The 140,760-nt window shown below is 42.8% G+C and overlaps 6 protein-coding genes across 8 annotated transcripts; 5 read left to right on the forward strand and 1 right to left on the reverse strand.

Moving 5' to 3' along the window:
• The first annotated feature begins 20,548 nt into the window (after positions 1 to 20,548).
• Positions 20,549 to 32,068, forward strand: bmf2 (BCL2 modifying factor 2). Its single transcript, XM_084030518.1, has 4 exons — positions 20,549 to 20,672; positions 23,458 to 23,700; positions 25,071 to 25,291; positions 28,374 to 32,068. The coding sequence occupies exons 2-4, from the start codon at positions 23,481 to 23,483 to the stop codon at positions 28,488 to 28,490; spliced, it is 558 nt and encodes a 185-aa protein (XP_083886644.1). The 5' UTR covers positions 20,549 to 20,672; positions 23,458 to 23,480; the 3' UTR covers positions 28,491 to 32,068.
• Positions 32,069 to 62,492: 30,424 nt separating this feature from the next.
• Positions 62,493 to 68,219, forward strand: zc3h14 (zinc finger CCCH-type containing 14). 2 transcript variants are annotated; one of them, XM_084030597.1, is made up of 17 exons: positions 62,493 to 62,615; positions 62,959 to 63,001; positions 63,092 to 63,206; positions 63,313 to 63,353; positions 63,459 to 63,633; positions 63,738 to 64,059; positions 64,162 to 64,322; positions 64,585 to 64,685; positions 64,785 to 64,943; positions 65,161 to 65,232; positions 65,412 to 65,568; positions 65,667 to 65,866; positions 65,978 to 66,116; positions 66,214 to 66,353; positions 66,521 to 66,603; positions 67,692 to 67,798; positions 67,983 to 68,219. In XM_084030597.1, the coding sequence occupies exons 1-17, from the start codon at positions 62,580 to 62,582 to the stop codon at positions 67,984 to 67,986; spliced, it is 2,055 nt and encodes a 684-aa protein (XP_083886723.1). In that variant the 5' UTR covers positions 62,493 to 62,579; the 3' UTR covers positions 67,987 to 68,219. The 2 variants fall into 2 exon arrangements, with proteins under 2 accessions (XP_083886723.1, XP_083886724.1); XM_084030598.1 differs by having other exon boundaries at positions 64,165 to 64,322.
• Positions 68,220 to 74,568: 6,349 nt separating this feature from the next.
• batf (basic leucine zipper transcription factor, ATF-like) lies at positions 74,569 to 79,164 on the forward strand. Its single transcript, XM_084030523.1, has 3 exons — positions 74,569 to 74,823; positions 75,770 to 75,874; positions 78,298 to 79,164. The coding sequence occupies exons 1-3, from the start codon at positions 74,761 to 74,763 to the stop codon at positions 78,502 to 78,504; spliced, it is 375 nt and encodes a 124-aa protein (XP_083886649.1). The 5' UTR covers positions 74,569 to 74,760; the 3' UTR covers positions 78,505 to 79,164.
• Positions 79,165 to 79,780: 616 nt separating this feature from the next.
• LOC311026553 (choline/ethanolamine transporter flvcr2b-like) lies at positions 79,781 to 94,804 on the forward strand. Of its 2 annotated transcripts, XR_014598498.1 has the most exons (11): positions 79,782 to 80,802; positions 83,502 to 83,643; positions 86,559 to 86,699; positions 87,693 to 87,760; positions 88,051 to 88,154; positions 88,692 to 88,802; positions 90,088 to 90,193; positions 90,552 to 90,663; positions 91,677 to 91,732; positions 92,648 to 92,795; positions 94,197 to 94,804. XR_014598498.1 is itself a non-coding variant. In XM_084030183.1 (10 exons), exons 1-10 carry the CDS (start codon positions 80,227 to 80,229, stop codon positions 94,260 to 94,262), a joined length of 1,482 nt encoding a protein of 493 aa, XP_083886309.1. In that variant the 5' UTR covers positions 79,781 to 80,226; the 3' UTR covers positions 94,263 to 94,804. The 2 variants fall into 2 exon arrangements, 1 of the variants encoding a protein (XP_083886309.1); XM_084030183.1 differs by lacking the exon at positions 92,648 to 92,795 and having other exon boundaries at positions 79,781 to 80,802.
• Positions 81,499 to 83,150, forward strand: LOC311026555 (choline/ethanolamine transporter flvcr2a-like). Its single transcript, XM_084030186.1, has one exon. It carries the CDS (start codon positions 82,060 to 82,062, stop codon positions 82,981 to 82,983), a length of 924 nt encoding a protein of 307 aa, XP_083886312.1. The 5' UTR covers positions 81,499 to 82,059; the 3' UTR covers positions 82,984 to 83,150.
• Positions 94,805 to 127,392: 32,588 nt separating the features above from the next.
• On the reverse strand, positions 127,393 to 138,889 carry LOC311026450 (transforming growth factor beta-3 proprotein-like). Its single transcript, XM_084030019.1, has 7 exons — positions 138,148 to 138,889; positions 133,139 to 133,302; positions 131,245 to 131,374; positions 130,982 to 131,089; positions 130,366 to 130,531; positions 130,085 to 130,238; positions 127,393 to 129,740 (listed from the first exon to the last, which is right to left on the reverse strand). The coding sequence occupies exons 1-7, from the start codon at positions 138,491 to 138,493 to the stop codon at positions 129,582 to 129,584; spliced, it is 1,227 nt and encodes a 408-aa protein (XP_083886145.1). The 5' UTR covers positions 138,494 to 138,889; the 3' UTR covers positions 127,393 to 129,581.
• Positions 138,890 to 140,760: the final 1,871 nt, after the last annotated feature.

Consider the following 140,760-nt stretch of genomic DNA (forward strand, 5'->3'; position numbering starts at 1 on the left):
CAAGAGGATTCATGAGACAAATGATGTGACCATGCATAAAAAAAATGGTCGGTGTGACACTTTGCCCTGAAGAGCAACTACTGCTTTAAAACGTGAGGCGTATTTTTAGAGGCTGGCCTTTTATGAGGGCTAAAGTGTTATAAAAGATCTGATGAATCCCACCACTGTCCAAGCATCCCACCCTAATGACCAAAGTCCCCACCCTGAAAGCTTGCTGTGCAAATGGTTGTGATGGTATGCTTTGAACTTATAGGTCCACTCCCCCCCCCACCCCCCACCTCCTGACTCATTATAGAAATCTTTGCCCCACCCTCTGTCTGTTTAATGATGTCTGGAATATTTATCTTTCCCCTGATGGTCATTAAGTCCACATTCTTCCAGCGGTGACATCTGAGGTCAACACTTTGTTGACATCACTTCTCTGAGTAATGGCCAGCATCGACCTGTCCCCGGCTCTCTGTTTGCTCACCTTTTGACTGCTGGGACGGACACCTGCGGGACAAAGAGGTGGGACAGTAATGCGGAGGGGGGGGAGTTATTTGGTTTGGGTAGCAGGTGTGTAGGTCTCTGGCGTGCGTGTCCCTGTAAAAGAGGTGGTCATCCAAACTCGGCGGGGGTCCACAGTGTTCACCGAGGTGTGAAGTGGCCCGGGCCAGTGGATTATAAAAACCTGGCCGGCATTACAATAGAGGTGAGAAGCAGCAGGGGCCCCCATGTTGGAGCTCAGCAAACAAGACTTTTAAAAGCACAAGAATATCCCATGTGTATCCGTAAAGAGGGGTTGAGTGGAGAGCTATTGTTTGAAATGATATACAATTAAGCCTCCTGGAGGAAAAGAATAAAGGCCACGGTGGTGGTTAAATGGTTGTAAAAGCATTAAATAAAACAGCATGTCATTAAAGACAGGTTAGACTGGTAAACAACAAAGGTAAGACATGGGTTGATAACATCACAAAGGCCTTATTTACATTTTCACACAGATTTTCAAATGGTGTGGTACTATAGTGTTAATGATAAGACTTTATGTTGCTGATTCTTTTGTTAAAAAGGCGAAATGCTGACTTGTTAAACTTGAAATGATCTTATCTTTGTACTGTGTTGATCCCATGCAGGGGAAATTAGAAGAATACAAAAGATGCATGAGTTACTTTACATAAGGAACTTAAAAAAGTACACTCTGTACACACTATGCAAATCTACAATCCACAAAAGGAAGCAAGAAATAACAATATACACCAAAGTATAGAGACACAAATAAAAACTTTAATTCACGTTTGGTATTGCAGAGTTTTGTAGTGTTTTGAACCAAATGTTTTATCTTCTGTGTCAATACTAACTAATTAACTACTAATAAGAAAAAATGAGTTACGTGGAGGTTTGAGAGAACTACAACAGTAAATAAAAAAAACAGCAAATAGCTGCTTAAATCTTCCGTAGAGTGGACCTGCAGGGTGTTAATTCTCGGTTTGTTCATATAAAAATACTTTAATTCCAAGACGTGACGCGAGTGCAGTGTTGATTTTGTTGACCCATACATTTTCTTTCTTTTGCGGGATGGCTCACACTCAAGTGAGGTTTAAATTCCAGGTCACACACCTGCTATAAATGCCTGAATATGAAGTTATTTTTGGCGTGGTAACTTAAAACGTTCTGCTTACTCAAAGTCACCGCCCTTTGCAGATCTTTATTTTCCTTTCTAGTGGCACCACAAGGTCAGCGGTTTCTCCCCGATTTGTCGGGTGATGCGAGTTCACGGGCGGTAAAAGAGAACTCACACGGCGACACGGAAATAACCCATTTGCCTCCAATTAGACGCGAGATGACGCGTTTACCTGTCACTCCCCGTCGACGCGATGGCGGCGAGGCATGTGTGCCATGTGGTCCGGAGAGAGTGCATTCGGGGGAGTGTTGGGACACGTACAAAGGGCAGTGATGGCATGGCCGGCATGCTTCGGTGGATTTCATGAGCGTCAGCTGCCGATGGCATCGGATGGTGTAATAACATGACAGAGGTCAATCCTTCGCCGTGGTCCACGAGGGCGCACCATGAAGATGAGAGCAGTGGGTGCTGGTATTCACTTATTTATAACAGGTACTGTACTGGAGTACCTGGAAGTAGAAGAGTAGATCTTTTTTCACTTCGCTATAGATTGAAATGGGCTCAAGGTTTCTGATCTCATCCGTCACGGGGTCTGACAAAGAAGGTCAAAGGTCATACGATGCATGTGACCTCAGGGCTCCAAATCCTCTTTCAGTGGGCTCGTGGGTGCGGGTTCGTAGTTTGTGCCGTGGTTTGTGTGCTGCCCTAAATTGTAAATGAGGTCTGTGGGACATTATTATTAGGCACTCGTATTATTAGGCCTTCTAACGTACCACAGAGGAAGAAAAGTCTCGTCCTGACCCTGATTCACAATAGGCCTCATAAATAGATCATTAAAAGGGAGAATTTGTGCGTAAATGCACATTCATATTCCATTGCTGCCATTTCACCTTATATTGTCTTGAATTAGGGAACCAACCCTTTTAAAGAGACATTTTGGTAAATCCTAACTTCATTTTATGTATTTGAAAAGTATGTGTGTGAGCTTGAGGTCAGCAAGACAGAGAAAAGAAAGTTTTATTTGTTCGGATGTTGATTTGTGATGCTGTGGCTGCGTGCTTTTAAGCAAATGTGATTCTAAAATGGAATATGACAGTTCACTCAAATTAAACATTCGAATTTCTGCCGGATTAGATATCTGTGGATTATCCAGAGTAACTGAAGTATTTGTGCTGAAAGTATGTTTTCCAATCGTTGAAGCACCAAATAAATAAATATATAACTTCTAATGGATCGTGGTCGAGGCAGAAATCTCAGGCTGATAACAAAACTGTATCAAATTTGCTCAGATGGTCTGGTGTTTTTGAAGATTGACTGCTGAGCAGACCGACCAAGAGGGGCAACTTGTTTGTAGTTGTTAGCTGTTGATCTAAGATCTAAGACAGGCACATTTACATTCATGTCATTAAAACATAAATGTGTGTTTTCTCCTGTCCTGTCAAGAAAAGAAAGAAAAGAAAGAAAGAAAGAAAGAAAGAAAGAAAGAAAGAAAGAAAGAAAGAAAGAAAGAACTAGAGGTAAGAGAGACACTATACACTATGTTTTTGTAATGTTTATTCCTTGATAGTGATAGATTTTTATTCATTCATATATATATATATATATATATATATATATATATATATGCGCCAATCAATATGCGAAGCAACATAAGACTGATTCCCTCCAGCATACATCACTGATTGTAACTGTATCCCCACTAAAGGAGGTGAATGTCATCTAAGCGTCATTGAAGTGGGCTTAATGTTCTGTCAGTTTAAAGGCATGAAAGACGGAGCGCAGACAAACAACACTCATGCTTCCCCTCGGAAAAAAAAAAAAGAAAAAAAAAATGAATTTCCGCGCACACTCACACACGCCTGCTTGCACATGCACAAAAACAAACACACTCCCTCACCACATTCAACCTTGCAGAGAGAACAGAGGGGGGAGGGGCAAAGAAAGGATGATGTCACCCCTGTAGACAGCTAAGCCGAGGCTTGAGATAATGGTGACATTTCAGGGGAGGTGATGTCATTCTTCCACTGCTACCTCCCCTCCCTTTCTTTCCCCCTACTGTCCTCCCCCCCCCTCCCCCCTTCCTCTCTCCTCATCCTCAGTGCAGGTGGCTGGCCAGGCTCTTTGAAATGCAGCGCTGGAGAATTAGCTTTTGAATAGGCACTGAGCAGTGTGAACCCAGCCCCCCCTGTGTGGGCTCGTAGCCGTGATGTGTGAGACTTGGTGTCTGTAATGTGTGTGGGTGTGATGTGGGTGTGATGTGTGTGGATGTGGGCGATATGGCTTTTTAATATGTGGGTGTGCTTGTATCCGTTCGGACGTGGCTGTGCTTTCTTTCGCCACCGATCCCCTCCCGGCATTTTTTTTTAAATGTCGTGAAAGCATTTGTTTCACATCACTTTAGGCGCGTTCACGTGTCCCGGCACTTGTGTGCGGCCTGCACGTCGACATGCATGTGCATGCACATGGCATTTCTGCCCTCCGTCTGCCCACTGAGACCAATCAGGCGGAGAGCTGCCAGGCTGCAGGGCTGGTTGGCACCGAGTCCCTCGCTGAGCTCACCCTGAGGATCTGCTGATTTAAAGTTCTCTCCAGAAATGTATTATATGATGTATTATAATCAGTGGTTAAGGCTTTACCATTTTTATCCGCTCCTCAGCCTTAATGCTGGCTGTGAAATTGTGCGTGGTTTGGATTAGTGTAAAAAAAAGCTATAGAATATACCTTAAAGAAAAAAAACACATGACTTCTGTATGGTATATAAGGGCAACTTCACTTTCCAGATTTACCGGTCATTTGCATATTATGGAGATTGGGTTTAACCCACTTGAGCACACTGGGCTGATTGCTGCAGATAGTGATGCTTCAAAGCCCCAAAGGCTGTTGTACCTCTAGTCTCACCGCTGAGCTCCAGGCTGCTCACCGCCAGTATTTTTATCCCTGAAAACTCTTCGCTAGTGCGCTGCACTTTCACTCCGCCAAGTTCTGGTACGCTGTCTTTCTTCCCCTGTCGAGAGGACTCAAAGCAGCGTGTGTGAGCTGTAAACAAGTTCCCACCCCCCACCCACACCGCCTCACACACACACTCACACACTCACAGACACACACACACAGGCTGTATCTGGGCAAAAAGAGCTTTTTGAAACCATAAGCATCTGTCTTATCATATGATTGCTTTTCCGTGTGTCACACACTTGAATCGCGGGGCACAAAAAGGCTTCCCTTCACACCTAGAGGAAGTCAACCAGAAACCAGAGCCCATGTTCAACCGTAGGAGGAATAACTGTATTATGAACACGAGCAATAACAAGGCAGCATGGCAGCTAAACACTGCGGAAATGTAACACATGGCACACTGTTGTTCACTCCTCACAACACACAAACTGTGACTGTGAAAATTCAGGCTGTAGCAATGCTTTCTTTTTGTTTTTTATTTATTCTGTAGTTTGCTTAAAATATTATTATGTTTTACCAATTTAGGACTTGATACAGCACATTCAACATCAACAAGTTTGAATTAAAGTCACAGTATGGGAATATTAACATGCACTGAAGCTTAAAATGCATTGCTAACATAATATTTAGTATGTTGTCATATTGGGTTTTTGACTATATGTTCATAACGAGGCTGCAGGATTAACTTTCTTTACAACAGGCTGATATTTTCAAAGAGTTTTAATGGATACACGTTTCTGTGAGGTGTCAAAGAGCTCAAGTGCGCTTGGTTAAACCACGTTTGGCAAATCAAACACACCCGCACTCACTTCTTTCTTTTTTTTTTCTCATCTCATTTGACCTGATTTTAGGATTTCTCACCACTATAGAGAGCTGCACCTGTACGTAAGCGTGAGATAAAAGTCAATTAAAAAACCAAATGATGACACATCGTGGGGATGTTTACAACTCGCGAGTCACGTCGACTGATGAAAAGCTTCTCCGTTTCATAGGATTCATAGCGAAAAGGAAAATATTGACTGTACATCCGTGCTGACTGAATGTGAGTGTTAAAAAGCATTTCAGCATGAAGTGCTAAGAGGTTGCTGATGTGTGAATTCATATTATGAATACTTCCACCTCACTGTGTCTCCCTGGGGACCCTTATTCAGTCCTGCGATGCAAAGTTAAGTAGATTTACATCATTTTCAGTTCGATCGCCTTCACCTGATGTATGAAAATGGTGTTGGGGACCGACAACCCGAAGCATGAATTATTGAGACCTTCATATACGGCGTGTGCTCTTGAGGTATGGCTCGGTAAATCATTCATACCCGAGTGGCTTTTGACGTATCGTGGGCCTTGCACCTTGTCTGTCGCACACGCGCTCACACATCTGACTTCACGACGTGGAGGAAATGAAAGAGGCGCCGTCACGTGATGGGAAGTTGTTTTCTAATTTACCAAAACAACAAAAACAGGTGCGCTCGCACATGAATTACCACGCACCCTCTGTTTTGGTAAACACACAGTCAGATGTAATGACAGATGGCGTTCTCCATCCAGGAAGGTTCATCTGTGATACGCTGGTAATCATGAACGGAGGGGTCCCCCGGGACGCCGCGCTGTCAGGCTGATGGACTCATTAGACACGCATCAACGTCTGTACAGGAGCGGCTCTGCCTCTATCACCCCTGGGCTGTTTGCGACACAGTTTCCCCTCGCTGGATGGATAGTAGAAACACTAATTGAGATGTAGAGACATCCTCCTGCACCTGAGGTGTCACTGAGGTACCTACAGAAATGCTAAACGCTCTCAGGGATCCCCGACTTTCAAAGAACAGAAACACAAATCCCTATTGGCTTTATTCATGCTTTTACAGTTCTTCACATATTTGGGGTTCATGTGGTGTCTCCTGTTTTTCATTGCCTCTTTAATTCACCTTGATGGTTTATGAGAGTGATAAAGTCACAACCTCTTGGAGATTATTAAAATGCAGACTCGATGGTTTATGAGAAAGGCGATCATTCACAAGGGCTTGGGAGCTTCTTTGCCAAATAACAAGCCACCAGGCCTGCAGTTGTAAATGTTTATACTGTCAATAAATAAATAAAATGTTCATAAAAAGAGATTTTGGCCAGTGGTCAAACATTCAGTTCATTGATGCAGACTGCAGGCGTAATACATTAAAGAGCTAGCTGTAACTTCCTGGAGTCTTTGCCATGGCGACCAGCGTAAACGCCAGGAAGTCACTGCTCCCAGCCGAGAAATAGTCGTGCACTAAAAATCATAATGTGGCATTTTAACACTTTGCAACAGTGTTGATTAGTGAGTCTTAGAGGCAATGAGCGGAGCCGGACTAGCTATTTATCTCCTGTTTCAAGTCATTATGCTAGGCTAAGATATGTGATAACTGGCGGATCTTTATTATTTCCAAATGTGAAACTACTCCTTTAACTCCTGATTAAAGGCATTAATTGTTTCGTTGTAGTTGAAACTGGCTGTTTTGATGAGATAATAAAGTGTAAAACTAACAAGGTTGCACAGCCAGCATGTTCCGCGGCTGTCATCGTGTTCATTCCCGAGGTGGGTTTCCCCTGATCGGGCTGACAGCATGCAACAGGAATGCAGTGTTGCATTAGTTTAGGCCCCTCGCATCTCTGATGCTCATTGTTGGCCATCTAGGGCCGTGGCCTTTCCTGGTAACCCCCCCTGATACTTGCACACGGGTGATGTTTATGAACTGCAGGTGGCTCCTGAGGGGTCAGAGAGGCCCCAGAACGAGACCACAGAAGAGCTGCTTAGGGGATGACATCACTTAATCCTGACGTGTCGACGCCTAGATCGCCACAGGAGCGGAGACTGTGCATTGAAATGTGCGTGGGAGGGTGATCCTGATGTCATTGTTTGCCCCCGCTGCCCCCTCCTTGTCCGCCCACCTAAAAGAGGGGCCGACGTTTTTGCAGCTATTTCTGTCCACCTGCCTCTCTCTTGACTTTCTACTGAGCAAACATCACTTCCCCTGCTCAATTAGGGCGAGAACTTCAAAGCTAAAAAAAATAAAAAATAAAAAATCCCAGTCTGACAAAGTGTGAGCCTTTTCAGGAAAAAGCAGTCAGGTTGTAGATGTTGTGGTCGTCTTTTATGTCCAGTCTGGTCAGATGAGCTTCACTTCTGGAAACGTAACTGCCCTGTAAGAGCCGTAGCTCTAAAAATACAGAAACCAACACAAAAATAACACCACAGGATCACTTTGAAATTATAGTGAAGAAATGAGAAGGATTATGAATGACAGACCAACTATTTTGGGAGTTTTTGCTAATGAACAAGAAAAGCTGACTTGTTGTAAAGTTAGCAAACACCATCTGTTTAAAGGAGGTATTTATATGTATAATAGGTACTGGAATACCTGGAGGTAGATTTTTTTCACTTCTCTATAGGGCTCAAGGATTCTGATCTCATCCGTCACGGGGTCTGACAAAGAAGGTCAAAGGTCATATGATGCATGTGACCTCAGGGCTCCAAATCCTCTTTCAGAATTTAAACCACACTTGTGACTTACGATTTACGGGCATCAAAGGAGGATAAATGGTGGCAGGAAATTATATTTAGTCTGAGTTTTCGTGACAAGCTACTACAATGGTGACCCAAGAAACATTTTGATTGTTTTCCTCTAAATGCAGCTACAGGCAGCATCTGGACGGCCGCGTGTCCCTCCATGAAGGGACAAGAAAAGAAAAAAAAGAAAGTGTAATTAAACGATGGTGTCATCCGTAGCGTAACCCTTTTCACGGGTTGTTTACGAGACCTCTTTTAATCCCACAGCAGTTGTGCCACCAGTGGTGCTTGTAGGGAGGGGTGGGGCTCATTCAGAGATACTCGGCAGACAATGAGCGACATCATTCAAGCAACAGAAATCAAAATGAGCCATGAAGGCTGCAGGGTGAATGCTACAGAAATCCAAGTGAATGTAAAGAAAGAAAAAACAGTGCTTACTGTGCAGTGTGGCATCGAGGGTGTTTTTTTTTTGTGACATGCATAAAATGCATTCATGACATCCAATAGCGATGTTATGTTCTGTAAGCTACAGCGATGATGATGATGCCGTTTTGATTGACACCATTCTTCAGATACATCAAGAATCTCAATTCACCTTTAGCATAGCAACAGTTCACCCAGTCTCACGCGTCTTTACTTTTGCACAGTTTCTCGCTGTTTGATGTAAAAACCACAACGCATCATGACATTTTTTGTGTCAATCTAAATGACAACTTTGAGGGACAGAGAAAGTCCCCAAAACTCCTTTTTTTTAAAATGTCAAGACACAGGAAATGAGGTAATCTCCTCTGCCGAGTCATTTTAACGGCTACTGAACACATGACATCATTGTGGGTTTGGTTACGCTTGGCTCCCTTGCAGTATATGTGTGTGCGTGCGTTTGAGGTAATTAGCTCTTTCTGATGTCACTTAGATCATGGACAAACTCAAATATGTGTAATGACTTTAATATATTCTATATCATGTTATGATGATTTATTGATGCTCCCGTGACCGCTATATAATTACGCTGTTAATTTAGAGCTGTATAACTCTGGGAAATGAGTTAAACCGTTGCCGGCACCTACAGATATTTTATCTTGTAATCTTTTGTCTGAGGGAAAAACTTCCTTCACAGTTTTTTGCTTCAGAGACAGCTCTATCTATCTCCCAGTTGCTGCAGCACGTGAGACGCAGTGAAATGTATTTCCAAAGCTGTTCACTGTGTCCTCAATGCACCCAAATTCTGTGCTTCCATTCCTTCACTGCTAAAAAAGCCGAGGTAGTCATGCTGACAGTTGCCTCTCTTCAAAGCCTCTTTAATGGCACGTCAAATCCCTGCTTCCCCTGGGACTGGTGGCTGAGGGAAGATGAGGAGACTGACTGTGACTGCCGGCTATGGAGGACCAGCCTGCTGCAGCGCACATCCACTATGCCAAAATCAACTCCGTCAAGTAGGCAGAGACATATTCGCCTTTGTGAACTCCTGAAATTTAAGGCATGGCTGTCACAATGCTGTCTGAATGTGTGTGAGCGCTCCCGGATGATGATCGTTTGATTCGCACAAGAATCGCTCTGGGCACGAGACTATGTTTCCAGCCATTACGGCTAGTTAGGTGCCTACCTGGTACGATCTATTATTAACTAGGCAGCGGAGAAATCTCTTACAATTAAAAGATATCTGCCGTGGGAACATCTTCATAAATATTTGATGCCGTTTCTTGAAAATCCGAAGACAGGTTCTGAACGCAGCTCAGGAAATCATCATATTTTATGCTTTGAACACAAGTGGCATCCTCTCTTGACTTGAATACGTTGCTCTTGAGCTTTTATTAATGTGTATCCCGCCTCTCAGTCAGATATGGCACGGCCTGAGGTGGAGTAACATGTTATTAGTCAAGCTAACAATGTGGGCCACTTTGGTCCAGACAGTCATACATGCAAACCGGGTTACCTTACATAGATATGAACATGAACATGTCTTAAATGTGTCCTACACTGCTTTTAGACCATACTTGCCTCACAATCTTCTTTAACTCAAAGCACTGCTGTGCCTTTTTGGGACATTTTAGTCAAAGCAATATTTGGAGTGCAGTATAGCCATTCCTCCCACACACACTGAATCCAGGACAACTCATTAATTCCACTGACTGCGAGCTGCAGGAATGTGCTGGTCGTCCAAAGCAGGTGGTCTCGGCCACAGGTGTGTTCGCCTGAACCGGAGCCACATCTGTCGAAGCGGTACAAGGGTACCAATACCATCGTGGCACACAGACTGCTAACATCTGTTGCCCATGTGCCGTATGAAGCAGCAGCGACAGAAAGCTGTGTAAGCCTCAGTCAGTCACCCAAATAAAGCAAAGCCCCCTGGGTGAAGGAGAAGGACGCCAGAGACAGTACAGACAGTAAAATTAATTTGCAGCTCAGTCATGCAGCCTCCGCCTCTCTTAAATTGACCAGAAAATAGAATTTTCAAGCATAAAATTCCTGAGTGGTAAAGGGATCATTTCTTAACACAAATTTCCACAAAGCCGGCGCTAAGGGGAACAAAACTGCATGCGTTCAGCATATTTGAGGTGTGAAGCATGGTGGGTGTTTGTTCAAATGCTTTGCATCACCACTCCACTGTGCTGTAATTGAGATACTGGATAATGGCTGTCTAATTAAGACAAGCCTTAAATGTATTCCAAACATGCCCAGGACCGACTTGGGTATCTGCCTTCCCCTCCTAGATATTCTCCGGCTCTTTATTTTCAGGAAGTCGGTGGAAATCAGAGCTCACGCTGTGTGCCTGCTCGGCTTGCTCAAGTGCCACCGCTTTAATGTGAGGAGCGCTTGCCACTGACGAAATGGGCAAAGTCTGTCCTCAGATCTTCAGAGGCGCCGGTAGATCAGAGGGCGGCTGTCACACCTCCAGGCTATCGTCGGCGGCACAGTGGAGATCCTTCTGAGCCGCTGACCCCCCTGAGATACAGTGGGGCGGCCCAGGAAGCTGCACAAGTGTGAGAGATTTCAAAGGAAGGAGCAGCTGCTCAATCGAATTTCGGTTGCTGCATCTCTAACCCACGCCAGAGAGGTGATGTTGTGGAACTCTAGCGGCTCTTTTAATGGTTGCTAATCCAAGACGGAGTAATTGATTTGGTAGATAAATGATTTTTTTTTGGAGGAAAGTTGCAATGTAGGTCAGAGCTGGATGCATAAGCGAGAGGCAATTAAAGCTACTAAGTTCCCAACATTTTGTATAATTCCAAATTCTCTTTCCACAAGGACATGCAGTTTTTAATTATACCATAATAACAACTATGCAGCAAGTGTGTGGAGATGATAGCAACAAGGCTGAGCAGCATTTCAAAGATTTGCAGCTAAGCATTATGGATGTCTTTTAATATGAATGAATATTGCATTTGTTAATCCCTTCCTTGGCATTTCCTGCTAAAGTTATCATTTGCATAATAATGCTTCATCCCGTTGAATCCAAACTAAGAGGAAGTGTGTGTCAGTGTGTTTAGAGGAGGAGAAAGGACTTTGCTGTCTATTCACAGACCTGTCCAGCATCTTCGTTTTTTATTTCCCTGCACTCACTGCCAGTCCTTAAATTGCAGAACGCAGACTGTTTTCATGGAGACAATACCTCTGTGCTTTATTTCCTGGAATTATTCCTCCTGGCTGTGAAGCCTGGCTTGGTGCGCTGCTTTATCCAATTAGCTTCACACCGGCAGCAGAGGCGATCCTCTACTGGCCAAACAAAAAAAATAAAACACAACAAAAAAGTTGAATAGGTCATTTTACGGATGAGCTCAGTGTACGGCTGATCCCCCCAACCCCAGAAATCCAAGGATATGTAAATCACTATACCTTGGGGGGAGGGGGGGATGACGTAATGCCAAACATAAAATCAAAATCATGACACATATTGGCTTCTGAGAAGTGCCTAGACTGGTGAAAGACAGACCTGCGTATTGAAAGGGAGGATTTATGGGCCCCTTAAATGCGACTTCAAATTAGGTGAGTCATCGGATGCTCTAGGCCATTTGGAAAGGCCCCGAAGGGTTGTTTGCGCTAAAGCCATCCCTGACATTAATGAGGCCTTGGCAAAGAGAAAAACTAAGATCGCTGACCTTTAACAAGTAAGATAAAGGTCAGAAAACAAAAGAGTGCTGAGCCTGTTTGAGCGAAAATGCAAAATTTCTTGGCATGCTGACAGTTAAAATTTCAACTTTGAAGATCAAACCTTCTTATGCCTGATTTGTTTTATGATATAGGGCTTGAACGGGTCCCTTTCATCTCAAACCTAGAATGTGTAGAAGGTGCTTAGGCCCCCATGAGCTAAAATTCATCTTGACAATAGGTATATGTTCGAGGCACTTCTAAGCTTTCACTAAAGCACATATCCCTATGAGAAATCCTCCTGTGATGACTGCCAAATGCAGTGTGATCTTTATCTCATCATTCCTCAGGCTAGCAAGGACCCAGGGGACTAATAGCAATTCATTTGGGGAACAAAGTCGGCTTCCATCATATACAACAGAGCATGCATACTCACTAACTGAAATGCATACGCACACCTGCACACACACAAAATGCAGATGGGCAGGGTTAACAACCACGACCGGAAGGTCCCATTTTTTATTGCCAGAACTCTTCACGGAGATAGTATCAGAAATTGTTCAACATTATTGGAAAGTAGATGAGAGAATTGATCACATGTCCGTTCAATATGAAGCTGTGGCAAGCAGCTGTTTAGCTTAGCTTAGCACAGCGATCGGAATCATGGGAAAACAGCTAGCATAGCTCTGCACAAAGCTAGCAAAATTAGCATGCTAATTAACATTCGTATATTTTGTTTGTTTAATTTGTATAAAAAGCGAAGAGTAAATGAGACGCTGTGTTCACAGCAAGGTTGCCAGGCAACCAGCAGCGACTAAACAAACTAGAACTTGCTAATTAGTGCGCTTCAGAGCTTCTTTTTCTTTTTCATCCGACTCCCCGCAGGAAAGCAAATAAGTGTTTCCCAAAACGTGGAACTATGCCTTTAAATGTCTTCAATTGCTCTTAGATGCTAGTTCATCACCTCACTATAACCAAATTGTTTTTTTGGTTTGTGTTTATTCGCCCCAAACTGCCAATGTGGACGTTAGCTGTGAGCTAGCAACATAGGCCTACGCTCCATTGGTGTGTGTCTGTTTGAGTTCAGCTCATGCAGCCTCTGACTGATCTCAGATCTCACCATGAGCTCCAGTTCTGTTACTTCCCTCCGGTCTCAAGGCAGGTTTGATTCCAGGGCTGTGGTGTTAGACTGCAGTTTTTGCGAGACGTATCAAATAAGCTGTCAAGCGAGTGCATTAGGGGGCAAAAAATCCTTTCACATCCCCTTTAACTGCAGAAACGTTTTTGACAGCAGTTTTGTTCGACTCATACATCTGCATGACACGTAGTGAATGATCCTTCATGTCCTTACACAAGAAATACACTTTGTGGTAAATACAGTGCACCCTATAGTCCTGGTAAAGAGCTTGGAAAAAGCTCCAAATTCCATTTCCAAAGAAACATTCAGTGCAGAATAAATAACACAACATTTATGGTTGAAAGCGACAATAAATTCTTTAATATAGATTCCGTTTATCTTCCAACCCGAGTAAACTCATTTGTAAGGGAGCTATGAGCAATGCCTGTGTTGGCTGGTAATGTTGTTTTTACTAATCATAGCAGTATAATGTTCCTGCCTGAGTGAGTTTTTGCCTGCAGTTATGTTAAATTAGGCAGTATGCATGGCGTGCTTGATTCGCGGAATTATCCGAGTCCTTCTCCCCTCCAATTCATTAACTATTCAATGTGAACTCCTGATCCTGGAGGGTATTGACATTAATTCCCTACACTACCGGAGCAAGCAGATCGAAAAGGCTGCAAACCTCGCCCCGGCTGCCTTCAAAAGCGGAATTTTTCAAAACAAACTTGCTAATGTGTGTGTTGCAACCTGCCCGGAGAACAGCCCTGTCAAATGCTGCATTATTAAGTGAAAAGCTAATTACGCCTTTCACTGGCCCGTGTCCATTACGAGCAACACAATAACAAGCTCATCAGCGAGAGCACTTGCGTTGCTTAACAAGTTGTTGATGGCAAGCTTTAATCCCGCGCTGACGAGATGAGGTGGACTTGTTACTAGGAACTTGTTCTGCTCCTGCCTGTCTGAACCAATCCCATTTCAGCAGCGCAGTCTTTGCCTTGACCTTGGGCAGTGGCTTTCCTTGAGGGCAGGGTGGCCACTGTGGAAGTTGAACGAACTGGCTGAGGGTGAAGGAAATCGAGGGAGCTAGTGCTGAGGCAGGCAGAGAAATGTATGAATGACTGCAAAGAGGAGAGCATCCAGCCAATCGGAACAAAGAGGAAATCTGCGAGCCAATCGCAGAAAGCTCTCCTTCTCTCCCCCCAGCGTCTCCCTGACTCCTTCTCCTGACTGTTACCAGGTCACAGCGCCTGCCCGCGCCTCTGAATAATCTGTTTCATTGGGTCAGTGTGCCTCTCACAACGCGCCTGACTGGCTGGTCGGCTATACGCGGTTGCTAGGGAGCTCAGCCAATCGGAGCAAGGCGGAAGTTTCCCCTCGGTTTCTAGGCAGGTTTCACGTGCTGTGGATGTTTTGGCGGGAGAGTGAGAGAGAGAGAGAGAGCAGAAGCGGGAGGGGCGGCTGCAGGGTGAAGTGGAGCATGTGATCGCGTTGGAGGGCGTGCGTGCGCGTGTGTGTGTGTGTGTGTGTGTGTGTGCACGTGCATGTGCAAGTTGAGTGTGCATGTTTGCAGGCGCGTGTTCACTTCGCCCTGCCTCTTGCTTTCTGATGCAACATCGAACTGTCTCTCCTGGGCTACTAGGGGACCTTGTTATGTTTTTTTTTTTCTTCCTGTCCTCGCAGGAAGCGAGAACCAATTGCTGTGCTGTTGCCATCGGAGTGGGGAGGTTTGTTTTCCCTCCACTTTCATCCCTGGTACCTCCCCGTCGACAGTTACCGTAGAAACAAGAGCAACTCCAACTCTATTTCCATCCATGTCTCCTTCCTTCAATGATTTATCGTTGCTTTCTTTTTTTAATCCACTGCAAAAGCACCTACCTACCAACACTTTAGCAGCCAATGAAGTATTTAGAAAATGTGTGTGTGACATCTCTAAAACGGACCTGTATATAAGCAGAGATGAAGGACCACAGAAGCACATGCTGAGGTACATCTTGTACGGTGCCACTTGAACTTTTGAGCTGCCTGAGCTCAAGACATGTCAAGATTGCAAGGTAACGAGATTAACTGTCTGTGTTTCGTGGAATCGCTTGGTCTCCCCCACCTCCAAAACAAACTCAGACATATCTTTCGCCAGCATGTTATCCCCCCCACGACCCCCCTGAACTCTCCGTTAACAGAGGAGGCAGTTCATCACATCTGACATGGGCTTCCCAAAATCCTATTATTGCCACTTGAGTGCACACTGAGTTACATAGAATTAAACCGGAGGAGCAGCAAGTGAGTGGATGGGCGACCACTGTGCATCCACTTCATTCTCCTTCAAAAAAAACAACAAGGAAAGGTTGAGCGACCTCAAAATGACACGCTCATTCATATCTCAAAGTCACAAACTCAAGAACGGATTTTGAGAGCTTATTGTTCTATTGAAAACAGAGACAAAAACAACCAGAATGTGTTTTCTGTCTCTCTGTTTGTGGATAAGGTGGTTTATAAGAACTTGTTTCATATTTCCGTGGTTTTGTCTTTCATTCTCATGGTTATGAATAATGAGTTAAGTTTGTTGTTGAGATCTGGAACGGCAACGTTGCATTGAAGATCAGGCTGCCTACACGCCTATCCCCCACCCTAACCTCCTCACCCTCACTTTCAGCCTCGCCACATAAACGACTTCATTAGCACTGAACATAAATACATTGGAGGTAAATCGTGGGGTGGGGAATCATCTCATATGGACGTTAGTCCTAACATACAAGGAAAAGGAGGAAAAACTCCAATTTAATTCTGAACTTTCAACCTGAAACATCATCACAGTCTGGAAAAACAACTTCCAGGCTCAACTTCTCACACACATGTCCTGTCCAAATTGGCCAAAACTAAGATCTTAAATTTGAATAAACCCCAGATTATTCTTGAAATCCCCCAGTTGCATGCTTTTATATTCATGCACTGCAGGTCATTGCACAGGTGCTCCTGCAGTTTGGTCCTCTGGTGGTTTATTCAAGAGCACTTTGTCAAAAAGCTGTCTGTTCTGGTTACATTTTTAACTGCATGATCAACCAAAAAGCTTAGTTCGAGCAGTTTGAGTGTTCCATGAATCTTGAACGGTCTTCAACACCAAACAAGTACAGTTGCATACATTATTGGGAGAGTGTATGTTCTTTTATGATACAATCTATCTTTTGAATTATGAGTAAAATCACACTGGATAAGTAATAAAAGGTTAAGCTTAGTGACATCAAACTGTAACAATGTAAAATAATGCATGGCGATGCATCAGGAAACCTGCAAATTGGATGGAGGAAGTGTTCGGGATGTTGCACAGGTGTCATCAGGCCACCGGTCCGCCTGCCAAACGGTTTGTTTACCACCTGAGCTGCTGCTGCTGCTCAGTAATCATTAAGCGTTCATTCACTTCAACTCGCCATCGCAGCTGGAAACCATGAAGACAAGCGGAAAGACACAACGCGACACATTTATTTCCATACAGCACTCCGTCCCAAAACATGCCCAGTGTTATTTCTGCTCATGGCATTAAAGTGGTGTCAAAATACGCCTAATGGTGAGGAAGGATTTCCCTCGGGTGGTTCTGGGCTTCAAATGTGTTACCTTTGGATGAACTCTGGGGGAGTCGCGTTCATTGGCTGAGCCCCTGCTGTACCTGTGGTTAAAATCAAGAAGTGTTGACGGAACAGACAGGAGTAGGAGGGGGGCGGAGGCGGACATAGGTTTCCAATAACCTGTGAAAACTTGCCATCACTGTCACGTAATTTCACAATCAATTTATGTGAAAAACAGCCCCCTAAAACATGGATTTAGGTAGATAATTAAATTGCACGTGGATCGAAAAACAACGCGAAAGTGCATCGAGTACAAGCACAAACACTGACGGAGTTGTTTGGGTGCGGAACGGATTGAAGATTGAAGACAAAGCGTCTGGCCGTCAGGCACCATTACGGGAAAAAAAAAGCCACAAAGCAAATTGTATCATTATGCAGTGAACTTTGAAATATTTCAACATCCAGAGCCTTATCACCTCTGCTGGCAGCACGCAGTCAGAAATAACTCACAGAGGATAATTTTTGACTGCCTCACTGGGGAAAATTGCTGGAATAAAAATGGGCTGGGACACATTGTCTGCCACTGCAGCTGACACATTAGAGGTAGTGGAAGTTTCAGTTTAGATGACAAGTTCTGAGTTCAGCGCCGACATAAAAGGCTGTTTTGCCTCTTCAAAGGGGTTGAAGCAGCGCTTGAAAGTAAAAGAATGCAAATCAGTTCAAAACAGTGGATGAGATTGCACAATACGTGACGGTTGTGTTTCCGAATCTTTTGCATTGACAGCGCATCATGTTATGTTCTCTGGCAAAGCAGAGGGAAGGGGAAAAAATCTGATTTGCAACACAAATGTGGTTAACATCTCTGTGTTCAAAGAGACAACAAGACTTCGCCAAACTACAGTTTAACTGATGAAAATCTACCGTATACCCCAGAGCCCACTGACAATAGGATAACTGACTGTGATTGAAATGCACTATTCTTGGAGCTATTGTTTGGGAACATTAATTAGTTATTGATAAAGGGAACTCGGGGATGAAAAAAGAAGCGATGAACTGCTTATGGGCGATTCGATTTTTTCTTCTTTTTTTTTAAGCTTCTTTGTTTTTCAAATGCAGCCCACGGTGGACTAATTAATTCCCCAAATGATCCACCTTTGAAAAGTAGTTTTAAATGTCTGAATACCAGATCAAACTGTTGCAAAACTGACATTTAAAACTTTTTAATTCCAGCAGTTATTTTTTTCATTCAGCTTTTTATTCTTCAGTAGGCGATTTAATGATGAGGATTTTATTGGGTTATTATTCAGATAACACGGCTGTCCCTTCAAATCATGCATATCTAAACAGATGTATGATATGTTTAGATATGTATGATTTATGTATCTAAACATATAGTATGGTATGTGCTGCCATTGGAAAAATAGGGCTCATCTTAATTACTTGGTACATAATTTCCATGACTCTTTATGTGACATGAAATACAAACAGAATCAATTAGTAGCACTGGGCCAATTATGCAGTTGCAGCAATATTTATACAAGCAACCATTCAGTTGGTCTATTGTCCATTTCATTGCATGCTATGCTTGAATGTTCAGCAAAAACAACCACCATCTGATCCTTCCTCCAAATTTTGGGTGGGGTCCCTCTCGCTGCAGGATTGGAGTTGGAGGGGGTTGGTATGGATGGGGGGTTGGGAGCAGTCATGTGGCAGCTTAAACGAGGCTGAGCAGGGGTTGGGAGCTGGGCTGCCAGTAAAAATGTGCATGGGAATGTTGCCCAAAGTTGAGTGAAATCACACGTTCGCAGGTTACCAGCTGTACAATAAAGGAGCGGGGTCGGTGTGAAAACATAACATCCTGCACGGAGCAGACCAACGCGGCACGCAAAAGCAACAGCATCTGCTTTCATCCAGAAATTGTCCCCTGGGAAAAAATCTGACTCACACAATGGATCAAATAGTCCCACTCTTCTTGCTGGCTGTTATGCACTCGGTAACCCCTTATTTTCCCTTTTTTTTTTTGCAGATAAGGCTCTATTTCACTGTACTTTTTTTTCCTTCCTGTGTTGAGTGATGCCATGGGTGGGCGTGCCATGACCCTGCAATGGGGGTCACCAGCCACGGCGGCTGTTTATTCCACTGTCACAGTGCATCCATCAGACACCATGTTCAGCAACGGATGCCCTCGGGGGCCAAACTGAAAATGGCTCTATGCTAATAGTAATGCATGGATGTCAAGCCGGTACCGAGTCAGGATGCGTTTGAAGGCATTTGAGCACTGCTATGCTATGTCATGTGATGTTATGTTATTTCGTGTTATGTTAAATTGTGGTGTCAGATTATTTCATGAAGTAAAAATGTAAACAATGTAAAAAAAAACTCTTACAAAAATCTGCATTTAAACTCAACTCATCCATGGTGATACAACAGTAATATAGTGTTTTTGTTGAGATCATTCATAATTATGTTAATTAAAGGCTAGATTTGGGTAATATCACTGCATCATATGTTAAAAGATAATAGGTTATGTATGTAAAATCATGATCTGAAAAGGTACTAGTCACTTTGCTGTTAAAACTCAAGTAATCTATCTAAAAAAAAACACAATTTCATGCTATACAATGGGACACTGACATGCACGTGTGACTGTGAAATTTATGAATCTGTGTTGCCTTGACAGTAGGCTACACAGCTCATCATCACACCGACCCCAGCAGTAATTGGGTGGGCACAATCACTCTACCCAGCAGCAGCTCCCAATCAGCTGAGCAGAGCGCTGAAAGCAGTCACATGTCTTATCTGGGTTTGTGTTTTTCCCCCTCCACGTGTCAAGATACGCGGAGCAGAAGGCGGGACCAAAACAAACCGTCTGATTGGTCCACCGCTTGTCACCAGCTTGTGGTCGCGAGAAGGACTGCTCTCTTAAAGGGCCAGACACACTATATATATATATATATTTTTTTTTTTCACCTCTGAAAAACAACAGCATAAGCTCAACATGTCATGCAGAATCCAATTAAATATGCAAGGGATTTTATTTTAAATCTACAATTATTCAGCATACCACACCCAAAAACGGAGAATGGTGGCTTCGTTTGGCAAAATATCATCCCAACTCATTTGCAGAGGTGGGGTCATAGCTGAGTAAATGTACTACATTAAGCACAAATTTGAGGTACTTGAGTACCTCCATTTGATACTGATTTACATTTATTGGACAGCTAAAGTTAGTCTACTGCAAATTAATATTTTGCAAAGAAAACATAAGATGTGCTTATAAGAGATATATATAAATACCCCACACAAGGCAAAAAAAAACACAAAAAAAAGGTAAAATGCCACTTTCACACCATCAGTAAAAACAAATAAACCATCATTGAGCAGCCTAAGATTAAGTAATATTTCAATGCAATGCATTTTTTACAGTGTGGTAGGCATTTACTTTAGCAAATTGATTGAATACTTCCTCCACCACTTATAACGTGCTAAGACACAAATGTAATCTATTTGGTTTGTTTGTTTATAAAGCATTAACTGCATTTAATATCCTTCCAGCGTTGTTGTATTTGCATAACACCGTGTAGCCGACTAGTGTTCCTTTCACATTATTAAGAAGGGGCGGTTCCCAGCCATCGGGGCGGACCGCTTTTACACTGGGAGGGAAAAAAACAACCCTCCTCGCTACAGTCAGCAATCATGTACTGAGTGGCTGTAATGCAAAGAGAGGATACGAGTCGCAGCGACACAGTCCGTGGGAAACGAGGTAACGGCGAGTCGTCAAGATACCACCGATCACAACGGAAAGCGCGCGTGCTGGCGGTGAGTGTAAACAAACGGGTCGTTTATTTCGAATTCAAACGGGGCGCGAGCGTTGGGGTTGTCGCGTGCTCCGTTGTCCGTTTGTCAACAAATGTGCGGGCATGCCCGGGCAGGCAGAGACGTGGGGGTTGTTTGGCGGGTTTACCGTTAGCGTTCAGGGGCAGTATGGAAGAGAGAGTAGTTTTGCACAGACGTGTTTCCGTCTGTTCCCCTCCACCGTCCTCTTCACGTCGGCGATGTTTTCTACTCTTCTTTCAACGGCGACGAAGCGAATAAATGATGAAGTTGACCGGCTCTACCCGTCAGCCCTCGCGCTTGGATACTCTACGTTCCGGGTTGCCCGGTGTTTGACAGCCAGCCGTTGGTCTGTAGTTGTTTTTTTTTATTATGTCATTACAAATAATTAGCGTGGTGAAAAACCGCCCGGTGAAAATGACTTGTCCTGTTTGCGTGACTCAAATCAGCGTCGAGCGAGTGAACCTATCGGCTGTTATCTCAGACTTGTTTGTGTTTTTTGAGGGGGGGTTATCAGGCGAAGTGGAAGACAAAAAAAAGTACCAACGGATAAAAAATGGCAGAATATGCTAGTAACACTGTTGTAAAGTGTAAATAAGTAGCGGATACCTGTGTGTTTTACGCGAGAGAGTGAGAGAAAAAAAAGTTTTAATCCACATTTTCGTCTGAGCGGTGAGCACCATGTGTCAGCATTCCCGTCTCCACGGCTGTCATGTGTGCGGAGATGATGATGAGCGGTTGGCGTGGTTCTCGTTGGACGAGCCGCCCCGGGCATCGCGCTCCTAAACGCGGATAAAGAGGCAGCGAGTTCCCGGTGGTGGTTGTGGTTGTGGTGGTGGTCTCTCCGGAGCTCACTTATGAATAATTTGTAACACGTCGATGAAAAGATGTGCATAGATAACACGCGTGGTGGCAACAACAACAAAATGTAATTCACACATATATCTTACAGTGATAGGTGAAGTGTCACAGGAGGATACATAGCAGCACAGCTCACCTTGAGGTCGCTCTCCCCCTCCCCCTCCTCCTCCACCCAGAGCGGTGCGTGGAGGAGAGCCCGGTGCACAGATGGTGCAGCAGAGGGAGCCATTTTTCTGCTGCAGCTTTGAGCCTCTGACCAGCACTGTGGTGCCTGCCAGGCCTCCCTGCTGCCCCGGGCACTTGTGTGTGTATCAGTGTGTGCATGTGTGTGATGTCTTTCTGCGTGTCTCCCTGTCTATGTTTGTTTGTTTGTTTGTTATGTTTCTGTGTGTGTGTCTGACACTATGGTGATCTCGCCAGCCCTCTGATGGCTGCCAGTTGAAATTCAAGACAGGGCTCACATTGCCAGTGACACTAAAGTGCACGATTGATGTCTGTACAGTGGCGGAGAGGCCCCTTAACTGCTTGCATTAATGTCCTGCTTAACTTGCCTGGAGGAGAAGCTAATATGTAATGCGCTAATTAGCGTGGACTGATTTCACTATTAAATGCCCCGGGAACAATGGAGGGCAGAGGGTGTGCGGGTCAATCATGTATTTTTGTTTACCAGAAAAACTGACAGTCCTGATTCAGAGACTCACATCGTACATTGTAACAATGAGCATGGATAATTAGACAGGGTTTTTCCACAGCTGTTCACAATGTTTCCTCTTTTGACTCCATATGACATGACATCATGCACCGGGACACTTTCACAAAGACATATATGACCACGGTTGCCTCTCTCGGTAAACACAATTCCAGTATATCCAGTTTCAACTTTTGCATTCGACAGTAAACCCAGCCCATGTGTCTCCACTTACACCACAAAAGGAAAAAGACAGGCACCGTTGACAAAAAAAGAAAAAAAGAAAAAAAAAAGATGAAACACTAGTTCAGATTGTGGGCACGCAGCCAAGGAGGAAGAGAGCGCGGGTGTTTGTGCTCGGCATAGTCGTAGTTGAGGATGGAGTGAAACTCGTTATCTCCCTCATGAAACGGCTGCTGCACACAGCACATGACCGTCTAGCCAGGACTTTGGTTTCACTGAGGTTTCACTCACACACCACCCGCTTGCTGTGTGTGTATTTACAGTGTGGACAGGCAGCTATCCAGTGATTGTGTGGTTGAGAGAGAGAGAGAGGGATGAGCAGGAGGTAGCCAATCTCCTGACTGCGACTGTGCTCTGTGGCACACAGTTCCAGGTTAGGGGAGTTCTGAGGGGTTGGCGAAAAGCCTCTCCGGTGGATCCTTTGGCACTCACTTACAATTTGGCAGGAAGAGTTTGGCAAAAAATCTGCTGCGAGAGGGCTGCGGATTTGGCGGAGCATTAGTAGCTGCCCACCAGTTCCCACTACACAGGATGTTTCCATACATTTGGCTACTGTTGCTGCTCATCGCTGTATTATAAGAGACGATCTGTTTAGCTACATCTTGGATGTTTACATTGGCAGATCCATCTGGGCCTCTGTTCCTATCCATCTCTGCTTGTTTGTTTTCAGTATGACCTCATGCAACATTCGCCTCTTACAGGGCATTATGATAACTAATGATTTATTTTCATTCAATGTGAAGAGATCATTTTCTGTCTGCCAGAGGGCAAAGTTTGGACTGATAACAACATGACTTTTGGCACTTTTTGTTTGGTCATGACACAAATCACACCCAAATGACAGCTCGAGATCATAAAAACATGGGTATGAGTTGGTAGAGGATATCTTTATTTTGTATTTACACGACCCAAATACTTTTAAACACGGATACTTGTCGCGTCATTCTAAAGTTATGACCTCTTCCATCCTTCCTCCAGGGAGTTTACCGCTGAGGCGTCGGATGGATGATGAGGAGGAGGACATGTCACGGCCTATCTCGCAGCTCTGGGGAACGCCCTTTCGGGACGTCAAATACGAAGACCGCGCCACACAGATCGCGGCTGGACAGGCCCTCGCCGCTGTCACTGCTGCCGTGCCGACGCAGAGCCTCAACAACAACAGCATCGGCGTCAACACGCTGCCCTGCACCTTGCACCGGCAGCCTCGCATACCCTTTCACGGTGAGGAGGGGTGAGATCACGTGCTCACGCTGAATGTGATGGAGGCTTAGTGGACAGCATTGAGTGTTGTAGTGCAACCTTACGGTATTAGTCACTCCTTTTATCCGACAGATTACTCATTGGGACCTGTCCTCTTAGACTCAAGTGATTAAAACGGGCAATCCGAGAGCAGGAGGCGGGTGTTTTCTAGTTTTTTTGGAGCTATTCTACAAACTGTAATCAATTTTAAATTACTACTGCAAAACAGACAAGCTTAGAAATTATTTTTCCTTGTATCTGGGAGATTCCCATGTCCTATTATAAGCATGCTGAGAACATGCCATTCTAAGAAATGGTTTGTTTACTGTGCAATTTGACATAGATATACTATTATCTTAAATCTGATCAGTGATCACATTGCAGCCAGTTTCTTTTTTTGGGGATTTTAAACAGACAATGCTAACTTCATACATGCCTAAAGGTAGCTACATACCCATGCTAATATGTCCATCACTTTTAATCCAATATTGTTTTCCCATCTCTAATCAAATCAGTGTGACATCACCCTAATTGAATTGAACGAATATTGAAGTAGAATGTTGTTTTTTTGTTGACTCAGTGTCAGTTTGTGAGAGGTACATATTGTTCCGGGTTTTTAAGTCATCAATACATAACACCACTGTTATTACCTCATCATTCATTGTAATCTACCCACTAATGGATGTCATGCGCTTGGCCCCGGTAACAGTTCTCCTCCCAAACAAAGCCAAGGGCGCTCAGTTTCTTAGAGGTATTATGGTCCTCTGTGGCATTCTGCACACATGATGACATTAAAAAAAAAAAGTGTTTTCCCTCCAAGTGCCATGACGGCAGAGGCGCAAACGATTAAACGAGTAAACTCAGTGACACAACAGAAAGCCCGGAGTTCACTGAGGCCGTTGTTTATTTGATATGTTTGAATTTTTCCATTCATCACCATTCTCTTGTTTGCGTACTCTTCAGTTGTACTTCGAGTGCCTACCTTGTAATTTGTTCTTCAGAGAAGATCTAATAAAACCTGTTTCAGGGAGCAATATAGCAGAAGCGTAAAGTAGATGTTGTTTATTTGACTTAGCTGGTCAGACACAGCTGTTTTTAAGGCCATTTATAGAAATCAAGATACTTGGGCTTGTGTTACGACTGTATGCAGAGTGTTATCTGTGGTTTTTCATCGAAAAAAACGTCTTGTCTAGTCTAAAAGGAAAACATAAGCGGTTTTACTGAAGTGATATCAGTAATGTCTCGAAGCCTTACATTCATCTTTGCTCTGACACTGACAACAGCCTCTTGGTGTTTTAGAGATCCAACAACAACAACACAAGTTCAAAGAACCTTGATGTTTTCCCTTTTAGGCAACGCTGGATTACGCTCACATTTCCCCGCTCAGTTTGAGCCCATGGAGGACCGGGGGGGGAGGCAGATTGAAGAGCAGGAGGAGGAGGGCGGAAGAGGGGAGGAAGATGACAGGATGGCAGAGAGGCCCGAGGAGCAGGCAGGGCTGAGCGTCGAGGCGCAAATTGGTCGCAAACTTCGGGAGATCGGAGACAAGTTCCACCAGGATCGCATTGAACTGGTAAGCCCTCACTCCCAAGCAGTGCAGCGGATCCTGAAATGACATCCCACTTCAGACAACCGGCTGCACAGCCTGTATGCACATTTAAGCTTAAGGTGTCAACGTGTAAACAAAATGAAAACAGGTGGACCAACATTACCTCAAAGATGAAATGGATAGAACACCAATGCTCTATTTGCCCGTTGAACACCTGCTCACGTCCGTCACCAAGTCAGCAGCAGCTCGGGACGCCGGGTCTAAAGGGCTGCTGGGACTTAAACTGTATCTCGTTGACTCGAGGCTAAAAGTTTGTGTTTGCATGTCACATTTGTGCGCGTCAGCATTTACTTGATTAGAGACACGAGTCGAAGCTACCTTGCGCCAATTTGTGAGTCAGTGTTGGGAAGAAAGGGGCAGAACATTTTGCCAGCTGGATTGGCCACAACCCACACTGGATAAAAATAACCTCTGCAGTGATTCAACCACTTTCTCAGCCACATTGAAGACGACAAAAAAAAAATCACTTCATACATGATTTTAAAACTATAAAACAAATATGTGTATTCAGTCAGTGTCACTGGCTGCTAGGAATACACAACACACACTCACTTTCTCCTTGTCAATATTTCAAAATCAACTCTTAGTTTGGCCCTTTGGTCAAGGTCATGTTTGTTTATTAAACTACTAAAATGGTAAAGCAGCCTGATACCATGTCATAACAGTCAATGGGAGTGTTAAAGATATAGTTGTGATCTACTTGGATAGAATAAAATAAAACATGTTTAGCTCAAATGCTTTTTAAACGACACCCTCCCACTTTTGACCTCATGCCTACGTCCCTGCCCCTTTAAATTGAAAGATAACCATTTGTTTGTTACTTGTGTCCTTAACTTGAAAGTAGACTTCTTTATACTGAACAAACCTGATGAGGCATGAACTAATTTGGGACTCGCGGAGGCTTTCGAGATGATGAAGGAAACTGAGCGTGGAGGTTTGCAAAGCTCCCGAGGGAGTCGTTCAGCACACACAGAGTTGTGTCGTTTGCGATATGTAGTTAATTGTGCGTAGCAAGAAAATAAATTCCACGTGGCAACACGGCATCACAGTCTTACAGACGACAACATGGGCCGCCTCCAGACTGCTCTCACGCGTTCTCCTTTTGCAAGACTTGGTATCACTGTGTGTTTGATAACAGGTCCGGGGGGGGTTACTTGTATCGGGGTTTGTAAAGCAGCCACTGGTCGAAGTCACATGACTATGGACTTAGTTAATAAGTGCTGGGAGGGCTATTGCATGTCTTATCTGCTGCTGGGACTGTTTGGCCGTGGGGTCTGTGTCGACAGCAAGGTGTGGTCGATAAGTTTTCAAAAGCACTTAACTGTGTGGTTAATAAGGAGAGAAGAAAGAGACAGAAATAGGGAGTGAGAAAAAGTGTGGAAAGAAAGTGATATATGGAGAGAGATTTTGAGTGTACAGAGAACGAGCAGGTGAGATTGATGTGACTGTCGCGAACAGGAGTGAGAAGCGTGTCTGTGTCTGGGTAGACTTGGCCGCCTGTTTATATGGCGTCTAAAAATAGAGCCTGACTCACGGCTACCCACAATACCTCAGTTGTCCCGCTGACTGCCTCAGTCTTTGTGTGTGTGTGTGTGTTTTGGTTTGCGTGTGTAACTGTGACAGAGAGATAAGAGAGAAAACTTTCTTTTTTTCTCTGCTGTCTGCACTCGAGTTGGTTTTCATCCTGCAGGATCTGATGCTGCTGTTTTAGCACTTTTTTTTTCTTCCAAAGGGCGAATAATCGCAAATGATCCTTTTATGATATCCAATCGCTTCACTTTTGTGTCTGTAGCTATTGTTGGACTTTTTCACTCGGTGGATTGTAGTCACGGCTTGAGTCTTCAACATTAGTTTTGACTACTTTCATGGCCAATGAAATGCCGATACTGTCAGGAAGAATTCCAGGGGGAAACGACGATTAATCAATTCTAACATTGAGTGAGGGAGCAAACATCCGCGATTTCAGTGTTGTTTGGGTGCATTAACCTAAAAAAGGAAACTAAACGCACTACCATTCTCCACTACCCACGCAGATGACAGCAGAAAGAGGAGCCTCACATGGAACAAACCAGGGTACTGTTTAAATAAGCTCAGCAGTGTAGAATTAAGGCAATTAAGGACAATTAGGGTTACGTTTAGCGGTGCTGGTTCAATTCAGTTCAGTCTGCCAGTTTTGCATCAAATAGCCTGTGGCGGACTCTGATTGCTAGGCTGGTAGGAACCTTGGTGGAGAGAGAGAGAGAGATGGTAGCAAGAATGCTTATGCAACAGGCCGCAATATCTGCGCGCGGCTGTTCGGAAAAGCCAGTGGGAGCTGTGCAGGATCAGAGATGAGGAGGGGGTGAGAGAGGAGATTGCAGGCTGCGGCAGGAACCTCTTCATCTGTCTGTAGTCCACGCGGGGCCGCGCATACCCGATAGAAAATGACAGAGCTGGGAGAAGGCAGCGCCATAGGAGGGAGCAGTTTCATTTTCCTTTGGCTTTGTTTTGATAATTATTCGTCTGACTCCTCCATTACAAGAGAGCCGTGATGAAATAGGCGGCGCGTTCTCTGAAAGCGCTTCACTTTGAGCTTTCTTGTTTAGAAGTCAACAGGGTGACATTTAACAAGAGGGGCTGTCTCAAACCCGGGGGGGGGGGGGGGGGAGGATAGAGGGATCGTAGTGATGATAAGTGGCAGCTCCTGGGGGTTGTTTCACAGTCGTTAGTCTGGTCATCCTCTCCTAAAACGACTAAATCCAGTATGACAATGAACTTCCTGTCCAGGAATGAGGGTCCCTAAGAAATCAAGAGAGGCACCGCGCCTGATCCCCCATGCTCTGCAGGATGTGCGTGTGACAGACGTGTTTGCTAGACACAAGCTAGTGTTGTGGAAACATACGGTCGGAGCTCACGGGGGTTTACAGCAGTTCACGGGAGTTTTACCTCAGAGAGCGTGTTGTGATGAAATCTGAGAGGGTGAAGTATTATTCTTGGAAGTCTGATGAGCATAGTGGTTGTGATTTTCACCTAATGTGTGTCTGTTTTTCTTTGTGTCTCCTTGCAGTTCATTAGGCATCAGAGACAAAACCTGCCTGCCTGGATGCGCCTTACGATCGCCGTGTTCGGCTTTCTGTTTCCGAGAGAGGCTCTCCTCCCCCGCCTGAGAGGAGAGCAGAGATGAAGGGGCTTCCTGTCGGCCCTCGCCTCAGCCCTTGTTTTGACCCCACAGGGACAAGGGACCAGACTTTTAAGCGATGGCACTGTAAGAAGGAACACGGGTTTGGATTTTGTTTTCTTGAACACGAAGATGAGATGAAGAGAAAACACTGGTCACCGCTGGACGGAGACTGATTACTTTTTTCTTTTCTTTTTTTCTTTTTGTCCTTTTTTTATTTCTTTTTTCCCCTCGCCTCTCCAAGAAGAAGCCATTGCGTTTTGAAGAGATATTTTCGAAATATTTGTAAGATTACCTATTTTGTACAGTAGACTGCTCTTTTTATTTGGTATTTCAAGTCTTGAAGGACCTCCATCAGTCCAGGGAATGCCTTATTCTCTCCTGCCACAGTACTTTTGCATCAAGGAAATCCTAAAAAAACGAGATTAATTTTAAGATTAGGTCACTTTTTTGGCAACAAACTGTGGACGCGGACATTTCTGTGCTGAAGTTACTGACTTAAATCCTTGAGGACTCGAGGCACATTTCTAATTTATTCTCAGAAATACAATAAGCCCTGTACTTATCCTTTACTGTTCCACACTGGCCAATTTGAAAATGGTTGTCATGACGTTTTTACCAGCTTCCACTGTAGACGTAGACATTCTATCAACCTGTCTCCTCCATCAGCCTCCCCATCTCCAGAACCACTCATGATGTTGTAAGAAGTGGCCCAAAGACCCACCTTCTACCTTCAGATCCTGATTTAACGGATGAACACACGTATACTTGAATGTAGGCGTACTGAAGATATTTTAACCCAGTGACTTCAATGCCTGACATAATCGTGGTTACTCTTTGAATTTGTACTCATGTGTATGTAGGAGTGCGTGCTTACTGTTTCCAAAATTTTGAAAACCAAATAAGCACAAACAAATCTCCTTTGTGGGAACACGATCAGGGAACTGGAAAAAAACAAAAACAATCACACCGCTGAAAAACATCTTTGGACATATGTCGTCATATTCTAAAGATTTTCAGCATTTCTTTCTCTGGCTGGAATGACAATCTTTTCAATCAAAGTTTGCCCTTTGCTGCACTGTGCGGGTCGCCCGTGAGAGAAATGCAATATTCAAAGCCAGTGGAAGGGGGTAAAGTCTTAGGGACCTGTTGCATTTGCAATCAAACTGACATCCATAGAAAGACGGAAACATGTCTGTGTTCTCAATGAAACACACCTCTTTACAAATATCTTTGTTACAGAAAGGGTTTTGGGTTAAAGTTCCAGAGATGCATTTTTATTTTGTTTCACTCCTGGTGTAAATGTCTCGTGCACTGATTCAATCCCGACGTGCTGATACGTGTACGTATCAACCTTTCATTCAAGTGCTTCTGTACAGTTCAAAAGACACATTTATACTAACATACAGACACATTTGGGTATAGGAGAAAGCTTATACACCCTTTCGTGGCAACTGTTCCGTTAGAATTTTGCAACCACACCGCCACTGTTTATCAATGTACGTTTTTTTATCAAAGAAAAAGTCTTTAAGGACTTTAAATAAGATGTTAAAAATTCCTAATTTGATGTATTATTTCAGTCTGTTGTAGATTGGTGATATGAACTTTTGAAGACACTGATGGGTTTTTTATTCATTTCCTCTTTTATGTTTTCTTCAGGGAGTAGTTAAGAACCACGTTCATTGCCTGATGCTTATTATGCGTTTTGCCTTTGAGTGAGGAGTTTTTTTCCAAAGCACATTCATCGTTAATTTTCTGAAGCAAAAGTTTGTTTCCTGCAAACACTGAACGCTGAGCCAATTCCCATAGTTGTGACGTCTTCAGTCAAAAGCTTCGCCCTCGTTCGCCCTCGTCGAAAAGTCACGTTTAACTACTCCCTGTCCTTATCGAGAACAAGTTTCATTTTGTTTGGTTTCTTTTTCGATAATTTATTCTAATTTATTTTGTGTATATTTGCTCAGTGCTACTGTATAGATTGCTATCTCAGTGTGTACAGTCCTCTTCTTCTCGTTGTTGGTGCGCATTCAGTTGTGTGTTTGATGCCTGTGTGGGGGGGAAGGTCGGACTGAAGCCATGTGCCTCGTGCGTCCTCACGCGAACGGGTGTGAGTCTTTGCAAATCATGTGAACAACAGACAATCAAATGTACAAAATGTGCCTTGTGAGTAACAGACCTGCCACATCGTCATCTATACGCTTGGCATATTGACCCAAAGTCACTGGTCACAGCTCTGATACAATAGAGTCGGCACAAACAGTACGGCGTGTCCGTTGTGCCTTGATACGAGAAAAAAAAAAAAAATCGGTTTCACGAGGCACGGGCTCAACCTTTGACATCTCTCAGCATGGACGGCGAGTTTCACCACTCAAAACCTTCTTAATATCAGAAACGACTGTTTGCAATCAATGTGCACTGTAAAAACAAAACAATAACAATTTTTTTTTTTACCTGTATACTGTATTTTGCGCCTCTCTTTCTACTCCTGTGCTGAACTTCCCCTCTAGAATCTCTTTAAGATCTGTGATATGCTGGATCGGCCCAGCTCGTCTGGGTGTTTTGTGCTTTATTATCTACACTCTAGTAGGGCTGTGGGTTTACATGTGAAGGAGGAATGAGCCACCATGGTGCCCAGTATTATTTGTACGTGAGACGGGTTGAACGGCGACTTGTTCGCCACCGACCGCTGTTGCAACCCTGACTAGTGAAACATTGTTATTCGTTCAACCTTCAGTGTCTTTAATATCAAATTTCTTCGATCCGTTTTTTTTTTTTTTTTTTTAAATATCCAAGAAAGAGTGCATCTTTACTGTCAAGTGCTGTGAATTGGTGTTTTTTTAATACATTTGACAATGAATTTGACACGGCGATAGTTGCTATCTTTATAAAAACATTTTGGCAAAGATTTTTTCCATAGCTTTTTGTAAGAAGACAAAGAAAGAACTACAACAACACAACTTTTTTTGCTTTTTCTATGATTGTTTTTTTTCTCCATGTTGTGGCATTTTAAATCTTGGATCTTGCCGAGTCGGCGGTGTCACTCTCAGTTCAAGGGCTTTTTTCAATATATGTAAATGGGGTAAAAATGCATGTCCGACATTCCTGAAAAAATCTGTATCTTAAAGGTTTGAATGTAATTTAACGGAGTGAAAACACACGATATCTCTTTTTAATACATGAACTGAACAGTGGAACTTATTTCAGACTCCTGTGCTGTGCGCGCGGCGAGTTTGTACTGTCTTCACATTTCTTTCTTTACGTTCAGAGTGGTCTCAAGGATTTCACATTCATGTGTCCTAATGAAGTGAGACCCAGTCCAGATGTAGCAGTTTTTGTTCAAGCATTGGCTGTGTTATCTTTGGGACTGCTCTGTGTCTACTGCACAGTTTTCAACACGGCGCAGGAAATGAAGCGATGGAGGGAACGGAGGAGGACGGGGTGATGTTTGTTCTTTTTCTAGTGCAATATGCTGTACATAAGAGCTTGGCTCTCCAAATCTTACAATTTCTCTTAATTTCTTCTATTGTTAAATGGGTACATTGCTGTTTTTTTGTTTTTTTTCATTAAAACTTTATGGACAATTGAAATGGCTTGGGCTTCATTTATTTTACTAAACACCTAAAAGCACACATACATTTTAAGTTTCAATAACAGCATGAAAACCACATTGGTAATCCTCTTTTAATTTCTTTCCAGTCCACACAAACTGTTTTAATTATAAAAATAAATGTTTTGTTGTGTTTTGTCAGACTGGCTATTATTTGGATGAAAATGATGCCTGCAACTGACACAAGGCCTTTTTGATGCTGGTTCCCATTACTGGTTTTAACTGGTCTTCGACTACCCATTCATTTTAAAGCCACAGTAATAATGGGAAAATGTGGTGATGTGTTGGCACACATGGACATCTCATCCTAGTTTAAGAGACCCTGTAGCATGTAAACAGCTTATCCAGGTTTGTCCGTGTCTGTAGGTGTGTCGTCATAACAACGTTATAGTTGGTGAAACCAGAAAAGAATGAACAATTTAATGAAGTAGACGGAGAAATTAACCCACCAGTGTGGTAAATTCAGTCCAGAAAACCAGAAACTAAAGTGACTTCATACTCCAATCTTGATTCAGAAATGACAGATTTGCTGTGAAAGAGTCAAAGACACGCCTGCAGCGACGCAGAGCATCAGAAACCCGGATGCTGTTTCTCCATTTGCCGTGTAATTGATCATATTATGAATGATCAAAACCAAGATTAGGCTTAAACTGTGAATACTAATGAGCACAAAAACATAATGAAGCAGAAACATTTTTTATCACTACTAACGAGTAGTAAAAAAGTACTCACCGTGAACCCTAAAGTAATTTGAATGGTCAAATAGCCATCCAGTAAACAAAAACCTTTAGACGGTCATGCTCTGTGAGGCTGAACATAAGCTTTGAGCTAATCGCTAGCACATTTTAGATTAGCGTGTTAGCGAGATAAGAAACACAAGCAACAGCTGAGGGCGAAGGGAGTGTCCTCGCCAAATTATTCACATTTTTTTGACCTGATGACGCGATGGTCATAGACATCACGACTTATTAAAATTCATCCCGAGGTTGGTATGAATGGTGCTAGATCTGATGGCAATCCATCAAATAGTTGTCAAAACGACAAATGCCAACATCATGATGGCCGTGAAGGAAAAGTCAGGGTTCACTCTCTGGGGAGCATGAATGTCTGTATAAAGTTTCATCCCAATCCGTCCGCCAGTTGTTGAGATATTTCAGTCCGGGCTGCAGCGGAGGGTTATGGTGGACGACCTTGCCGTGCATAGAGCCAAGCTGCTGTTGGAGCTCAAAATCAAATAGGATTGTTTTAATTCACATGAGTCACTTGTTCGTCACCTCACAAGAAAAAAGAAGTCTCAGTCGCTGGATGAAAACCTCATCTATGACTAAACACCCAGTGTGATTTAAACGCACTGGGAAAAAAACCCCACCAAAAGTTAATTTAGCGGGAATAATAGAAGCATTTCATAAGCCCTGAAGGCAGTGTTGAATCTTGGCACATCTTTTTTTTTTTTTTTTACATGCTCTTCCCTGTAGAGGAAAGGTGCAAGCTTACATAAACTGTGATTCACTTTTCTGTCACTAGGCCTCTGAAGCGATCTCCCTCAGGCAGCTGTGAGACGGAGGCTCCCAGGAAGGTTAAAGGAGAGGAGACGTTTGTGTTTCAGGTGGGGGAGTAAAGAATCACATGGCCTTAGGAAAATCAAGTTTTCAAGGCCCGACCTGAACCTCATAAAGATTAACACGTTATGGTTATGTTTATTCTGTTTTCGGTACATTGTGTCTGCTTTTGCAAACAACGTGTTAAGGTAAGTCACAAACACACCCGATTGATGACTCGCAGGCAGCCCGCCCGACTTTTATTTGCAGAGAACAAGTTGTCTCAAGGACACATCATGAGAAAAAAGATTATTTTTGGATTGTCAAGATACTTCAAAGAAGAATACTGTTTGTATTCCCAGAAGTCCTCAGAGCACACCACATTATGGACCTAATGAGATGCTGACATGTTTTCATCTTCATTCCCAATTTCAGAATTATTTGATGTCCTGATTTATGTGAAACATCTTCATTTTGCCCGAGCAGTAAATAAATCTTCCTTCTTTTTTTTTCTCCCTCTTTTTTTTTTTGTGAGCTGTTGGCAAAATTTCACTGTGAAAATTGCAAGCAGACCAGTAAACACGGAGTTTGTTGTGCACAAAACACAAGTTATTTTAATCTTCATCATGTTTTAGAGATGAAGACCAGACATTGTGCCAGGCAGGAAGACATTTCTCTCAAGAGTTGATTCAAAATTGCAAACACAGACTATTAGAAGCTCTTTGCTGCAGATGACATTAAAGCTTAAAGATGCATCCCAGAATGCAGTGCTGACATATATAAGCTTTAACCACAAAGCAGGCTCTGTACTCCCCCCCTCCCCGCCCTCCAACCAGCTGAAGTGAAAGACTCGTCCCCTGGGATTGCTGGTAAATACAGACAAGTGTGTGTGTGTGTGTGTGTCTTCAGGGAGAAAGAGAGAGAGAGAAAAAACAAAAACGTGGGAGTGGGAGGGGTGAGGGGGGTGAGGGCTTGCTTGGCTCAGCACTTTTTTTCGCACACAGTCCTGACAAAGGCCTCTCTGTTCTCCTGACCAGTCACTCAGGGAGACGCCCTCATGATAGCCCGGTGCCTATCTCAAGGGTCACGCCTCGACTTCAGCAGCCGTCCTGGCTCTTTTGTTTTTGTTTACTTCTGCTTCTCTGCCTGGGAGCGCCACAAATGAACCCTTCGTTGTCTTTCTAAAGCACGAACGCTGCCAACAAGGAGAGACTCAAATGTTTGGGGGGCTGTTCTGTGCAATAATGTAATATTTTCTATATTCGGCATCAATCAGATGCACACAAGCCCTTTCTTCTGTCTGTTATGTAGTCGGGTTTTTTTACCAAAATCTCGTTCCTTTGTTCAGTTCTACTTTTTCCCTTCTGTTTTCTGCTGGACAAAATGAGTTTACAATATTCGCCTGGTTTCTGAATCCACGGATCGATCTCATGAGATGCATCACAGAGAGCGATGACATTTCAATTATCACCTTTTAAAAGCTTTATGTGCCATGGAGAGAGGTCAATAGAGGTGAGTCTTCCTGCACCGTGAGTGTCAGCAACATCCATTTATACTGTAAGAAATAATCGATCTCCAATCTCTCTCACCTGCAAAGGTGTACTCAGGTTTTCTGATGCATAAGATACTGAAATTTTCGACTCCAGAATAGCTTACGGTATAGCTTTCCAAAGTTCTGTTTTTTCACTGCAGCAAAGAAAAGCACAAAGAACAGAACATGGTTGTTTTTACTGTTGGGGGGGTTGAATAGGTGTGGCTCCATCCTCTGAGGAAATGAACTTCCCATCCACAGAGAATAGGTGCTGCTGCTCTGAAAGGGCACACATGTCAGGTGTAGCACTTTGGCGGGGTGTTTGGGTCAAAACACGCTGGTGCAGCTGCAGCCGAGGAGAGGCTCGGGGGAATAGCATGACTTCCTTCATGGCTGAGTCTCTGCTCTGTAGACCATGTTACAACAACCGGCTGACGTCCAAACTTCTACCTGTGTTTTGGAGAATTTATTTGCACTTGTAAAAACATCCTGCAGAATAGTGTCACATGTAAATAAAAATGTATTAAATGCTGCAGTCAGAAAAGTACATAAAAATGATTTAATTACTGCATGGTAGATATTTGCCTGAAGAGGATTTGGGTTTGTATACCTCCTCTTTCCCTGCTGCTTGAGAACTTATCCAATTAAAACAAATCTACAAAAACAAACAAAACAAACAAACAAATTACCCATGAGTCCCTCTCCGGTTTCTCGGAAAAGCAGCGTTTTCAGATTGGTGGCAGGGCTTCTCAGTTACCTGGCTCCACTCAGACTGAACCACGCTGCCTTCGCTTTACAACCGCAACCCGTCATATACGTACACACCGCACCACCAAATAAGGGTGGGGAGCAGCCAATCCATCTCCGTGGGTAATAAAAGTTAAATGCAGCCCCTGAGTCGAGACGTGCCTCCAGGGGGACTTGGTGCAAACGGGCGTCCACGATTGTCTCTGTCATCTGAGGCCTGTATCAGGGGAGAATAAACTACTGGGATGATAAGTGGGTATTTATATTGTGGTGACTGCTGTCTGATTCAAGACAGATGAGTGTTAAAGGGCTGCAGCAGATGGCCAAACAGTCTCCGGAGACTCAAGAACAACATCTTTTGTTGTCTCGGCCTCTCTAGTATAAAAGGAAGATACGATCACATGTAATAAGATGATAAAAAATGCTGTGCAACACAATGCCATCAGACTGTAGTCTGTACCTTACAATACATTAACGATTAACCTATAATAAATTATTAGTTATTTAACTAATTATAGTATTTTATCCAACAACTTTACTGACACAGAGATGGATAATGTGTTATTGTTCATTAGAGGGTGCATTTTTAGAACCGGTTATTTGTTAAACTTGGTGCAGGAACGTCAGTATGACAATAACAAAATAATTTGTAAAAAACAAAAACAAAAAACAAAAAAAACAAAAAATTAAAACAATCCCATTTTTGTTTTCTCTGTAAGATGTAAACTCTTCTGTGAGGCTGAACACAGCGGCTTTGTGCTAATACCAACATGTTAAAAATTACCATGCTAACCTGTCAACACGTTAACAATGACCATGCTAACATGCCAACACGTCAACAATGACCATGCTAACATGCCATCACGTTAACAATGACCATGCTAACATGTCAACACGTTAACAATGACCATGCTAACATGCCAACAAGTTAACAATGACCATGCTAACATGCCATCACGTAAAACAATGACCATGCTAACATGCCATCACGTTAACAATGACCATGCTAACATGTCAACACGTTAACAATGACCATGCTAACATGCCAACAAGTTAACAATGACCATGCTAACCTGTCAACACGTTAACAATGACCATGCTAACATGCCAACACGTCAACAATGACCATGCTAACCTGTCAACACGTTAACAATGACCATGCTAACCTGTCAACACGTTAACAATGACCATGCTAACATGCCAACACGTCAACAATGACCATGCTAACATGTCATCACGTTAACAATGACCATGCTAACATGTCAACACGTTTAGTTAACAATGACCATGCTAACATGCCAACACGTTAACCATGACCATGCTAACATGCCAACACGTTAACAATGATCATGCTAATATCATGGTTGCCAACTCTCAAGCTCCTGGCGTGACACTCACGCTTGCCGTGACAGTGTGGGATTGATCTTGGAAGCGTGAGTGTCACGCCAGGAGCGTGAGAGTTGGCAACCCTGCTAACATGCCAACACGTTGGATCTGTGGTCCTCTCTCTCTCTCTCTCTCTCTCTCTCTCGATCTCTCTCTCTCTCTCTCTCTCTCTCTCTCTCACTCTGATGTCATTTGAAAGAGACTTTTTTTTCTCCATGATGTTTAAAGCCAATCTCTCATGTGTGCCTTACCAGAAAGTTTTGTTTACGGCATTTTGGCTGAGGTCCAAACTGTGATGATCTTGTTTGTTGGCTCTGCAAACAACCACGGACACTTAGAGAAACTTGAATTCGTTGGCAGTATCAGTTTACACAGCGATATAATGACCCGGTTACACGATGCCTTGCGTGTCAGGTACATGTGTGATATGTAACTAAATGTGTGAGGACGGTGGAGGGAAAACATCCAGTCTGCAGCCTTTGGATCGTGGATCCGATGAATTTTGTGTGTGTTGTGTGTGTGTGTGTGTGTGTGTGTGTGTGTGTTCACAGTGATGAATCATATGAAAGCACCACATACTGTAGGTTTTACTGCGCTTTGAAGCCGAGCATGTAGACAGTCAGGTTATTTATAGAAAGCATGGAAATGATGAACCATGAGTATGGGATAGGAACAAAGCGACCGACTTATTGCAGGATAAACAAAAAAATGAAGAGAAAACTGATTATCTTTGTTGACTATTATTGCATGTTTCCACTCCATGTGCACTGTATGTGTGGAAGTATATGGAACAGCATATGATGCGTTATGTATGATGTTGTTTTTTCATTAATGGGGCACAGTGGCGTGTTCAGGGAGTGGCCTAGGGTGGCACGGGCCACCCCTGAAATCTGATTGGCCACCCCAAGTGCCACCCCAATATTCACGGCACTGAATGTAAACTGGAAGCTTGTTTAGAGTTGCAGTTCCTTCTCAAACCTGAGAGGCAGCAGAGATGCGCTAAAGTAGTATGTAGCCTGCAAAAAAAAAGTCCCGAAGAAGAAGAAGTTTGAGCAAACCTACACGTGAAACAAACTGTCTATGGAAGCAACACGTTTCTGGAGCGTCGTCGAGAAAGATGTGAGAAACCTACATTTCACTACACTTACTGTGCCTGTAGTTAAAAGCTGTAACGGTAATAAGCTAAACGTTTATCCTGTCTTGTTTTATTTCTTTTTATTGTAATTGGCACAAGGCTGTCATCATCTCATCTCATTAGCAAACACTGTTTTGACTGTCAACGATGCTAAAGCTAACATTTAGCTATTCTGTACTGTTACAAAAATGGTAAATTAATGCTATGCCGACACCTGGGTGTGGGTGTGCATACGTGAGTGTATATGTCTGCGCAGGCGCTCCTGCTCACACTTCATGCCACCCCTGCATATATCAGTGCCCCACTGGTGCCACCCCTATCAAAAATGTCTGGACACGCCACTGATGGGGCATCTGCTTTCTAGCCGGTCTGTAAAACACATTGAAAGTCTGTGTTACGCGCTGCAAGTGTGGATTTTGCTAGATTTGGTGCTTCAGGGAGTATCATAGGAAAGAATTAGTCTAGGCCTTGTTTAACTCATGCTTCAGGGTTGAGGTTGAATGGGATTAAGTCAGCATCAGGTCGTAGAGCCTTTAGGCGATGAGTGTGCTAGGGTTAGGGTAGGGTTAAGGTTAGGGATAGTTTAGGTTAGGTTAGGTTAGGGTTAGGTAAGGTTAGGTTAGGTTAGGTTAGGTTAGGTTAGGTTAGGTTAGGTTAGGTTAGTTTAGGTTAGGTTAGGGTAGGGTAGTTTAGGTAGGGGGTTAATTTAGGTTTGGTTAGGTTAGGTTAGGTTAGGTTAGGTTAGGTTAGGTTAGGTTAGGTTAGGATTAGGGTTAGTTTAGGTTAGGTTAGGTTAGGTTAGGTTAGGTTAGGATTAGGGTTAGTTTAGGTAAGTTGGGTTTGGTTAGGTAAGGATTAGGGTTAGTTTAGGTTAGGTTAGTTTTGGTTAGGTTCGGTTAGATTAGGTTAGGGTTCAATTCCGTCTGATTATCAGCTTTAAATGAAGGCTTGAAATAGATCCAAGACGCATTTTCATATTTCTGCATTTTTTTTAATTGATTGGCTACTTTTTCTCTCCGTATAGTTCTCCATCACTGCCACCTGGAACAGAAGAAATCTATTAATACTGTAATATGATGTGAAAGGAAAACAACTTGAGCAGTCATTATGTCTTTCCCTAAAGTACAGATCCCTTCCCTTCCAATGTTTTTGTTTCAATTACTCAGCCTGAGTAAAATTTCCTCTGAGTGCCCTGAAAAAAAAGGTCCCCCACATTAACCGTGCCCTTAAGAAGTCTATAGTAAACTTAAAAGAAAAATGAATTGGACACTCGAGCCATTTAGCCGCAATAAACGGATATGAGATGTGACTCCGGGTCTCGTGGGAATGTGCAGAACGGAGAGCTGAAGACTCTGGGAGGAGTAAATGGGGAACTCTTCTTAAGCCAAGTTATTGTGTTTAATCGCCGTTTACATAACTTGTTGAACATTGCAATGAAGTGAGGGAGAGTGATGAATGAGTACATTAATAGCAGAACGATTTCATTCATTATATATTCGTCCAACATCTTGGAAACTCAGTAGACCAGCGACATATTTCAGTCACACTGCAGAAAGCTCAACATCAGCATTGTGCTGTCCAAATGACACATATCCTCAAACTCACACAAGTCTTTAACTTTCATTGACAGAGACAATCAGAGAGAGAGTTTGAGAGTGTTTAAGAGGTTAAAGGGTCACGCATAATGTTGTGACCCCCAGCTCGCTCCCTGAACACAAGCACTTAGCTTGGATGTTTTTGCTGTCCACCAGTTGCTGCCCTGCTGCAGGAAGACCGGGTGGGGGATAGAGGCATTGTTTTGTATGTTAACACAGTCTATCCCGCTGTGGTTAAAAATAGTTCCCTGCTCTATTCTCTCGCAGCAGAGCCAGCGATGGCTCGGCCAAAAACAATATTTGGACATGGCAGCAGATGTCCCCAAACAAGCCCGGGAGGACAGGCCTGCGAGGGGAACTTTTGGCATCGCTGGACTCCAGGGAGAGGGGGGGGAGAATAAGTTGGGAGGGGGAGGGGCGGTTTATGAGGACACTTGAGGGAGAGCGTAAGTGCCTTCTTGTATCTCAACTCGAGACACTCAATGGGAGGCTCGGATTCATAGATGATGAAGAACCTGCCCCGATAGGTCACCGGGTTCGCCAACTCATTCCTGGCTGTGTGCTTCTGCACTCAGTCAGGGGACTTTATTTTGATTTGGGAGCTGAGAAAGAGGTCTCTCCCTCATTCTTTGGCTTTTGTTATTGCTTCGGTGTGTGCGGCGCGATATCTGCGCACCGAAAACAGAAAATTACAGGAAATGAGCGGCAATGTTTGTCTTTTAGACACGTTTGGATCAACGCCAGATTTCCCAGGCAATGAAGTCCTACACTGCTGCTGCTCATTCGTCTTCTTGAGAGTTTACAATGGTGTTGCTCTACCAGAATCAGAGAATAGCTTCACAGAAATATGCTCCACAAGCTTTATCCAAAAACAATGTTTGCAGACTCCACAACCTTGGGGATGTGACAAGTAAATGACTTTCATATTCGAATAACACACAATTTATATATTATTATATATTGATGTGACAGAAGGAAACTAACTTATCGTGAAATATATGTAGTATATAAATATATATGTTAAAACACAAGTTTTGCTTGGATTATTTAAGTGGTAACGTTTGAGTGAAGGCAGGGTTAAATACTGGGACTCGCATACTTGCTTCTGATTGGATTTAAGCAACAAAGGCACTTTGGTAGTGTTTCAATTATATGTGAATTAAGTAAAAATTCTGTATTATTTTACTGAGACCACAATCTTTCCCTCATCTTAACCAAGTGTTTCGAGTGCCTTAACATATCCATAAATACATGTTATTAATATTTTAGTTGGTACAAGCCGACGTCAAGCCATGACCTGCTATTATAGAGAAACAAATCAAACACAATTGCGTTCAATAATGTTTCCTCAATATGCTTTTCCTGTTGCAAATTATATTGTATTGTAATTTCTCACAGACGAGGTTGGCAGGTTTCACCAGGACTCTGAGGTGTTTATCTTGGCAGCTTTCCATTGCAGACAAAACTGTGACCTTGGATGATTAATAGTGTTGGTTACAAAAACAAACTGACGCTGCACCGATCTCATAATGACACCTTTTATCCACAGAGAACTTGAAACAAAGCAGTAATACCAATCAATCAATTTAAAATGAATAAAGGCACAGCTTTGTGTCCAACTCATCTATTAATGCCAACAGTTTTAAACTGCTTCGCAGCTTCTGCAGATGGGAGAACGTGATCTCCAGCGAAAACTCAAGTTACGCAGCCAGATAACTTCATCCACCATTTGTCACGTCTTTTCTCCTGAATTCAGGAGACACTTCAACACCCGTAAGAGCTGCGATACTGATTTTCCATCTCAATCAGCAACATCAGCCAGAGAGAAACCGACACCACCTCCAGGGACCACCGCACAATGGCCCTCACATGGGTTTTCACCCCCCCCCCTCCCCCCCCGCAGGCTGACAAACTGTGACCTGGACCTGGCACTCTGACATGGCAGCGAATCAAATCGACAAGCTCAGAGACACGAGTGCTACATGATCCTGTTTTATTCTGGCCGGCCTTTAAGGCCTCCAACACTGCTGCCAAAATGCAGAGACAACAGGGATTTTTTTTGTATTTTTCTAATTATTTCTAATGGTCGTTTGGGCAGCGACTCCTCCTGTGGCACAAAGAAAGTCTGATTATATAGAAGTCTATGAGAAAATACTACTTCTCACTTGATTGATTACCTCAGTAAACATAAACATGAGTTTATGATCTCAATCGTTTCAAGTCTTCTTCAACACAGCATGATTATGGTCATATTTAGAGTCAAATATATGCCAAAATGCAGAGACAACAGGGACTTTTGTTTTCTTTTATTAGAGCCATTACATTTTTTTCTCATGCACAGTTTCAAGGCAAATTGTTTATTCAAATAATAAACACGTTTAACAATGTTAATGATCAACCAATTAATTCCCCAGAAAGTCAAATAAGCCATTGTTGTTACAGGTGCAGCACCTTCTGGCTCTGTAACCTAACTTGCTCGTGACATTGACAAGTTGGCGGATATATTTTTGCAGTCAACACATCTAACCAGCTGAACCAGATATATATACAAGAGGGCATGTGTGAGGTTCAAAAAACTGTGAGCAATATTACACAACGCCGCTCAATTATCGTGTTGAGCAAGATCATGACGAGTGCAACAATGCAGGCTCGGTTGACTTCACGGTGGCTACATTTAATTACACGGCTCCACACAGACAACAGAAGTTGAAACACAATGTGGTCTTGTTCCACAGCTGTGTCCCGGCGCTGCCGTCGGGAGAAAGGGAGACGGAGCGGAGGGGAAGGGAAGGGAAGGAAGGAGGCAACGGAGCGGCTCTCATTGTCACCGTGCCTGGTTATTGTTCACACTCCCTCACATGTACCCCTCCGCCTCGGGCTTCTTTATCACGCTGTGGCACGCGAGCCACAGCTGAGAGATCCTTTCTCTCTCTGAGGAAAAGGCCACTTGGCTGCCGCTGGGTGAAGGTGAGGAAGGAAACAGTGACAGAATGGTCATGCGTTCAACTTCCTTAAAAATGAAAAGTGGATTAAGACACTTTAGGGGCTTTTTTTCCCCTCCTCCTCTGTTGTTGCTGTGTTACAAAGACAGATATCTTGCAATGTCATGGAGTATATTTAGCTGTGGTTAACGGTGGTAGAAAAACATATTAGCTTAGGGTGAGGAAATGTAAATTACAGTTGTCACTGCTGATGAGATCAAGTTGTTCATTTGGTGTTCAACGGTTGACAGATAAGAATGTGATTACTTGCTTTCAGGCTCGTGATCCTGTTATCTTGTAATTCTGTTAACTTGCATCTGCCTGCCTGTTCCTGGTTTTTCTCCTCGCCACATGAAACACCAACCTGCCTGCATACCTGTACCTTCACTTTAGAAGTCAAACGCTCAACTTATCCTGTCTGACTGATATGTCTGCATTTGGTTGCAATGCTTACATTTATTTTCTAATTCTTTCTAATGGCCATCAGGGGGCGACTCTGAAGTCTGATTGTATAGAAGTCTATGAGAAAATGACTCACTTTATGATCTCAATCGTTAGTTTCAAGTCTTCTTCAACACAACATGATGTTCATTTAGTAAATTATGGCTAGAGTCAAATAGGGCGGGGCTACCTCGTGATTGACAAGTCGCTACTACAGCGTTGTCCGGTCTGGGAGTTGTCCATGTTTTCATCTTACAACTTTACCCATTTCACAGTGTTTTCAATGTCATAGACTACCTGTTGGTCCAACATGAGTTCATAACGTGACACATTAGATTTATTTCAATAGTCGCTCTACGTGAGACTTTTAGAAGAGGCCACATAGCTGAGAATATACCGTTGTGAAGATCTCCACAAGTCATACAGCACATCACACAGCTCTCTGCTTTGTTTCAGAGGAGACACAGCAGTTTGGCCCGCCTCCAAAGAAAACGACATCTGGGTTTTTTTGCTCTTAATGGGCTTTGTTTAATGGTGAAAGCACTGAGTGTGATGGACTGTGTCTCCCTGAAACCCTAAATTGCCCGTCAAAGTTGAAATCAGCTATGATGCGGGTGTCGCGTTACTGAGATTTTTAGTCGTGTTGTGCAGTTACCCGTTGCGTAAGGGAGGAATAGTGGCGGAAAAAGTGGCGACAATCTAGTCATATCAAAAAATGAGCGCAGATGGCATCCCCCACTACATTACTCCACTAAATCCTTACATAGCAGTATAATAGTTAGTAGTTAATAGTTGTTTGATGCTATATTAATGCTCTGCATGTCACACAGGGAACCATTAAGATCTAAAACAAGCTGTGCTCGTTAAGATGTATGAATGACAAAGTGTCAGAGTGTAAAATGACACAACCCATTTGACCAAGTAAATATAAAAAATATTTTAAAAAACGGTAGCCCTCAGGGCCTTCAGCGTGGCTCACTTGCAAAGTAGAGAAGTCGTTACAAGCCGTTAAGAGTTTCCCAGGGTCATAAACAATGTTGTCAAAAACCGAACATCTTCCTTATAAAGTAACTTATTAAATAATCCCTATGCGACTTCTCTGACAGCTGACCAACATGGAGCTCCTCATTTGAAGGATTTAATTTCAAAATCAAATTTGAGCCAACTTTTCCCCCAGTGTGAGTAGGCCTTTTTTCTTTTTTTCTTTTAAAAACTGCACCGACTGTCACGACATTGAGTGATGGGGAGCTTGTCCATCTTGGCACAGGCTTAATTTTCGTGTGGAGAACATTAAACTTCTGGTTGCTCAGCAGTGCACAGGGAAACAGCCTTTGGCTCCACAGACACTTACAAAAGGCCAAAAGGGGAGCCGAGCAGAGCACACGCAAACATGAGTAATGACATCCAGCTGCTGGTGCGCACACACACACACACACACACACACACACACACACACACACACACACACACACACACACACACACAAGCAAGCAAGCGCACAGGAGCACAGGCACACAAACTGTTAGTGAAACGAAGCAATTCAGTAGCCTGCATATTTAAAAAAAAACATACTAGTGTCAGATATTAAAACCTAGCATTTTTCTCCCTCTTCTACATTGTGTAACATGGATTTTTTTTTTTATTTAGAAAGCTGTGGGCGATGAGATTTTTCCACGTAGAACACTACGCTAATGATCATCTCTTAATTGAAGACACACAGATATGAGACGTTATTCTTCTGTCTCAGGTTACAGTTCTATTTACACACAAGGGTTTTGAAAGAGGTGGGCCACTAAAGTATGCAAGTCAGCAAAATTACAATAGTTGCAAAGAAGCAGTGGGATTATGCCTACATGCATTTGTTAGTGGCCTTTTTTTTAATGCAAACAGGAGCATGGTGACTTATCTTGATAAGAGACCTCAGTTAAACAGTTTCTTAAATGAGCTTGGATTGTCACGCACATGGGGACTTTCCAGGCTCTTATCTAACAGGAGAGGTGACATCATTGTCCATGGAGACCATCATAAAACGGAGACGCTTACAGCATGGCAGGATATCTTAAGAGTAGCAGACCTCGTTATAAACTCGCCACAGTCTTGAAAGCTTAATATGAACCTGCTTAGTCTTTTAAAGGGTATCGGTTTTGACCAATCTGGGGGTTATTGTTTTTTTCTTTTCTGTGTTTGGGAAAGCTTTTAAAAAACACTTGTTTTTGAGTCTGAACATAAGCACAGAAATCCTGGAAATGCAGAAGCCTCAATTATTTATTTCTAATTTGATTTAAGATCATTTAAGTTACGTAAAACGTTTTCTCTGAGGCTTGTGCTCCTTTCTTTGACGGACGTTGTTCTTGTGAGAGTCTGGGGGGGGGGGGGGGGGTTAGACCCAGACTGAGAAATCACTCAATTTAGTTTGAAGTGTTGCAGGCAGGAATCTATCTTAGTGGCAAGAAAAGCCCTTGGAGAGGCCAGCAGTTCATCACAGGACACATAATATTCTCCTTGTGTATACCAGGTTGAAGCCATCATGTATCATTATTGGATGGCTCTGCTTCCTTGAAGTATTTACAGTAGTTGCAGTATAACATTATAAAACTACAGACATTACAGACCTGTGTTTTGTTTGTTTGTTGCAAACACTGTTATCAAGATGTGTTTCAATTCGAAAAAGCATTCAAACTTTTTTTTCTGCAGCTCGTATAAAAAGTCAGGTTATAATTTCAGTGTCAGCTGAGGAGAAAAAGGGGAAACACTTCTGGGTTTTTGAGGGGGGGGGGGGGGGGGGGGGCACCAGCTGTGTCTCCCTGTCCAGGCCAAAGTCTCAGCTGGGAATTTGTCTTTTTTTACAATGCTGACAGGAAACATAGAGTCGCTGTAACCTGATATCAGAGATGGAGGGAGCGAGATGGAGGGAAGGTAGAAAAACAAATCCTTTCAATGCTGCCAGTGAGAGTTAAAGAGAGAGCGCTGGATTAGTGCAGGGCGGGTGGTGGAGCATCCCTCCCCCTCCTTGACAGATAACTTGCGCAGAGAGAGAGAGAGAGAGAGAGAGAGAGAGAGAGAGAGAGAGAGAGAGAGAGAGAGAGAGAGAGAGAGAGAGAGAGAGAGAGACAAAGGAGGAGGTGCAAAAATAAGAGAAGAAACATGCCATGATGATAAAAACACACATAATAACACATTGGGGAAACCTCAAAATGAGCTGAAACTAAATAGCTCATGTGATTTCTGATAATGTCAGGAGACAATGTGGTGCCAGGATCCGCATTTTGAGAAAACAGGTTCAGTACTTGAACTCATTTTGTTGTCTAACTTAATACCATTGACTTTTAGGGGACACACAGAAGCTTAAATATTAGTAATAATGTGTCATCAGTACCTTTACGTGAAGCAGGAAGCAACCTCCAGGTCCGAAATGTGAAGCTAACGCACAAGTGCCTTAAAAATGCTTTCTCTCTAATGGCCAGCAGGGGGCAATTTCTGATAATGTCAGGAGACAATGTGGTGCCAGGATCCGCAGGGACCGCAGGGTGCCAGGGACTGGGTGCAAAAAGTAACGTTGCTAACTTGTGATCGATTGGTTAGGATTTCTTCAGGAGGTTTACAGCATTAGCTGAACTCCTCCTCTCCAAAACAAGGCGATATAAACCAGTAAAAACACTGAATGAATAAGTTTCACGTAAAAAAATCTGTGTTTTTCCAGTTCTATTTGGGATACAGGACATCAGCTGGTATAACGGCGCATCAGTTAGTGAAAGAGCCTATCGAGACGACCAGCTGTAACCCCCATGCTTGACCCCTATAACCTCTGATCCACATCCCAAACTGCAGACAAGAAAAAAATGTGCGTTGGGCTGTATGACACGAGCCCATCCCTATCACTAAGCAAGCTTGCACACACACACAACAACTAACACCAACCAAAACAAAGGGGGATATCCTGTTTTTCCAGAACCCACTCCTCCCAGAATAGCTCAGCATGGCAGGGAGGCTGTTATCGCTCTTATCACGGCCCGCATTATAATGGTCTGTGTGGCAAGGAAGCATCCCTTATTGTTTTCTCGCAGGCTTCCTTTCAGGCTCGGGGGGCTGAAGTGGCCCGAGAGGTTCACATACGGCTGCTGTCGCTCACTGTTGATCTCATCCAGCGCCCCCCCCCTCCCTTATCTCAAGTTGCCGGAGTGTGTGGAGGAGGGTGTATTGTACAAACATGCACAGACACACTTGTAGCACAATCCCACTTTTACTGATACGGTGGCATGTGTACGACAATATCTGCTAAGGTTACACAACCTAACACTTCACGACCAGCACACTCCAGTTGTGTGTCGGAGGCTGTAAGCGAATAGCACGATGATACATGAACTAACATGCCCCTTGTGCACACGCAGCGCAGGCCTCGCTAAGAATCCCACGAATCTATATGCACTGCACATTGCTATGGTTTGTGTATCATAAACACACAAACGAGACACATTTGCACATCAGTTACACCCATATCTGTGTCGCCCTCCCCCTCGAGCGTGCCACTTCTCACATCCATGCTCGCTGAGGGTTTTCGGTATGTGAAAGTATCACAGGCTCATAACAAGCAGCTTTACGCGACAGCTGCCCGCTCTCCTCATGTGCGCGCTGCCGGCGCGCCTTACTCCGTAAGTAAACCCACGCCGCAGGTATTCAAGGCATGCGATCCGGCCCAAGCGAGGGGGGTGCATTGTGCACTTGTGCAGGGGTCAAGGCAAACTTAAGCAGAGGTCAGCAATTTTCAACATGCAAGGTCAAAACTTTCAGTTGGAGGACAGGTTGGGCCGAGGGTTTGGGATGGGATGGCGTTGGATTCCTTTCCCCCCCCCTGACGGAGGAGCGTCCCTCCTCGACAGTGTGTGCTGCCAAGGTGACGATGTGTTTGAGGGCTTGTTGTTGTGTTGTAAACCTTGTGCTGGCGGGACAATAGAGGCTCTGATGTTTGCTCTATTTGGCTCATATATTATTTGTAATGTTACAAAATCTGCCCTCTGGTCTAACAGACCTGCTGATGCTAAATTGGACTGTTTCCAATGTACACAATGTCCTCTAATGTCACGTTTTAAAGAGTCAACATTTAAATGTCAAAAACACTAATGTAAAGTGAGAAAAGATAATGGAGTTATACACACAGTAACATTAATGTTCTTATTTGTATCCCTCAGAGCACAACTGAATATTCAGGCTAAACACACGAAACGCAAGCGAAACGCCTCCACATGCAGAGTCTGTCCAAATAGACTACGGACTCCAGTCCTGTCATTTTACAATGTCTACAGGAGTCAATTTGACGCCAACGCCTGTGAATGCAAACAGAGCAGATCCTCCCTGCTCACGTATGAGTCGAGGTCACCCGAGGAGCACCATCGCCACCGAATGCACGGCATAGCGAAAGACGTGCACCTGTCTCGCTAACCGTCAGGGCCAACTGTCGAGGACGGGCGGCCGTGGGAAAACTCCAGAGAGCGCCGCGCTGTGATGTTTTGTTCGTCTGCCTCAGCTGGGTGGAGAGGCGAATAGCCAGCTGAGGAACACGGGTTACATTTACAGTCTGGTGAAGCACTTGACGTGCCAAATGTGCAATAGCTGTGCTTGTCGTGTGCAAGAATGATATAATCATTATGAATGGTATTTTTTTTTTAGAAGAACTTATCAGATCAATGAAGATTTACAACTATTTAGAAAATGCTTTTTCCTGCAGAAGCTGATTATGTTTATAGGGATTATATGTTGCCCATCAAATTTGAATATTTTGTTTTCAGACACAATCCTCTGTTTATTCCTATTTAAATGCATCAGTAATCACTTTTGACCAGGTGCAGTGATTACATGATGTGTCCCAATTACCCAGGTGAAATTAATTTATACATGACCTTTGTTAATTATGGGCGACCCTGTATGAATCTTGACTGAGTGAAGAAAATGTTTGCCACTTCTCTTTTAAAGATAGGCCAATAATGCATTGGTCAATAGTGACTTGATGTTGAGTATTGTCTTGGTGATGTGGTTAGCCACCCCACGTCTCACACATCACCCACGCTGTCTCAACTCGGACCGCGCAGGAGAGACTTCTCCAAACTGAATTCGGCAGCACGGGGTCCGCCGCCCTTTTCAAGGGAGTTGTTTACATCTCAGGGCCGTGTGATTTGAGGAAGCTTTTATAACAGGCTCTCGTTAAGCAACACATGTATATCCACTGTGCAACACACTGCAAAATTAGTGGGAAAACGAAACTATTCAAGCCTCCACCCTGAGCAGATTGCTTCACTGATTACAAAGCAAACTCACTGTCTGTCAGTGAGTTTGGCAGCGTATTCATACTTCCTTAAGAAAGGCTTTTGCTGTTGCTTGAAAGCAAACTTCTCCAAATCCATAATAGTATCTGCAAAGGGAGGTAACATAATTTTCTTTTCTTTAAAAAAAAATGAACTTATAACCTCACAAACTAATATATTTAATAATATGCTCATGTCTCTTGGAAGTATTGCTCTGTTACAACTGAAGGTAATGTTTTAAAGGCTGAAAAAATGTAACCTCCAAACTTTTTAAACGCATAATATCTTACTGCAGCTGCCAAGCACACACACTTGGGAGAGTTTGACATGCTGCAAATTGGAAGTTTGCAGTTCGGTCAATTGGACATCTAGTTGTCGGTTTGTTAAATGAAAACGTAAACCTGTGACTTCGGTGTCACACTTTTTTTCACAGGTTTGTATGCTTAATTCTTATGAAAAGGGGGGTAAAATGTATTCTCTACTTTCTGTTGTGTCCGGTCTATTCACACTCACAATGAGTCAACAAGCACGTTTTGGCAGGAGAAAGGTGAGAATGTGAGTCATTTTTTTGTAACTTCAGTTTTAAATCTCAATGACATAATTAACACCAGTTCTCTCCACGGATCCAGAACCGAACAAAGGAATGAAAAGAGAGTAGAGAGAAAAAAAAAGTAATTATCACAGCCAAAGGTCATCACCCCAAAGTGGCTCTGAATTCTTTTCGACGGCCTCTCTTAATTGGTCGTGGTGCGGCGCCAAGGCTCTATGCGAGAGTGAAGTCGTGAAGCGCTGCCAGCAGAATAGCCAGGCCACAGGAGGAAGGAGTATTGTTCTTGGCATGGATTAAAGCAACCAAATCCAAGCACCCAGATGGACTCCAATGGGCTCCAGCAATAATACGCACACTGAGAGAGGATCGAGGTCACCTCAGGATACACACACAATAAATCCATTGTGGCTGGCTGTCTCTTTTCAAAGATATTTCACTGCTCGCAGATCTTATCTACCTCTGCATATTGAGCAGAACCTGGAGAACAATTAGCCTCTAATGTAAACAGAGACCAGGCCCCACCGAGCCAGCATAAGTGGATATGCTAAATGTGCAGAGCGGGGCTGATTTCTTTATACCACAAACACACAATAACCTCTGCATTTAGGAAATTGACTGCTTTCTTTTCCCGTGTAAGCATTATTGAGATTCAGTCATTGTTAGGCTCTTATCCAAAAGCTACCTCAGTGCCTCTTGCTAAAACTCATTATGTAAGTGCACCAGCACTGTTTGAACTGAAAGGTGCCTCTGCACTATTAAGCAAGTGCATAAGAGAATCTGCAAAAGCATTGTTTTAAAAGGGCTAAAATGCAGTAGGTATCATAGTTGTTATTCTCTGTAATAATTAAATAACGTGAGGCAGTTTAAAGAAGCAGGTCTGACGGTCTACAATGCAAACTATACAATTTGTAGGCCTTATTGCTTTGCAAATCGCTGTAGGCACAAAGTCAAAGACGGTTGGCAGCTCTGGAAGGTGTGTGCATGCAAGTAAGATAGTGTGCAAACAGTGTTTTCTCTTTACTCAGATGACGTGTATGTCAACACATTAGTAGACTAATGGGAAAATGATATCCCTTAATATCTACTTGTGGTACTTGTGTGTCGACAAATGCAGACAATATAGGCTTCATGCAAATATAGAAAAAAGACTGTAAAACCACAAAAGGAATGTGCAACCCACATAAACAAACACGATTATGCACATATCATCCAAAAATGTAACAACTCATGCAACCCAACCCAGGACCTGCTATAATTCAGGTAATCAACTGTGCACGAGAAAGCTATATTTAAAGCGTGAATGTGTTGTAGTGAATATTTATCCTCTGCAAGCTTTACTGGGCTCCTCTCAATGAGAGAAATGTTTTTCTCCCTCTCTCCCTCTCCATCTCTCTGTCACTCTCCTCTCCCTCTATCTCCAGGTTTTTCTCTCAGGAAAACAAAAAAAAAAAAAAAACCCCGCAGCAGCCATAGCGACAGAGAGCAAAGGAAGACCTGGCCCGGGCCTGTCACCTTTGGAGCGCCCTGATTGGTCGAGGCCTGCTGTGTGAGCTTTGTTGCCGTGTGGACGGCGAGGCAGGCAGTTCTCTGAGCGTTGCTGTGGACGCAGAGCTATCTCAGCAGTCCTGTCAGGGCGGATTTACACCGTAGGCTCAAAGCAGATTTTTTTCACTCCCGTGACACATTTTGCGGTTGAATAGAAGAAACCCTCAGTATGACAGTTCATGTTAGCTATAGGGAAAAGATCCACTGACTTGTGACTGTTTTGTGACATCGGAAATATGAGACACCCTCTATTTTTATTCAGAAGAAAAACAATCTAATGACCAGCTTTCTTGTGACACAAGTGAAATAGTCTTTAGCATGCAGTTTATGCAATGTAGTCATTAAAATCACACATACTGTGAAAATCTAAGTTAAGCTTTTAAGGAGAAATATATACAAATTTCAGAGCATTAGTGTAGCAGGAAACAACTCTACATTAAGATTTAGTGGAGAAATGTCCACCAGAGCAGGAAATTAAGCTAGCTAGCCCTCTGTGTGTGTTGTGATCCGGCGCTCACACCGCCGCTTTATTACCGCTGTTACAGCCGATAGCATGGCGCCCACCAGTGGCGCAAAACGTGGATGCACTATATGCGACGCATAAAGGAGCCGCACCATGTTATGTACCTTTAAAGTCCCTCTGCGTGAACAAAGTTGCGTTTAAGTTGATTCCAGTAGTTTGTACACTGACCTCTTAAAGTTTTTTATTTCGTTTTTTTTTTTATTTCGTTTTTTTTAGTAATTCAGCCTGGGTCCTCAATTGGAAAAACATTCAACCCTTTCACAGAGGTTTTTACATGAAGAAGGTGTTTTTTTAAATTCCCATCCATCCATGTTTCACCTGTGTATCCTGTTGAGGGTCAAAGAGGGTGTCGGTGCTGATTCATCAGTTTATCACATTGTGCTTTTATTCTTCCACTAAAGTTCAGGTAGGAAGCGACGCAGATGTGAATCTGCTTTCTGTGCCATTGTTAATCATTGCACCCTCGTTTGTTATCGCCCTGTGGCAAGTGTTGATAGATGAGGTTAAAATACAGTGAATAACTACTGACAGTTGTTTCCTCCATGGGAAGGAGACGTACAATGAGTTCTCTGATTCTATTGTTGCCAGACTGGGTCCAGATTGTGGGAGATGACTTCCTATGACTCCTCTGACTCAGATCTGTCTGCACCCTGGATCGACAGTATGTTGATCGAGATACCACATGCCTGTCAAGAGTGTGGATAAAGTGGGAGGACAAATCTGTTTTCAAATACTTTATGGCTGTCTGATAAAGTTTTTTGTCTTAAAATTGAACAAATGAAACTGATCTTAGTCAGTCATAATAATTCTACCATGTCCATTGCAGGGTCATGTCAAAGTAAATTATATCGCCAGGAGGGTTATGCATAAAGTGATCAGAGGTCCGAAAATCCCTCCGGTGGGTCTTAAAATAAATAACGAACAGTCCCTTACTCATCGTATGATCAATGCATTAGTCATTGTGAGTTTGGGTCCAAACGCACAGACATGTGTCATGAAGCTGAAGAGTATGTGGTCTATAATTACCTGCTAATGTGTCATTAGCATTAGCCGGAGCTGTGACCCCTGATGGCCATGGAATCTCCCAGAGAACAGCCCAGGGTGTTTTCACACTGCATTTAAGATGAACTTTTCGCATCAACGGCACAGAGGAAAATGGCCACATGTATGAGCATACGCTAGCAAACATAGACATACAAGACACAAAAGAGTAAGACTCATGTGTACACACAAAAACTGTTGTGACTAATGAAAAAACACGATTTTCTGGACCACAACCTAAAAAACTTAAAACACGCATTAACAAGACGCTAACACCTGAGCGGAATGGCTCGTTAGCAGCTAAATGCTCGCCGGCTAGTTGCTAACTATCTCTGTCTGCTAAAAGGTAGCGTACAACTGGCTTTAGGCATTTTTTTCTATGACAAAGAGAAAAAAGAAGCTGCCTGCTGGTCAGAAATTGCCGCTATGAGAGCGGAAACAGTAACGGGCTGATTATGCTTCCGCGTAGTGATAACGCAACGGCAACGCAACGGCCACACAGTTGCTTGGAGACCGTGATGGTTCTGCGTTGGGTTTACGTGTCGAAATGCAATTCAATGCCACACCGGTAAAGGGCGCTATGTTTTTTGTAAAGACTGACCGACCGACCGAGACTCTTGACGTATATCGTCGTAGCCTCGTTATAGCGTATTTGTTTACTTTCCGGCTTTAAACGTCCACATTTTTTCAGAACTTGGTGTTTTATTTCTTTGTGCAAAAGCGAGAATGTGCAAACAATAAAACGAGGTGAAAACAATAAAAGTAGCCTTTTAAAAGTTGAAATGGCGGTGTTTATGAGTGGAAACCGGATAGCGGTCTCCAGCGGATGTAGTTAGCGGACCAATCACAGCCAAAGCCGCTGCGTCGCCTCGACGCGCGTCTAGGATTTTTGGGAGGTACACGTCAGGCCCTTGCGTTGGACGTAAGGGGGGTCCGCAAGGACGTAAGGGGTCCGCAAGCCCCCTTGCGTTGTGTCGACGCGGAAGCATAACTCAGCCTTAAGTCATGGGCTGGACAGCTTAAAATGAACTGAAACTCTTGTTAAGTCATGGGGTGCTGCACTGTTTGGCTAGCTAGCTAAGGTTGCTAGGTTACGTTAGCTTGTGACAGACCTGCTGTTTTCCTGTAGTGAATTCATATTTTAACCAAAAGATGTCGCCATGATGTGCCCCATAGTAAAAAATATCTTAAAAATCTATTTTCTTTTTTCAAAAAAAGATTAATATAATAATGGACTTTTAAAGGCCTTGTTATATTTCTTCAGCCAGAGCAAGTAGGCTACTCCGCCCTGATTCATGTACCGATCATATGTGACAAGGAATGAGGGAATTACCCGCTGAAGACCTTTAAAATTGATTAAGCTGAAGAAGATTCCTGGAACCGTCGGGGGGGGGGGGGGGGGGGATTTCTTTCATGATACCAGACAGACCAGGACAAAGACATGTGGGTCTTGTTGTTTAGAAGTGACCTGGGTTAACAATTTCACGGAATAAAACTTTCCATCAAAATGAGAAGGGATCCAGGTTCAAAGAGCTGATAATGGCTGTAACTGTCCCGTAATTTCTGCTGTTCATAGTGATCATTTCATCATTTAATGTTAAAATAATTCATCAGGAAATTTTGAAAATTTAATAAGAAATCCAAAACGGCAAGTTATTAAATCAGCTATCCCCATTTTTTTATATGCAACAATGCATCGTGTGGTAAAAGAAAAACTTCTTTGTCATCAGACTCTGTTCCTCATCATTTAGCACCCGTAATCTCCCAAGGCTTGTCTAACCCTCTGAGATAAGTCCAGCTCCTCAGTGTTAGCCTCCCTTCTGCCAGCCGTCAGGTGTAGTGTGTCCGACAGCTTTATTCATGCAGTAACGCCAGTGGTGAAGTTCACGCAAAGGTAATTAATCTGGAAACCTAAGGCTGCTCCCCATTCATAGCGCACTAGATAGATAATTATAGCTACAGGCCTTTGGGGGTAGAAGGGCAATGAAAGTGCTGAAAGACAGACTTAAATGAGAAACTGAAAAGTTATATCTGAAGGTTTTTTTTCTGTTGTTGTTTGACCCTCAGGGGTTTCATTTACTTTTTTAACCACTTTTCCCATTTTGTGGAAAAGGGAATTATACCATGAGGGCCGAAATGTAACAAGAAAGCATGAAATGAAGGTTTTGAATTGTGATTTTTTTTCAAAACAACATAGCATCTTTTTCAAAATCATTACAAAGAAGTGATTCGCCACTTCCCTGCTCTTATATATTTACGAACAGAGAGGCATAGCAGGAGGTTAATGGTGGTGCAGGTGTGGAGCTGGGAAAATAATGATGCTGACAGATGAGTTGAGAGGACAAGGTCAAAGTTCAAAACCTGGAGGCAATGACCTCAAAATTACCATTTTGAGAAACTTGTTGTTTGGACAGTCGAGGACATCTGTGGGATTCCAGATCAGCTTAAATCCATCTGCCAGACATTAGACAGTGAAAAGTCCATAACTCTTTGGCTGAAATTGCTGTCTTGTCATCGCAACCATTTCTCCAACCAAAGAAAGAACAAAGGGAGGTGAAAGAATACTAGTAGTGACTCCTTCTTACTCGGAAACGTTTTCTCAGAGTCACTTACAGTGGGGAAACTTCACACCCATGACCTATCCAAATTAATATTTCCTGTTGCAGGGAAAAGTCTTTCGTGTGCGAGCTGACATGGAATTAAAACACTGATTAGTCAGAGAGAATCGTCACTATCACAACAGGACATCCTGCACAAACTGCCATCAACAATGCAATGTTGTTATTATCTCACCAAGATTTAATAAGCAGCCAAACTACGCCTTACACTACACATTAGTACACTACACATTGTACAACTGATGAAGTGCAGATGTATTTGATTGCAAGTGTCGCCTGGAAGATGATGCGGCATCGCTATGGTGACCAGCTAGGAATCCCACCGAGAGGGAGTGGTTATTACCTGCGGTGAAAAAGAAATGAAAAAGAGAAAATGGCATGCTACTAAATGTGAATTAAGTCGGCCGAACCATGCGGTGGAAGTTAATGATCCAAGTGACATAAATTACAGAAAGTGCTAAACATGCCCGAAGTTACTTAACGCAGTGATTGAAAAACTAATTCTAATCAAGGGCCATGATGAACTTTGATGACAGCCAGAAATCATCAGACCCCTTTACCACAAACTGGAAAATAATCATCTATGTCGCAGCTTAGTAAAGTCTTCTAATATATTCAAAAGCAAGATGTTCATTATTATTATGAGATTTTCATTGAATATCGCATCTCAACATTCACAGAGGAGATTCTTTTTTTTTTTTAATTTTCTTTTTTTTTATCAACATCAGTTCTAATCTAGCTCCGCAGGGAATCTTATTGTGAAACTTCCCCCTCCTTTGGTCCTCTGATGAAAAGCAGGGCTCGGCATCCTGCTAATAATCTAATTAAAGCCAAACAGCCACACAGCTTGCTCCATCACATAATCACACCGCATCCACTACAGTGGCTCTCCGCTATTCTGTTATTAGTTAAAATAGCCTGAACATGATGTGCTTTAGAAGGTGTGTGTGTGTGTGTGTGTGTGTGTGTGTGTGTGTGTGTGTGTGTGTGTGTGTGTGTGTGTGTGAGTGTGTGTGTGTGTGTGGGGGGGGGGGGGGGGGGGGGGGGGCTTTGTTCAAGAAGGTCAAAGAACACCTTTGGCTTAATGTTTACTGAAATTTAACAGTTAGTTAAAAGTAATCTTGACAGACTTGATGATTTATTGGAATATATCTTCTCAAGTATCATTTGAGACTTTTTTTGTTTTATTTCATGAAAAATATTAGGAACCACAGGACTGAATGTCAGGCCCTTGGGCTGATTAAAGTGTTAATCCACCCTTTTTTAAATAAAAAAAATCAGGGGGTTGAACTTTGTTGCAAACAAAAGAGACTCCATTATGTTGCATGTTCAACTGAATACACTTGTTGAAGCCAACCACCTGCAAATGCAATCGGCGGACTCTGTCGTGTGACTCAGTGAGGCGTGCCAAGGCAGGCTTCAGCTGAGAAGCGTTTTAATGAGCTGTAAACTAAACCGAAATCATTGCCATTGATTCAACATGTCCTCACTAGATGCTCCAAGTAACCGTGCACAGGCCAGGCTTGTAGTGGCGAGGCCGGGGGATAAGCTGGTGGAAAGTCAACACGTTTAATGCTGTAACAGGGGGATTGCATGTTGGGGACATATGAGGGTCACAAAGTCTGTAAATTAACACCATGCAGAGACCCAAATGTCCAGTGTGTGTTCTCCTCAGGCCGTGGCCGGCTAGTCCGCTCACGCTGCCCGTCAATCCTCTGCTAATCACATCTGCTGCCAATCATTCAATCAAGACCAGCCTGCTGCCACGGTACTTAAGCACCGGCTCCAGCATCGTCCATTTGACCACATGGTAACAACTGAGCTACCTGCACTTTTGTAGCATGCTTGTGATTTAAAAAAAAAAAACATCTTTAACACAGCGTTGCTCCAGCTGCATCCTGAGCAGTTTTGTTTGTGTTTAGTTTGTCTGGATCTGGATCCCTTACCTGCCTATCTGCTCTCAACATGTTCACTTGCATTTTGTTGAATCACCTTGATTCTTTTGTTGCTGTTGTTGTGGTACGGCTTCCTGTTGAACTTTGTGATCATGTGTATTTAAATTACATATGTTTTTTTGTACTTTAAACATAACAGACACGACCTGACTTCTTCTTCACTGGACTTGACATGGGTTGAAACTGACCACTAAATGAATATTTGTCAGTGGTATCCATAATGTTTGCTTTCTGTTTGCTCCCAGACACTTTTTCTGAGGTGTTCTTTTCTGTTAAATGTACTTTTTTTTATTGGTTATTCGCACGCTTCCTCTGCAAATAGGCATTGATCCATTACACAAAATCCCTTCAACCATGGTGTTAGACATTTTTATTGCACTTACACAAGCCAAGCAAAAAAAAAAGTGTGTGTGTGTGTGTGTGTGTGTGTGTGTGTGTGTGTGTGTGTGTGTGTGTGTGTGTGTGTGTGTGTGTGTGTGTGTGTGTGTGTGTGTGTAAGAGTACATTTGCTACTTGATAGCTAAAAAACCTGCTCTGTAAACGTCTTTACACTAAGCTAACTGGCTGTTGCTTTCAGCTTCATATTAACCATAAAAACGAGTGTTATCAATCTTCTAATAAGCCAAGGCCAATATACCTCTTCTCAAAAATGTTGAATTACTCCTCTTGAATGTGTTCTCAAGAATCTGTCACATAATACTGTTTTGACTTATGTCCTCATATGATCCAGAATATTCCCTCATTCACCTCCAATCTTTTTTTTTTTAATAGTGGATTTGCTGTGAAGCTCATCTCCAAGAAGCTACCGAAACATGCCCAGTCTGTGTAGGTGGTTGGTCCGCGTAAGAACATAGAAAAAAGGTTAAAACAGAAACAAAACATTCAATCCTGACAAATGGTGCCGCTCTCCTAATAGTCAATTAATGCTGATTGTAGATGCAGAGTTGTAATGGCAACCTGCATGCTGATGAGAACTCTGTAATACGGGTTCACACACACAGTTTACCCCCAAGTTCTTTTAGAGTTATGCAGACCGCTTTCCAGGTTGTATAATTCTTTTAAATACGCTGCTCGACCTTTGCCCTTGCACTCCCACACAACACAAAGATTGATATTTGGAAATGATGCCAGCTGCGTATCACTGACTCATCCAGACTCGGCGCTGCAGTGACCCACCAAGTCCTTCTGCTGAACTTCCAGCAGGTTTGGCAACGGTGATTAGAGCAGCTGTAAACCGTAATGGGCCGTGCCCTCCCCGCCAGACTAATGAGTAAAAGCTATGGCGCTCAACTGCGTGAATCAAAACTGGGTTTTAACATGTGGGCGTAGTCAAAACATGTCTTGATACAGTGAACAAAACAACGTTTTCAATTAAATAATAGATCTTACTGTTGCACACTTGGTTGCAAACAAGCACCATTACCAGCTGCATTTTTTTTTTTTGTCTTTTGCAGCAAAACCGATAATTCCACTGGAACTTTTCTGACAACACCTCTGCTTTAAGTGTTTAAATCGGAGCAGCTGCCACTGTGTGACTCTGTATGCGTTCAAGTCTTCCTCTCTCTGTGTTTGTGCAATATGAAAACATGACACCCAGCTGCAGCAGCTTCATTCATACAGGTGTCATCCTGTCCAGGAAAGCCTGTATCGGGTTTCTGGACATTGTCAGAGCAGGTGCAATGAATTAGCTTCCTGTGCACTTCTTTGTTAAAGGCTTTTTTCCTCTAAAATCTACCTTTACATCCTTTCTTTCCCCTCTTTTCAACCTCAAGGCAGGATCTTGACTTATCCAAACTGCAACACGACACTGAAAAGAGTATTACTTTCCTTTGTGGTGAGGAGAGAACAGTGTTTCTCAGAACCGTGATCGACACAGGGCATGCGGTTGCAGAATTTGCAGAAGTTTATCAGCTGATTCACAGTATCTTACTTTATGGCAGAATTTCAAAGAAAAGGGAAATAGAATCACCGACCTGTGTGAGTGGAGGGCAGCCGCATAAATAGCTGATTTGCGGTAACATAGCCTATATGTAGCCTACAGAAGTCCCACAGATGGTGACTGTAAGTCCATGCAAATGAAGCATGTGTCACCTGGAATATCAGTACAGAGGAAACTCCCTTATATTACAAAAAAAAAAAAAAAAAAAATGGCGGGACGTAACGGACCAAGAAGTCATAAATCCACTGTTATGTAAAACAACAATGGCGGCTCCCGACGAGGTTAGCTAAGATGCTGCAATAGCATCGGTTAGATCAGAACTGGAGAGTATTTCTACTGAAAATCTTTCTTGTGAAAATGCCCCTTTTTTTTTCAAATGACAGATTCTCAGAAGGTTCTGTGGAACAAACCATCTGGCAGCTCAGTTTAAGCAATTCTGAAGGCACATTTTAAAGGAAGTATAGTTAAACATTTGAGGAAATACACTTTGTTTTCTTTCCATAAGAAGATTGGTAAAATATGGTTAGCCTAGCTTAGCATAAAGACTAGAAGTGGCAGGAAACAAAGTTTAAAAATATACACCTATACCAACACCTCTTAACCTCACTCATTAACATACTGTGACCTGTTATGTGTGTATTTACTGGAAGTCATTGAGATGATCCAGCTGTCAAGCACTTATACAAGCAAGAAATAGTAAATAGATATAGTATTTTTACAGTACAGCACGCACCTGCAGTATGCTGCACCAACACAGCAATATTGAAAAAGACAGCGTGCCTTTTTGGATGATAAAAATCTGCCGTGCATGCCTCAGCACACGTAGCAGGGCAGACTGGATGCGTGTGATAGTACAGTACAAGGGCTGTTCTGGCTCCGCTGATGGATGTTGTTGCAATACTATTGTTACAGGGGTCACTGCAGAGGTTCTGCCTCTGCCTTGATCCAATTATGCCCTCGAGAAATGAACACCAATGAGATGAAGCACCTCTCTGCCCTGAGTGGAGTTTGTTTCTGCCAGACTCCTGGGTTTTCTGTCGGAACCATTCAAGGTTCTCTTTCATTCCCAGTGAAGACGGTTAGAAAAGAAACTGCTCATGCTTTCCCTTGAGATAAATGGAAGCTACAGCAAATTATGAGTATTATGACCAATTATCTAAGTGATCATTCGCTGTGGATTTATAAGAATGCCCTGAAGTTTTTTTGGCCTCACGCTGATAGTGGGAACAATAAACAGTTCTGTAAGCATGAACTGTTCTGTCATTCTGAAGGAAATAGATGCTGTGTTCATAGTTTCACTAAAGCAAGACTGTGACATGTGCCGTGGTAATCGTTGTTCTATTCAAATGGTACATTCTCATACAGATGTAAACCTCAACTGTAGCACAAGTGCACTTCACCACATACATTTAAAGAAAAAAAAAACATTATGTGAATGGTGCTTATTATGGTGATAGAAATATATACAGTATGCATCAACAGGAGTGTGAGTGTCAGTTATTTTATAACGTGGTTGTGAAAGAAAAAAAAAGACAAAGTTGATTTTTTTAATCTTCAGCTTTGCTTACAGTGTGAACAAAGCAGAGAGAGACGGAGCAGACGGCCGTGGTTGAGAGTGTTAGACGCTCGTCTAGACGGAGAGTAAGATCCTTCCCTTCATTGTTGGTTGGCATTGGGAGACTTCAAAACAGGAAATAATATCTGGGGGGGGGGGGGGGGGGGGGGGGGTAGTTATGAAAATTAGAAAGTCAAAGACACATGCTGTACAATACAACTTTTTAAAGTTATTTTAAATTAAATGTCAATTCTATGACTGAAGTGTTCTAACAAAGGTTGTCTCATAAACTCGACATTCCTTTTACTCTCACTCCCAGAATACCTTTAGATTGTCCAAGATTGGGCACAACGTCCATGCTAGAATTGTGACTAATGTTAAAAACGTATTTCTTTAAATCTGTATTTTGCTTACCCACCTGTTTTTCAAAGTTAAATTCACTATGTGAATCTTCTGTCAGTGATTCCACGTTTAGGTTTCTGCAACCGTTTTGATCATGGACTAAATCATCCAGTTGTGGAAGAGGACATGTCAGTGTGGGGGTAAAAAAAAAAAAAGATCAGTGTTGTTCTTAATGGTCTCTTGCACCATCTTGTGGATGCAGCACTGAACTAGGGTTTGTGTTTGATTTCCATTTCTGCCCATGAAGGAATGTTATTTAATACAGTATCACTGCGTACGACAATGCAGCAAAATGATTTCTTTATCTATTGCATTTCATGGATCTTGACACTTTTTGTTCGTCCAATTATAGTAATAGTGTTTAATCGATTACTGGTGTAGCCTACTTGTCTAAGGGAGTTTGTGATTACATTCCTTCTGCAGTTTTTGACTCTAATACAAATATTGTTTACAATTTTATAGTGTCGGAATTTGATGCCTTATGTCTGTTTATGTTATATTTATTGTGATTTATTTGTCATTTAGCCTGAAATTTGAGGAAAATTGCCGGAAATTAAAACATTTTGCAGTTTGTCCTTGGTTTGTCCCTGTTCGGCTTCCTTCCTCGCCCACGTGATTAAGCGTCACACACCATTTGTCCCTGTTGGTTAGCGGTGAAGCTAGAGCAACACTCGCTCCTTTCATAACTTATATACTTGAATAAAACAATAAACATGGAGATTGGAGCAGAAATAAGCAAGAAAATAAGAGTAAGTAACAGTGTGTGTTGACTTTGACCTGTATAAAAGGGCCTAAGCTCTGGGTTAATAGTTAGTGTAGCATAAACGGTGATAGCTAACATTAGCATGCTAGCGTAAATTCTCAGTCGGGCATAATGAAAACAAGGTTTTAATTTTGAAGGCCGATGAAGGGTTTGCTTCATCACGTAATACCACATCTAACAGGCGGGTTGATGGACGTGTTAGCAGATGTTTTCTGGCTTTAAGGAGACTTCTGTAGGAACGGATATCGGCGCAGCCATGATGCGCTCTGTAATTTTTTTTTTTTAGCGAGATAATAACTAGCGCGAACTGAACTTTTGGTCTCTTTCAGGCGGCTATCAAGGGCAAGCTTCAGGAGCTCGGTGCATACATCGGTAAGTTATATTTCATGTGCACATATCAAACGATAGCTGATTCCACATGACATGCACTAAGTCATGCGTTTCCTTTCTGTGTCGATTTAGACGAAGAGCTTCCTGACTATATCATGGTGATGGTAGCAAACAAGAAAACCTCCCAACAGATGGCTGACGATCTATCTCTTTTCCTGGGAAACAACACTATTAAATTCACAGTGTGGTATGATGAAGCCTGCACCCCATACACCTCACAATTTGCGGTTATTCTCAACATTTACTGTATCTCTTCTAACCATACAAAATAACATGTTTTTTGCTGATTTCAGGCTACAGGGTGTCCTCGAGAAGTTAAGATCTGTTGCAGTCGGTAAGTCAGACGGTGTTGAATGCATGCAGGATTTTCATCTTTTTTTTTTGCATCTCACACAAGCTCATGGTTTCCTCCTCCGCTTGCCTACATGGTTGTGTACAGAGCCTGCGTCCCTCAGTACACATGAGCTTACCTCGGACGGTGATACGGTGGCTGGGAAGAGCCACTCATCTATAATTGAGGACAGCAGCGCAGAAGAGTTCAAGGTGCTAACCGTGTCCAGCTCTCGCTCGGATAAGACTGAAGCCCGCGTGTCAAGTTCGGCTCATGACAACAGGTGCGTAATGCACATCTAGAATACTTTCCTGCCCTTGTATGCTGACAATCACTGTTTACAGTTCATTGTCTTAATTATATATATATACCTCTGTTTGTTATCAGGAGAGGCAGCATGGAGAGGACTTCCTCTCGACTTACCTCCACTGTTAAGCCCCTCATGGAGCTGCTCCCCTTAGATGCTGTTATCGACATCAAACCGGAGATGGATGATGACTTCATCGCTGATGATCCTGTAGAAATGGGCACCAACCATGGCCGCACACGCAGCGCAGCTAGCAGACCCACTGTTGAAATTTACAGACCGGGTCAGAGTAAGTTTACATCCGTTAGCTCCGCGGACACATATCGACCCTCGGAAGGATCCTCTCACGCCAGGCAGCAGGACAGCAGAAGCAGCAGAACCTCCAGAACGGGATCCAGTAAGGTACTGTGATTTGATGAGAGTCCGGACACTTTCTGTTGACATAGTGTCAGACGTGTGTACGTACGGATCCGTACTGATAATGTTCTGCCATTTGTTCAACAGGAGGAGATGTCAAGGAAGCGCAAGGTGCCGGTAGCGAGTTCAGTGGTACGAGTGAACCGAGCGGCAGACGAGGACAGCGATGACGTGGAAGAGGAAGATGCAGGCTACGGAGGCAGGGGCATGTCCAGTAGAGTGTCCTTACCCTCCAAACCAGAACGCAGGTCAGTGTCAACACCTCATATGATATTTTGTAACATTTGTATGGTGAACATTATCTAATTAGAGGGACAGCCAGGACTGTAATTCACTGTTAATAACCAAACTAGGTATTTGCATTCAGTTATAATGCATTTTTTAAACTGTAGTTACCAAGACCTCACTGCCTCTAAAAAAAGAACAAAAAACTATCCAGCACTGACTTCTTTTAAATGATCATACATACTTTGCTGAGCTTTAACATTACTTTGGTGTCTATTGTTTCAGGCCTACTCTCCCTCCAGCCAAGCAAGCCAACAGGAATCTGATACTGAAGGCCATCTCTGAGGCTCAGGACTCAATCACCAAAACTACCACCTACCCCACAAGTATGTTGAATGCATTACTATGAACACTAATCCAGGTTATTCATCTTAGTAGTTGTCGTTATCACTTTACTACATTGACCTCCCTCTTTTCCCCCCCAGATCCACAGAGGCAGACTGTTCCCGTGGCACCTCGTACTCGTGTGGCCAGCACTGAAGAGATGACTGCAGCCATCCAGCTGGTCCAGGAGCACCTCCACAGCCTGGCCCCCAGGGTTCAGTCCTACACCTCCGCAGAGCTACCTCCTTCCAGAACACCCGGTATGTGAAGAGTAGAGTTGATGTAGCATATACATTTATATTTGCTGAGTACTACTTTAAACACATTGCCACCCAAAAGCCAAGAAGTGAGGTAAATTAATGTCTAAAAAGAAATAATATCAGTATTTACTCCACTACTGAGTATTGATTTTTTTAAATTTACATTTCTTCTTTCTTTTGACAATTGTACTTATTTTTTTTCTCCTCCCATTTCCAGCAAGATCATTAGCTTCACGCCTCCAGTTGGACTTGGCAAAGGGCGATGATAGAGGAGAGCCGAGTGAATCTGGTGAGTCTTTATTGTGCCATTTTGCTTCTATGGAGTAACTTTAGAAAATGACTACAATAAAGTTGTCCTCTCCCACATGTTTTTCAACTCTGAGGATTAAGAAATAGTAACTAATGATAAATATCCCTGAAGATGCCTAATGGATTAAGTGATCATTGTTTTTTGTGATGTACCTGTAGTTGTTGAGGTCGCTGCAGGCACTGAGGCAAAGCCATTTGACACCCGCTCATTCATAATGAGTCGACCTCAGCTGGGAGAATCTACAGCCAGAAGCCAGCAGCGTCCTCAGGTCAAAGGGGATGTCCAGTCTGCCATACCACGCATGGTCCAGGCTAGGTACGCACACCCACACAGAATATACTCTCGCCTCTTTCAATTTATACATGAGCGTTTTTCACATGTTTTGTATTTTCTCTTTTCTTTTCTCACACCAGTAAGGAGAGCGGTGACTCTGCCAGCCCCAAGTTCATAGTGACATTGGATGGAGTGCCAAGCCCACTGGGGATTCTTGCAGACTGCGAGATGGAGCTGGATGACGTGAGACCACCCACAAAGGTCACCGAGGCGTCCGTCAACAGGACGTCCAAAGTCAGCATCCTTCACAGACTACAGGGGCCGGTTTTATCATCAGAAGGTATGGGGTCTCATCACAATAAATTGTGACTGCAATCATTTACTTTTATTATTATTGCAGCACATTTCAAATACGGTTACAAAGGGCTTCAGTTCTCTCCTCTTTTGACAGATGATGTGATGGATGTTGAGATGGGGGAAGAGGGTGCCGTCCCTTTAAAGAAACAGAAGGTGGTGGAGCGCTGCAAGTTCTGGCCAGTCTGTAAAAGTGGAGATGATTGTATGTACCATCACCCTACGACAAAGTGCAAGTGAGTATTTGTGTTAATAAACTGAAGAAATGCATTATTTTTATCACCCTGCACTCGCTAAAACATTCATGCTTTCTATGCGTTTTGTTTCTTAAAGGACATTTCCCAATTGCAAGTTTGGGGATAAATGCCTTTTTGTGCATCCTAATTGTAAATACGACGCCAGGTGCACCAAGCCAGACTGTTCCTTCACTCACGTCAGCAGAAGAAGCACAGCCGCTCCTCCGCCCAGGCCAGGTACTCTCTCATCACATCTGTGGGTCGACACACACTGTTCAGCCTCTCCGTTGAGAGAGTATCGACGACTGTGATACCAACATTTATACGGGTGTATTTTGATTCCACAAATGGAGATCAAGGCATGTGTGAAACTCTTCCTAAAACGTAACTCTTTGTGTTTGCAGCAGTGGCGCCTGTGCAAACCGCTAGTGTGTGCCGCTTCTTCCCAGAGTGCAAGAAGATGGACTGCCCATTTTATCATCCCAAGGTAAGACGTTTGAAAGCGTGGATTTGGAGCTATGATTTTGTAATTGTATTTTAGGGCTGGGTATTGTTTAGAATCTCACGATTCGATTCGATTTCGATTCGTTGGGTCACGATTCGATTCAATTTCGATTCGATATTGATTGAAATGCTTTGATATCAATTCAGTTTCAAGTAGAAATACACAAGTAAGAGTACCAGATCATTTTTTCAAATAATTTATTTAGTTTCATGCCTTATGAACAGCCGTGGTATAACTCATAGCATGATAAAACAGGACACTACTTAAACACTGAACTACAGTGCATGTAACCGCCGCGGAAGCTATGGTAGTAGACAGTAGTAGTGCAGATATACCGTTGAAATGCACATATTTGTTTATCTACTCTTCACTCATTTATTAAATGTATTTTCTCTTCCTGTTTCCCAGTGCGAGTTGAGATACACAACTATGATCGCATTTGTCAATCGCAGTATTTTATTTTGAAAATTGCTTTTATTTTGAAAATTGGCCAGATTGTCTCGTGTTTCTTTAAGCTGTGGCTGCAGACGCTGAATTGGGACACAGCTACTGTGTGATTTACTGCCAGAACTGACGCGTTCGCTCGCGGGACGCGCAAAAAATAGAGCAGACGCCGGAACTATTCGCGGCGCTCCGTGTCTGGTGTGAACGACACCATAGCTTAACAGGGGCGCCGAAAGGAAGCGGGCGCCGAAAGGAAGCGGGCGCCGAAAGGAAGCGGGCTCCGCTACGCGCCTATTCGCGGCGCTTCCACGGCCGGTGTGTACTCACTCCGGTCGCCATATTGTAATGGTTTGGTCTAGTGCGGCCCCCGTCCGTACAGCGCGAATCACACGAGGGTGTCGGTCACAGCGCCCCCACTGGCCAGGGGCTTGAATCGATTCAGAAGATTGCTGAATCGATATTGAATTGCGGGGAAAAGAATCGCAATGCATTGCTGAATCGATATTTTTACCCACCCCTATTGTATTTTGAATTAATATGGGGCGCTTTTATTTGCAAATTGTAACCTTTTTATTGTATTGTGTAGTGGATTCTGACTTTCTAAATGTTGTCCCTCTTGTCCACAGCCTTGTCGCTTCGCGACACAGTGTAAACGAGCTGGATGTACCTTCTACCATCCAACCACATCCGTGCCTCCGAGACACGCCCTGAAGTGGACAAAAACACAGAGCAGGTGAGAAGATAAGCCTGTTGATAATAGTGGCTCCTGCATAAAATAATCCAAAGAATTTATGAGTGTGGTTCACACAATATGGCATTTTTAAAAATGTTTCATAAAAGCCACGATTTAAGAGATCTCTTTATCCGTATCATACTTTTCGCACCTACTAAATTCTGTCTGTCTTTCTGTCTCGCAGCTAATAAAGTCCAGAGAATCTTGACAGAAGTCCGACGGTTAACACGAGAGTCTATGGAGGAAGTCCTCTATCTGCGTTTATGGATTTTCATTCTTTCTTTCATTCGTTAACTGTTGTTTAATTTCATTTTAATGTATTGTTTGGACTGATTTTTAAAGTGTTTTGTAAGCTGAAAAAGTTTTCATGCTCATGCTCAGAGCTCATGCTCCCAGAATATTAAAATACTTGACAATGAAGCTCAAATTTGTTATCTCATCATTTATCTCATGTTCTTTGAAATATTGTTGTATATTGTTTAAGGATAAGATCAGGTACAAGTCACAGGTGACAATAAGGCATGGAACCAAACTATACAATGTTCAGATATATTCAAAAGAAAACAGCGTATCCAGAACGCTGCAGCACGCCTTATCTTCAATCTACCCAAATTCTCCCATGTGACCCCCCTCCTCCGTGACCTCCACTGGCTCCCTGTTGCAGCACGCATCCAATTCAAGACGATGACAATGGCCTTCAGGGCCATCAATGGAACGGCACCCGTCTACCTTCAAACACTGGTCAAACCTCATGCCCCGAAGCGAGCACTCCGCTCCTCTACTTCAGCTGGCCGGCTGGTACCACCATCGCTGAAATCAAACAAATGTCGCTCAGCAAAGTCCAGACTCTTCTCTGTTCTGGTCCTCAGTGGTGGAACGAACTCCTGACCAATGTCAGGACAGCTGAGTCATTTGCCATCTTCCGAAAAAGGCTCAAGACTCACCTGTTCAGACTTCACCTCGACTCTACATAGCATGACCCACTAACACCCCCCCCCCCCTCCCCAAAAAGAAAAAAAAAATCCTCTTGAAGTACTACTTTACTCAGATGAGGACCTAACACTTGTTCTATTTTTAGCTCTTACTTTATCAGCAATGATACGTTGTGGTTTCTTTGTTTCCTTCTTTTGACAAATGTACTTATTGTAAGTCGCTTTGGACAAAAGCGTCTGCTAAATGACCTAAATGTAAATGTAAAAAACAATATACAGGGAATTGATTTTATTTTCCTTAGCTGAAAGTTTGAATTCACTGTTAACATTTGAAAATTGAGTAGTCGTTCCCTACTGGTGAACCACGAAATCACCATCAAATATTATACGACTTTATCGGATAAATATGTGATTCTAACAGGCATTAACAAATAATCACATTATCGTCAAGTTGTGTCTGATTGTTTATGACTTTATCTTTCAGCCTCATCAGCTGCAGTTTTACTTTCCAGCCGCTAGATGCCGCTGTGCCGCGTGCTTCGTGATGACGTCATGTTCGTCCAAGTTAAAAGCCCTGTGAGCAGCAAACTGGGGTGCGTTTAGACCCAGAATGCACCTGTTGTTCGCAACGTAGTCGGTGTGTTTGATTTGGGTCACCAGAACACACACAAACACACAGGTGAAAAAGCAAATGACATTCTTGTTAACGAACAAAAAACGTAACGTAACACAGTTGTGTTGAAAGAGAAAACATCTGTATTTCTGCTGGTTAATTTAATGACCAGATTAAATACTAAATTATGACGTTTTACAGCAATAAATAAGATAAATCCTCTCACCTCTGAGGGCGCTGCAGTTTTACCTTCCAGCCGCTAGATGCCGCTGTGCCGCGTGCTTCATGGTGACGTCATGTTCGTCCACTTTAAAAGCCCTGTGAGCTGATGTGTTTCTCGCCGGGTGCGGTGGCGCGCGCCTGTAATCCAAGTTGCTGGGAGGCTGAGTCTGGCGGAGCGTTTGAGTTCAGGAGTTCTGAGCTGCAGTGGACTATGCCGATCGGGTGTCCGCACTAAGTTCGGTATCGATATGGTGCTCCAGGGGGAGCCCGGGACCACCAGGTCGTCTAAGGAGGGGTGCACCGGCCCAGGTCGGAAACGGAGCAGGCCAAAGCCCCCGTGCCGCTCAGTAGTGGGATCGCGCCTGTGAATAGACACTGTAGTGCAGCCTGAATAATACAGCGGGACCCAGTCTTTTACACTTTCTACTAAACCGCTGTTTGAACGCGAACACTCAACCATTATATCTTTACATCACACAGCAGCTTCATCGCTCTGTCTTTATCTTCTTATTCACATTAAAAACACTCACAGACCGGCTGCTCTGCGGATCCTACACCGCCTCCACCTGGACGACTCCTGCTACTACATCATGCAACAAGACACTTTTTTTCTGCAGTATCTGCAGAGTTCATCAGAACCACATTAACGCCAGAGAATATTCTTTACAACTGGAATTCACACTCAACCAGGATGGCATCCCATTAACGCCTCTGCTTTCCTTTTTTAATAGCCTGCATGATTTAATTAAACATTTTCACTTCAACAGAAAATATCTTTTCTACCATAAATGAGGAAGGAAGTGTCTTATCAGTGCTGACACGTAGCCAGTGTCAATGTGAGGCAGTAAAGTAGCATGTTCTCTTTGTTGCTGGACATCAGTTTATTTTTCTGTATAGATTCTTGCAGATGCTGTTGAGATGCTGAACATTTCTCCCTAAATGTTTCTATGAAAAATCTTTGACTGAAGACAATGAAAACGGTGTTCCTACCTCTAGTGATGTTGGATGATACCGAGGAGAGAAATGCAGAGAGAACGTGCCAGCATTTTCATCTCTATGGTTCTCTGTATTTTTACAACATGTTAAGGTTAAAACGTTGTTGTTTACTAAATTATTCTGTTAGTTATTGTAATAATTTGCATTTAAAGTAAAAGTGGACAGTTAAACGAACAGTGTATAAAATATGCTTTTAATTAGACTTAATTATTTGTCATATCAAGGTCTTCAGCAAAAACAAATGTATTACAAATAATAATAAGTGTATTTTATAGAATATTATATGATCATTGTATTCTGGAATATTTCCTGCTCTGGCTTATTTAACATTAATGATCAGATAAAATCATGACGTTATACAGCGATAAATAAGATAAATCCTCTCACCTCTGACGGTGCTGCAGTTTTACTTTCCCGCCGCTAGATGCCGCTGTGCCGCGTGCTTCATGGTGACGTCATGTTCATCCACGTTAAAAGCCCTGTGAGCTGGTGTGTTTCTCGCCGGGTGCGGTGGCGCGCGCCTGTAATCCAAGCTACTGGGAGGCTGAGTCTGGCGGAGCGTTTGAGTTCAGGAGTTCTGAGCTGCAGTGGACTATGCCGATCGGGTGTCCGCACTAAGTTCGGTATCGATATGGTGCTCCAGGGGGAGCCCGGGACCACCAGGTCGTCTAAGGAGGGGTGCACCGGCCCAGGTCGGAAACGGAGCAGGCCAAAGCCCCCGTGCCGCTCAGTAGTGGGATCGCGCCTGTGAATAGACACTGTAGTGCAGCCTGAATAATACAGCGGGACCCAGTCTTTTACACTTTCTACTAAACCGCTGTTTCAACGCGAACACTCATCCATTATATCTTTACATCACACAGCAGCTTCATCGCTCTGTCTTTATCTTCTTATTCACATTAAAAACACTCACAGACAGGCTGCTCTGCGGATCCTACACCGCCTCCACCTGGACGTCTCCTGCTACTACACTGAAAACCCCTCATGAGGTAGGAGGCGTAATATAACTATTAGTTGAAATGTAACAAATGTCAAACTTTAACTGTGCGTTAATGTTAACAACCCAGCAATCATATTGGTTGTGTACACTGAAAAGAGACTATGTTTTATCAGGTTAATTTAAGTATTCAACATGGAGTGAAATGTGTACTAGTACACTTTAGTCTTCATTATGGCCTGTAAGTTTGAACCTTTATACCTGAACATGCTGTTTGTCTTAACTTGACTAAAGACAGTACATTTAGATCTCCTGGTTCTTGCTTGCATGTGCTGATTGTATAGTTTATTTTTATTATAGGTGAAGAGTCAACCTTTTTACAGACTGGACTTTACCACATTTTGCTGCAATGACTCACACAAGTGAATACTGTGTTCAGTGTAATTGAACTCACAACATGTGTAGGCTATCAGTGGTTTATTTACGGTCATCGGCGTCTACGCGATTCTTCAATTTCCCCTCAATAATTTGGTGCTTATTAGAAACCCTCCCCCAGTCATTTCCAAGGAAGAGAGACCTCAAAGGAGGATGTATCAGTTTTCTAACTTAATAAATGCTTCGACAGCGGTCGCTTGTATTCAATTCGATTCAAATGTATTTATAGTGTCATATCACAACAGAAGTCATGTCAGGACACTTAACACATTGAGCAGAACTAGAATAGGCTCAAGCTTTCCAGAGTCAATACAATTTCAAAGTCCCAACATCACCCAGGGGCAAAGTGGTGAGAAAAAAAACTGCCTTTATAGGCTTTTAGGCAGAAATCTCATGCAAGCCAGGTGTTATTGGTTTGTCATTTAGGCTACTTATGAGCTGTGACAACGGAATTGTGTGTCAAGCATGATCAGCTTCTAGGACCTCGATTGAGCACCTGCATTAAAGGAGAACAAAAAGCCCTCTTTGTTTTTATAATCTCCAGATGGAATAGCTCACAAATGCACTTATAGGTAATAATAATTTTAAAAAAATGCATTTTTGAGCAAATGATTTGTCATATCTCTTGCATGACCGAAGAACTGGACTCCTTTCAAGATGCCTGATTGTCTTTTTTAAGGTTTAGACATGAAGTCAAAGCCACAGACTGGTTTTGTTTTTCTATAATTTACTGTATTTTGCCCTCGTTAAATAGAATTTGACTAATCAGCTTTTCTCCTCATTCTTTTCTTTTTACAGCCTCTCACCTCGTTTGGACAGCGTTAAATGCCAAGTATTAGAAATGTCTGGCCTTGCCCAAGCGTTTCAAAATCCCTGTGATGGTCGAACATGTTTTTGTGTGGGAGGGCTGTTCTGCCAAGCAAAGCTGTTTTTGTCCTGATTTCTTTTTCTTTTTTTTTTCCTCACAAGAAAATCTTGTTCTTGCATCACCAAATGCTACCTCGTGATGGGGGTAAACAAGAAAATAATACACAAAGTCACATATGCGCGAAGCACGATTTCTGAGCGAGCGATGGTGTTGGACGTTAACGCGTCGCACCGCTGTGTACGCAAAAATCTAAATATGTTTTCTGAGTTTGTTACACCATGGATATGTGTTATTAAAAACCCAGCCGAATTTGAATGATTAAAATAATCAGCAAGATTAGCTTTCTGCTAATGCTGGGGGCGTGTCCACTGAAGGCTCTGAAACCACGCCCACTCTCAGGTGAGCTTTGATCACACGTGCTTAAAATCTTATGTCTAATGTTAATGCTGTTAAATGCCAAATTAAATGGGGATGAAGTCATTAAATCGTGCAGCTTTATTAGACTTTGCGAAGGTTATTGGAGGCTATGTGCTCTAGTTTTTATTGTGTTAATTGAGGGATTATTCTCAGGATGGCTCCAGACATGCCCCAAAAATTCTGAAGCACAAAATGAGTGAAACACATTTCTAAAAAACAGTCTAACACCACAAATCAGGGATTATTTTTTATTCTTTTTTTGCTTTTCTTATTCTTTTTTTTCTTTCTTCTTTTTCCTCATTCTTCTTTTTCTCTCTTCTCTTATCTATGTATTGTTGTTTACTTTATTCACTTTTTTTTGTTGAGTTAAAATAGTTAAAATACTCCCTGTACAATAACAGGAATTATTTGGAATTAATTAATTGGAAGTGTAAGTGTATTTTTTTAAAGGAAACTTGGACAGTAAAACTACACCTTAGCATTTTGTGTATCTATAGATTTCTCCTATTGTCTCTTCTTTTTAATTATATATATATATATATATATATATATATATATATATATATATAATAATTGCGATTATTTTTGTTACACATAACGCGTTTTGAAACAAATCTCAGGTTTTTCTTCATCTGGACTTTACCCTCCTCAAACTCCATTTTCTGGAAGATTCCAAAATTCTGCAACGTCTCAGTCATTTCGAGCGGAGGGAAATCTAGATGGGGTCTGGGGAGCCCCAGGCCCTCGACACAGCCTTACATTATTGCAGCTGGCAAAAAAAAAAGAAGCATGGTACGCTTCTGGAAATCACCACGAATAGAGCGTAAATATTCACAACTCAGTCATCCATGTGGAGTTTTAGGATGTGTTGTCTCTTGAGGATTTGGTCGAAACGTAACATATGTGGCATCTAGAAAACAAAAGAGGAAGAGGGAATGCCCGTAATGTCTGCCTAACAAAAAAAAAGGTATCTGGGTTTTGAGGAGTTTTTTTTTTGAGTGTGCCAAACAAAATCCTACATAAAATATTAGTTTTACTTATACTCAGAAAGTATTTGATACTTTCTTCTGGTAACATGTGTATTTAAACTCAACCCCCTGATATGTTATTTCTCTGGGGTTTACAAGATTACCTTATGTGCTTTAACTTTCCCTCAGACATGTGACTTCCAGTCGAATGCAACTTACCCAGATTCTTACCAGAAGCCACATCAGATACAGCTAATTAGGCAGACAGCTAGTCTCACATTGTATGTGTGTCAGAGAGAGAGAGAGAGAGAGAGAGAGAGAGAGAGAGAGAGAGAGAGAGAGAGAGAGAGAAAGGAAGAGAGCGTAAGCGTGAGAGAGTAGAGAAGGAGGAGTGTCAGAAAGGGAAAGAAAAGAGGGAGAAACACACTCATTTAGCCAAGTTCTTCTCAGCACTGCACGTTCTGCCTCAAAGACTCTCTCTCTTTCTCTCTCTCTCACACACACACACACATAGTAAATAAACTACAAAGCAGAAGTGGACAAAGGCATAGGGTTTCAGTCACCGCGGTCGGCTATGGCTCAGGGCTCTGACAGCAATGACACAAGTTACAAGTCCCCATCACCTGGAAGCAGGCCGGTAAGTGTGCTCTCTCAATAACACGCTTCTTTACATGCTTTTTAAACCTCACATCCTCGTTGAACTGTAAGCGTCTTCCATCCTGAACCCCGTGTGTGTGATTGGACGTGTGATGCACATTCATCAGAGAGACACTAGTTCCGTCTTCGTCGGCTCCCTTCACAGTTTCTCAGAAGTCTTTCACATGCACACATGGGCTGCAGGCATGACTCGCTTCCAGGGGAGGCAAGGATTTCTTCTTTTGTGAATTGCAAAGCTACGTATCCAAGATTGTGGTGAATCTTTTGAGATTTTTCGGCGAGTCTCTTGAACTGTGAGTGATGGGAACAGACCGTGTGTTGAATAGAGTATGAATACAGTATGTAGTGTATGTTTCTCTGCAATGTGAGACTTGCTTCACATGTGCTGCTGGGTCTCCTGCACATTGTGAACACTATATATATATATATATATATATATATATATATATATATATATATATACACATACACAATTTGGGCGCCTGAAGCTCATCCACTGCAGCAACAGTTGTTTAGGGGTTTTTTCTTCTTCCAGCAATGCTTTAACGGACAGATCAGAAGATGTTAGACCGTGAATTGTTATCTCTTTGAAGTACAACCGACTCAGCATTTTTGACGTGGATTAGTTATTACGATACCAAGAAAATTGAGTGTGCAGGACATGAAACGGGGTGTGCGTTATAACCTAAGCGATGACTCAGTCACTCCCCGTCCCTGCCCTTCACGTTGGGTGTAAACTGGAGCCTCGTCTTCTGTCAAACTGCCATTAAAAAACGCCTCCATTTGACACATGTAACCCCGCCAGCGAGACCTCAACGGTTCCGATCTTCACGTTTTTCAGGTTCAGGAACATCTCGGTCCAGTTTTTTTGCCCGCTCGATTGTTTACACACACCTTAACTTCTTTTGGGTTTTTTTTTTTGCCAGAGCTCCTCAGATGATGCGAAGAAGGTGATGCGGAGAGAGAAGAACCGGATCGCTGCTCAGAAGAGCAGGATGAGGCAAACTCAGAAAGCTGACAGCCTGCACTTGGTGAGAAGGCCTCTCTCTCTCACTCTCTCTCTTTCTGCACCTTCACACTGACTTCTGCTTCTTGGGACATTTGCCCACAGAGAAGATAGTACATGGTGTTAATGTAAAGTGATAAAGTAGGGCACAATCTGGACACACAAAGCCGCGTTTCTAGCCCCAAAAGCTCATTGGTTCTAACTTTATTGTAGCACTGCTTACAAATCAGACTATATATAGTAGACACGGCACACAAGCATTAATGAGGGGATCCTTCCTAAATACTGTGTAGAGTAAATGCTGTTAGTGCAGCCTGTAGGCTCTGCCAACTGTTCAACTGGTCAACTGGGAATGTCTTCGTACTATATTTACGAAACGCTACCTGACCATGTGGCGATGTGTCATGGCTTCTGTCGAACCGCACATTTGGACGCCGCTCTGTGTTTGCAGAAGCTTCATGAATAAATTAGCACGTGTGGGCAATCGCTCCTGGGTTGTTGTTTTTTTTTTTTTTTTTTTTTGCAGCACCAGAGATCAGAATCCAGCAACCAGAGAGCCCGATAACAGACGGGTGTTCGGGTCTGCTCGCTCTGTCTGTTGGCCCCGTTGTTGTTCTTATGGCGGGTCATTCGTTTTGCTAGCCAATCGTTGTGGTCGTTTACCTGTTTGACTTATACAAGAAAAACCTTCCAAAAGGGCACATCTTTGTTCATCTGGACTTCCATGCATGTGCAGCAGGACCACCAACCGCTTCCCCACCGATGATGCATCTCATTCATGGATCCGTTATGTTGCTGTCAGATTATTACATCAGCACACATTCCAACACGCTGACCGCATAATCACCTGGTTGACTTCCTGGTTCAGGTTCAGGCCCGAGATGCATAGGTGCGCTGTGCTGTGTGTGGCTTCAGCTAAACCGAAGACTTTCTGACCTTCAGAGCCCACGCTCTGTAAGCAAACCCGGAGATTTGAATGCGTGAGAATCCTTCCTGTGCGATTCAGAATATATAGATTCTGAATCTCTTTGAAGCATGTCAGTCGTAGAGAACACCACAGGGACCACAGAGACCTTTTTTTTCTTTCTCCTCTCTCTCTCTCTCGTTTGTCTCACTAGATAAACAGGAAGGCAAATTTTCCCTCGCTGTGACACCGCGGCTTGTTTCCTGTTTCTTCAGTAGTATTTCTTTTCTGTGTAAATTTTTACGCCGTGGGCAGGCGGGGAGAAAAAGGCAGTCACTTCTTGTAAAGCGCTGATAGCAGTGGGCTGTATTTGACTAAGTGACGCAAGTGCTTGGGGTTTGCCCAAAGGTTCTGTGACAGTAAGGACCCGCAAGCTCGGCGTTATAATCTTTCGGCCGTATAGTGAATGACCTTTTCATTAACCGAGTGGAAGATTTTCTCCCCTGCTGCTCCCACACCAAAAAAACATGTTTTTCTTTTCAACTCTTGCATTCAGTTAACTTTGCTTATATGATCTCTCGGTGACAGCTTGTTTTGGAAAATGCACTTGCGTCATCCGACAAGTTAGAATGGCAACTTTGAAGATTGTGGTGCTTGTGTGTGTGTGTGTGTGTGTGTGTGTGTGTGTGTGTGTGTGTGTGTGTGTGTGTGTGTGTGTGTGTGTGTGTGTGTGTGTGTGTGTGTGTGTGTTTGAATCAGTATTCATAGTTTTGAAAGTTTGATCAAGAGTTTTATAATGTTTTAGAAATATACAAAATAAAAAAATATGTTTTTTTTTTACTCACAAGAGAGATTTTTAACTTCATTAATTTCAGTTCAGAAGAAAAACATGTCGGATAGACTTAAAAATGACATGTTTCTCTAATTTTATCACTTAAGTTATGGTAACGCAAAACAGCTATACATAACAGACCCTTTTAGCTTTCTTTGACATATCATTGCATGGTTATCACATGTGTTATTAATAACATACTTATTATAGTGAATGCCGACTCACTGGAATGGCTGCGGCCCAATAAATAGTGTAAATAACAATAAATAACAATAAATAATTTGACCAATTACACCTGTGTTACCAGCTGAACAGGAATACCATAAGCATACCACCAGGTTAGCCTTTTTAGCCAATTGAAAAGTCAATTTTAAGCCTGTTTTATGGCCAAATATGTTCCGCAGAGTACCACACATTTATTTATTCTATTTCATACACATTTATTTCCTGGCAGGACCGGAGCATGTGTGCCAAATGTAAACCTTTTCTTGCACATCCTTGCTTGAGATAGCCTCTCATTATGAACACCATGTCTACATGTGGCTTTAATTAAATAATGTTGTTCCAGGGGTTCATTCGAGAACATGATACTGACACCTAACTGAATGGAAACCATACTGAGAGTCTACAGTCACGCTAGCAGCTCTGTGAGGCTATACAGTAGACCTGCATGGTGCTTTAAAGTAATCCACACATTTCACTGTGTTTGCAGGAGAGTGAGAACCTGGAGAAGGAGAACACCGCCCTGAGGAAGGAGGTGAAGCAGCTGACCGAGGAGGCCAAGTACCTGTCGTCTGTGCTGAGCAGCCACGAGCCTCTGTGCACCGGCGTGACCCCTCAGACCCCCGACCTCCTCTACCCGCCTCACCACGGCAGCTACCACCACCAGCACATCACCGTACCACACTACCAGCACTGACCCGACGGCCGCCGAGGACGCGCTGCCAACCGATGACTGACCTCAGCGGAGAGAGAGAAAGAGAGCGAGAGAATGACTGGAAATGTGTCTCTAAATGTTAATCATTGTTGAACATTAACACGGCAGGCCGGCGTGTCTGCCCAACACGGTGAACAGTGCGGAGGCCACGACTGTACCAGGCAGGGTTCAGCTAGGTATTTTTGCTTGTGCTCATCTCTTATCCTTGCATATCTTGCATGAGATGGCTAGAGTCTATGTGGCTGAGATGAGTAGAGTCTATGTTTACATTGGGAGAAAAAAAGAGAAAAACCAACAACGACCTACTGTTTGTATGCAGGTGACTCAGACGATGCAGTGTTTTTATTTTGTAAAATGTATAGCGTCACAGGTGGGGGGGGGGCATCTGTCATCCTGTCATGTTTTGAGTTGTATTATTAGCGTGTTTCAGTGTCTTAATGTCGATCGACAATGCTCAGGAGATTTTTGACAGACTTCATTGTGGACAAAGAGAATGTAAAGTCGAGATCCTAAAAAGAACATATATATAAGGCTGTGCAAAGGGGTCTCAACTTGTTTACGGGTGATGATGCTGATGAGGGGAGAAGATCCAGGAAAAAATGTATTTATTAAATGTGACGCCTCTGAGGTGAACATATCTGACCTCCACGTGGTTGTTCATTCATGCAGTGTTTTTCCTTCTCTTCGTCATAACAGCAGCGTGTGAAGCTGGTGCTGATAACAAGGGGACACGTGACACGGGGGAGGGGGGGAGTCCCCTAGATGGCGCTGTTCGCCACCAGATTCATTTACAGTAGCTCGCAAATATATATCTGCCCTGGGCTGTGTGAATTAACTCTTTGTCCTTGAACGCAACTGGTGCTGTCATGGCACTTTGGTTGTGGTAATTCCCTTTAGAATTAGATAATTTGGCAAAATAATGATATTTTAAAACTTCTTTTTTTTTTTACTAATTCCACGACAGACTTTATATGAGGAGAAATGGCCGACATTGAAGCACGTTACGAACTATAAAATAAGTATTGTGAGCTGTCTCGGCGTTTCATTCGCACACCAGATACAAGGTTGAAACTCCGCCCTTATTTGACCGACTTATTTCAAGATCCTCGAAGCGGGTTTTAGGTCCGGGTGGCGAGAGAGAGAGAGAGAGACAGAGAGACAGAGAGAGAGAGAGAGAGAGAGAGAGAGAGAGAGAGAGAGAGAGAGAGAGAGAGAGAGAGAGAGAGAGAGAGAGGGAGACAGAGAGACATAGAGAGAGAGAGGCGGGGGGGTCACGACAGTCGGTCACAGTAAAACGTGTGAACACACACGGAAGCCTCGTCCCGAAAGGAGTCATATTCATTCATGAATTTCTCTGTAACTCACTGAACTTGCTGAAAGGCGTCGATCCGACTGCTGCTCCACCGGGGGAGGAAATGCCGCTCAAACTGGAAGTTGTAGAGCCTTCACTACTCGCATATTAACCAGTCTGAAACATAGCCATGTTTTTTTGTGTGTTTTTTTGGTTGTTGACTGAACTTTTAGCTGACAACATGAAGTCGTAGGTCTGCCTGTCGTTCACAGATCGGAGAGCCCATGAAACGGACCGAATATCAGCCACTTTGTGTTTGCTTTGCGGTGGTTGGACCCCACAGTAGCGGCGTGTGAGTGTACAAAGTGTATCCCCCTCCTCCCCATGAGTGTGCTTAGCGGGCTACTTTCACCATGAGCGAGAAACGAGCGCTACCGTTAGAATACGCTGAGCTGAACAAGGACCGCGCCACAGAGGACGCGGAGGCGGGCGACGCGTTGCAGCGCGCCCCCGATGAGGGTCAGCTGGACGGCCCCGAGGCGCCGCGACCCACCCGCCTGTACAAGCGGCGCTGGATGATCGTCCTGCTGTTCAGCTCCTACTCGCTGTGCAACTCCTTCCAATGGATACAGTACGGCATCATCAACAACATCTTCATGAAGTTCTACGGCGTGGACGCCTTCACCATAGACTGGATGTCCATGATCTACATGCTGACCTACATCCCCTTCATCTTCCCGGTGACCTGGCTGCTGGACAAGAAGGGGCTGCGGGTCATCGCGCTGGTGGCCACGGCGCTCAACTGCGCGGGCACGTGGATCAAGGTGACCAGCGTCAAGCCCAACCTGTTCGCCGTCACCTTCCTGGGACAGTTCTGCTGCTCGTTCGCGCAGGTCTTCATCCTCGGGATGCCCTCGAGGATCGCGTCGGTGTGGTTCGGCTCGGAGGAGGTGTCCACCGCCTGCTCCATCGGAGTCTTCGGGAATCAGGTAGGCTTGTCTGACTGTCTGTCTGTCTGTCTGCCTGTCTGTCTGTCTTCTAGTAATTAGACCACAGTAGCTCTTTGCCGACTTCATCACTCATTAAACTAACAGTTCAACCACTGATCGTGCGCACGTTCCCACATTGATTTGGCACGTTTTGCGTAATTACGCACGAGCGGGCAATCCGTGCGCTCCAGACACAACATGGCTCGCTGAGAATGTGAGGGAGAATGAATGGGAGCAGGATACAGTGAACCGTCACGCCATTGGAGACGCATTTAAATGTCAGGATGCACCTTGATTCATCTGTACCGTTTTGTGAAGGTATACTGTAAACTGTAACAGTGATAAATTAAGACTATAGGTGTTCAAAACTTTATCAGCCATGGTAATAAGAGTAACCACAGAAAGGGTACTAGAAAAAGAAAACACTATATATATTTTTTAATTTCTTTGTTTTATTGTCTAACTAGAAACTCACTATGTTTTGTAAACCAGTGAAACCTAATAGGCAGTAAAGGAACAATCTATAATGTAACATAAAAACAAACTACGTCTTGAAGCTGTGCGATGATGCGGATGCCAGCTGTTCCACATGGTCCAGATCCAGGTCTAGGTCCAGAGAGGACACCTAAATGAGCTCTGTAAAAATGAGGTGACTTAGAGGGCCATAAAAGTCTTAAAAAAAGTAAAAACATACAAGTAACTGGACAGTTTATTCATGTGAGAAAGAGAAGAGGGCATTAAAATAGCCACATTGGAATATTCATACTTAATATACAGAATTACATTTATTATACGTTTAACATACATTCCATTACACATGGACTCCGCCTTCTGGATCTCTGGCCGTGACTTGTGGTGGTCACTTAACAGACACACAACATTTCCACTGTATCCACACACACAATAGTATTTGTTAGTGCGCTGCGATCGCATTCTGTTGTCTTGTTTAAATGAGAGGCAGCAGATCCACGAGAGCAGCCAAACAAGCCGACAGGAGTACACAGATATACAGCTATACTTTTATATACAACATATACAACAAAATACATAGTAAAATATCCATTTTAAACAGCACTCATATGAAATGACTGGAGGAAAGGAATGTTGTAGGTATCAATAGCAATGACTTAACATAAACCTGGGAGACGTTAATTACAGTTAGAGAGATAAGTCTTTTGTTTTTTTGTTGGGGCAGTTAACTAAAGGGGTAATGTGAGGTTTGGAATGAAACTGGAAGATGCCCTGTATTAACATCACATGACAGGCCTGAAGGTGATAAATATGCGGACATGCGGCGGCTCGATGCCATCACATGCAGCGAGTTGTGGATTGTGGACACTAGGGAAGACAACGGGGACTCCAGCGGTGCTCCCTCTCTGGCTTCTCAGAGAAAAAAAACGTCTTTCCTCTTCAGGCATTTTACACGCAGGACAGCAGCTTGTTAGGGACACAAGCTCTGAAATCTTCAGACCTCTCACCTCCGGGGGGCCCCGCTCTAGGACAGTCAAAATGCCACAAAACACTTTGAAAGACAACCATGCAAATTCTGAACTCGGTGGTGAAAGATGGCCGTGGTCCAAGGCTGCAAAGAATCCTGCTGCGGGCCTCACTTCATTGCTGTGGACTCCGGGACCTTTGGGCAGAGCCGTCTCCACTGGGTCACGGTTACACGTCGGGGATTCGCAGGGGGACCGGGCAGAGCTGGTCCCTAAGTGCCGGACCAAACTTTACCGCCGTCGCTGGTTCATGCTGTTTCTTTTCAGCGCCGTCTCCGCCAGCAACGCCTCCATGTGGCTCCAGTACGGTATCATCAGCAACATATTCATGCGCTTCTACAACATTGACTCTGCCACCATCGACTGGTTGTCCATGATCTACTTGCTCACCTACATTCCCCTCATCCTGCCCGTCCTGTGGCTTCTGGACAACAGGGGGGTCCGGGATGTGGTCCTCGTTGGGTCGGCCTTTAACTGCATCGGTGCCTGGATCAAAACTGGTAGCGCCGGTCCCAATCTGTTCCCGGTCACCTTTTTTGGCCAGTTCGTGTGCTCGGTAGCCACCGTGTTCATCCTCGGTATTCCTTCTTACCTCGCCTCCGTGTGGTTCGGAGAGACAGAGGTCTCCTCCGCTTGTTCTATTGGAGTTGTGGGAAACCAGGTTTGTGGGACTCATCTCATCTAAAACCAGCAGGGTCCACATATAGTGAGGCAGCTGTCTGCAGATTCCGCAGCTGCACTGGATGCCGGAGTCACAGAGGACTTCTTGTGCCTCGGTGCGAGAGTCCAGAGGAAATTGTGTTAACTGTCTGCTGAAGCCTCCTCGTTGTACTTCTGCTTTATTACTTACAGCTACCGCAAACGTGAAGTTCGGCTGTGCCTAGATGCTGTTAAAACATGTTGCTATAGCAACCTGATTTGGTGGTCATAAGAGAGCAACTGTAAATGAGATGGTTTCTGTTGCATGTGGTACGTTGAATGTGGGTTATCGGATATTCAAATCATTTATTTTATCATTTAAAACAAACAGTAAGGGCCCCCTAAATGCACCCTGTGGTACCATTCGGTCAGTTTGTATGATATATAGAAAATAAACGGCAGCGAAGCAACCTTGATTGGCTATTACTTAGATAATCACTAATGTGTGTTCACTTCCAAACTGTTTTTCTTATTATTTGTGTTATATGTGTGTTTGTGATCTAGCTGGGTATCGCCATCGGGTTCCTTGTGCCTCCCATCCTGGTGCCGAATGTGGACGACATGGACGAGCTGGCTCACCACATCAGCATTATGTTCTACATCACAGCCGGAGTGGCGACCCTGCTCTTCATCCTCGTCGTCTTTGGTAAGATTTGCATTGCGGCACGTAGAGTGTTGTTCTTCTTCTTATAGACTTCGTGTGTTATCTAGCCATGCAGACAGAGTCGGTTATTTTGAAACCCCTGCAGATTAAGCGGAAACTTTTTTTCTGCATGGCTAGACACTCTGGAGGGTCGTGTGTGCTTTTACGGTTTCATTTTCGGGTTTTTTCAATTTACATAAAAATGTAAATGAATAAGATTTAAATGCTATTTCAACTGGTTTTACTGTAGCGTGTAATAAAGGATCTTGAGGTGAATGGGCAGAGAAGCAAGATGGTTAATGAAGCAGTGAAGTGAGTAAAATGAATGAAGACACAAAGTGACGTCACCTCAGTACACTTTTTATAATATTATCCCTCAGAAACACTCAAACTTATTTGTGTGGATTGTATTTTCATTCAAGCCAGTGGGATTTTCTTCTTCAGTGGATCCACCTGATAATAGTTGTAATTTTCAGCAGACTTCTTACTCTGACAAGAGGCACCATTCAGTGGTCAAGAAAAGTGCTGACTTGCATGTTCACAACACAAAACCCTCCCTGAAGGGTAAACTCACACAAGAAAAGATACTGTTGTACAAGTACGGGCAGGAGAAATGTCACAGGAGGCACAAAAGGAACAGAGTGCTTCAGCATACAGAACATTACTATGTTGTGAAGTTTCTATTAGTTATAGATATATATAGAGGATCTATGATCACATGATCACTTTGTCTGGTAAAAGGAACTGACTAACAGGATGTGGGTATGGGGAAATGCGTAGTTGTCATCTGCTTAATATTTGCCGACCATGAAGTTTGACCCTCTTTGTCTTTTTCCTACAGTTTCACTCAGATTTTATATTTTTAATTGCATTAATCACCTCATGTAGAAATCCCGTTTTGTTTTTCTGCTTGTTTGTCTTATTGTGGAGAAAACTAGAATCATAAGGAGGGAGATTAATAACAAAAGGGGTTCGTCAGAATTATTCATTTATTGAAATTTGAATTTAAACTTTATTTATGCAGGATAATCCCATTGACATTGACAGAGAACAGACTTAAAAAAACAGCACAAAGTGGGGAAAAAAGAACATAAAAACCTTTAAAAATTCACATAAAAGAGATGAAATTGCATTAAATGATTTTCATTCAGCCTTAGGACGAGTACATTCAGTGCTCAAATGCTCTGTACTCCCTATAATCTAGCTTGTGTGCGTAGACCACAACAACAAACGGCTGTGTAAGGATGTTGCACCCTTCTATGGAGAACAATGGGCTGGAGCGTCCTGCATGCAGACACACAAAAGGATGCTTGTGAAGGCATTCCACAGTCGCACTATGTGCAGCATTCAGACACATTGTCAGAGTAGATATGAGTTGAAACATTATATGTCCCTACAGATAAGGCGCTTGCTGTCTTAACCCATACATACTGATCGGGTCAATGACATCCGACAGCAGTAAAAACAAATGCACTAAATGTCATTCTTTTAGCCTGAAATTTGATGACCTAAAGTGACCCTCAATACACAAAAATACCGGTATTTTTAAATTTAAAAAATGACATAGACATGAGAGCTGCACCCTCAAGCACAAGCACCTGCAATGTCATAAAATAATATAAAAATTCAAATTTTTCACCATTGTTCTGTCACCATTGCAGTGAGAACATTGCAGCAGGAAGAGAGTATTCTTTCACCCTAACACCACAGTTGTCTCATATATGCAAAAGAAGAACAAGGGTGTCATCGGTATAGACGCTTATTATGAGGGAATTCTCGGCCCGGGTCAAACTTGACCGGTAGTGGACGTGATTGATGCCGCTCTCGGCTATTCCGGCGAGATAATTCGCACCAGTTGGCCACAGTGGTTTTCATGATATGACACATACACTCACACACAAAGCGCACCCTCACGCATGCATGCAAGATGCCATGTGTGAGGGCCGTCCTGCTGGCAGGGCCATCTGTAGCCATGCAACAGTGACTGTGAGTCAGCGGGGCAAAACAAAGTCCCAGGATTCAGACATTTTGCATAAACTGTGTGCAAAGAGAGGTGAGAGAAGAAGTTTGGCCGCTGGCGTCCTCCTCGGCAACCGGCAGCCATCGGTAACCGGCGAATATGGATCTGGTGGACTGTAAATGCATGCACAAAACATTTTTAAAAAATGTACAGTATTTGAGTACCCCGAGATCCCTTATAACACCGGTTGCTCTCATTATTTTTAGTCAGAACTGGTTCCTGAACACAAGCTCTCAGGTCTGATTTGCTGGCGGCAACAAAAGGCTGGTTCAGCTCCAAGAACCAGAAAGACAGACATCTGTGTTCCCCCCATGAAGCCTGAGGGCACATGCCTTTACTCGGCAGAGAAGAGGACTGTCCTCTGGGTCAGGGACTGGCTGTCTGTTTGGGAAGATGTGTCCAACGTGTTTGGACTCGTCCAGCTGTGTCGGAATCCGGTTTCACGGCTCACAACGTGCCCCTCTCACATTTGAGGAAGCGTTCAGCCTTCTTTCCACGTGTAAAAACGGAGAAACACGGTGTCCAACACTAAGAATATAACACTATAATGTAATATTCCCATTAGAATTGGCCCTTTAGCGGCCTCAAAGGCAAAAAGAAATTGGAGGGAGTGAAATATACAGCATGTGTTGTAGAGCAATTCATGTTCTGTTGTGTATGTTCCTGTGATTCACTAAGTCTATGAATTAACATATTTGTAATTACTGCAATGTTGACTGTAGTACAACACCAGCTTGTTTCAACGTGGAGCCAAAGAGGTTAACAAGCCAGGAATAAAATCGCCAAAATGAAATGTATGATATATACAGAGAAGATATGATCCTACTGCACTTGTGTATTTTATCATTCTGGCTGCATTGCCGTTGTGTGTTTAACGGTGATGTTGGTCATATGTCAGTCTTCCAGGAACGTCCTGAACTTCCTCCGACTCAGGCCCAGGCCACAGCTCGTAGCATCCCACCGGAGAGCTACTCCTACACGGCCTCTGTTCTCAGGCTGCTCCGCAACAGGCCCTTCATCCTCCTCATCGTCACGTACGGTCAGTCATCACCCTTCATAGTCATTTGTTGCTCTGAACAAGACATCGGCCTACAACCGCCGTTAGCAAACAGTTGTTTATTTACACATCCGGCCATGGCAGATCAACATTATCATACATTTTGGAGTTCATGGTCATCGGATGCATGTAAGGGCAATTATTCACTCTCTTTAAGCTCTGTTTTTGGTCTCCACCATCTTCTGAGGGAAAAGTCCAGATAGATTTGATCCATATTTTTTTATATGTGTGTGTAAGAACCAAAACTCCCTCTTTAACAAGTTAATCTTATCATTACATGTGATAAAAGTCATAAGCTCACAAGTGTGTGTGTGTCCTGGAAGGGTTCAAAGTGTCTCACAATGTTTAACCAAATATCGACGTGCCATAAAGTTCAAACATGTCCCTGAAGGCCTCGCAGACATGAAATGAGTTCATTTGCTGACATTTTGGTCCAGCCGGTCACAGCATGACCAACAGCTGTGAGGCGTTTAGGGAAACTCGTTCACCTAGCTTGACCTCCTCGAGGTCATTTCCCTGACACCGTCCATGTGACTATTTTTAGCAAGTCATCAGTTTGTGTCTGTCTGTGTGTCTGCGGTATTTCTTATTCTGGATCTTTCGGGTAACTGGTGTCGTATTTACCTGTGACATCCCTCTCCGCCCTGCAGGTCCACCTGTCCCTGTCTGTTTACCTCAGCTGTAGCTGCTGATCCTGAGCCTCTTAGATATTCAAGTAACAGGCTCAGCGACAGTTATATTTGCAATTTAGAAAGATATATTCATTGTTCTACTTAACATTTTCACATTACATTTTACTTTACTCTCTTTTCCCCCCAAGTCTCCGATTTTGGGACCAAATCCCTTTGACTGCTCACATTACAAGATTTCATAATTATTAGCTCAAGGAAGTCAGTTTGATGATCAATTTAGTTTGTTTCCTGAAATTTGTTTGTGGTTTGCAAACTTTGCTCAAAGATATTTCCCAACACGCAGGTTTGAACGTGGGTTGTTTCTACGCCGTTGGCACGCTGCTGAACCGCATGATCATCGAGCATTACCCTGTAAGTCCTGCTTACCGCGTCTGTATGTGGATAGACTTATAGATTTGAATGTTTCCTCTGTCTTAATACCTACCTCATCAGACGCTGTGAAGTTTTGCTACAGGCTGCTGCTACTAATATGTGTATATGAAAAATGTCTGCTGAAGCTTTTAATGAAATTTTACGATGTCACGATGCTTGAACCAATTTAACTCCGTTGAACTGATGTCCACATTCTTTCAAACCTCCTCGCCTTTCTTTGGTATGTAAGGTCACTCATGTGTACGTCCTGCGTTTCTATATCCGTTTAGGGAGAAGAGGTGAATGCTGGGAGGATCGGCCTCACCATTGTGATTGCGGGGATGGTCGGCTCCCTGATCTGTGGCATCTGGTTGGACAAAACTAAAACCTACAAGTAAGGGGAACGTCAGAAAGGAAAAGTACAAGAACAGCTGTCTGTCCTCCTGAAGGAGAGGTTTTTTTTGCGAGGAATGGGAGTTATTTTATCTGACATGCAGAGACTTTTCTGCCTGTTTATCGTAGTTATGCCTCTTATCTGCTGCAGGTTGCAGCTTGAGTGTTTATATGTTGGCTATAGGGGCTCGGCGTCTGTTTTTCCAGGTGCAGAATGCTGCAACAACAGGCCTCTTCCTGACCACATGGGACTTTTGGCCATGTGGTTACAGCAGTGTGCACACTAGTAGGGGGTTCAGTCAAACCCCCTCAGTCTTATTTACAAGCAAGGACACATTCAGGCCCTGTTGGCCTGAGTTTTTGTGATGATCTGACGCATATTCTCTTCAAACGTGTCACATATGTGATTTTATGTGGTTTTCGAAAAGTCTCCATAGTGCTACTAATGCTCAAAAACTCTGAATTGCTCATGATTATGATTGAATTGCTCATGATTATGATGATTGTTGTTCAGTTTATTTCTCACGTGTTTCTGCAGGCAGACGACCCTCGCGGTCTACTTCATGTCTCTGGTGGGGATGGTAGTCTATGCTGCTACACTCAGCCTGGGACACCTCTGGGTGGTCTTCATCACCGCTGGAGCTCTTGGGTATTCTTTCATTCATTCATTCATTTATTTTGACACAGAAAACCAAAATGTGTATACTGTATGTATATAGAAGTATTTACAACCCAAAAATACTGTATTTCAAGATGGATTTCATCCAAAGAAACGTTTAAACTCATATTTGTCACAGATGGTAACCTGCACAAAACTTGTGCAACCTTGCTCCATAATTACACCAAGTCCAATATTTGTTGCCGTTTTGCAACAATGCAACAGTGCTTGATAAGCCTTTGTGCATACACACACTTTACATACCGACCCGGCAACATTGTATGGATCGTGGCTGTTTATTCAAATTACAAGCGTCACAGTAATGTGTGTAAGATGCGTTAAAATGAAGGTTGTAGAGCCACTATGAATGATATCTTGAGAGGTGAAAGTCATAAAACCAGATCTTGTCCCCAGCAGTACTTTGACATCTGGGCTGAACCTTTATGTGGCTGCTGTTGTGAAATCATTACAGCTCCTCAAAGGCACTGATTTCTGTGAAGGCACACCTTGATGATAGGCGTGCCATGCATGCCTTCACACATGCCAGCCGGTACACGTCATTCATGAGACTCACATAAAGTGTAATTTGTTAATGGAGAGTAATTGGCTCCAATTCCTGGTATTCAGGTCATAAAGTCAACACTTATTTTGTTTTTTTCAGTGTGTACAAGAGTCTTTTTTTCTGTCCCAATCATTTTATTTTCATAGTAATTTCTCTATCATTATCGTATCTCTTTAAAAATATATATATATATTTATCAAACATATCTTAGATTATATTCTTTAATCTAATCAAATTTAATCTAAGAATATGTTTTGAAATCAACCACATATAGAGCAATAATCAGAGTCAGAGGGAGCATACGTGAATATCAAAGGGATTTTGTCCTGATGCGGGCTAATGTGTGATTTTGGTTCACTTCTCCTCACTTCAGTGGAAGGACGGTGCTGGAGGACAGCTTTCAAAACCGGTTGTTCCTACATAGCAAGGCCATTATCTTTACATCATAGAGAAGGGTGTTGTTATGTATCAGGTACAAAGTCTTCCTCCACTTGGAAGTGATTACGCAGAGGGAGAAGTCATCACTAGACAGAGTCTGTCTGAGGTGTATTTTGGCGTGAAACCATGAATGCAAAGTCCGGGCTGTATTGGTGAAATCACGTTTGCGGTTTCGAAGAAAAAAGAGGCGCAAATAAATCAGCTTGTGATTGATGTTTCCTGTCTATCTCTGCACTGCTTGTGTGTGTGTGTGTGTGTGTGTGTGTGTGTGTCCAGGTTCTTCATGACGGGCTACCTGCCGCTGGGCTTTGAGTTTGCGGTCGAGCTGACGTACCCAGAGTCAGAAGGGACCTCATCCGGACTCCTCAACTGTTCAGCACAGGTGAAGCTCCATGACCTGAAGGGTGACTGAGAACATGATAGCGCAGAAAATCCCCCCAAAATGTACCTGTTTTTACTGGTTGCAGTCATTCACCTTCTTTCACCGGAACAGTCTGAGTTTGTTCCCTGCAGACCTGGAACCAGTTTCCTCAAATATGCAACATGCAACAGCCATAACAGACATTCCTGCAAACTCTGTATGAGCGTTTGAACGATGAGCACATTTAGCTGAAGTTTCAGAGAGATGCTGCAGCCATTCACAAATCCCCTGATAGCTGATTGCAGGTAGCAGCTCTTGTTGTGGTTGTGAGAGTGCTTGTGTGCATTCCAAACTACTGACTCATGTTCTGCACACACAGGTCTTTGGCATTATATTCACCATCTGCCAGGGGAAGATCATCGACAGCTTCGGCACGCTGGCAGGAAACATCTTCCTCTGTGTTTTTCTCCTCATCGGCACGGTAATGACAGGTAAGACCGTTCTGACGGGGAAGCATTTGCTGCGTACAGTCATAGCAAGCTTCTGATTTGATTTCACCTACAACAATTCAACTATTGTTGTATTGAGTTTGTTATCTTTCCTGTAATGAATGACTTTCAGGTTGAATGCAGGAATATTGCATCGTGACGCATGTGTTTTTTTGTTGTTGCATGTACCTGAGAAATATGTCACCTAGTGTAAACGCAGGCATTTTGTCATTTCCCCCGTCCTCTTCACGAGAAAGTCAAGGGGGGAACATTTGTTTGTCCACTGACTATTGAGTAAACAAAATACCACAAACTCTGCACATGCGCACCGACGTACAAACAGTAGCGGCTTGTCTTCAGGTATTACATGTGAGACTTCATGCCTCAGTTGCCACCTCAGTCAGCACTAAGACACCGAGGTCTATTTGCATTATGGAGATTTTAACAATGTGTAACTTTTCAAAACCGCTTTACCCGCTGAAGCGATTAACTTTGTGCAAAAAAAAGCCCCACGGAGACTATTTAATGAGACCTTTCTGCTCACAAAGGTCAGCTGACTGACTCACTGTCTTTTGCAACTGACTCACTTTTGACATATGAGTGAATTTCTTGTTCATTGTGCCAGTTTTATATTGAAACGACAGCTTTGTGAGAAAACCACAACTGAACTCTCACTTCTATGAACTGTGTGACAAATGTGAGTCCTAACAGTCGTGGCTGTCTGTCGTTTATTCAGCTTCAAAGGTCATAATTGTTTGGGGAATCGTCTACTTAAGTGGAAATTGAGGTGAATGATTAGTTTGAGGGCAAGTTAGGAGGAATAAGACGTACTGTATTATCTTCCTATTTGCATTTGTTGCCTCACAGTCTTGGGAAATCCTCAACAAAGTGTTGATCAGAAGCACTGTAGTGGGTTTGTGCACAAGAGCCACCTACTGGATAGTCACCTGCATTACATCATGTCTTTCAACCACATTTTCATGACCTGAACCTATCATTTCTTTATTTCTCTGCAGGCTTTATAAAGTCTGACCTGCGGAGACAAAATGCAAACATGTTGGCCAAAGCAGCAGTAAGTATTCAAGAGAGAAAAAGGGTGTTGTGGTGTGTTTGTGTGTTGGGGATACTGTAGGGGGAACTGTGGCAGAAGTGTTTGAAATCAGGCCTTTTATTCATGCAGGACATGTTCTCTCTGTGGGTTTTAAATAATAAAATTAACGATTGGTTGAATTGTATTTAGCTGCTTCAGTTTCAGAGTGTGTCATAGCCCGCCAGACATTTGAATGGACGTAACCGTCTTTAATGTTATCGGTAACACCTGTCTCTTTCCTGCTATGATGAGTCAAAATAGCAGCTGTGGAAAAGGCCCATCTGTTATATGTTTGCTTGTCATATGTTTGTCTGGAAAGCATGAAATCAAAGTGCTCCAGCTCAATGAAAATTCTGTTGAATTTGACCCGAGACCGCTTCAATGCCTCTGCTGCACATTGGGCCGTTTTCATCTGTCTCAGGTGCAACCTGACAGCACATGCATCTTCTTGCATGTTGAAACATAAAGTATGAAGTGACAAATATTAGTGAAACTGTCCGGATAGCACCAAGAGATCGTGCATTATTGCTGTGATTTCCCACCTGTCTCAGTCTTTCTATTTCACCACCACTTGCCAACCAGGTAGCATTGCTTTTATGAGGTTATTAGAGGAAGAACCTGCTCTAAGGAGGTGATGCGATATGGAGACAATTGTCATTATTGCCCAACTCTAGAGAATAAAGTCCCAAAATGTTAAACTATTCCTTTAAGCACAACTCCCACGCTGGATTTTATTTGTATTTTAAAAATCTTGGTGACTTTAATCAACTATAAAATACAAATAGAAAAGAGCAAGAATTAAGTAGATGAATTAGGCCACCAAACGGGCCTGTTGCAGCGGCTTCATCACGTCTCTATGAATGCTGAATGAGAAGTGATCAGTAGCTGTTGTTTTAGGTGGAGGGGCAGATGTCGGGACAAGACTACGGAGCCACGGCGCTAATCTCCAAGCCGCAGATCCCTCCCTCACAGCCTGATCAATAAGCCTTTCTGCTTCCACAAAAAACTCAAAACAAATCTTAGCTCGACACGCAGATGCACAAAGGTAGGAGCACAGAGCAAAATCAGCACTCACTCTCTCCGATCGCCTGCTGCACCCTAACCCTAACCCTTCCGTCACCTGTCACTGCCAGATCCGCCTTTGCTTCGTTTCCTCCTATCACGCTGCTTAAAATTCACACAATGATGTAAAGATGAACCTTTTTCTTTCACTGAGACTGTTTCAGTTTGTGATTTTTGTATTACATACTTTTTATTCAAGACATTTTCACACAAAAAATAAAGCACAGGTGAAGATGATAAAATAAATGATGGCTGAATGAAGTTTAGCTTGAATTAGATTGTGAGTACTGTGCACCTTAAAGCTGGGGTTGGTAATATTTAGAAACAAGCAAGATTATGCTAGATTTTAAATGAGTGATCTGAAAAATCCAGCACAGACAAACTCTGAAATTTGCAAAATCTAGAAAAAATCACCAAGTCGGCAACAATGAGGCCACATTCAGGAGCTTTCACACTACACCTTTCCGTTGACGGATCTCATTGACTTTGCATGGGCTTGCGTCACATTATGCTGAAATGAATTGTGGCTCCGCTGCATCGCTAGCGTGGAAAATAAAGTTCATCTTTTCAGGTGCCCAATCAGATCGTATTATGCAAACAAATGCAAATAAACTACAACGTTTTAGTACGACTGGGGAAAGCACATGTAAAAAGCTGATGTGATCAAAACATCGAGGAATGGTTAATCATTGTGGTTGGGAACAGGCCAATTCTTCCCAATCAGTTCCTGTGTTTCTATACAGGGACTGAATCACTAAAACACGTATAGCAGCCCTCTTCTGGCTAGAACGGGATCTATTTTGCACTATAATAATAAAGAAGCCGGAAAGAGCCTGAATAAGCCGGCTAGCGGGAAGCGATTTCAATGGCAACCACATGGGGAGAAATGGACGACTTTTTGTAGTCCATTATTGTAGTTTCTCCACCGCAGACCCACCAGTCGATCATCAGCTGTCAGTCATCAGCGGGCGCTTTATAATGACGTAGCTTAGTGAAAGTGTGGTCGTCTTTTCTTAAATCCTTTTGAGCTGTCCTCCCACCTTTCCTTGACCTTGTGACCTTGAGAATCTCAACAAATATATATATATATATATATATATATATATATATATATATATATATAAGGTTTTCAATAACTTGAAGCAGCAGAATGTGGAAGATGTGAAAAGAGCAGAAACAGCTGGGCTCTCTTCAGTCACATGTTCATCTTGAGTGTTTAATGCAGGCGTATGTATAAAAGACAGGAAATCATGAGCTTTGATGTTTAGCTGCACATGTGTTCACTGTTTCTGATGAATTCTCCGACTTCATCATCTACAGAGACAAAAGACAACTTGTGGAATCCATAAAACTGTTGAATTAACAAGCTTTTGTTGATCGATAGGGACCTTCGGACCGCCACAACGGGAGCCCGGCGTCACCGTCCATCATCAAAGAAGCCAGACTTTAGATGCTGAATCACTAACACAAGATAAAATGACCGCAACCTCCTTCACGTTACGCTGTAACATACTGTGGTGGGTCAGCACAATCAGTAATTCTGAAGAAGAGCAAGATGTACAGTGTTGCATTAACTATTTATGTGTTTTTTAAAAAAAGACATTCTGAGATAAATCCAGTAATGCACACTTTTGAGCACTTCACTGTTCAGAGATATTTTTATATGTATGTGTTAAACGAATACTCTAATCTGTGGGACGTTTGCACCGCAACAGTTTTACCTGTCAGTATTTTAAGTTTACAGTTGATTACGTAGAGCGTGTTTGCCTAATTACGTAACCAAGTACACAAAATGTGTAAATACAGCTTTTTATGAGTGAAGGAGATCTCATCTAATGAACATAATTTATACAGCAGCATATTAAAAAGGCGTCTAATCAACTGAAGTCCACAGGGATGAAATATTCATGACACATGTTTTTTGTAATATAATGTGCACCACCGTTCATGTTTACTTATTTAACATGAAATAAAACTGGTTTATGAAGTGCTGCTCTTTTTCATTTGGTGTCATGTTTTACATCACAGTGTATATATATATCATGGTGAAACTACCTGAAACCTACCTGAAACTACTAGCTGTATTATAAACCAAGTGAATCCAGATGCTCTCTCTCTCTCTCTCTCTCTCTCTCTCTCTCTCTCTCTCTCTCTCTCTCTCTCTCTCTCTCTCTCTCCAGTGATCGCAGTGTGACATGTTGACCAGAAGTTTAGGTTACATGCAGGTTTTGTAAGAGTAGATATAGCTATTAACGTGTCTCTGCCCCCCCCTGTATAATAGTGTTGATAATAGAAAATGAAATGGTAAAAGAAAAATATTAGTACAGATTTTCAACAGATAGTAAATTGGTGAAAAGTAGTTTTCAAGTTAAGATTTTTAACATAAGCTGAAATACAACACCTCACAAAAAAAACCCGCTGTGTACTTTGGGCCCCTTTTCACAGGATTTAGATGAGTCTGAGTTGTTTGCAGTTCCACCAAGCGATGATTTCCTCTCTAAGTCTCTCAGATGGTTTCATTTAAATAATTGTCTGAGGCCCAAAAGAGGATTTCCCCCCCGACAAAAAGCAAAGACTAGAGAAAAATCCATATAAATAATACAAATATGTATCAGAACTATGTGTTCTCCCATTAATCACCTCATCTTTTGACCTCTGAAGGGGGGACGACCCCTAAATGTGCAACCTCTGGACTAAATTATCTGTATGTAAATATTAGGGGTGGAAGTAACAAATAAGCATCTACTCTTAATGCGACAAAGTCGTTTTTCTGTATAAAAGTTCTTTGGTGATACTACAGACTATATAAGAAGTGGACGTAATCATTGCGATGTCAGCTTTAGTTTGTTCACTACGGTTTTAAAGATGGATTTTAGCAACCAACGGAGGAGTGACGATTTAATTCCAGGTAAACCTTACAGCTAAGTGTTAAAGTAATCTCTAAAGTAGCTAATTACATCGGTATCTCGTTGCAACTAGACCACTATGCCTTGATATCAACCTGTCAATCAGGTCCTGCTATCATCTATTTTACATAATACATAATACACAAAAAAATGCACATCAGCAGCATGTGTAGCCCCCTGGCGGCCGGTAGGGAAAATGCACGTTTAAGGCACTTCCGCGTTTTGGGGGGTAATGCGCTAATTAACGAATACCGCGATGGCAAGGCATGACCCGCCCTCTTCTCCCTTTGATTGGGTAGGTGATATCAGGTGAGCCAATCAGAGGCAGAAAATGGTACAGTATTGGCCAATCACAGCAGAGGCCGTCGGAACACACTTCAATCAAGTGTTTGAAAACTTCGAGAAGCCCAACGACGTGTTTTATTACCGAGTGGACTGGTTTTATTACCGATCGGACCGGTTTTATCACCGAGTGGACGGTTTTATCACCGAGTGGACTGGTTTTATCACCGAGTGGACTATCACCAGTGGACTGGTTTGTCACCGAGTGGACGGTTTTATCACCGAGTGGACTGGTTTTATCACCGAGTGGACTGGTTTTATCACCGAGTGGACCGGTTTTATCACCGAGTGGACCGGTTTTATCACCGAGTGGACCGGTTTTATTACCGAGTGGACTGGTCATGTGCTTTGGGAATAAAGGAGCAGAGAAGTGGAACCCGGAGCAGATCGTGGAGGACTTCCTGCTGTATAAAATGCGTTCAGACAGGTGAGCTTCCAACAACACACGTCACACCACCAAATGTGTTTATTACGTTAAAGGTCGACTTACACAAATGATTTACTTCTACCCTCTGTTGCACTTCCTGAGGTTTCGCATATATTTTGCCTTTCACTATGTTTTGGGGGGGAATGTTTCCCGATCTAAATCAAGTCTACAGATTGACCATAATTTAAAATACGCATTATTTTGTAGATAAATACAGGTTTATGTGTATGTGCCTCTTGTGACCACATGGTGGCAGCATTGTCCCATACAAAGCATTTCTCCTCTCAGGGAGAAGGCCCAGAAGGATTCAAGTGCGGGGTACAAGAGAAAAGAAAAAACATAGGCTAATCACTCTTCTCTGTGCTATATTATTCTTTCTATTATCATTGAAACAGCTTTTGAAAATGAATACAGCAGAGTTCTGATGATCTGAAGTGCTGGTTTGAATAAATGACTACATTAAACTTCTCATTGGCATAAGTAGAGATAAATTTGCCTCTGAGCGGCTCTGTTATGAGATCATCCTGACTTGAGGCCAGTACTCCCATTTGACTGATTCTCTCATGATCTCATTGTTCTCTAGTTAGCTAATGACTGATCCTTGGCATACATTGGCTGTTAGAGGTTCTGTCATGACTTTTTCCTGGTACTACAGGTTAATTTGCTCGTAGATTTGTCGAAATCCTATCCATTAATGCAAAATCCAGCTGTGGGGATGGCATAAAAAACCCACTCTCTCCACTCTTATCTAACTCACTTAATTCTTACAAATTACATCAGCTGCCAGTCATCCGCCATAAATCAAATCCTTCTTTTCTTTTTCTTTTTTTAAAGCACTTTACTTCTGAAGAGAAGTAGGGTGAGAAAATTGCAAATAAGAGGAAGATATTTTTGTTTGTTTGTATCGAGGAGGGCACACGGCTGACATCATAACCATACAACACTGCCCCTTTAGTCACTTGTTGTGTCAACACTATTTATACAGTATGCCAGAGCTTCCTTCTTTTTATGACCTGTATTAATGTGGAATATATGAACTGCAGACAGGAAGGTCACGGAAGGACGTGGACGAGCAGGGTGTGACCTCAGGCTCGCTGGGGGAAACTCCTGACAGCCTGCCCACCCACATGCAGAGATGGATGTTTGAATAAGGCCCCTTGTATGCATATGGCATTTCAGCGCTGCTTGGAAGAACTTACTGTACATGCAAACATGTTGGGTTTGCTTGGTTCATACTTGCTAAGGCCCTTTGCCATTTTTATTTTATTGCATTGAAACTCAACAAGTGTGTCTCTTAATGAGGACAAAGTCAGGTGTGAAGGAGGTTAGAAAGAGGAGTCCAATGTTTTTTCCCCTTCACAGCATTTGTTGAATCAATTTTGTTGATGTTGGAAATGTCTATTAGAGAGGCAACATTTCTTCATTCACTCAATGCTTATTGACTCAGACAAAAACATCTCACCATATGTGCAATTTTATAATGTGACATTGATATACATTGTGATATATTTTCTAGCAATTCAACTGAGAAACTATTATACATAGAATGAAAAGTTGGAAGTTAAAGAGTTGATATAAGTACCTGAAGTGTAACTCAGCACACAATAGGGATGATTTTGAGATAAACATTTTGGGAAATATCCTTATTTGCTTTTTTTGAGTTAGTGATGCTTCTTTGTTATGAGTGGAGGAAAACCAAGGACACCGTTAGCTTAGCTAAAAAGACTGGAAACGGTTCCGTTAAACGGTAATAAATGAATAAAAAATCTGCCAACCAACGCGTCCTAAAGCTTAATAATTAACACGATTGTTTAATATGTTCACAAACAGACAGTGTGTGTGTTTTTTGATGAACATAGTTACCCGTCTACAAGTCAGAACCAGAAATTGTTGTTTTATATTTCTGTTTGTGAATTACACAAAGTTGTTCTTTAGTGAGTTTTCGAGGTAGCCTAATGCGTTTTGGACACATGGGCTTTGGGTTGATTGACCCATTGCGAGTACGGATCAATACCAGTGCTTAATTAATAAACTGTACGTCTCACTTTTGGAAGTGAATGGGATCGTTCTTTTATTAAAAGTTTAAAGAAACATCAGGCTTGACTTAAACGTTAATTAACTTTCTTAACTGTACAACAAAATGCAAGAAATAAATACATAGATATATATCTATTGAATTCTTATTTTCTTTTCAAATAATAAAAAAAAATCACCCAAATTAACAGGAATTACAATTAAATTTAAATCATTTTAATGCAGCAACAAACTGGTCAAAACTCCGGTACATAATGTATGTAGTACATAAACTCCCAGCTGTTAGAGTCGGCTTATCTCTAAAGTTAACTGCCTCCTGGTTTACATACAATAATGCACTTCCCATCTAACTCTTCTAAGATAGCGACTCCATTTTCCAAAATGTCAAATTATTCTTTTAAAGGATCGCTAACTCTGTATAAATGGAGCGGCATTCAACACTCTCATCTAGCGGTGTGTATATCATCACATGGCCCTCTCCCAGCCACGGGTAAGGCCTTGAGGGATTGATAATGTGACAGATTACCAGCATCACCACAGGATGGGTGATGGTGTACCTCACTCACATGGCGCCCTGCCCTGCGAGCACTGAATCCTCTCTCTTGAGAGGATCCGCGGCATGGTGGTTCACTTTGCAGCGCTGTTGCATGGTGAAGTACGTCATTGCCCCGAGGGTGGCTGATCCTATCTGCCTGCTGGCTCTTCACAGATATTATCAACTATCCACACCATGATCCATCCTGCACCCACAAACCCCAACGCTAAAATACACTGCTAAAAATATAAACACTGTATTTAGTTTGTTTAGCGAGGTGGGAGGAGGGGGGGGGGAACAAAAAAGCATTGTGCAATCAGTTGTTTGTGTCACATGTGGTTTAGGGACTGGATTGAAGGCCTTCTTGCAACTAGTTAGAAACTAGAATTAAACCAGATTTACCCAAAGTGAAGATAGTTGGTGTGGGAGCGCCATCATGAGGCATGATGAGGGGGGGAGGAACGTGGAGGGGAGGGCACAGCGAACACAGCATGACGTCGTGCCTCCCGTTTGTGTTGCCTGTTCAAACAGCAGCAGAGGTTGGTGGTGCTGGCCACGTACAACAGTAGTAAAGAGGGAGCGGTGTACAAGTACAGGAGAAAAGAGAGAAGGGTAAAGCCGTTTTATAGAGGCGGGGGGGGGGCAGAAACGGGAGGATGTCGAAACAACTGCAGAGAAAAAAATATACTCAAACGAGAGAGAGAGGGGAGATGAAAGTATGCCTGGGGCAGAAAGTGAAACACGAGTAAGTGCCGTAAAGACCGTGTCACACACACACAGATGTCCACTCGGTGTATTTTGGAGAGACTGCTGAACGAGCACCTCATCCACGCACATTCTAGAGAAATCTAAGTCGCTCGCAGATGGACTGCAGAGAAGGGAGGTGCTGCTATGAAGTCGAACTGTAAACCGATTCTTGCTATTCGACGGTGGCCCGGCGCCAGAGGAGCTGTGCTTGGTACCACTGTCTTCTTCTTCTTCTTTCTAATTTTCTTCCAGTTGTTCAGAATGAGTGTTTGAAATACCAAACACAAAAATACAAAACAGATTTAGCCTGTTCGTATCTGTTAATGATCGGCGCATGCAGAAGTCCTCTATTATATTACATCGTTATATTCCATCTCAGTCTCATAAAGATGATTCAGATTTCATGCCGACATGCCCTCGTCAAAACTACTTTGACATTCATTAAATCCTCTTTTTTTTTTCCTCGACAACATTCAAACAGTCTCATTAAAAACGATCCCTCCTCTTTAATTATCTGAGCTTTTAAATAACTTGATGTCATGGTGAGTTTTGTGTGGTTTACCATGATTACAGCACAAGAAACTTTGGGTGCCACTCGAGCGTTTGCCTTCAGTTGTGTCACACAGTAAGGGGCGTTGCGACGTGTGTTGTGGCTGTGTTGATTAGCTACTGCAGTTTGGGACTAATTTCTTCCAGTGTTCCCCGAGGCTTGTGTGTTGTTCATTTTATTGTTCATGGGGAAAAACGGCTCAGCCGGTTAAAAATGGAAAAATCACTTAATTTTTCCTCCACTGCCGAGCTACTGTTTTGGCTTTTAGAGCACACTCCCCCCGCCTACGCAGCTGTTCGGCGACTGGATCTCCATTAAATGGTTTATGTTTATGGGCATGTGGAGGTAAAGGTGCCACCAAATCCTGTCAGTGACTCACTGTAATGACCAACTGTACGAGGAGCATTTTTCTACTCTACGCGAGCGAGGTAGTCATGCAGCAATTTGCAAAAAGACAAACAAACCTTAACTTCCTTTGATTTACCTGGAAATGTTTCTTCTGAGAGCGAGAAGAGGCCCGGGTCGTCGCTTTTCCGAGGAGGTTTCTCCGGCCGCCTCAGGTTTCAAAGCTGGCAGGCTGATCAGAGAGCAGAAAGCTTGTGAGCCTTGGCACCGACACACAGCACCAGGCTTTGAGGGCCCAGATTAACCTGCACAGTAGTTAAATAAACACACATCCGTGCGTGGCCGCATGAATGGACGTTTCATCACCGCTTGCTACATTTCCGTGATTCGTACCCGTCTCACACCCTTCTGCGCTCCATGATGCAATTAAGAATAACAGTCAAAACACTAAAACATGCGTGTAATATTGACTGGCAAGGAAATAAGGTATATGTGGGCACTATAGTGAAAACTCCATAAATGACCTCCTTCACTTCGCTTTTTCCGTGACTCTTTTTTTTTGCTCAAGATTTGGTTTAGATGTTTGTCAGTTGTTAGCTGCTTCCTGCGTTCACTGATCAAGCCTTGCATTGTGCACTTTGGTCCCAGTAAAATAACCTCGAGACCAAATTGGCTTGACCCGAGTGTGAGTCTGCGGCAAAGTGGGGGCTGACTTTCAGACAACTACAGGACGGGAGCTTAGTGGGGGTGTGAGGTAAACCCCCATGGCGGCGGGTCGTGTTAAAACAGCAGAGGCGGGGGCGGGATGGGGGTGGGGGGGGCTTGTATTTGTACACAGGGAACCCCGGGCCACTCAGTAAAAAGAGCTTTATTATTTAGGCCTCTGCCAAGCAGAGATCAGGGTGGAAAATGCACAGGATCCCCGGCGCCAAGTCCCTTGCTCTCGGAAAATCCACCCCAGAAGCGTCCAGGCGAAGGGCCTGGATTTAATCACCCACTGCGCCATTTGTCCTCAGTCTGAAGAAAGAAAGCTACAATCAATCTGCATCAACGTGTCTCTCAATTGCACCACCAGCAATCTTATTAAAAAAGACACGTTCTCTATTACGTGAGTAACCCCCGAATTTTAATTCTGGACACGATTTCCGAAAATGACCGTCTGTTAATAGAAACCATCAAACTATTACTTGGTCTAGCAAATAAGTCGTACCTCTTTATCTTCACATCTAGGTCACTGTGTGACCTCACATCTGTGCCTTTCTCGTGATATCTTGGTTAGGGATGGGACGATGTAGGATTTTATCACGCTTCGGGATAAAAAACGCTCACAATAATCGATTGTAGTAAATTTCCATCGTCCCATGCCTAATCTTTGCAATGCATTTAGCAAATCTTTTCAAATTTCACAACAACATCCACTTGGATAATCTCATTAGATCAGGAGGTCAAAGGTCATGGTGACCTTGCTTTTCGGGGAACACGATAGCTCAGGAACACCTTTTGGGGAATATCTTTTTGGCCATATCTCAAGAATTCATATGCTAATCGGAAGGCGATAATTGTAGTTTCTTTTTTTTTTCTTCTTTCAAATGGAAAAGACAGCAGTTTTCACTTTATTTCGGGGGTAGCTGGGGTCTGAATCCAGGGAACCAGACGGATGAGTCATTTTGAAAATGGCTTGTATGCAGCTCACCCCTCAGTCACAGCTGATCAGTCACTGTTCCCATTTGCTTTTGGAGTCCAAAAGGAGATCATTGCTGCAGAACCAAAGTACACATCAGTGCTCAGAGATTTTAGACTATTTGATAGATTATATAGATAAACTAATAGTCATGAATTGTATCAAGCCATATCTGATGCATTTGTTAGGTTATGGGTTTGTTGGGCAATGGAAACTTTAAAACCATCAGACAGGTAGTGCTTTCAGTTTTTCATTGGATTTTGACAATTTATAGACTCAAGACTTTATTGTCCCCTAGGGGGAAATTAATTTTCACAGCACCGTATCCATCCAAAAGCTAATGCCATACACGCTACAGAAACAGTACATACTCAAAACACACAGCAGAAAAAAACAACTCAAACAACAATACAACAGTAAGAGTCTCCACTCTGACCCGTTTCTTGTTCAGGGCAGCAGGAATCAGACTCATCTCCTGAACCGCCGCCATGGTTAGTGGATGTGTGATGTGCTGTTTGATAGAGATTACACTGCGGGTCACGGCCCTGTTCAGTTCTGTGAGGGTTGGGTGTGGGGAGACCAATTATTCTAGCTGCTGTGGTTGTTGAGTGTGAGTTTGGCCCCGTTTTGGACTGACGGCATTGTGAAGAAGCAGGTGGAACACCACTGGTCCTCTCCAAAAACACCTCAGAAGTCAAACAATAGACCTGAAAAGGTGCTGAAATTATGAAAAGTTTGGTCATTGGCCCTAAATATTTAACTTATGATCAGTATCACTAGATGTGGATGTGACAGCATCTTTTCAAAATAAACTTCCGTTTTCACAGAAAGTTTGGATTTAGGCGACAAAACCATTTAATTAGGTTTAGGAATGCTTAAGTTGACATTACCTCGACTGACCAAGCGTCATTCAGGCAGGCCTAGAAAGACTGGAATGTATGCAGATTGAAGTTAATTGTCATGTTTAAACTTTATTTCAGTAAATACATGTGGACTTTTGCCCACATTACGCCAAACGCCATCTAGCCAAACGCTTGATTCCAGTGTAATTGCGCTTCATCTCATAAACTTTTTATGGCTAACTGTGATTATTATTTATTTTTTTACATATTGTTCGCTCAGGAACATGAGTTGCAAGATTTACTAGCCTGATATGGCATTTAACAGACATGACTGTGGTTGTGATAAATCTAAAGTCACCTGTTTCAGAGATGATGCTGATATGTCGAGCTGTCGCCTTTCTTCTGAATTGTTTTCTCATCTCAACCCTCTCCCCTGCATTACTCTCAGAATACATGTCTACAAGCCATAATAATCAGATCCCATTTTTCTTTTTATACTCTGTATAACTACATCATGCTACTCCGTTCCAAAGCACTGTTGGACACCAACGCCCACCAACATGTGTTCAAAGAGAATCTCTTTTTAGACAAATACCCCCGAGATCAATCATTGGCCATAAAAAAAGGGAAAATCTAGCCACATCACCTCCACGTCCACTTTGATCCACCAAACAGGTTCTGAGATCACAAGAAAACCCAAATTCTTCAACTGACAATCATCTGGATGAAGATGTTAGAAAGTGAAGGCATAGAGACTCGTATCCAAAACACACCCTGTTTGTGATTCACCAAACAAACACAGCTGCTGTTGGCCAATGGCATCCAGGCACTAATCCAGCCTCAACACTGTTGACAAGTACAGTAAGTTCCTCACCGAAAACATACACTAATAAACATTCCATGTCAATTTAATAAGCATATTAATTAGAGGTATATTCACCTGCAAATTTACAGTTAAACACAATTTAGTTTAGGACCGTATATTTCCCTTTCATACTTGAAGTTAGCCTGTTTTTCATCCCGCCAACAATGATGTTTTCCCCTGGAGTTGGTGTAGGCCAAAAACCGAGCTAAAAGAAGATTGAACTAACACAAAACACAATGTGTTGCTCCGTGTCTGCTGGATGTGTTAATAGGCAACAGATTGTCAATACGTCCGCCATAACAACTTTACTTACATCCATTAGCAAATCCTGATGTGTTGGGTTGAGTCTGTCGACCAATCAGAGGCTCTCATTTCAAAAATAACCTTCTGTGGTAATAATGCATATTATGGTGGTGGCGTTCAGAGGAATAAATGCTTATTTGTGTACTTTCTAGGCTTCAGACAACATCAAAAATCCACATTTAGGACAAGGTTTTCAAGGGAAAGCTTGCACTTTTTATTTTTTTATCAGTTATTTGCTTTATAAAAACTTAAACATCATCTCCATGTGTAAATAAAAAAGTATTGCATCTCTTGCCGTTGGCCTCTGTTGTTCATATGCTCAAACTTTGGTACTGTCAGAATCAGCTGCTCATTTACTTTGTTATTTTTGGTAACAAGTATGTAAATCAAGAAGATTTACTGAAATACACTTTAAGGCACCTGCTCTTATGGTCCATAGTGCACAATTATAGTCCACTATGATTTACTCATTGCGTCCAAAACCTGCTATTGAGTCATTGTCTGGCCGCCTCAGGCTAAACTTGATCCAGGATCCTCTGGCCGGTCTCATTTGTTCATCTCACTATTTGACAAAGTAAGGTGTGTGAATCACCACTCGGATCTCCTATTTGCTGCATCAGCTGTGCATCTGTTCGCCTTTTTGCCCCTTCTGGCTGAATTATGCTGTAAATTCCTCATGTTTGGATTTTTAGTGAGGTAAAAACCGCCATTCCTCTGGAAACGATCCCCTGGCAGGAACAGGTCAACTGTGAATGTGATCACCGAGAGCGAAAAGGGAAGTTACATCACCCCACCAATAAGCCAGGTTAGTGAATTATGATCAATCATAAGTCGTCCACAAAGCCCAATGAATGTTTAGCAACAGCGAGAGCTGGTTGTGGCTTGGGTAAGACGACTACCGAACCCACCGCCTCAACAGTCACAGATTTATGCTCGAGAGCTTAACAAAAAACATTCCTCACACACACCCACTTTAGCTAGCTAGCTAGCATGCACATCGGATCCGTTTCACTTGACAGCATAATACTTTGGTAAAGTGAATACTTTCTTCTTGTGGGTAAGAATACATGTGTGCCTGCGTGCACGCTTGTATTTGTTAAGTCTACCAGTGAGTACAGAATAAGAGCGTACAGGGTCAAACAGGCTCCTGGCAGCTTAACGGCTGTTAAATTCCCCTTTATCCCAGTTCACCCTCTGCCTCAGTGCAAAGGAAGTTACTAAAGTTATTATCATAATCCCACAGAGCAATTAGCCCTTGTTTTTGTCTTGGTCTTTTTTTTTTTTTTTTTTTACTCATTTCAAAACATCAGTCATCACACAAAAATGCAAAGTGATGCAACAGATATCCTTCTCAGAGAAATACAGGCTGACGATGCATCACGTATTGCTGTTGGGGGTTTTCCCCCCCTCTCACTGCTGGAAGCAAAACTGAAGTTAATCACGAGCTAAAAGCTTTAATGATCCATGAGGGGAACTTTGGTTGCTCTATCAGCAAATAGCAAAAGGATATGGTAGAAAACAAAATGTAATGTGACTGGCCTGCACTTTATTTCTAGCAGGACAAAGGAAGCAATACCAAAGTGGCTGAATGCACAATATAATCTATGAAAATATACCAAAAAATATGAATGAAGGAGGACAGCAAATAGGTACAATTTCTATATTTCAATACATCTTTAAAAAAAAAAAAGAACAGGTACACAATGGGCTTATTTGTATACAAAATATTATACACTATTATTATTGGGGCCTTTTATCAAACTTTTAGTTGGAGTTATACCACGTTTAACTTCAGGCATTTGCCTTTCCAGCTGTAAAAATTCCAGTCAAAGGAAATATATTCTCAGGACCAGAATATAAACAATAACAAAAGCATTGTTATCGCTCTTAGGTGTGAAAAAAGTGCCATAACACAATTTAAAGCATCCTGTTCTCTGAGCCTGTAATATAAACAAATTCACACAGTTCTCTCAGTCTTTTGGCACAAGTGTTAAATCCTTCCTGTGACTCTATTTCCTACAGTTTTGGCCACCATCGCTCTCTTGAGATGACGTAAAATGCTTTGCTGGTTTAAAACTAATATTGTTGTACGGGATTTGCAAGGAAATTAGGGTTTTGCATGAAGCCTGCGGGGCCCTTCGGCAAGCTGTTTCCAGTGAAAAGTGATCTGATGCAGGATCCAATCATGCTTATAATGAACTCAAGTTTGTTTTCCACGAAGAAGACACCGCCGGTTTCCTAATGATAAAGATAAAGTGAAATGGCCCCATAATCAGAAAGTCATAGATCTGCTTTTGCTGAATTTATCTGCAAAATGGATGTGAATCACACAGTTGCAGATTGTTGTGGTTTTATGGCGATGCGTGGTGTCAGCGTTGGGAGTCATAAGCGGTTATATTGCTCATTTGCTTGTAAACCCACGCGTTATGGAGCGGCTGCTACTTGCACAGAGTCCCAGTGTCTGTTTTCGCAACAGCACAAGAAAAACACAGCGCTGCCATGATTTCGCACTCTACGCTCCACATCAATCCACAGTGTCGACTGCTGATGCCTTTTTCTCCCCATATGACTCTTATTAGTACGATATGAAACCCCCGGCTTCATCTCCATTCTCATGGTCGGGAGCCATTCTCACTGTGTGCGATTTTTTTCTGTAGTCTTTGCTGCCTCAAATCAATCCCTGACCAGCAGGCCACAAAATGTTTTTTTTATTTGTTTTGGATGTACAGTAGAGAGGTTTTGCACAACCCTGAAGTTCAAATAACTCCTTCTTGATAGTTGGTCCTGACTCCTGGATTGGACTTTTGTCTATTATTGCAACAGTAAAGGGAGACTTTGGAGGTCATTTGCATTCTCATGGTTGCCCTTTTCTTCTAGGTCACTATTGGAATTGTATAACGGTGTACTTTCAAGGAAGAAATTTCATCACATGCTTTGGTTTCCCATGGCACCGCCGTTTAAACTGCAGTTCTTCTGAAGTCTTTGTTGTATTGGGAGCTGCTCAAGGAGCCATTGGGGATTTCTGTATAAGGTGTCCTTGCACTGTCAACGCTTTAAGAAATCAAAGCCTCCTCGTCCCTTCCTTTTGTGGAAACGCCCTCATGTTTTCAATTTCCCAGCGAGTGGTGGACCTTTTGACTCTTTTTCACAATACTTTTCACACTGACAAAAAAAGACTCCAGCAGTATATTAAAAGCCCGCGGAGCTGCTGACATGTGCACCAGCTTAAGCTTTCACAGCTAACGTCATCCCACCATCGCTGGTAATTTTTTAGCAGCAGGGGTGTAAGACCCCATGCCGCGAGCATCTCCCTACTAGCACGTTATCTGCTGGTAATTAAATGCTCATGTTTTGTCGTTCAAAGTCAAAATTGTATTCGGGACTACAGCAGTAAAACAAAGTGCTTACTCGTTAGTTATGGTAGGCTCTGTCCGTTTTCAGTTTGTGTGAATGAATGCTGGGTTCAAATCCAGGATTTCCTTTGTGATGAAATGTATTCACTTTGGGCATCTGCTTTAGTTTCGCCCACTTCCTCTACTTTTGTTTGCAATTTCAAACATTTCTAGACTTGACTCTAGAAGAAGAGTTGATAATATACACTTCCAGTACAGAAAAATGAAAGTGAACAATCCCATGGTGAGGTGTTTCATACAGAAAAGCCCACTTGAGACAACAGAATTGAGTTGCAAAGGTTTGTATCTAAATTGCTCCCCAAGTCCTCAGTAACGACTAGCTAGTCTCAAACCGGTGATTTACTAAATTGCACCGTGTAAATCTGCTGCTCCGCAATTAACAGGAAGTCACTTTATCTTGAAACAAAACCTCAGTGGCTCAGCAGAATATCAACCGTAGCTGCCAAGCCTGTGTAAATGCAGGCAGGACTTGTTGTTTGTTGTGTGTATGTGTGTGTAACCAGGTGGGAAAAAGCATAAATATATACAGGAAATAAAACCCCTGTAATTTGGTGCTCTGGCTGCTGCCGCCAGGGTTCGATTCCCGGTCAGGGAGCTATTTTGGTTAGCTGAGACTCATTGTGTAGCGCAAGTCTTCTTTTAACCACAAGGTTGCTGGTTAGATCCTTTGCTAGTGTCCTTAAGCAAGACACTGAACCCCCAAGTTGCTCCTACAGGATTAAGATGGATAGTTTGAATGGTTTGATTATTGACCAAGCTGCATTATTTGACACATTGGAGTGAGAATGTGTTGGGCTTTCATAGATAATCAGAGGAGCATTTTTTCAGCTCTGGAGCTTTGGCAGTCATCAACAGTGAATATTCTAAGCTTTGGCCATGCAGCTCCTCTTCATCCCCCGTTGTGTGTAGCCCATGGGTAGCGCTCCAACACAAGTAACGGCGGCTACGATGATTAAGTTAAGAAAATGTTCTTCAACGTTCCTTCAAGTTCCACTGAGTTTTCTCTGGAAATGTTTCTGCTTGACATCCTGACATCTGTATTTGTCCAGTCATCTGCAGGAAAACAAACACCATCACTAAACTGCACCCAGAGATAGAAACAGTCTCTAATAACTGTCATAAACACTTATTTACTAATCAAACATAGAGGTTCTTTATTGCACACACACTCACACACCAAAAGCCAATGTAACGTCTTCATCTCGTGTTTTTTTGCCATGTGCAGACTCCACTCATTAGCTGCAACTTGCTCCCTCCTCAGCATGAATGGTGCGATCCTCCCACATCTACTCCACACTTTAATATGCAATCTGTGCAGCGCCACGGCTTCACAAGGACCGCACGGCCGCGTGACTGCTGTGTGATACGCGTTAAAGGCTGAAGCTGACCGTTTGAAGTCGCCTATATCTCTACCAGATGGGGGGGCCGAGCCGGGGCGATGCAGACTTCATAGCTGTCAACTTCACTCGCGTATGATTCGCAAGTGAGACATTTCAGAACGAGAATGATCGATGTGCTCTCGCCGCTGACGCTTTATTTGACTGTTTAAAAAAAAAAAAAAGATTGAACACAGCCCACTGATTAGCAGATTCTCCGGTGGATCCCTCGCTAGACTTGACTTTTAGAAGACGACAAAGACAGATTAGTCATTCCTTCTGTTCGTGGGCTGGTGCCGTCACCTCTCACCTTGATGAAACTTGGACAAAGGGAGCAGGCAGAGACACGTGGAGCATGCAAACGGAAAGACGGAGGAGAAAGGTGATGCTGAAAGGTGACTCCGTGTGTGTGGTCTCCTCGTATCAGATGCCCTATTGGGAGACGTGCACGCACAATGTTGATATTCACAAGCCTTGGATGTTTGTTTAAAGTGAGTAATTGATACTTGCCACTGGAAGAATTTCCCCCAATTTGGCACAGAGTGTGAGAACAAGGGGAGTCCAGTTTGCCATGTCTGCCTGCTGTCGGCGTGTGTTATGCTACGGGAAATACGCTGGCCCTGGTCCTCCTGCTTCTTTGGAGTTCACTGCAATGGCAGCACCAGACCACACATACTGCCACTGTTATGGTCTTCGGGGCTGAGGATTCCTACTGTCGCTGCCAAATTGCCTATTATTGAAACTTTCAATAAACAAGCAAAGAAATGTAATGCCTTTGTTTGGTTTGGAACGACAGTTGAAACACTTTAAGACCAGTTTTTTCGGACACCAAAGAATGAACTATTTGAGGAGAGTGCAGACATCTCAAATTGAAAAATATGAGCTCTTACTGGAAGGTCCTGGAAGATCCCATGAAATGCTCCCTAACTAAATTACATTCTGAATTCATCTTCTGAATTACTCGCTGCTGCTGCTGCTGCTGCTGCTGGTCTCCAGGGACAACGTGTCTTCCCAGGCTACTGAGAATTTGTTGATCGCTGCTCCAGTTAAAGGGCCGATAAAGTGGCCACGGCTTCTTTGATCTCGGCCTATTTGACACCTTGAAACACGACATGAAAAAAAGTGCACTAAAGAGGCTTAGCCGCGGCAGGATTCCTCCTCAGCTGTTATCTTTGCCAGCATGGCGCAGCCTCCGAAAAGGGAGGATCTTTGCACTTTGTTTTGATTGCCGCTACTTACACCGGCAGCATCTCCTCTCATGCGCAAAATGGTGCTTGAATATCGTTTTGATCATTTCATTCGTCTCCTCTCAGCTGCCCTCATTCTTGTGTCAGTACAAAGTGTTGGGCCCTAATCCTTCAATGAATGTCTTCTATTGGGGCTTCACATGGCGGCACATTCCAACCTCGGGACAGTGAACAGCTGGATGACTGCAGCGCGGCCGTGTTTTATTTCATCCCGCATTGTCAGATGTTCATGTTTGCGAAGCGGCAATTTATCTTTGTACGTATGAAGGATGACAGCCACGGCGGGATGAATGGAGGGACAAACCGAAGCCTCACAAAAAATCATATCGGTGACTCACTGGACGGACACCAGTTAAGCAACTCGCTCCTTTTCTGATCATAAAAACCTACACTGGAAACTTCCTCCTTAGTGCGGTTTGGAGGACTTGAAAGACGTTTGACAGTTTCATTTGAGAGTGGACAGACCTTCATGTGAAGATTCGGTTTGATTAATGCAGACACGGATGGAAAAGCGTACCATCATATTTTATTCAAGTTGAATAATTGCTTCCCCAGTTATATGGACACAAGTCAGAGCATAAAAGTAACTGCCGAGAACAGTGCTGCAGCAAATGGAAATAATTTGTGTAAATTGTTAATTTTTTTTATTGGGAACCCCACCAGCTGACACTTCAGCGGCCACAAATCATTCGTCCATTTTTTTAAAAAAACATTTCAACATAGTTTTTATAATCCAGTAAACAATTTGATGCTCAAACTTTGAGAATGTTTCATTTCTTTGAAATCCAATACAGTGCACAACCTATAATTAGTGCCATTCATGCAACTATTTTCATGTGTACATGGAGGTGTTTCCTCTCAAAACATAAAGCGGTGACTTAACGAGCGTCCTCAAGCAATCTTCTCTCCAACTGCGATTTTTATGTTCTTTCCCGAAACACAGGTACAAAAACAAACAATGGTTGGCATAACGTACTGAGAGGATTTCTTCTGAAAGCTACACCCCTGAAATTAGTGGCCCTCGAGGTCATTTAATCCATGAAACCCAGCTATTACCAAGCTCCCTTTCCAACTGTCCTCTGTCTTTATCACCCGACCGTACAATATGTGTCCGTGACCTACAAATGCTGCTCGACACTCCAGTCAGACACACGGATGAAACTGCAATTACATCATCCTTGGGGGCTGAAGAGGCCAGATAATTGTCCCCTCGCTGCAAAATTTCAGCGCCATAATAGCTCCCAAGGTGGTGTTAGTGATGCCAAGTAACAAACTCACGGACTCCCACGGTCCAGAGGGGCATGCGTTTTGTGCTTGCTCACTTTCAGCTGTAGATAAGACGGTGGGAACTTCATTCTGCACGTATGAGGTTAGAAATGGAGCGGACTGCTTATGGCAGACATCCCCAGTGTTTAATAACACCTCATCAGAAAGACAAGAACCTCCGTAAACCGACACACTGAAGACCGGAGGCAATCATGTCTGCAACAGATAATGTAACAACTTGTCAAACATTAAAAAACCCTTCTGTAATGAAAGACTTAAGCGTTAAGTATGCCTGAAATGAACAAGGTCATTCAAGGTGTCATCCGACGTCTGAAGAGGTGTTGCTCTGAATGGCAACATTCTGTCTTTTGTGGGTCTGTGTAGTCTCGATACGGTGAATCGCACAAATTCGGGATAATGGCAGATACTTTTGGGCAATTTCTTCTTGAAGATATTCGTGGTGTTACGCCCAGATATACACATGAAAGGTGGGAGCCATTGTCAAATTGTCTGTTTTGGAAAATTACAAAAAATTGCTGTCTGATGTCAGAAAAGTGTGGGAGAGGGGATTTCACAAGCTGTTTACTAATCCGACACGTTCTTTGTAGCATCGTCGTTTAAGCAGACTGAGGCCTTTAGAAGAAGACTTTATTAGATGATATTGTTACATCATAGATTAAACAATCACCATTTCACAGTTTCACCCAAATTTTGAATGTATGCATAATGCAAAGAAATGAGATGATGAAGATGAGCGCACAATGATATTTATTCCAAAAATCGAATTTACTACTCACTACCGAGGAACTATAATCTATAGAGCAAAGGTGTGGGTTTGAGTCACATGACTTGGACTCGAGTCACAAATTTGATGACTCATGATAAAATCAAAATAAAATTGCAACCTGACTTGTACTTCAACTCCAATGACTCCTGACTTCATATGAACTTTTGACTGTAAGAAATACGTCATACCTTCCCCCAAAGCCCGGGGATGTTATCTAAAAAGTGTGCAAGGAATCAATTCATTTCCTGAATCAACTAATGTTAATGCTGTTTATTTCCAGCAAGTCAACACTTAATTCCTCAGATCCACCGTCGTGAACCAGTCCAAAAGCTTCAAAGTTGCAGGAGAGAACCACGAAGAACTAATGTGAGACTTGATTTAGGACCTGTTAGTCTTGACTTGGGACTTGACTTCCTACTCAAAAGTTCCCTTTTTAAAAATCAATATGTAAAGTGTTGGTTTTGTGTGATTGTCATGGATTAGCTGTCAAAATTGTAAGTCAACACAGTACAAGTAGTCGAGGACAGCCCTAATCTGGATGTTATGGGGCCGGTCCAACATTACCTTGCATCTTGGTCTAAAAAAGAGAGGAGTGAACAGGAGAGACTAACATCTTTTTATCCGTCATTAACCTCCTGACATCAGAAAGTCATGTTGGCTTCCTCCTCAGCATTCCTTTTCTGTGATGCCTCCCAGATGACTGCTTGCACCTGTGAGACACCCACCGTTTCACCAGTAAATAAGTCCAAGGAGTAATTGTCATGCTACCAGTGTTTTATACTGCCTACTGGCAGATGTGGTGAATACCACAGCGACATTCACTGTAATGCTGGCCCTGGATTCTTGAAAGAGCTTGTTATTTATTTATTTTTTTATTAAAGTGAGATTTCTTTGCTGCTTTTTCACGTCATGATATTTAAATAGAATTATTTGGATGGATGGATATTTGCCATTTCCACAGTAATACCTGCACACATTCTGCCTTAACAATATGTTCAACTTGCACTATTGGCCCTATGAAAATCTAAATATTGGCCAGGGGAGCAGTGAATAGGCTTTAATTTGAGCCATTCATTCTCAGATGAACAATGAATCCAAACCGGCTAGACGCTAAACTCCTACAGCTTCTGTAAAAGTCGGCGGTCTGAGCGCGGTCTATCAAAATATTGTATGGCTTCAGACATACCATCGCATGCATTTGCAGTAAAAAGGATAATGGAGGGAACAGAAGTACATGCTCCGTCTCTTCCGTTATCAATCTGTCATCCACCTCTCATTGTCCTCCAGCCCAACCGTGTCTTTACCAGTTAGCCATGCAGTCATTTTTTCCCCCAGTGAATTATCGCTTTACATTTACTGTGTGGTATCTTAGAGGCTCTCGAGAGCGAGGAAGGCATTGCGATCTCATGGAAACTTGCTGCCGAAGCCAAAAGGGAAGAGAGGGTTAGAGAGGGAGACAATTTAACGGCTGGTCAGGGAAGATTGCTCGTAGTAAGACATTTTAAGAACCATGTCTCCTAATCTCATACCCCCAGCCTACAATGGCCAGCCGTTTCCAGAGTGATGTATATCCTCTTTGGATTACTCTATGAGCTACAAAGATAGACTCAAAGCCAGCCGTATGAAATGCAGGGCTTGTAGCTGCAGCAGAACTGCGAGGCCAAAGTGTTATAATCTATTTTTTTTTTTGGTCTGAAGCTGATCGTATCAGCAGTGGTGGTAAAAGGCAAACACTGCTCTGCTCTGATGCTGTGAAACGGAAAAAAAAAAGTCCTTTGGGCTGACGTCCATGATAAGATATGATTCAACACACAGGCACACTGCTCTTATTGATGTCATGTTACTGAAAATATATCTTCTCTGCTCCTTCAGCCAAGCCCAGATCATCACTTGGGCCAATATTTTCTTTGCTTTTCCGGCGTGCAGCCAACAAAAGGCAGCCTGATGCCAGCGGGTTGCTAGGCAGGCATCTTAATGATCTTCTATAATGGTATTCATTCGAGAGAAAAGACAGACCGAGCATCAAAGCAAAAAAGCCCCTCGCTCTTGTATCTTATCCATGTGGAATAAAGTTGAACCCGTGTGTTTTTCGGTGTGTTTGTGGTTATGGCCATAGCCCTGGAGCTTCCTGGATTGAAATTGTATCTTTGCAGAGCTAGCCACAATAATGACCTCTCCCAGTGAGCCTTTTTCTGAGATCTCTTTACTCCCATAGGGACGCCAACATGAAACTGGCAAATTAACAATGGGAAGATCAACTTTCCTTGTAATTAATTTCTGTGGCATTTTTATGGGCAGTTACTTTGGGGTATTGGATCACAGAAAGTAAAACTTAAAGGTAAGTGTAATAGCCTCAGAGGGGTCTTTAGTGAGGGGGAGGGGGGGGAAACTGATATAATCTTTGGAAATGGAAAGTTTTTCAAATGTTGCACAGCTTTTTGGTTTTGTTTGTTTTTTCATGTGCTTTCCCTCAAAAAGCTTTTCTATATCTGGACTCTGAACCCATATTTACATTTGCATTTAAGGTATTCATCTGGTCATTCCATCTACCGCAACGTGCAATGAGCAGAATAAGCTTAAAATTGCAGATTGTAAACTATTAGAGGCAGTAAATTGCATGCAGTGCACTGCTGAAAGTCACAGTGCCCATATTAGATGTAAAACATATGAACGCGGTTCGAAGAAGGAATATGAGACGGTGCAAGTGAAAGCAATAAAAAAAAGACAGGAAAACAGAAGATGTGGGATGACATAATGAGACAATGTCAATCACTTATGATTATAATGGATGCCATAATCCATTATATCCTATTTAAAATGTGAGATGAAGTAAGTCCAATTCAAAAACCCATGAATAAGTCCAATATCAGTTTTTCCTCCTCTTACCTGTGTATGTCAAACCTTTGACTTTCACCTTTTTAAAACTGTTATTTCAGGGCCTTTGGGTTTGATTGAGTGGTAGGAAACGGTATCACTCAAACTGTGTTCTTACACCCAAATCAAATCGACCGTTTGGGCGATATTCCTGCTATCCATAAAAAGGAATCGTATAGCACTAAGTGCTTTTGCAAACTAAGCTCGCCACCGTGTCTCTAGATACTTCACATTTATTAGACCAAACCTTTCTTGTTTTGTGATTTACACTTTTTCTGAGAGAGTTAGGTGAGTAGATCGGACTAGCCTAGCTAGCTTCGAATAAAGATGGCAGGGGAAACTGCTGGCTTGGCTACGTCCAAAGGTCAACCTCCTCCCAGAACTTCTTACCAAGAGAGATATAAGGGGTTAATTGGAGAGCTTTAGACGTATTGGAAGTCTTTGTTCACAGGCAGGCTAGCTGTTTACTCCTGCTTCCAATTTCTATGCTAAGCTAACCGATGCTAAAACGTAGCAAAACCCTTTTTAAGAGTGAAATTATGGTTTACAGCATAACGTCTATATGTCTTATACACATGCATATAATGCTTTATACAACCATTTGGACTCCGTCCTCCCTCCAAGACTTTGATTCATGAGCCTAATTGCATTTTTTTCTCTCACAATAATCTATTTTTTAAAAGCACCGTATACATTTGTCAGTAAAGGCTATAAGTTAAACATTAACATCCAATCTGATTTTAGACAAAGAATCCCAAAGAAATCTGTTATAAATCTGTTCTCCAACCACATCTGTAGATATACTTGATCATAATAGAGAGGCTTCGATGGATCTACCATATGAAGCTAACCAACAACATACCTGAACAACCTCCAAATTTCCCTGGTGTCTATTTTTAACTCTAGGTCTTGCTGGATGTGCTTTAGCAAAAAGTAATTTTTGGAACATATGGCACAATTTAGTATTGGGATCATAAGACCAGTTTTAAAAAGGGAGTGCAAACAGGAAATCGTGTGTGTAGGTAGCATAAAGATGTTTTTTATTTTACTTTTTTATCCATCAAAGATTCAGTTGAGGTGGAAAAAAAGAATCCATTGAGAATGAAGATCCTGAGTGAGTATCAAATTGTGCTGAAAATGAGAAGAAAATGGGTAATTTCTCACAGGGTTATTCTTAGTTCCTCAAAGCAAGACATTAATCATATGCCCTGTCACATAATACTGTACAGTTGACTTTTATATACAGCAATAGATCTTTTCTGAAGATGAAAGCTGGACATGAAATTGAATTCCTTTTCCCTCTTCTTTGTTGTAAATTCTTGGCATTAAGCGGTGATTAAATTGGCAATTGCATGGTTGAGTTCATGTAACCTCCTTTTTGAAAGTGAAAGCATCCAAAATGCTGACAGGCCAAGAAAGCTAATTGAGAAGTGAAATGAGAAAGAGTGGCGAAATGAGATGGGGGTTTTTTTTTTTTTCTTTTTGCCTTCCTTAAAAAAGTGGGGGAGGGAAAAAAAACTTTTTCCACCTTCATTCTCGTAAATGAGAGCCAGATGAGGGGCTATGCACCCCTGATCCCCCCGAGGTAAGAAACTCTGCTCACGGTGAGCAGCTACATGCTAATGAGAGTCCAATGACACTGCTAGACGCCTCCAGGGGCCATTGTTCTGGGCAGATAAACCTGCACATTCACTTTCTCTCAGCCAGGGCAACAACTTCACCAGATTATGTTCTTTACCAGATTCCCAGCAGCTCTGGCGCTCACTCCGCAATTGTCAATGTTTCAGTCTGAAATTGCAATCTTTGTGTGGGATCCTCTCCCAGTCACATTTGAATAGCTGTGATTGATCAATGCTGAGGGGCTGCGATTATGTAAGAGCGTGGTTTTTTATTTTCTTTGATACTTTAGCTCGTATTAGCCAGATGACACATTTTTGACTCGAACATATCGGAGAAAACCGCAACATGTTTGCATTTGATTGCCTCCAAGCACAGCACGCTCCGTGTGAGGCCTGGCGTTTTGGAAGAGAAGCCGGTGCCTTGGGATTAATTCATCAAATCCATCTTATAAATGTTGTTTGATAGCAACCGTAAGCAAACTATCGGCGAGCCGGCAGACGCCTGAATGTCACTGCCACCCAGCATGTATGGGACACCTACCGCTGCTGGGAAATTCATCACAGATATTGTTTACTTTCTGACTCATGCTTTACAACGTGTGGGGTGGGGCGAGGCCTGGGTTCAGTTGCCTGCAGATTAAAGAGTTCAAATAAACTGCTTCTTTAAGAACTGGCTTTATCATTCATGCATTAATAGAGTGATTGCCGGTCAGCTTGCAGAATCAATTTTAAAAATGAGGTACTGGTTGCTTTGTCTTTGTAAGTTTGTAATTTTCTTGGTGTTTGATGGTTGACCTGCTGGCTCAATTGTTCATTTAAAGAGGCTGGTGAATCAGTGTGTGTGTTGGGCGGCATGGGGTGAAGCCTGAACCCCACATTAAAACATTATGTCATTAAAAGTAAAAAATGATAACAGATGTTCCTGCAAACCCCTCTGAGCGAGCGGGCACCGAACACTGTGGATCTTACAGTAATTCAGGCTGGTGAAAGAGTTCAAACACAGACCTCAGTTTGGGTATAAAGTCACAACACTTATTCTAAGGAATAGCAGACGTCTTAAAGCATTTCTTGGCAAAGGACAAATGATTTTAAGATAAGCTGAAGCAGTCAGGGGATTCTTCTCTGGAAATTCCCGATACATTTCACCATAAACTCATTTTTTTTTTTTTAGTGTCTCTGGACAGTTTTATTTCCTGGGAAGAGGGAGGATTTCTCTTAGATCTCCATCTATTGTTTAGTAGCCTCGATTTCTTATCAGATTGTAATGGATGGAGTGAAATCTAAGCCAGAAGTAGAGATCACGGCCATAGCGGGACTTTAAAATAGTACAACCCCGGGGTCTCTGCCTACATTTACAGCGCTGATGAAAGAACCGAGCCTGTGTGAGCCATCTGACGTAATCAAGGGAGACAAGGTGTAATTGTCAAGGCTGAGAAGAAAACCCCAAACCTGCTCAAGCATAAGTAATGTTCCAAATGCATGCATGCATTCATGGAAATGTTTCCTAGTGGCAGTAACGACTAACCAAACACCTAAAAGAGGAGGCTTTGGTTAAAGCTAATTGCAAGTGTACAATAAACCATGTATATAACGGTGGATTAACAAAAACAGAGGCCATGTGAAACTGTGCTGGGTAATGTCAGATTATAGGATGTGCTGTGGAGATTACAGATGATTAAATCTCATCATGAACTACCAGAAACTCGTTGCTGACTCATCGAAATGCAGTTAGATATGCAAACGTTACGATGGTTCTCAGAAACCCTTCTTGGAATTCACACCATAATCTGATCTGTAACTAAGGTTTGTGGCATCTGTTTATTTTCATCCTCCGTAGTGTTTAGGTTGTTTTTTGGATTTTAAGCGTACGTAGTGTTCTTTACGTTGCCATGCTGACAACAAAGTGCCAGTGGTTAGTTAGTTTGTCCACGGTACATTGAGGTTGCAAAGTGTTGCTTATCTTAACCCGTATATATTTTCTCTTTGACGCCTGACACACAAACTAAAATTAGTGGTGCTGACCATAAATATACTGCAGAGAAGTAGAAGGACCAGGGAGGCTGCTTGCATGCAAACTGAATGTATTCTGGAAAGTTCTGAGCAATTTTAGCAAATCATCCTGGAGAATTAGAATTAGAAACCTAAGCTAAACGTTAATGTCACGACAGATTGCTAGTAATGTGCCAGCATGGTTTGGCAACATATATTAGTTACAAATGTATTCTTTTTTTTTTTCTTTGATTCTTAATTCATTCTAAATTAGCCACTTTCGCTTGTTTTAGTCACATGTCAACTACACCATTGTGGGTGGATTTCTTTTCACAATTTAGATAAATATACCTGCAGGAAAAATCAATGTACCTAAATAACTTTTCTCTTCTACTAAAAGTTTAATAACGTTTAAGAAGAGATAACGTGGATTTAAGTATCTCATTTCCTATCGTTGAGTTACCTGCAGGGCAGCTGGATTCTCTTATTGATGCAGGATCACATATCGCATGGAACGGCAAGTCAAAGCACGGTCCGATCAGTGTCACGTGAGGAGCTACTAGCAGCTATGGTCATAAACAACAATGGCGGCCTTACCCATTATTGAAAAACTACTGTTTTACAGCAGTTTCCCAATTGCCTTAGAAGGTATGAACTCACTTGCAAGCAACATCAGAAACGGTCCAACATGCAATCAAAGCATGGCCCGTGTTTCCTCCTATATTCATGTTAAAATGTCACACAATTAATATCCTCTGCTACCAAGTCTGACGGCTATTTCTCCACACAAACCGACAGATTCTGTGTTTTCAGCTCGACTTGTGAATATTCATTTAAAACAGATCGGCGTTGCTGTTTTTGCCCTCGTCGTTCTGCGTGACGTAATGTTCGGCCTGGTGCATTTCATGTGGTGTGAGTTCTGCACTTTTAAGAAAATAGCCTTTGATATGATGAATTGATTGTCAGCAAACAGTCAGCAGCCAGCTCTAAAAGTGACGTATTTTCTTTTTAAATGAGTGCTGTGCGGTGGAACTTATTTACGAAGATGTGAAGGGTGGTGAAAAAGGACTGATAATAAACATTTGGAAAATCAACTGCTAAATGTATAAAGAAACTGTTAAGTGTTGAGAATTGGGAGGGGTGGTTGAAGGAGCGTTATATCAGAACTGGAGAGTATTCCTGAGTAAAGGGAAGGCAAAGAACAGAACTTCTAGATGGAAAATATTTTCTGTTGCATTGTTAATATAATGGATCACTTTTAAGTACGATGTTACTGTGAGAAGAAGTACTCTTAGCGGCTTTGAAGTGTTCAAAGAGCAAATCTGCTCGTGAGGTAAATGGATCCTCTTAAAATATGCCAAGTCAAAACATAATGCCATAAAAATAAAATCTTGGGAAATTAATTAAAATAGTTGAATTACTCAATAAAGCTGCCCAAAGTGGAAATGTTATTTGTTAGTCCATATATGGACGTTTTAATGGCAAAGTGATTGTTTGTAGCGCAAGGGTGTGTTTTCTGTTTCCTATTAACTGATTATTGTTTGCGGTGCTGAAAAAGATAAAACTGAATTAGTTAATCCGTGTAATAAAAGAAACATGTAATTCGGTGGGCTGGAGAAGTGGATCGCTGGACGGCCCGCAGCTTGACTACGAGGATGTTTGTTGTTTTGCCTCTTTTGAAAACATAACAAAACACAGCCGATGAGCTCCGTTTACAGCCACAGTGGAACCAGTGTTTCCCTTGGAAGGGAATACAAAGGCCAATGGCGTCGGAGGCTGCAGATAGAGGGCGACGGAGGAAGAAGACATCTCATTTCAGATGTAATTTGTCCAACCGGACAAATAAGATTATCTGAGCATTAGGGAACCGAGGAACTGAACCAGCAACAGTTTGTGTGGAGGCATTTTAATTTCACTGGAAACACCTTCATAAGACAGAAGAAGACTCCCTGTGAGGACATTCCCATCCCGACAGCGTAGCCTGCCAAGTCCAAGTCTCATCGCGGTGTCTTGGATCATGTAGTGGGAATAGCTTTTGTTCAAAGATGACGGGATGTGGCTCGATGGATATGCAATGTTTAAAAATAGCGAGTTACAGATTACAAATCTGACATTGTTAGCCATTGAATCTGATTTTGATGCCGCATGACGTACGAAATCCTTCATCCACTGTCCTGGTGTCAACTATGGAGATGCATCCAGGTTGACAAGCTGATACTTTGGTGGCATCTCTCTAGTAAACTGGTCTGTAAAGGATTTCACTTTAAGTGCCTTGCAAGGAAATGTATCAAGCAGAACATACAGTAAATGTTGTTAAAATAAACGTAATCTAACAAATCTAACACAATCATAATCGAACAAAACATAACACAAATAATAATAAGAACATGTTATTCTATTTCTAGTGTAGCATCCGAGCTGTATGACGTCCAATGTCCTCTTAAATACACAAAACACACACCTCTGATGTCACCAACCTGTGCCTGTTCACTCCAACATTACCCATCTAAAGCTGTTGAATCCAACCACCGGCCTGCTACCACGTTTCCTGGGTGAAATCCCCCTTTCTACAGTATCAGGTGATTTATTTATTTTTTAGGCTTTTCTTCTGATTACAAAGGAATCATGGAGTTTTTGAGCATAAGTGTTAAACCACGAGCTCGCAAGTAATTCCTGCTACTGTAGGTTTGATTTGCCGCTCGGAGGTCAGACAGGAGCAGTAGTTAGTGTAACTAGTGTTTTGCTAGTCAGCGACCAGCTTTTGACACGTTGAATGGTGTTGTTATTGTAGCAAAGTGGTCTGCGTTGGTTTGGAATGTGGGTCCAATAAATCAAACTGATCCTTTTACATATGAAGGCCCGAACCCTGTTTGAGTCTACGCACACGAGTACAAACCTCCATGGAGGATTTAAGGCCTGCTGTACATTACAACACACACACACACACACACTCACATTGTGTTAGACTGCCTGTCGCCGATGGAGCGCTGCCAGCCAAACGAGTCATGAGGTCTTGTGCAGATTAATGGGGAGGCACAAACCAAACATGTTTCTCATTGACTTTGTGGACGAACAGCATGTCTTTGCTTCTGCTGGTTGCTCGGCAACACCGAGGCTGCAATATCGTGTTACTAATAGAAGAGTAATTGCAGCGCTATTAGAGATGTGCAAATTTGACTTTTTCCACTTTTGTTGAGTAATGTTGGAATTAGGTTGTGTATGTTAAACGGACAAAAGTCCAACTGTGCAGTTTTCTGTATCCAAGCTGAACATTTTAACAGTTAAGTTCTCATTAAATCTGAGAATGTTTTCTTCACTTTATTCAACCTCAGGGCACATTTAGGGTTGTTGCTTTTGTACTGTGCTGTAACGGACCAAAGATTCTTTCTGACTGCATTCTCCCCATCAGGTATTTATCTCCAGTCCTTGTTTAAAGGCCAATCTTTGATAGGTCAGCTTCTGTTAGACTTTGGTATCTATAGTCCCAACTACAGCCCAGGCAGTTGAATGTTGCACAATTGGTTTGGAAAAGGAATTTTACACCAAGTTCAACTGCACCTGGAGAATATTATGCATTTTATTTTAGAACATAAAGTGGTGAAAACCTTTGCACTACACACAGGGTCAAATATGTTGTTTTTTTTAGAAAATACCTGGTTTTCATTTATTCAGTTATATTCCAAACTCAAAAGTATATGAAACACCTGCTTCTCTTCTAGGGACGAACATTAAAGCTGAGGGAGGCCGTTTATTTTTGGCATTATTGGGCAAAAATGTCCATAATAACATTTCAGCATGTTGTAATTGAATTGGTACCCCGGGGTAGGCGGTTTTCTGGAAACATGAGAATTTGAAAATACAGCCGTCCTCCTGCAGCTTTCTGTCCTAAGCCCCTCCCATCAGACATCATCACCTGTACGAGTCCTTATCGTTAATTTCAAATCCTAATGCTGTTATACAGCAGCAGTTTTCTGAAAGATCCCATCCTGTTGAACTTTGCAAACCTGTGGGCCTGCAAAGCCACTGTGATTTGAGGCTACGATACCTTACCGGCTAACCACAGCACGGCGGTGAGCTCACACAGAAGGGTAAACTATTAGAGGGATGGAGAGAAAATGATGCTTGCATTAAGTTACTGCTGTGAGCAGAGGGCTAAACTTTTAAGCCTTTTCCCTCCATCTCTCCATCAACTCTGCCGATATGGCCAGACTCTCTTTTCTTGGGTTGCTTTGTGGTGTAGGCAGTTGTTGCCAAGGCTGGAATAGCAACTTTTCCTGCAGGATATTCACCGTCTGAAGCAACATGCATGTGCGTCCGCATTTGAACAGCCAATAGGAACGCGCGCTCTCTCTGAAATTACCTGTTATTGGTCAAAGTCCTTCATCAATGCTTAGATTGTATAAAGCCTGAAGACAGCCAAGAAGGAGGGTCCAGAAGTCTTGTTTTCTCTGAGTTATAATAAGCCGAAAGGTATTATGTTTGTTTTTTTGATGCCATTTGATGCAATTTGAATTACCGATACACAGTATTTCCTTGTTTTTCTATCTTTTATTTGTTGACTCATTTAATCCATGGATGTCCCGTCTCCTCCGAGATACAAACACATTTTAAAAAAACAACAAAGAACATGCCATAACATAAGCACCATATATAAATCCAAAGGCAGTGTGGCTTGTTATTTTCTTCAGGCAGGGTCTCACGATGAAAGTGCGGCCCTTTGTTTTCAGCATTTCTTAGATCTGCCGGGGCCTCCTGCAGCTCATTGACTTGGGGACTTTTACACTTAGTGTTCCTTCGCCTTCATCCAAGGGGCATAAATCTCTTCTTTTTTTTGTGGAGAGACAGCTGCATAGCTGTTTTCACCAGTTTGATCCCGAGGAACTGTGAGAACCTACAGTATGCCCGGACAGGCAGAAAGATAATAAACTTAGAAAAACCACTTATGTCCTCGTTTTGGACCTTGAGAAGGAGAAAGCGCCCTGCTGACATGGTCTCCATTACCTGTTTGAGTGGAGGCAGCTGTATAAGGGGCTGTTAAGGATATGACTTCCCTCATCAATCTGGTTTGCACTTCTGGGATGAGGATGGAGGAGAAAGCCGGTGTGACCATTGCCTAGAGGGTAATCTGATGAGAATTACCGCTCAGGTGTCCACATGATTTAAGATTCTCTCTTTCTCCAAAGCCATATAGGTGCTTGTGTTAGCAGAGAATCACACCGGTCCAGCTGAACACACATGCAGGATGCTTTAAATGCCACACGGCCGGCCTGCTTCATCCTCAGTCCTCATGTTTCTCTGAGGGTTTATATCGTAGCGGGTGAAGCATCAGGGCCTATAACTTGATGTAAACGGAGAAGGTGTTTACGGCTACAGAGAGACAAAATAAATGAGCTACAGGAAACCTAAACCCACTGCTGGCAGCGTTACACAGATCCTTTAAACAAAGGAGTCCTTTTTATCATTTTATTGTCACGATGTTGTGCAGTCTGACTGCTATAAATATATACACACACATGACTGTGTCTTCCCATGTGTCACATGATGTGCATTGTTTAAAGATTAAGAGCCGTTGACGGATGTTACTGTATGTTTGATGTAATGTCATAAAAGATCCAACTTTAGACAAGACAACGCTGACGAGCTCCATTTCTATCCTGCTGACCTTTACGTAATACAGGACAGTCTTCATGTTCAGGCCACTCAAACACTTTGCATGAGATTAAGAAAGCACTGTTTTCATCTACATATTGAAAAAGTAAAAACATCCTGTTTTTGAAAATGATTCATCAAGATCACGATCTTTCTGTGGACCGAGTTCCTTTGAATTTCCCCAGAAAGGCAAAACATTGCAAGCAGACACTGTATCGCTGTTCGAATCTGATCATAAAAAGTTTTGATTATAACTTTTTTATATGCATGTAAGTCTGTAAAAAACGAATTGCTTTGAGTGACAGATTGATGCGTTTGAAGGCATATCAAACGGGTAACGATTAAAGGTAAACGGTAAAAACATGTAAACGGTAGAAACATTCACGTTCTAAATCCAATCCATGAGAAATAAGCCTTTGCATGTATTTGATTGGCCAGAATCAACTTTTTGGAAGGTTTTTTTCTCCCCTGCATTGGCTCAATTAAAATTAATGTTTTTTTTCATACAAGGTTTAAGTCTGAATGCAGCCTGACCTTTAATTGAGCAAGGCAGTATTCTATTGCTTTTCTGTTTTGATTTCCCTTCAGATTGAATAACGTGTTTTTATTATTTCAGAAGTTACACCCCCCCTGCCGGGGCCACGGTTTTGCCTCTCTTGCATTTCTCGTGTCTCTGCCTCTAAACCAGCAGGCCTTTCACTTTTACTGTGTTTGATTCACACTTGCAAGGCGTCTCTTCCCAGAGTAATAAATTTAACATGATGTCGTATCCTGATTTAAAGGGTGTGCAAATGATAATCTCACACTGTCTCTGTCTCTCCTCCTTTCTCACACGGTCTCTTTTTTTTTTCTCTCCTCCATCTCGCCACATGCGCTCACCATCCCTCTGTCACGGAAACACACACTCTGCTGTAATATAATGCTGTAGTTTGATCCAGACCTCCCATTCATTTGTTTAGCTATAAAGGTCTATGAAGTTGATATGTGTTTACATATTTGTTCACCCCTCCACTCTTTTCCAGTAACTATGGCCGCTGGCTTGACTTGTATATGTGCACGTATATATGTGTGTGTGTGTGTGTGTGTGTGTGTGTGTGTGTGTGTGTGTGTGTGTGTGTGTGTGTGTGTGTGTGTGTGTGTGTGTGTGTGTGTGTGTGTGTGTGTGTGTGTGTGTGTGTGTGTGTGTGTGTGTCGGCCCGTTGCTGAATTACACAACTCTTTCCACCCTGGGGCCTGAGAACTGGTCTGATGTGACCCGATGATTTTATTGCAGCAACAGTCCTTTTTGAGGACTCGCTCTCTTTTTCTCTCTCTCACACACACACTCTCTCTCTCTCTCTCTCTCTCACACACACACTCTCTCTCTCTCTCTGTGTCTGTCTCTCACCTCCCCCCCTCTCAATTTTTTTTTCTTTCTCCCTCCACATCTGTTAATCTGCTCAGGGAATAGCAGCAGACACAGTTTTCCAAACCTCTGTGCATTTACGTGTCATGCAATTCATCATTGGTAAGTCTTGGAAGAGCACAAGTTCTGAGAAAGTCAGAAACGGACCCTGAACTCCAATCAGATTGTGGCTCATCCAGTAGCCGGGAGCTGGAAATAGGTTTATGGTTGAGGTTTGAGGTTGAGGTGGTGAGCTCGTCCCCAGAAGAAGCAAACAGCATCCTTATCTGTGTCTTCAAACTATCCCTGTGTGTTCGTCTGCTAGAAGATGAAATCCCAGACTCTTCAGAAAGATTCAGATTCAGATTCTTTTTGAGTTTGTTTGTTGTGTGCCACCTTGATACAACCAACTACTGAATATTAATACAACCACTCTCTCATTTGATGAACATGCCCCATCGCTGCAACATGAGCTTCACTGTAGGTCTTCCCCTTCTGAGCGTTTCACTTCCTGTGTGGTATTTGGCTGAACAATGTGGCGAATAGGAAGACCCATGTAAGGAAAGGCCTCGCCATCGCTATCGGCCTTCTTCAGTCGCACCGGCTTGAGAAAAGATACACTGGAAGAATCTGCTATATCATTGTAATATTGCTGGTTGTCCACCGGTTGGCTGCTTTTACCGACTTGAAGAAGTAAACGGTAAAATAAAGTTGCAGAGCACTTGTTGGTTCTACTTCTGATCATTTCTAGCGGAGACAAATGGTGGAAGTAAGTGGCATGACTTCTGGTGGCTTTGACTGACGGTTAAAAGTCAACCATGCATGGGGGCACGGCTGCTCTTTTACCGGTAATGTGTGTTTGTTGGTACAGGGCTGTCTGCAAAGCCATTAAAGCCCCGACCCCTGCTTTTAGACCTCGCCATGCCCTCTGGTCTTTGTGTTTCCATCACGGTTTATCTCTGATTGACTGTGACAGGGAACAATAACGGGCACACAGAGAAAGGGAATTCTCTCTGGCTACTTGTCAGTCCATATTAGCTCAAACCAGTGCCCCCCCCCACCCCCCCTTATTCGACCGATTGCCAGCAGAGAAGACGGGATGTAAGCTGCCAGCCCCTTTTAATAAAGACTTTATGAGGCTTTATTTGTGGTTGATCAAATAGTGAGGATATAAAGACCCTTAATACCCCGGGCTGTTTTCCCTTTCAGTAATAAAGGGTAATGCACCGACACCAGCCATCAATTCTGCACCTTCGAATAATAAACATGAGTTTCACTTTTTCAAACTAAGTCAACAAATTTGCAGTTTTATTGTATGAATAAATGCATATTAAATTAGAAATTTAAACCCATTGCAGGTTTAAGTTTCTAATTTAATATGTGAGGAAATAATGCATTTATGTTGGTCCAGATGCTCTGCAGCTCTTCTCCAAAGGTCAAGTGGTCTATTGGAGGGGTCCTCCTGATGAATTAAAGGTTTCTCAGGTTTATGTGTGATTTACGGAATACTAACCATTTTGCGAACAATAAGAACATAAAGTGATGTCTGCACATTAATATGTACTGAAAATAAAAGTAATTGCTTTTAGCCTGGGAAAGCTCTTAAGCAACAATTCCAGACGAGAAAAAAAAAAAGTCAAATTTATTACTCTACTAAAAAAAAAAAAAGCGTGCAGGAAACAGGTGGGACTGGTGAGATTCAAGTAAGAAAAATTAAGTTTGTGTGGAACCAAAACATTATGAGAAAATAGCATTTTAAATGACATTTCAACATGGCAGACAAGACCAGTGGGTAAATTCATCATTTCCTAATTTGGAGTTAAATGATTCTACAGATCTATCACATTAGATTATGTAATAAATGCAATGCGAAGCTGGAATGATTATTTAAAAAGGGCTCATACAGGTTTTGCATGTTGTGTTTTTAATAACAATTACGATCAACAATCAATCAAACAATATTACTGCCAAAAAAAAAAAAAAAAAAAAAAAACGTCACCTAAATGTCACCTAAAGGAAAGATGACTCCGACTGGGCGAATGCCAAACAGTACAGGGATTCAGAATGGTTCTCCTGACTCGGAGCAAAATGAGGTCTAACTGTACATCCAGCCACTGTCATGTAATGACTCTCCCCCCCTCCCTTTTCTTTTTTTTTGTTCCATTAGGGCTTCACACTGTGAAAGAGCACCAAAACAAACAGAGACGGAGCAGAGGGAATGAAAGACTGTAGTGTGTTTTTGGGAACGATGGAGTCCTGACTACATGCGATGTCTTGTGAGTGACGGGTGACAGGTGAGAGGAGAGTGAAGGAGTAAAACTAACATGACATTTCTTGTTATTGCTGGAGAAAAGTGCTCCGGTTGAACATTCTGGGGGAATAGTCACCTTTTTTAATACAATACGACTTACGTCAAGCATATACTGGATCACATACAACAGGTAAAACTAATTAGTACACGGACAAAACGTTGCATATTCTTTCTAAATCACAAGGAAATGTAACAGTACCCTAAGTTTAATATAAGCGTTTCCACCAATGGAGATACATGTCGATTTGTGTCCCAGTTTAGTGAAACGATCACCATACGGCACGTTGCATAACCAGACCGAATCTGCCATTAATGTAAAAGAAATCCCATAAAAACCTGTTACGTAACGCGTGTTCTTTTCCAGTATAATCTTTGATGTCCCATAAATAATTTGAACCTGTTAGAGATGAGAACGTCCAGTGAATGGCAGTGTGCTCATGGCTTGTTTCCATCACAGTTCTTAGCTTCCATACAGGTCCCTTCCTCTTCTTCTTTCTCTTCTTCTTCTTCTTCCATCCATTCTAATAGATGCACCGCAAAAAAAAAAAAAAAAAAAAAGGCCATTACTACTGGCTGGCCAAAAAAAGAAAAGCTTGGCTCAACTTCTTTGTTCATTCACTTTCCATTGCAAATCCAGCAGGCATTCTCTCAGCTCTCCTTTTCCCTGACCACAGCTATGGCTTTGGATACAGCAGCAAGTCTGTCCTTTCTCCTTTTGTGTTTGAAGATAATGTCCACTGTTTGAAGGGGAAGGGAACTTTAAGCGAGGTCAAGGTAACAAAAAAATAAAATCCAGCCTGAAAGTCCTCTTTGGAGCGTTCAGTAGGACACAGTCTATATTTGTGGTTATTAACAACATCATCACCAAGGCGAGAGGTTATAACTTTGTGGAATATTTGGTTGAACTGAAGCATGAATATACCACAAAATAATAAGTCTCTGTCATTCGTTGCCCATGAAGCAGCTCCCGATTTGTCACAGATACATTTGTACGGGGCTCTATTTTAAAAGCATTCTTTGATTTTGATCGTTTTTTTAATGATGAAAATAATGACTGAGTGGGATGGGGCAAAAAAAAAATGAAGTTTTTAATAAAAAACATCTGCATCCTTAAAAAAAAGTGTGACCTCCAGAGTGGTGTTCAGATCTACGCCATGAGGCCTCACGGTCAGTTTAAGTATTTGTCACAGCTAAGAGTCCAGGAGTCAATGAGCGTGGGTTTTTCCGTCAGTACCGAGTAAAATCCTGCCGTTCCTACCTCGCCTTTTCACGTCTTCTCAGCTACACTTGCAAGACTTGACGATCATGTTGGAGAGCTGCTCCACTTTGGGGGTCCGTCCGGAGTAGTAGAGTATAGTGAGGGGTTCCAGGTCTTGGGGGACACAGCAGGGGGAGGCTGATGCCTCCGGATTCAGAGTGTTGTACAGGCTCAGCAGCTATTGGAAAGCAAACAGGGAGAGACTGTGTTATAGTCTTGATAGTGTGCTGGTTTGTTAAATCAGTCTGACAGCTGAGTATCTGGAAATACTGAGACATGTGAGAATTCATCCCAAATAAATCATTCTAATAAGCTTCTTTTCATATTTTCTGGGAGATTATGGTCTGCAGAAGGAGGAGCTGAGGGTGGAGAGCCAATCTTTTGGACCTGCTTTCCCCCCGTCAGCCACCTTAATTAACAGATTATTCATCGGGACAATTATGTTCAGTAGAAAGTAGATTCAACGTGTTTGAAAGCCCATGAAGACTCTCTGGTTTTGTATCCCCGATGGGTGCTTCTTACCGAGCTGTGTGTTGTATCCGAGCTCCTCAGGTAAGGGCAGGGCCCGGAGCAGTAGTTGGCGTCGTAACCGCTGGGCTCGTGGATCCACTTCCAGTCCAAGTCACGCCGGAAATCGATGTAGAGCCGGCGAACGCAGCAGCTCTCCTCCGTGTTTCTGCGACGATAAAACGGCACAATTGGTCTCTAGTTAAATCGTTGCAATGGTGCTCCTCGTATTTGATGTAGCAGCAGAGATTTGGGATATTCCGATTCCTACCATTGTGCACTATTCCATGACTTACGAGAAGCAGTAGTTTGTGTCCAGCGCTCTCTTGCGTCGGCGTGTGGTCTGAGTTTCCAGGCGGTGGGGGGGGATCATCATGAGGATCAGGTGAGGCAGGTACTGGTCCTTTTTCTTCTTCAGGTGATCCAGATCCAAGCGACTTTGCTCCTCATCTCCATCTATGCCTTAATTATAGACACGATGCAACTACTGTTTAGTGGTGCTTTTTTTTTCTCTCTCTCTCTCTCTCTCTCTCCCAGCATGCAATTTTCAAAATGATGGACTGTGCAGCTGTGGCTCTCATCATTCTTTTTACACAATGAAGAAATGAAAACTTTGTTTCTAAAAGCAAAAAATGAAATGTTTTAATTGCAAGTTTATTCTAAATCAGGCGAGGACATAAAAACAACCACGACCTCTAATTAAACCATATTGTGGAATTATGGATCGTCTAGAATAAAGGCATTTTTTCAATGATTCAAGAATAAATCTTGTAAATTATAGGACTAAGGAAGACATAAAAATGCAACATAATCCATTGCATTGAAACTGATTGGAGGGATGGTCAGAAAGATGTACGGAAGACATTAAAATATCAGATCAAAACTATATGACAGGATGTTGTAGACGCCTACCTTTGAACTTGACCTCCAGGACTTCATTCTCATTGTCAATGATGTCACCGTTTGGGTTGAATGTGTGGCAGGGACAGTGCACGCTGATTTCCAAACCCAGATTAGTTCCTAACGGAGAACAGTGGAGAAGAGGATTTCCAAAAACAGTCGACAGTCTCCCTCTTTTAGAAATCAATGCTTGTAGGTCACATTTCTGAGTTCAAACACGGGCTGATGGTTCGGATCAATCCCAGGTTTTTAGAAACTAGTGACCTCGGTCTCACCTCGGTTCATCAGCCATTCCCGCACTGTTTCCGTCACATCGAAGGAGACCCACTCCGGAGTCCCTTTGGTCAGCACGTTCTTGGCCGCAATGTAGCGTTGTTTCCTAATGTGTTCGTTCGGCCTCACGATCTGCAAAACAGTCATCATAAGTCACTCTAATAACACGTTTTCTCTCAATACCTAATAACGGTGTTATCAGTTATGAACCGTGAGGAAATGTGATGACTGGAGCATTCCAAACGGATGACGGCGAGATAAGAATAGTGCTGACATGCTGATATTAAGCATGTTATCCATCTTGGTTTGGCCCGACGGATGGACGGACAGACATTGTCATCACTTCAGCTTCAAATCCTCCCTGGATAAGGAGGCAAGTCTTTCTTTTTATAAATTGTTTTTACGTTATGTGGTGCTCGATGCATAATATTTCACTTATTTCAGGGACTGTGAGCTTATTCAGACGCTTGATGGACAGGTTACACCTTGTAATCTGTTCATGGAGTCTGATGACATCACACGCTCCACCCACCTTCAACCTGAGCAGCAATTAGCCAACACACCTGGGAGATGTGCAGGGAAGGGAAGAACGCCACCAGCCACCTGTATTCATACTTGTGTCCAGCTGATAAATGAATGTAAGTCCAATAATATTCACGCTCCTGATAGAAAACTCTGGTTCTTTAGCTCGCTGTGTTGTATGATCTGTGTTTCTCAGCCAGGTAGGGTGGTGTCACTTTATCAAAGCTTGTATGCTGAAAATAGCTGCAGTAATATTCACTCATACAGTAACTGTAAGACCAAAACAATGAGCTAAAAGTGAAGTGTTGCAGAGTTGTTGGCTGTTAATTCTCTATGGTTTTGTCACTGCAAGAAACCCCCTTTTCTTCCCATTTCCCCTCGCCTTCATATTCTTCCACAATATAAAAGTACAAGGCTAAATAACAAGCCTCGGCCCTGACCGGTCTCTCAAGTCCTCCCTCGTCTCTGGAGTCAAAACCGTTGGCTCCGTGCACGCTCCTGCTTCCCGTGTATTTGGCAGATGAGTGGGAACAAATGCAAATGTAAAAAATGTAATTTACTTCTCAGGAAATCTCACTTGAGCATGACCTTGTGTCAACTCTGCCCCGTATCCCTCTCCCCCTGCACAACGCCGGCCAACAGATTAAGCTCTTCTGCAATTACAGACTCTCTTCCAACCAACCTTTTTTTTTTTCTTAGCGTTGAGTTGAAATCTATAGTCCTATCACGTGTTTGGTAATATTCCCCTCGTGGGTTCGTCATGACATCACTCCCAAGACGAGTATCTATATATGGTGGTATGTTTTTAATTTGATTTCAATAAGTTTGCTTTTATATTGGATAGTCGATGCCAGGACATTACAGGGAGGACGTTCACTCCGACTCACTCTAAAAGCGTGTTGCATCATTTTATCGATCAAAAAGTCCAGCACTGCTTTTTTTTTAAGAGCTTCATCGACTTTTCATACTGTTTTGAGGACCAAATGTTAAAGGCCGCTACATAACCAGAATGAGGACTGCGTTAGATCTGGGTTGCCAGAGCTGCACGAACAGTCCTCCTGTCCTGATCCTGCTAACATTCTGCAGGCCTGTTGAGCTTTTTTGGCTTTTGGTCTGGCTGTTACCCATGCATGCCTGCGACCACAATCTGGTTATCGTTGGCTCTCTTGGTCAATTAGGGCCTGAAATCGTGTGATGGAGAACAACAAACCAGCTTATGTAAGATATGTTCTTGACAGACGTTTTGAACTATATCTAAGAACAAATATTAAATTAGAGGGGGAAAATAGACTTTGAAGCTCCTTGTTGCCATGACTATGAGCGTCGTCTGTTCTGATCTTGGTATAAGGACAAGGAAACGGTACCTTTACGCACCTGGTAGAGCTCAATCCGCTGTTCATTCCTCTTAGAACTCGAGTTTGGCACCCTCAGAGCTCGAAACTCTGCTCTGAAGAGGTTGGTCGAGTTCCTTTCCATTGCGGAGACGTTGAAGCGGAAAACCTTAGAGGTGATGCCTTTTGGGCAGTAGAGCAGATCGTCTGGAACGGGGAATAAAATAAAAAGTTTTGTGAGAGAACAGACTTGGAAATTCTTATCGAGGTCTGGTGCAAGACGAGCAGTTTTATGTCTGATCGCAGACCTCAAACGCGACATGACTCGACAACATAATCGCAGATACTTGCCTTGCGATCTCCTTCATAATGAGTGGTTTAAATAAAAGTTCTCAAGTGGGCCTTTATCACAGCAGACATTTTGACTTGCCACAGTAGGAAAAAACCAGTTCTGTTATACTCAAGTGTCCCAGTGAGCCATTACAGTGCGACAGTGAGCCAGCATGCATTATAGCCTGAAACTGAAGAAGCTAAATGGAATTCAGCCATCATTCCCTTTTATTATCTTTGGTAAGAAAGCCGTGCAAAAAGTGCCGTCTCCATAAGACACCGTGAGGCAAACGGAATTATATCTCTCAACAATCATGTCTGCAGTTGACATTAGAAGCTGTGAATGTACATTTAAAACCTTAATAATGGGGCTGCAACTCAGGCTCATGTTATTTTTTTAATAATCCATGAATCGCTTCGTCTATTAAATGTCATAAAGTTGTGACAAAATGCCTGTCCAAATTTCCTAAAACACAAGATGTCATCAACTGCTTTTTTTTCACTGACAAAAAAACAAAAACTATACATTTTATAGACAACGAAGAGCAGCAAATCAATTCCCCTATTGATTATTAACCACTCGTTTGAGCTCTATTTAATAGCATATAGCAATAGCTTTAATTTAGCCTGATTTCATCCCCAATACAATTTTGAAAAATACAGTTCTGGCTGAGTGAGGGGGAGAGGCGTTGCTTTGGATCACACTTTAATTCTTCCTTGATGACAGAGTAATTGCAGTTGTGCTCCACAGAAGCACTTACTGGTGTTAACGGAGTTGGCAGTGAATGTAATAATTTCAAACTCTACATGGCAATGCAATGGAAACTCCCCCCTTCCCAACTTTTTTTTTTTTTTTACATATATTGCGTCAGAAATAAAGTGATACTTTGATATTAAAATAATGGCATGTATTTACAGTCGATGTTTGTTTAATATGCTGTTGGGTTTGCTGGGTGCCACTATGTCAGCCCCAGTGAATGATTAGTGTGTTTGCCTGCCTTATCAAAATTCCTCAGTGTTTCTCTAACGCTTTGTCTATATTTGGTGGAAGTGAAAATGTTGTAATTGAAAAAGCAATAGTTTTGAGCTCAGTGTGACTTCACCTCGCTGCTATCTGCGTATCAAGAACCCTGCTATCCACGGCCCCCTCTGACAACTTGTTGGACCCGAAACCCCTTTCTGACCATGATGACTTCTCCACAACCCGACCTCAGTCATTGACATACGCCAGATTCTCCACGCGTACCATGCTATAAAAGGAAATCTTTTCCGATGATTGCAGTCCGGCCTCTCGATGTAGTAATTTGCCATTCTCCCAGCGGCTTTCTGCTTCATTTGCACCTGTCACGGATTTGTGTTGGTTCACAGGGGCCGCCTCAGATCCACCGAAGGTCGACAGTTTACCTCCACGAACCGTCAAAGAAGCGTGTGTGTGTTTGGTGAAGGAGTGACTGACTGAGAGTCAGAACTTTATCCCACAAAGACAGACTAACTGGCTGCTCATAACGCTGGGAAATGCACGTATTTGCGAATTGAGAACATTGATACCACCCTCATGTCTGGCTGATGTCTGCGAGTTCATATTTATCGTACGGTTAGCATAGTGCAAAGACTGGGAGCAGGGGGAAACGGCTTTAGCCTGACTTTTCTGTATTTAGCAGAGAAGACTTACTCAAAATACACAAATCTTTAAGAAAAGAAAGTCATTCAGGATCTCTGATCTCAAGTAGAGACTCTCATTATATCATTCTATTGCATTCACTGTATTTGATGAGTCCAGGCAGATGGTTTCTCCCCGTTCAAGTGTAGTTTTTTGTTCTTGCCACTTCCACCCTTGTGCCTGCTGATGTGTCACTCTTTATAAATGCATGTAATTGAATTGATTGGAGAAGAATGTCTGCATCAGTGGCCCAAAACGATGTTTGTTAGTGTCAAAGCCCTCTAGTGGTCGTAGTAAGTATGACAGGTGCAGAGGAGCAAGTAGCATATGACACTTAAAGAGCAGCACGTTTAGTGTGATGACCTCACCTTAAAGTGTTTATCACTGTCACCATGACAACCAAGCATCCTTAATCTTAATGAAGTAGCCTTTCTCAGCCAAATCAGGATGTTTTCCAACCTCATTGATTTTTACCCAAACAACCATGTTTCCCTATAACCATAACAATAGTGTCGCATCCTAAGAGTGAGTTTTATTTTTCAACTTCTAAAAGTTTTGACCGCAAATGATATTGTCCCACCGACAGGAGAAAACTCTTCTATGTGTGACTGAGTTTGACAAAACGTGAAGAAATTATGTATGAAGTGCATCATTTGTTGGGGAGAAGACAAAATGTGTGTGTGAAAAAACACAAAACTGTAAAATGTGGCAACATTAAGGTGAGCTTCCCATCCACAAACATCAGGAAAACTGTCAGTTTTGATAGGAAAAGTTTACACTTTAGAGCGTTATTAACTTCCTGTGAACGTGCAAATATTATAAGGATGCAGAATATTTAGAAAGTCATAATTTCTGTATTTTATCCATATATATATATTAATGTGGTGCCCTTTAAGTGAAGAAAACTGTCTGCCAGATTAGAATTAGAGTTGAGAATCTATAAAATTGTCATCTGGCCAACTCCAGCATATGAAAATCACATTAACCACCTCAGAGAGTAGGCTCACTGTATGCATGTGGATATACAGCGTATTGACAAAATGCATATTTCCAAGTATGACATCATCTTGGACACGTTTAAAAAAAAAACACACTCTGCCATGCCAGTACCACAATTTTAAGGAATATTATTAGCTTGTTGACATTTTAAGTATCTGAGAAGTAGAGATGTTGACTTGGGCACACGCCGCTACTTTTTGTCAGTTAAGCACATATATATGCCGTTAGGTTTCTGCCTTCTTTCCATTTGTTTTTGAAGTTAATCACATCAAACTCGGGCACAAGCATGGAGAAACTCTGATCTTCACCCAACCGTTAGAAGAAAACGTATGTTAATACGGCCTGCATCATAAAAGCCCATCTGTGGGTCCGGATCCGGCAGTGAAAGCAGCACACCAACTCGAGGCACCTACCGCCTGCCGTTTTTGTCAAAACCATTTTGCGAGATTCAAAACAGAACATTGCCGAGGAGAAATAGGTCTTTTGAGAAACACCTGTTGATTTCAAAGGGACTGTGATGCAATGGTCTTGGCTTTGCTCTCGACCATGAGGCCCTCTTTGGCTTTTACACACGCACAGCATTTATCCTATTCTACTTTCTCAGTAATCCAAACTCAGTCGGACCACATGCTGTATGAATCTCCCTCAAGTGCTGACACATGTCCCTCTCAGCACAAGTTTTCCACTCATAGCTTGTGTTTCTATAGAGGAAACGGTGGTGCCAAATAGAGATTTGGCACAAATCCCTTGACGTTAAAAAAAAAAAAAAAAAAAACAACGTGAGGGGAACGGGCCTTCGCTGATAATCTCAACAAATATTTCCCAAACAAATTAGAGCTCATTATTCCGCGTGCGGCGGAATGTTACCTACAGTAGAGGCAGTAAAACGACGGCACAGTGGAATGCTTCAGGTTTAAGGGGAATGGATGCAGGATCGGTTTCACCCTCAACTTAGCAAACCTGAGCAGTTGGGTGAGTGATCTCATGCTCATGGGCCACCCGTGTGGGCAATTCACCGGCCAAGGCAGGAAGTGGGGGTCGCTTAATGCTCGTCTTCAACGTGTCGGTGTACGCTAGGGACCCCCCACTGTCCCGCCAGACTCCACGGGGGGAGAGAGGGATGCCTCCGTCCAGACTACCAGGGTGGGGGGAGGTCATTAACGTCTAACTTTTCCTGTCCACCACTGTTAACTTTTCCTACTTCGTCTCCTAAAGGCATCCCCATCCGCCCGGGCAGATGTCCCTCTCATTTGGGCCTGACTGGAAAGGAAGTGGGAACATCTGGGGAGAAGGACAGAATCCATGGAGGGGAAAAAAACAAGAGGAGGAAGAGTGGAGTCAGGAGTAGGAGGAGAGTGACTTTCCTGGAACACTGATGCAGGGCTAAGACAGGTTGGTACTGCAGCAAGAAAGCACATCAAGTGCACCGCAAGTTCACCTTTCAGTTTTACAAAAAACCTCGTAGAGCGCTGACACATCTGTGTGGGCGTGTTTTTTTTGTTGTTGTCGTGGTTTTTCATTCATATTAAAGGGCCGACCTCCACTTTTTGCTCCTTGTTTTCTCCACTGGGATGTTTGAGCTTCGCTGTGCAGAATGACGTACGTGTTTTCACATCAAGTCTCGAGTATAGGATGATTATGTGACGTCACAACTAGTCCGGAAGTCAATCGGCTCTCCAGTGTTTGACTGTACACAAGTGTGAGGTGGTGATGCCTTCACGTGTCCAGCAGTTAAACACTTTAAAGGCTATTTCCATATTTATAGATTATGGATTTTATTATTTAGTTTATGATTATTTTAATGGGTGATTTAAATATATGTTGGGGGGGGGGGCATAAATATTTGTGCAGCAGCGATGAAGAGTGGCTGAACTAGAAACTATAAATAGTACAGATATTTATGAATGGCTGGAGTTTTGAGATTGCGTCTGGCTGACGGGGTCCAGGCGTGCACTCTTCATTTGGTGCGTAATTACGCACTCCGTCGCCGCGGGTTGCTGGCATTAAATCAAGACATACATGAGATATACAGTAAAGGCCACCCAAATAATGGCAATACTTACTGCTCTCCGGCGGTCCGTAGACCATGTTGAATTTGTATATCTCTTTGGCATAGTACTCTGTCTCCGTGTTGTCCTGACCGCAACTCTGCTGCCGATCCCTCCTGAGCTCCTCCAGTAGCTCCTTGGTGCTGTTATACAACGCCTGGATCTGATACGGGATTTTACTCGGTCCGAGGGAGTGCGGAGGACTCGTCAGCCGGAGTTTGCTCAAAATCTGACCCCGTATCGCCTCGACCCTCTTCCGTTTCACGTGGTCGATGTCCACGGTGGCACAAGTCGACAGAGATGAGCTCAGGGTCGCGCAGTTGAGGAGGAGGACGAACAGTAACGCCTTGCCCAGATGCATCTTTCTCTCCGCATCTGGTTCGCTCGGTGGGTGAAATGGTTCAGCTTCTGCCCGAGGTCAGTGTCTAACGGTCAAAGCGATAAGCCCCCGCTGTCGTTTCGCTGCGCTTCCGTTGGGAACTATTCATGGAAGTAGAAGAAGAAGAATAAAAAACCTCCTCCCGGACATCACTCACTTCAAAGTCCGACAGAAACTATCCCGCACACATGAACTTCATCCGACACAAACGCATCTGGAGAGAGCAACTTTTCTTTTGCATTCTTGTGCGCAAAATCCAGTAGATCTGATGTGGTCCCGCGGCGGCTTCGGTGCGTCTCTCCTCTCGTCTGTCTCATTAAGATCTAGTGGCTCTCCTCGCCGTCTGTGCGGAGGCAGACCGCGGGCTGTCAGGTTAACGAGGAGGTGGATGTGCGACTTTGAGCGGTCGGTGTGGCCTCGCGGGTTTTATACCGCTGGTTTCTGACGTTTGATGGAGGAGGGACCGGGGGAGCCCGCACCAGAGCAGCCCTCACCGGGACGTCGACTCATAGAATAAACATGTAAAATAGTTTTTTTCTGATCCCCGTAAACAATATGAGTTGTTCCATAAAGTTGGAAAGTTTTGGTCGTAATATTATATATTATTTCCCCCCTATTTTAAGGCATATGTTATTTATATATCGGCCTTGTGGGCAATCTAATGTGTTTGATATCAATAGAGATGTTACAGAGTGTGATCAGTTGATTGACTCTGAAGATTCTTTTGTCTGTTTGTCTATTACGCCGTAGCCTGAGTCGTGCTCCCTCTAGTGGCACATCTTGGCACTACAATAAAAAACACATTTTCTTCCATTAACTTCCTCCCTCGAAGTCTTCTGATGCATATTTATACACGTTATGTGTATTTTATTGTGAAACATACGAATTCCATGTCTGCTTTTGACTTCCAGTCATTTAAAGGCGAAGTAGTCCAGCACACCAGTCGAATCTAAGTGCAGGACTTGAAATATTAAGCGTAAAGTTTAAATATAATCTCATAACATTTCCTCGGACAAAAGAGAGGTGAAGTATTTGTCTGTTTATTCTGCATACAAATCCTAGAGATAAGATGGAGATAATGATAATTTCTGATATTCCATGTCAGCTCTTCTTCTGCTCTCAAATGACATAAATCCTCTTTTTAGTCACATTCTGGCGACATGATTGCATCGCTGTTGAAAAGCAAGTTTCTTCCCTGTCAGAGTAGATTTTCCCATGCCCTCTGCAAACCGCCATCCACACAAAATTCATTTTTATCCTCTGATGGCGATTTATTTACAGGCCCCTTTTAAGTTATTTGATCTTTTTCACCCCCCTCCCCCTCCACAGTCTGTTTTATCTCTTTATCCACATTCTCAGACCTATTTTAGGTCAAAGCTCACTCAACCACTGGAGGCCCCCGTACCCAAACATGGGGTCTGGTATTTCACTATGTTTCTCTTGCCCACCAGTTTGCACCGCAAGAATGATTTCATAGAATGTCCAAACTTGGTAAATATTTAGCTTTGAATCAAACGCCCAGTGTGTATTACATACAGAACTTATTTTGCTTGTTTGTTTATCTTGTGAGGACAAAAATCGGTTCTTCTTCTTCAATTCACCGCTACACTTGAAAATGAATCTTTCATAAACGCTCATGACATCATCTCACTTGCTGTCTGTTATTATCATCTTTCATAGTCGGACGTCGTGGAAAAGCATGATGTGATTTATTTTTAACATCCGTTTTTTTGAACAGTGCATGATGTTGAGAGTCATTTTGATTTTTTTGGGTTTGAATCAGCAATTTATTGCCCCACATGCAGTAAATGTCAGTTGCAATAAAGCTCCGTTCTGCTGCTAAAGCTCCATGTTGCTCACTGTCTGTTGCCTTTAAGTCATAGGATGAGCGTTGCTTTTCTTTTTCGGAATCGGTCGCTACAATCTCTAGGTGGAAATGTCTTCATTCATAACTTTGGTTCAGTGACGTTTTGAGCGATCTAAAACTCCAAAATGGGTGTTTGGGCTTTTTGCATGATCCAAGAATGAGCCGGGAATGAGATGTCCTCATAGCCATCGTGAGACTATTTTAGGACAAGCACCCTGGTATCCCTCAGCCACTTTTCCCACAGTCCTCCCTGCCGGCTTTGCCGCATTGCGTTATTGCTTATCTCAAAACTTAAGTGAAGGAAAACTGTGACACAACACACAGCCATGTATTTTTTTCTTTCTCATGTGTAATGCTTTTGTCATATGTTTCGTGAACTTTG

This window comes from Eutrigla gurnardus (assembly GCF_963514095.1).
Source record: "Eutrigla gurnardus genome assembly, chromosome: 16".
In the NCBI taxonomy this organism is placed as follows: Eukaryota; Metazoa; Chordata; class Actinopteri; order Perciformes; family Triglidae; genus Eutrigla; species Eutrigla gurnardus.

Coding starts and splice junctions, on each gene's coding strand:
- bmf2 (XM_084030518.1), top strand. CDS start 23,481: ATGGATGATGAGGAGGAGGACATGTCACGGCCTATCTCGCAGCTCTGG. Junction 23,701..25,070: donor GCCTCGCATACCCTTTCACG/GTGAGGAGGGGT, acceptor TTTCCCTTTTAG/GCAACGCTGGATTACGCTCA. Junction 25,292..28,373: donor ACCAGGATCGCATTGAACTG/GTAAGCCCTCAC, acceptor GTCTCCTTGCAG/TTCATTAGGCATCAGAGACA.
- zc3h14 (XM_084030597.1), top strand. CDS start 62,580: ATGGAGATTGGAGCAGAAATAAGCAAGAAAATAAGA. Junction 63,207..63,312: donor ACTATTAAATTCACAGTGTG/GTATGATGAAGC, acceptor TGCTGATTTCAG/GCTACAGGGTGTCCTCGAGA. Junction 64,060..64,161: donor CCAGAACGGGATCCAGTAAG/GTACTGTGATTT, acceptor TTTGTTCAACAG/GAGGAGATGTCAAGGAAGCG.
- batf (XM_084030523.1), top strand. CDS start 74,761: ATGGCTCAGGGCTCTGACAGCAATGACACAAGTTACAAGTCCCCATCA. Junction 74,824..75,769: donor CATCACCTGGAAGCAGGCCG/GTAAGTGTGCTC, acceptor TTTTTTTGCCAG/AGCTCCTCAGATGATGCGAA. Junction 75,875..78,297: donor AAGCTGACAGCCTGCACTTG/GTGAGAAGGCCT, acceptor CTGTGTTTGCAG/GAGAGTGAGAACCTGGAGAA.
- LOC311026553 (XM_084030183.1), top strand. CDS start 80,227: ATGAGCGAGAAACGAGCGCTACCGTTAGAATACGCTGAGCTGAACAAG. Junction 88,155..88,691: donor GACAAAACTAAAACCTACAA/GTAAGGGGAACG, acceptor GTGTTTCTGCAG/GCAGACGACCCTCGCGGTCT. Junction 90,664..91,676: donor CATCGGCACGGTAATGACAG/GTAAGACCGTTC, acceptor ATTTCTCTGCAG/GCTTTATAAAGTCTGACCTG.
- LOC311026555 (XM_084030186.1), top strand. CDS start 82,060: ATGACAGGCCTGAAGGTGATAAATATGCGGACATGCGGCGGCTCGATG.
- LOC311026450 (XM_084030019.1), bottom strand. CDS start 138,493: ATGCATCTGGGCAAGGCGTTACTGTTCGTCCTCCTCCTCAACTGCGCG. Junction 133,303..138,147: donor CTACGGACCGCCGGAGAGCA/GTAAGTATTGCC, acceptor TCCCCGTTCCAG/ACGATCTGCTCTACTGCCCA. Junction 131,375..133,138: donor AGCGGATTGAGCTCTACCAG/GTGCGTAAAGGT, acceptor ACTGTTTTGCAG/ATCGTGAGGCCGAACGAACA.